At 46.5% G+C, this 144,179-nt stretch overlaps 1 protein-coding gene across 1 annotated transcript; it reads right to left on the bottom strand.

The window, feature by feature from the left end:
* Nucleotides 1–8,359: 8,359 nt before the first annotated feature.
* PTGFRN (prostaglandin F2 receptor inhibitor) lies at nt 8,360–87,226 on the bottom strand. Its single transcript, XM_032881337.1, has 9 exons — nt 86,970–87,226; nt 49,626–49,994; nt 45,526–45,939; nt 40,837–41,217; nt 28,159–28,584; nt 22,919–23,338; nt 14,631–14,738; nt 10,415–10,720; nt 8,360–8,921 (listed from the first exon to the last, which is right to left on the bottom strand). Exons 1-9 carry the CDS (start codon nt 87,016–87,018, stop codon nt 8,755–8,757), a joined length of 2,640 nt encoding a protein of 879 aa, XP_032737228.1. The 5' UTR covers nt 87,019–87,226; the 3' UTR covers nt 8,360–8,754.
* Nucleotides 87,227–144,179: the final 56,953 nt, after the last annotated feature.

Genomic DNA, 144,179 nt, shown 5'->3' on the forward strand with positions numbered 1-144,179 from the left:
AACCATTCTGACAGGTGAAGTGACAGTTTCTTCCCATTGTACCTTCTAGCTTGCCATTCATGATTTCAGAAGGCAGAATGTGTGTGGGATAGAGTGTGACTGGAGGTTGGCAAAGAAAAACCTGGGGTTAGCAGGAAGCTGGGCATGATTCCCCCTGCTTGAGCTCTTCCAATTCAGGGTAAATTGAGAGTCACTCCACATGTGCTGAACTTGCCAAGATACAGGAAGCCCAGCGACTGAGCCCACATTCATGGAACATTAAGCAGTGACCCCACAGGAAGGGATCGCGGTGACCTCAGTCAACGCCCTTGTGGAACAGAGGAAGAAACAGGTCTTCAGCGGGCCCAGCTGTGAGCTGGACCTGGGCTGTGACCTTGCCCCTGAGCTGTGACCTTGCCTCCATAATGGGAGAATGATACCTAGGTCTCTTCCCATTTGCCCTGCTCCACCAAGAGTTAACAACTAGTTAACCTAGACTGAAGAGGTTTTTGAGGTGTGTGGCAACCCCTCCTATCTGTGGGGAAAAAGCCTGAACTGGACTTCTGTGGGCAGAAGCAAAAGCCAGGGTGATGGGTGAGGGTGGGGGTGGAGTTTGGGGGTATAACATGGGGAATAGGGGCACTAGCAGAAGAGAAAGAGCACAGACGGGATTCCTAGACCATTGGCTGTTTCCAGATATTCCCTTGGTAAGGGCTATTCCTTCAATTTCCTACCAGGGATTAAGTGACAGCCAGCCCTGATTTTTGAAAAAGAGAGTGCGGGTGGGGGGCACCTGGTTGACTCAGCTGGTAGAACATGTGACTCTTGATCTCAGGGTTGTGAGCTCCAGCCCCATGCTGGGGGTAGTTTACTTTAGAAAAACACAGAGTGAGGCTCACAATAGGTCCCAAAGAGAGGAGAAAGGGAGAGGAGACAGGAAGCTGGCTTTGCCTGGGCTCTGGGTCCCTCCTACACCCTCAGATACAGATGCCCATAAAGTAGCTCAGGTGTCTCCTACCCTACTCAATAGCCACATTTTCTCCCTAGCTTCATACTACGTCTTTCCCCTCCTCTTCAAACTTCTAATGGTTTCCCAGTGTCCTGTTTTCTGTTTGATTTCCTAACTCACCGCCACCTCGGCCCACTGCAATCCTGGGTGGTTCACACAAACATCCACGGTCACAATGGTGGACACGGCTCGGTTCTGCCCTATGCTCCGTCTTTGGGGGCACCAGGTATGCGCCCCCACCGGCAAACCTGCTTGCAATTCTTTCCATCCTCCTCTGATGGCACTCTCTCCAGGATCCTTCCTCAGCCCCACTGGGCCCCTTCTCACTGGATCCTCCTCCCAGCTCACTCCAACACTGTGGTCTTCTCCTGGGCTCTCAGCAGCCCTTTGCTCCGCACGCTGCTCTCATCCCCCATCTGTCTGCTGACAACCACAGATACACGTCCAACCCTGTCTTCTCCCTTCAGTGCCAGACCAGCCACCTAGCTGGTGTGGAACATCTCCATTCGAAGGTCCCCCAGGAAACTCAAACTGGAGTCTGACCCTGAAAGCCTTGTCTTCTCTCATTGGTGGTGTCCATCGTGGTTGGATGAACCAATATCCTCCCAGATCCACGCTTGGCCTCCACACTCCACATCTACTTCTTCCTCAAATCTTTTGTGAACTCATCCTACCTGTTGCTGTCACAACCAAGGGTCTCAATTTTTCTGCTGGATGAACACAGTTCAACTCATCTTCTGGCCTTGCTTGCACACCCTAGTCCCTACTACCAGAACAATCAAACATGTCAACATTGCCACGCAGTCTCCTGATTAAGGTGTTCCAGTGGCTCCCCAGATATTTCTAGAAGATTGAGTCCAAACTCCTTGACTTGACCTTTACAAGTTGGCCCTTACAAACTCTCCCACCACCTTGCCCTTCAGACACAGAACCACTTGTACTCCACTTGTACTCCTCCCAACCTGTGCTATCCCCACTGCTTCGAACCTTGCCCCCTTCTTACCTGGGAAATGCCTGTTCATTCAAGAAACTTAAAAATCTAGGTTTGTAGATTGTATAATTGTTATATGATAATAACATAATTATTTCGTGCCTCCTTCTCCTACAAGACCATCAATTTCATAATGACAGGGTCCAGTGCTTACTCATCTTTCTATCTGTTCAACAAATACTTGCTGAGAGCTTAAAATACTCGGGCACTGCCGCTGGTGTACTGATTTAGAATACGTACAGTCATTCCCCCCTGCCTTGTCCACAGCTTCACTTCGTGCAGTCAACTGCAGCCTTCTGGAAGCAGATGATCCTCCTCCTGTCATGTCATCAAGAGGTCAGGAACAGCCTAACGCTACGCCCCAGTGTTTACATCATTCACCTCATCACACAGGCCTGGTACCATCTCACATCATCACAAGAAAGGTGAGTACAGGACAGTAAGATACTGTGAGAGACAGAAAAACCACGTTTGCTAGTTCTATTATTGTATATTGTTGTAATTGTTCTATTTTATTAGTAGTTATTACTGTTAACTTCTTACCCTAATTATAAGTTAAACTGTATCTAGGTACTTATAGGAGAAAAACATCGTAAATAGTAAATACAGGGTTTGGTCCTATCTGGGATTTTGGGCATCCACTGGGGGTCCTGGAATGTGTCCTCTGCAAGTAAGGGGGGGGCACTAGCGTGCAGACTTTGGAGTCAGAAAGGTCTGCGTTCAAATCTTACTTCATTTGAGCAAATTAATGTCTGTCTTAATCTCCTTATCTCTGAGAATGGGAACTGTAACAGTAGGAACTCCATTATCTGAGGTAATTAGAGCTGTTAATCGATGAACAGAATAGGTCAGGTGAAGCTGAGAACTGTAGGAGGATTCCTGTGTATCTGACACAGGTATTCTCACCTCAACCAACACACTCATTCACCAATCTCTGGACATAGGCCTAGGTCTTTCCTTTGGGTAGGGGTCTGCTGTCCCGAGGCTCCTGTCCCATCCCTGTGTAAATCAAACCTATCATGTCTTGTCATGTTCAGCTTTGGGCACCTGGGTGGCTCGGTCTTTAAGTGTCTGCCTTCGGCTCAGGTCATGGTCCCAAGGCCCTGGGATGGAGTCCCTCACCAGGCTCCCTACTCAGCGGGCAGCCTGCTTCTCCCTCTCCCCCTCGGCTACCCCCCAACTTGTGCTGTCAAATAAATAAAAGCTTAAAAAAAAAAAGGCAATTTGCCTCTGTTGAGTCTTTCCAGAGAATTCTTCTCACATTTACCAACACCAGGTTAGGAAGTGGAGCTGGTGTGCTGAATCAAGAATACGTAGGGTATGACCTGCTGCAGGAGGGGGCACAAGCCACGCACACGGGGTCAGCAGGGAGCTTCCTCAGCACCCATGCTCCCCAGGGCCGTTCTGATGGAAGGGGTAGTTTCAGTGCGCTCAGACGGAGGAAGTCAAGTCACAGGATTTGTTGCTTACACATCCCAGCAATAGGGCCAGGGGCAACAAGCTGGGGTGAGGGTAGCCCCCCATGCCAGGTCATGAGGGAGCAGGAGACAGAGAGCAGGGTGGCAAGCACCTATTATTAAGGAGCGTGGGGGAGAGGTCACTAACTTCTCGTGGGCCTGAACCTAAGTGGTTATTTTATTTTTATTTATTTATTTTTAAAGATTTTATTTATTTATTTGAGAGAGAGAATGAGCATGAGAATTGGGAGGGTCAGAGGGAGAAGCAGATTCCCTGCCCAGCAGAGAGCCCAGTATGGGACTCGATCCCGAGACTCCAGGATCATGACCTGAGCCAAAGGCAGTCGCTTAACCAACTGAGCCATCCAGGCGTCCCTAAGTGGTTATTTTAAAAGGTACCCGGGGAAAAGCAAAGCAGGAACTCATAGCAGGATCCCTAAACAACAGTCCTTAGCTAAGTGTCCAGATTCTGGGCGTGGGTGGTGGTGTCCCTCGTAAAATGCCCAGGCATCTCCTCACAACACCTGTTTGGCACTCACATCTCACTGGAGCACGTGCTATGGAGTGGGTCTGTGTAAATGAGTCAGCAGGACCGCTGGTGACTCCAAAGAACGGAGAGGACTCAGGCGAACACCAGCTCCGCGGGTGGAGCTCAGGTGTGCCCGAGCAGCAGAGAAGCCTCGGGGTAGTGAGCGCATCAATCATGTCATTCTGTACTGTTTTTTGAGGCTTTGATATCTAGGGCCTCATTGATCCCGGGGACTGCCTGTCCCGGAGCTCGCCAGTTCCTAGAGAGAGGAACGGACGCACCGTGAGCACGCCTTTCACGCCACGGATCCGGAGCCCACAGTTCTGCTACCTTCTCCATTGGGGCTTCCACTCAGGACCACTGTCCCCCGCCCTGCTCATCTCAGGACCAGGTACCAGAAAACTAAGGACAACCCCTGCACCCCAGAACCCACTGAAATGATCCAGACGAATCATCCCTAAGCCTGAGGGCCCTGACTCACCTGTCCTTCCCGTGAAAACCACAAAAAAGGCTGCTGCCCATCCTTTACCCTCCCTCTGCCTCCTGATGGCCGCTGGCCTTTCCTGTGTGGCCTCCCGGACTGTGGCACGGTGTGCTCCCTCCTCTTGGAATCTATGAGGAGAACACTATCTTTGTTCTGCTATCCCTGAGTTACCCGATAACAACAAAACCTGTATTTTAAAAAACAGGGTGCCACACGCCCTGGGCTGTGGTCCAAGGAACGGAGCAGCTTCTCTCTGAAGATCTAGCTGCATGAAGAGCAGTGCATGGATAGGCCGTGTGGACCTTCTACGTGTCCGGAACTGCCAATCTCTCAGCCAGGTTAGAAACTAGGACACTGCCCCAGCCCCTGCAGACCTCACCATGAGAGATGCTCCCTGCCCAGGACACATACGGGGCCCACAGTGAAGGGGGGCGGCCAGCAGGGAATCGGGGTTCTCAGTGTTCTCTCCTGTCCGGGCTCTGGAAGCTGGTGGCCCGGGAAGGAACACTGTCCTTACTTCACAGGGGATGGCACCTCCTGGACCAGTTTGGCTCCAGACTGGGTCATGAGTCAGAAGAGCCATTGTGCTCCTGTCATGATACGGTCACAGAACCCTGGGTGTCTGTTTCCTCAGCCACAGAGAGGAACAACATCTAACTTCCCGCTTTCATGATCAAAGACCCGTAAGGTCATGAGAATTCACCAAAGAGCCAGGGAACTGTGCTAGGTAACAGGACCCGGGCCCACAGCTTTCTGCTCGGCAGGGATCCAGTGCGGCTCCTGTTAAATCCACTCAGGGAGAACCTCCAGCGTGATGCCAGCATTCAGAGAGCCTGGAAGGTGCTGGAGATGTCCCCTGGAATTCAGCCATGGTCCCTCACGCAGAGGAGAAGACAGGGCAAGGAGACCAAGATCAAGTTCCTCACACAACTTCAATTAAATTAAACTTCCTTTAATGAAATAAAAAACAGATGGTGCATTGCATAATATTTGTGGTCACAGTATAAAACAATACAATTAGTTCATATAACATCGGATATGGACAAAAATACACAAGACCCTTTCTTTGTTTACACGAAATCGGCAGATCCTTATGTGCCACGCTAAGAAAGACAGAAAGTCACCCTTTTTTTTTTTTTAATCTTAGTGATCTGCACACAATATTTATCACTGAGAATTTGCTCCAACAGCAGAGGAGAACTTACCCAAATTCTAGTTCCCTTCTTCCTCTGTTGTCCTCGGTGAAGCTAAAAAAAGAAAAAGTTTTCTGAAAGTAGCAAGTTGTGTAGTATTGCTTATTATTCCTGCCAAAAAGGCTCAGTCTTTGGCTCACAGATGTCAGTGACAAAATCATGGCTGCAGACAGTCTGCAAAGCAAGAAGCAAGAGCCACGGGGGAAAACAGACAAGGGTCTGAGTGGCAGGGGCATCATTTGCCAGGATCTTAGGGGAAAAGCCACATGGGTGGGGAGGGGAAAAAAATACACAAATAAGTAAATTTCTAAATTAAGATTTAAATCCAGTTGGTGAATCAGAGTTCCACCGTCCCATGAAAAAAATCTGAAAAGTTGTTAAAAAGTCAGAGTTTGCTTTTTTTGCTTTTCTTTTTTTAAAGCGAAAAGTGTATGTAAACATTACAAAGTAAACAATTTAAAGTAATTTCAAGGCTTCTATCTGAACATAGCTTAGGCTCTTTCTGGGGGTATTTTTGTGATTAGGGAAAAAAAAAAACTTTTTAAAAAGTTTCTTTTTGTTAAGAAGTGCAATCTCATCCATGTGAATTGTGGCTAGGTTCTTCTTCCATTCCTATAAGTGCTTCTGGCAGGAACAACTTCCAGAAGAGCACTTTGTGGGGAGCCCTATTTGGTACAGTGACAGAGTGTATCTAAGACTTTTAAAAGGACACACATTCCAAGCCCTGGGATCTCTTCCTCCTCTGGACCAGCCCCTCCAGGCGACTTGCTGTTGGGCCCGATGATCAGAGGACGGGGTTGGGGGCCGTGCCTGAACAACCCCAGCCTTGAGCTACAAGGTCAGTTTGAAAGGAGAAGGTAGAGTGCATGAGCACAGGTTACTTCTCCTCCTGCCAAGTGTCTGCTGTGACTCATCGATGGTCTCACATCCACCTGGGGCCACCTGGTCACATGCACGGCTAGGTACCCTTTCCTCTACCAACGAGGGCTTGCACTACAATAATCCTGAATCTTCTTATAGGACTGATAAGTGTGTGGGCTCAAAGGGCACTGGTGTCACTAACATAGCACCTGTGAATAAATGTACTCTCTTTAATTCCCGTATATACAGTCACCTGTGACCCACCTCCTCTGACATCGCATAGGCAAGAAATGACAGGTGGAAAAGACCCGAACCTAGCGCCTCAAGGCCTTGCCCTCTTTCTCTGGTCGTCTGTGCTCTGGTGGGGCGGATGCTGGGCCTGGATGCATCTGCGCCATTACTCTTAGCACAGTGTCCACCACGAGGGGTCCCCTAGGTGGGCAGAACCAAAAGGGGGAAGCTGGGTGGTGATCTGCACCTCCCCCCTTCCCGGGGTGGGGGGAGGGGAGACTTGGTGACAAGGGCAGAATGGATTTCGGGCAGCACAGTGAGGGAAGTGGAGGGGACGATGGTGAGCTGGGGGGGGTGGGGGAGTGTGGCTCGTCCGGCCCATTGTGACAAAGAGCCACACATGAATGGCCATCATTTTGTATGACTTTATTGCTCAAAACAAACGAATCTTTTTTTCCCTTGGGAAGACAGAGCAGTGTTAGACCCGTCAGAGCTGGGATAAAAGCAGAGAGGATTGCAATGTGGGCCATGAGTCACCAGTGGGCCTCAGAAAACCCCACTGGGATGCTTCTGAGAGGCCAGTGCTGTGCAGGGGCAGATGCCTTGGGGAGCGGAGGATCTCTTTTGGTCTGTGTCCTACTCCTGGTACAAGCAATCGGGCAAAACAGATTGCTCTCAGATCTACTTTGTAGGCTGTTCACGCTGCAGTAAATTGCTGGTTTCCTCCGTGCTCCTAACAGGAAAGCAAACCTATCACAAAGCATACCCTTCCTCGCTAACCCCCTGCAGGGGATCTTACAAAGACTTGAAGGACTGAAAAGGTCATGGAAAATGCATGGTTTTCTTCCAGGTAATTTCTGATTCTGTGAAGGCAGACAGTCTTGCAAACAGCAACACACCTTCACGTGAAGGAGCCCAAGCAGCCCGTGAAGGACATGGGGCATCCATGGGGGCCACAGGCGGTCCCTGGGTGGCCAAAGCCTCTGCCGCCCACAAAGGGCAGGAAGGGGGGACGGGGACAGCTCCCCCTCTCCAGACACAGCCCTGGCACCACCACCCCACCCGGCACGAGCTGCGGACATCCAACTCCCAGGACCCTCTTCCCCTCTCCCCGGGGCCCCCTGAGGCACAGTAGCCTCGGAAGCACTGCAGTGAGTACCTCCTTCTCTCGTTCCCCAACCTCCCCCTCCTTGAGGACCTCCTTACTGCCCTGGACAGAGGTGGCTGTGTACTTTTCTTCATATTCATACTCATTCTTAAGGCTAAGGTGGCAAGATAAGGTGCTTGGTGGAGAGCCAAATTCTAGATTCCAGGGCCATGTCAGGGCCATGTCAGCACACTCGCATAAAAGCAAATACCAAAGAAATGGAAAGGGGGCAGAGAAGCATTAAAAATTTTAAAAAATTTAAAAAGAAAGAAAAAAAAGAAAGCATTTGGGCTCAGTAAGAAGTTACATACTGCAAGTTTAGATTTCAAATGTCCTCTAAGCCCCTGAAAATCCGGGGTGGGTAGGGTGGTAAAAGCCACCAGTTAGCCTTCAGCACAGGCCTGTGTGGGGCAGAGGGCGGCGCTGGCAGCGCTCCTAACACAGGCCCCCTATGTGGAAGCTGGCTCCGGCGGGCAACTCCGTCCTCCCCCAGCCCCAAGATCAAGAACTCTGAGAGCCATCATCCTTCCTCCCCGCAACCCCTTGAAACCAAACAGACGAACACACACAGGTCAGAGATCTATAAACCGGCAGGAGAAAAAAATTAGACGAAAGGGGTAACCATTAAAAAGCCGCAGCTGGGAAAACACACACGCGATTGTTCTACCAGAAAGTGCCGTGGGGAGAAGAGCCGTGTGCTGGTAAACGTGTCCGCGCTCAGGACTGGACATGCAGAGAAGAGAGCGCGCCAGGTCCCACCTGAGATTAGAGAGGACTGGGTTTGAGTATCACACACTGCACGTGAAAAGCTTGCTGTCCTCTTCCGGCCCCGAGGGCTCCGATGCCGGCCGGTGGCCGCTCCCTGGCCGGGCCCTAGTCCATCTCCATGGACATGAGCCGGCGCCGCTCACGCCTCGTCTCCTGGACCTCCTTCTTGCAGCACCAGTGCGAGCTGCAGTACCCGATGAGGCAGGACAGGAGCCCGATGATGGTGGACAGGCCCACGCCGATCAGCAGCGGGTACTTGAAGGCATTCAGCACTGGGAGGGACGGAGCAAGGGGATTCGAGGTCAGTGGTGCTGGAGGCAGACACCAGAAGCCCACTGCCTGCAACCCTCCCTCCCCACAGGACAGATAACCACCCCCCAAATACCCACCCCCCAGGGGACTGGAGCTCTATCCAGCACCTAGCACAGTGCTCTTAGAGACAGGAGCCCCCTTATCTATGCACAAAGTGAACAGATCACACCCCACCCAGCTCTGTGGGGGAGAAACAAAAAACCAGGAAAAAGAATTCATTTGATGTCTTTGAATGTCAACTTGCTTTTTAGGGTTTTGGCAGGAGATGGATTTTTAAAAGTCAGGATAAGGGCATCGCGCATACAGCAGCAGATGAAGCCTTAAAAAAACGTTCATAAATCAATTCTCTGCATCAAATAACTGAAGTGTGCTCGGGGAGCTATTTTAAGTAACACTATAGTAAATTATCTAGCAAAGTGAATAATCGCTCCCTTGTTTGGGAATCTGGGTTTTCGTATGGAGCTACCCCATGCGAGGAATTTCTAAGATGCAAACAGGGTCTAAGTGAAGAAGTTTCAGGAAGGCACAAACACCGTACAGATCGCATGCATTCAAATCCCAAGTCTCTTCTCCCAGACGCACCAGCCCTCCTTGGGCGGATGCCGGCACGCCAACGGCTGCCTGACATTTCACGTGGCTCACCTTCCGGAACAGCCCGACACAAGATGGTTACCCCATTGTACGAAAGAGGAAACAAAGGACCACGAAAGTGAAGTCATCTGTGGACAAGCTGGGGTTTCGATTTCAGTCTCCCCCAAACTGACAGCCCATCAGAGAAACACACTCCAAGGCCCCTCCCAACCCTCGAAGGTGCTGGGGCTTTAATGCTCTCCATGGAATTTCCCTATTAACATGGACTCTGAAGCTTTTCACAGAGAAGACCGGTGTCTCACTAGCCAAGGAACAACTGGCCCCACTCTGGGATGTTTGGGGAACAGAGGGGTGGGAAGGGCGCCCTCTGACAACCGAGTTAGAATGAGTCTGGCGGCAAAGCCCCCTTCCCATCTCAGGGGCCTGGAGAAAACCCCGTCTATGCTAATGACAACAGGCAGAGCCTCCCGTGTCCAAGAAGCAAAACCAGGAGGAAGACAGGAGGGGCAGGAAGCCACTCACTGCCTCTGCTAGGGACCTGAACCCACTCTCTCGATGACATTCTCTGCCTCTGCCTGGCATAATCCAGGCCAACCCTTTGACAAGGAAAGTGGGTTTGCACAGAAGTTAGAGAAAGCATCAGAAATCTCTCTGGGAAGTCTCAAAATCACTTCCCAGGGGTGCCTCCTGTGGGCGATACCACAGCTGGGGAAACAGCACGGCCTGTGTGTGCTCCCTTGGGGTCCAGGTCCGGGCCAGGTCTGGAGCAAGCAGGACGTGTGGTGGCACGGTCTCAGACGGTGGCCACCTGATCCCATCAGGTGCGGCCCAGCCCAGAGACTTCGCTGCATATCATTCTTACCATCCATCTTCACAGTTACAAAGATGGGCTTGGAGTAGATCTCAGCCTCCTTCTGCCAGGAACCCGTCGGGGACTTGACCCACGGAGTCACAGAGCAGTAGTAGTTGCCAAAGTCCTGGTCCTCAGAGCCGTGAACTTGCAGCAAGAATTCCAGCACGCTCACACGCTCCAGGCTGAGCTCGCTCTTCCCGTCTCTCTCTGCCGTGGCCACGATCCCCTTCCGATCGAGAGAAGACAGGAGGACAGGAGCCTTGTCCAGACCGAAGGAGTGCACCGCAAACCAGGACACATCAAAGGCCATGTCGTCTGTGGATGACAGACCAAGCCGGAACCCTGAGTCCGTGCAACCAGCAGAAATCGCACGTGTGGCTAACACACGCGTCACATCACCGGGGGCCAGCATGGCTCACCACGCCTTAGGCCAGGCCAGCCCCACGATGAAGGCACTGTCACACTCCCCACCACGGTGGGCCCAACACCTCGTTCCAGGTCACAGAGCCAGGAGCAGCACAACACGCAGCTTCGCCCAGGGACTGAAGCTCCAGAGTCCTCCCTCTTAACCATGCCGCCACCACCACCTAACCTAAGACACACCCAAAACCATCTCCCGCAGGGATCATAGGATATAAAGGGGCTAGGCGGTGACAACCTCAAAGCAGGGTCCTCTGACATGTCAGGCAGAAGAGCCCAAGACTGGAGGACACTAATGAAGTTAAGAATGAAAGGTACATAAAGTGAACCAGACAAAATTTAGAGTCATCGCAGGTTAGGGGTTTCTTATTTGTTTTGCGGTCTTGGGGTTTTTGGGTTTTTTTTTAGATTTTATTTATTTACTTATCGGAGAGAGAGAGACAGAGAATGAGGGAGAAGCAGGCTTCCCGCTGAGCGGGGAGCCCAATACGGGGCTACATCCCAGGACCCTAGGATCACGACCTGAGCCAAAGGCAGATGCTTAACTGACTGAGCCACCCAGGCACCCCAACAGTTTGGGTTTTATTGTTCATTGTGTTTTTTCCCCTGCAGATGTGCTTAAGTTCAAAACAAGAGGAAAACACGTCCAGCTGAGAAAGTGGAACACGTTAACAGTCCCAGAAAGGAGGCTGCTGCATCTCAAAGGACTCTGCGAAGTTAAGGTTCTAACAGCTTCAAACAAATGAACATGGGCACAGGAGAAGGAAGACTCTGGCATGTGAAGACGGAGGACACAGCGTAAGCCCCTGACCTCTTCTCTTAGCCATTCCCTAATGTCACCTGCCATGTTGGGCCTGGGGCGCATTCAGCAGGCAAGGAAGGACGGCAAGGCCACACACACTTTCTATCTTAAATTCACCTGATAAGGCTTTTTATATAAATGTTAAATGATACCATTTTTGTTACACAAAAAGTAATATTTATTCATTTTGTGAAAATACACTAACAACCTCAAAATCACTATACACCCTCACACCCTCAGGGTGTGCTGCCTTCACGGGCAGGGGCTGCGTGGACCCGGAAGGCAAGAAGTGACAACTGTGTCGCCGATACTCAGGCGCAGAGTCTAGCCCCAGTCCCGCCAGGTGTCATGCAGCTGTGGTCAGCCTGCAGGGCCAGGCTAGTGCGCCAGACTCCTGGCACCAGCCCCTGCTGGCCATGTGGCCTGGACGAGGGACTTAATGCTCTGTGACGTAGTTTCCTCAGCTGGAAAAGGAATACTAACACCTTCGCCCATGGTGAAGTGAGTCATCTCTGCCAAATGCTTAGAACCACATGTGCCTGGCACACAGCACTCACTGCCTGCCCACCACAAGCATCCTTATCTCCACACTACAAGATACCCAGTCCACAACGCTGCTCACAGGGAGGGCCTTCCCGCCAGGAGCAGAGGCTCTTGGTGCCTTGAACATTCTCACACCCCTACCCTCTTCCAGAGGACTGGCTTCCACGGATGGGAGCCACTTCCCGGAGATTAAGAAACACCCCTGCTCCCCAACCATCTGGACTGTGTGCAACGACTGGGGAATGGTGGGGATCTAAAAGCCCAGTGCCTTACCTCACGGAGGCTGTCCTCTGTGGTACCACCGACGCTCCAGAGCTCCCCGGGGGAGTCAGACTTGCTCTGCATTCACATCTTTGCCTGGCTTCTTTCCCTGCTCTGTCTCGACTCCCTCGCTCCCTGGGAGCACATCGTCAATTAACCACCTGCACGCTTGTTTCAGGCTTTGTTTCTGGAGAACCTGACCCAAGACACGGCCTCTAAAGGGCAGTGATCTGCCTTGTCCCTCCCCTCTCAGCACAGGAGTGCCCTGGCACTCGGCCCACTTGCACGGTATGCCCTTTCCAAAAGAGAATTCCTTCACAACCCAGCAGGTGCGTGAGGAAAAACTAAATTACAGCGTGTGCTTCATTATTCAGAATCTTCTACCCACATAGTCCAAGAGGGCAAAGTTCTGGAAAACTGTGATCTGCATGATAACAGCCACCTATAGCTTCTGTAATCACCCCGGAGGAAGACTTTTATATTAAAGCCAAAACCGGTAACCCATTAATTTACCAAGAAAGAACATTTAAATGATTTATTTTTGTTTATATCATCCATGAGCTTCGAGGGTAAACATGGTTCCAATTTCTGAACACGATCCCCTCCCCCATTTTCTGGCAGCCTCTTCTACTCTCACTTTCATTTTCTCTTCCTAATCCACTCTGTGTCCCCAATCCTCCACACCCCAGTGACCTCAAGACCTGAGCTACCCACCCTTTGCCCTTGAGAACACAGCTCACCCATGGGTGGCTTGGATGGACGGATTCCTTCTTTTCTTCTACCTTCTTTTCCCTACCTCTGCAGCTCAGCCATGTTTGGGTTCCCTGAGAGAGCCAGTTTGGGACCCATCAGTTTGTGCAGGTGTCAGCAGCCTACAGCCAGCAGGCCGAATCCAGCCCACCAGCTGTGTGTGTCAATAAAGCTTCATGGGAACACGGTCAAGCCCATTTGCTTACATCCCGTCTATGGCTGCTTTCACACCAACAGCCACAAAGCCGAGTAGCTGCTGCGGAGACCATCTGGTCCAGGAGGCCAAGACTTCCTACTGGAGTAACTGCCGACCCGGAACTAGTTACCACCTGCACCTCTGACCCAAGGTCCCGAAGAAGCTGGATCTCGGCTGGTGGCCACTGGGCCTTTGTTCCTCGACGCCAGCTCTGCCCAGTCCCCTACTCATGCTGTCCACTCTGGTTTCACTGCAGGCCGTCCTCACTTTGCTTACAACCTGCCCTTGCTACAAAATGAATACCCTCTTCCGCTTTCCACCCCAGGGCCACAGGCCCAGTGGTCTCTGCACAGAACGCCAAGAGCCTCATACACTTTGGCCTTTGAAAGGTGCCAATCGGTGAGAGGCCCGGGCTCTGCCTGTGCTGGGGTGGGCGGTACAAAGACACCCAAGGACAAAGCGTATGGGAGAGAGTGCAGGTCCCACGCAGCGGATCAGGTTCTCCACGGTCTCATTAGGAGAAGGCAGCAGTGGGTACCGTCCTGTTCGGCAACAGACACCTTATGTGCCTTTAATGTCCCAAGGGTCTACAAGCAAGGTGGGGACACCAACTGGTCACTGAAGAAAAGGTGTAAGATTGACAGGCCAGAGCTCTTAGGCATCCCATGGACAATGCTAACATTTTTTGCAAAGAGAAGGTCTACAACGATTTCCCAAGAATTTAAACTACCAAAGTACCATCTGGTCACTTGCTGCTCGTTTACTCTGTTCCATCCTCCACCGAGAGTTAACACCATCTGATAGTATATTATATGAGGATTGCTTTCTTGTTTATCTCCTTAACCAGGCTGCAAGCTCCAAGATACGGGGCGTCTGGCCCCTCCTCTAGAACAGTGCCTGTTACTAGCAGCAGCTCAATAAATATCTGAATGAATCAAGGCTTAAAAGACAAACTAACGGAGCTGGACCCTGCTGATAGGTTTCAAACCAGCCTGAACTTGAATCAGCCCTGGAAGGGGCCTTGGACAACTCCGATTCCAACATCTGGTGGGTTTCCAAATCATCTAACAGACAGAGGCATTCATCAGCAAGGATTTACTCAACACCTACTGAGTACCAGGTACAGAGTGGGGCAGTTCAGGGATTCGCACAGTCTAATCCATGACCTCGGCGTCCGGGTCACACAGTGGGGATGACACGAGAGGCATTTACAGAAAGCGACATGGGCAAGGGGAGAAGACAGACAGAAATACCTGGATCCAGGGCCGCTCCTTCAACAGTGATGATACAAAACAATTTGATCAGGTCTCCCCGGATGACTGACGGTGTGTCTGAGTGCACGGAGGCATTAAATACAGGCCCTGGAAGAGAGTGAGAGCCCCTCATTATTTCCGCTCACGCTTCTGTTTCAATTCCACTCCTGGTGCTCTCATGAGCATCTGTGGGCAGCCCCCCTTCCTTGGACCTGGGCGAGATGGTGTTCTCAGGCTGCTTCTCTTCTCTTCAGAGAGACAAGTGTGTCAGGCACAGCCAAATGAGCAATCGCCTGAATTACACCCACAACAGAACTCTTTGTTTCTGGCTTTTCCTTTATCCCTTCTCTGATGACAACCACGGACCCCCTGGAAGGCCACCCCTACCTGCTGCCTGGGTGTTGCTTCTGGTTCTGTGTGGTTCACTTCCAGACCGAGGTGGCAGGAGAGCAAAAGGCACGGGACTGAACCAGTGACACTTCTGGCCCCGACGGAGTGAGAGGCCTCACTGTGCTGGGGACAGGGGCTCTGCCATTGGGAGGCTGAAATGCAGTCAGGAGACAGAGATGCCAACCATGGCAACATTCTGTAGGGGACAGTGGGAGCACCAGAGGCCCGGCTCCAATCTGTCAGGGGACATCGAGGAAGCACGGGTTTTGCTTCAAAATACTACCCAGACTCACACACCTGCACAAGAACATCCCCTTGATATTCAGTTCGTTTTAAAAAAGACTCTTTCAGGGCACCTGGGTGGCTCAGTGGGTTAAAGCCTCTGCCTTCGTCTCAGGTCATGATCTCAGGATCCTGGGATCGAGCCCCACATCGGGCTCTGTTCAGCGGGGAGCCTGCTTCCCCCACCCCTCTGCCTGCCTCTGCCTACTTGTGATCTCTGTCTGTCAAATAAATAAATAAATAAAATCTTTAAAAAAAATAAAAATAAAAAATAAAAAAGGCTCTTTCCTTCTTCCAGAGACCAAAAGATGTGTCTACCCAAACTAAGCTAACTGTGCAAGGCAGAGATGCTCCCACTATTTTGAGTTGTGAGCACAAAAATGAGCAACAAAATAGGAAGTATAAAGATTGAACACATAGAATTTAGTGCCAGAATTTAATAATATTTACCATAGAGTCTGCTGGATGCATCTGACTGTGGGTACAATTATTGTTATGCTATTTGATGACGAGGCATAAATAAGTGATTTTATTAAATTTAAAAAAAAGTATGCCTTGGATGGAAGGAATCTAGCTCCTATCCCCTTCTTAGAGAGAGGGGCTATGTACTACCTTCCTTTTTTTTTTCTTAAAAAACCTTTCATTCCTCAGTTTCAGGTGACAGCATCGCATAGCTTTAAGTCAACCCGATCCTAAGAGCCCAAAATTTACCTTATCCTAACAAGAACAGGCAAACCTGTAGAAGGTTCCAGAATACCAATGCCATGGGATGCTCCTTGGGTTCCCCGGGAAGCAAAAAGAGATGGCCCTGGACACTGATTCTGAAAATCATTAGATGCTAACAACACAAGTATTACTACCTTTCAAATCACATCACCAAAAAGGAAAAATAAGTGGACTTTAACATACACAAAAATGACTGAGAAAGTGTGTAAGAGGTCATGCAAACCAATGAGGCAAAGAGCTAGAAAGGCTGTGTTTTTACTTCACTGTGAGCGGTAAGATGAATTCATCGGACTCTTTCCTCAAACCAAGAGTAGGAGCAGTTGGTGTTCTGCTGGGAGAAAGGCGAAGGGTGAATGGAGGAGATGGGAGAACCTAGGGAGGTGGGGCAGCCCTGAGCAGGTTGCGGTGAGAGCTCAGACTAACCAGAGAGCGGCAGAAGGGCATCAACTCCGGGCGCAGGGGAGAACGGAACGGGACGGTGGTCATGGAGCAAGGGGAAAGGAAGGAAAACAGAGGAGACAAGGAAATCTGACCTAGTTGTGGGTAGCCTGCCCTTCAGTCAACCCCTCTCCCAGCCACAGTTCCCACAGGTCCTGACCACCGTGGATTTGCTCTGCTTATTGGAGTGAGGTGGGACAGGATTAAGCCAGTGGCTCTGACTCGGCCCAGTATTCATGACTGCGGAGCACCTCATACCACATATGGCCACCTGGCAGCACAGGCCGTGTTTTTTTTCTCTGACTAGAAATTTTGCAGTCAAAAACAGAGCTATACCAATGGGTTTCTTCCAAGTGTTCGAGGCCCCTTCTAAGACCCCACAAAATGGTAAAACAGAAGGACCCTTATAATGGATTTAGGTTCCTAAATTTGAAACAGCACACAAAGACTTACCAATTTGGACACATTTCACTTTCTTTTCTTTATATTTCCAAAGAAAACCCCACATGCCTTCTAGGTCACAAGTTATGGTTCTCATTTCCCCTAGTAGCTGTGGCTATAGGAACAAGAGAGCATCTATGCTATGGCTTGCCATGTGGACACAGGTCTGGGAAAAGGCCTTCATTGTAAAATATTCACAGCAGTGGATTTCCTTCTAATGAAATCAGCAACTCACTGTTTATGTGGGTCATTATCCCAGGCTTGGATATATTTTTAATATGGTCAATTTCTGTGGTAATGCTGTTTTTGCGAGGGAATTTGTCTGGTTAACTTCACAGATAACAGACTACGGCACAGAGAATTTAAGTGAACCAGAGTCACTAGATGTCCCCCAATTCCTAGCCTCCGGAGAGTAGGTGGACCACACTCAGCTTTCTAAATACAAACGTTGACAGAACATGTTCTAACTCCAGCCCCTAAAAAGGGCTGTAAATAGCAGTCCTCTTGTGAGAGCCAAAATTGCAGACCATCTGCATGACCATCAATAGGGTTAAATGACTGACTAAATTCTAGGAGGTGTAGTCATTAAAATTATTTACCTAGAATTTGTTTTAACACAAAAGCTACTGATCTTAGAAGATTAAAGGGGGGAAAGCAGGTCACAAAACTGTACAGACAGCCTGATCTCACAGCCATGAAGAAAACATGCAAGGGAAGATTTCTAGGAACATAAACAACACAAATGAACAGTGTCCGGTAGGCTATGGCTAATTCTTTTCCTTCTTTCTACTCTACCATATTTTCAAGCTTTTTTCTATTAAGGAGAAAAACTTTGTTCTTATTCTTCTTTAAAGGCCAACGCCCTGAACACCGTAACATTTTTTTTTTTTTTTTTTTTTTAGATTTGTTTATTTATTTATTTGACAGAGAGAGATCACAACTAGACAGAGAGGCAGGCAGAGAGAGAGAGAGGGAAGCAGGCTCCCTGCTGAGCAGAGAGCCCGATGCGGGACTCGATCCCAGGAACCTGAGATCATGACCCGAGCTGAAGGCAGTGGCTTAACCCACTGAGCCACCCAGGCGCCCCGAACACCGTAACATTTTATTTGTATTTTCCCCCTGACACTTTGGGTCAGTGAAATTCGTGACTCAGCTGCGCCCCTTTGGAAACATGGTCTGCATACCAAGAGGCCAGCACCCCAATACCGGGGGAAAGAGAGGCAGACACCAGGAAGGACCTCTCTGTTATGGGTATCTTATGGTGTTGTTGCTGATTTTTAGGAAGTGAAGACTTTTCAGTATCAAGTCAGTATTTGCTGGGAGCCATTCAGGGCGAGGGTGCGGTGCTGGGTGGATTGGATGGCCACTTCTCCTAATGAAACTGTGAACTGGCCATGACAACTCTGTGGACTAAAGAAAATAAAAAAAACTCAGCCAGTCTGTTCAACCTGGAAGCTCCAGTCATTTTATCTGTTATACAGAGATGTAAAGAATTGAGAAATAGACTCAATGCCCATTCCTCACCCAGAAATACAAAAGATTTTATGTCTCCCCTGTTTCCCATAACAGTTCTAGCGAAACATCAAATAACAAATGTAAAACAAGATGGAATAAACTCCTACAGAGAATAAAACAGCGACACAAATAAAAGACAAAAACCCCATAATCATCTGACTCTCAAAAGACACAGAGAAAGCATTTAACAACATCCAACATCTCCTCATAGTGAAAACACTCAACAAACCAGTAAGGAAGGGAAACTTCCCCAGCTCAATAAAGGGCATCTATGGAAAACAAACAAACAAACAAAAAAAAAAACAACAACAGTTTCAATGACTTTTAATGGGAAAAGGTGGAAAACCTTCCCCGTAAGATCAGGAACAAGACAAGGATGTCCACTTATGCCACCACTATTCTACATTCTACTAGAGGCGCCAGCCAGGGCAATTAAGCAAGAAAAAGAATTAGAAGGTATTCACTCTAGAAAGGAAAAAGTAAAATTGTCTTTATTCACGGATGCCATTTTATTATATTTAAAACACCCAAAGAAATCAACCAAAAAACAATTAAAACTAATAGTAAGTCCAGCAAGGTTGCGGAATCCAACATCAATATATAAAAATCAGCTGTGCTTCTATGTATTTGCAAAGAACAAATGGAACAGGAGATTGAGAACAATTCCATTTACAACAGCAACAAAAAATAAAATACTTAGGAGAAATTTAATGAAAGAAGTTCAAGATTTGTGCACGGACAACTACCAAACACCACTCACAGAAATTAAAGAAGACCCAACTAAACAGAAAGATGTTCCATGTTGACACATTAGAAGGCAATACTGTGAAACGGCAATACTCTCTGAACTGATTTACAGATTCAACACAATTCCTAGCAAAGCTCCAGCAGTCATCTTTGCAGAAATTAATGGGTGATCCTAAAATTCGTACAGAAATGCAAGGGACCCAGCATAGCCAAGACAATCTCGAAAAAGAACAAAGTTGGAACACTCATACTTGCTGATTTCAAAATTTACTACAAAGCTACAGTAATCAATCAAATGTGGTCCTGGTATAGGAAAAGACATACAGAGCAATGTAACAGAACTGTGAGTCTATAAAAATCCTTACATTCATGGTTAAAGGATTTGTGACAAGTGTGCCAAGACAAGTCAAGGGGGAAGGAAGAGGCTGGTCCACAAATGGTTGACTAGAAGAACCAATGGGTGTTCACGTGCAAAAGAACAAAGCTGAATTCCCATCTTCTGCTACACACAAAAATCAGGGCACCTGGGTTGCTCAGTGGGTTAAGCGTCTGCCTTCAGCTCAGGTCATGATCCCAGGGTCCTGGGATAGAGCCTCATGTCAGGCTCCCTGCTCAGCAGGGAGATCTCCCTCGGCCCTTACCCACCCTCTCCCCACATTCACGCACTCTTCTCTGTCTCAAATAAATAAAATCTTAAAAAAAAAAAAAAATTAACTAGAATGGGTCATAGCACTAAAAGTAAGAGCTGAAAACTGTAAAGTTCCTTAGAAGAAAACAGAGGCATAAATCTTCACAACCTGTGATCAGGCAATGGTTTCTTAGCTAAGACAGCAAAAACACAAGCAACAAAAAGAAAAATAAACTGGACTTCATCAAAATTACAAGCTTGAGTGCTTCATGGGATACCATGAGCAAAGTGAAAAAACTACCCACAGAGTGGGAGAAGATATTTTTAAACCATGTGTCTGTTAATGGGCTTGTATCCAGACTCTCTGAAAAACTTGACTACTCAACAATGAAAAAGATGAATAACACAATTTAAAAATGGGCCAAGAATCTGTATAGACATTTCTCCACAGAAGATACACATATGACCAACAGCTACCATGAAAAGATGCTCAACACCAATAGTCATTAGGAAAATGCATACTAAAACCATAACAAAATACAGCTTCACATCCACCGGGTCGCCTACGATAAAAAAGATGGAGCATACAGGGTTAGTGAGGATGTGGCACACTTAGAAGCCTCACACATGGCTAGTGGGAATATAAAAGGGGGTAGCTGCTTTCGAACACAGTTTGGCAGTTCCTCAGAGTTCAACAGAGCTCATATGACCCAGCGTCACTCCTGGGTGAGAAATGAACTCTGATGTCCACCCCCAAGACTTGTACACTAATGTTTACATCAGCATTATTGACCGTAGCCACGAGGGTGGAAACAACCTCATGCCCGTCAGCAGATGAATGGATAAACAAAATGTGGTCCATCCACACAACAGATACTGCTCAGCCATAAAAAAGAACAGAGTACTGACGCGTGCCATCACGTGGATGGACGTAGAAAATGGTACATCAGATAGAAGAAGCCAGTCAGAAAGTCCACATATATGGTTCAATTTATGTGAAACATCCAGAAGAGACAAATCTCCAGTGACAGAAAGATTAGTGGTTGCCAGGGGCTGCGGATGGGAAGGCAGTACTAATGCGTACAGAGTTTCTTTCTGGAGTGGTTAAAAACTCTGGGATAAAATCGTGGCAATGGCTGCACAACTCTGTGAATATACTAAAAACTACTCAATTGTACACTTGACATGGGTGAATTTTATATGTTAACTATAATTCAATGAAGCCGTTATTAAAAAACAATAAGTGGATACACAATAAAAGAAACCTGTGCTTTCTCTGCTCTTTCCAAATCTAAGGGTTTAAATCAGTATTTTCTCCTTATTAAGCTAAATGTTAACAGACTTAGAGCATGCTAGAAGATATTGAAGTTTATATTAATACAAAATAATACTAATAAAAACTTTAATGGAAAAATACACTTTAAGGTCTAGCTTACCTATACTCTAAAAAGTAACCATGTAATTCAACAAATATCTTGTATTCATTATGCTGATTTAATTAATACCTGAATTTTTACAGGTGAGTATAAATTTACACAGTCAGAAACTTCTAATTGGAATCCATGGCAAATTTAGTGAAAACATTCAATATTAAACTCATAAATGATGATCCTTCACCTTGATATCCTAAATAAAATTGGGGGATCAAAAACTTTTAACTATCTACCTGCTGAAACACACACACACAGAGATTATTTCAGAGGAGTTTAATGAATTACACGGACAAATAAGAAATATTTCTATTTAAGAATATGTATCCATACCATTAAAAAAAGTTGACCTTTCTGTCTTACGGCATAAAAATGTTTTACTTAGCCAAAAACAAAATCAATTAAGAATAGACATAAAAATGCCGGTTTTTTTTTTTTTTAAGATTTTATTTATTTATTTGACAGACAGAGATCACAAGTAGGCAGAGAGGCAGGCAGAGAGAGAGGAGGAAGCAGGCTCCCCGCCGAGCAGAGAGCCCGATGCGGGGCTCGATCCCAGGACCCTGAGACCATGACCTGAGCTGAAGGCAGAGGCTTCAACCCACTGAGCCACCCAGGTGCCCCAAAAATGCCCGTTTTAATTAACCTTGCCATACATGACCACCGCCAGGAACTAGTCTTAACAAGCTGGTTGACAGATATATTCTACCATACCAGCACAGCTCTGGCAACTCGACTAATTGACGGGAAATCTTTTTCCAGTCCTAAAGCAAGATGAGGCACAGGGGTGGGATACTCATCCCCTGTGTGGAAATACCGCTCTGTAAGTCAGGCCAAAAGTAGTGCCCATCACCTTCAGTCCTAGAGACCCCTGATGAACTTGGCTCTGAACCTTGCACATGCAGCAAGTCACGTAACCCCTGTGGAGGTGCAGTGCCCTTTTCTCTTTATTTATACTCCATAGTGTTCTCTAAAGAAGCTAAAATTGCTGAGTTTTGGTTCATCTATTAAAAAAAGGTAAAGAGGGTAGTATGTGCATACAAAAATTTGTACAGAAGAGCTCCTAATGGTCCAAGAAGTGGAAACACCCAAATGGCCATTGTTTATCCAAACAAAATGTAGTGTCCCCACACTGTGGAATACTATTTGGTCATAGAAAGGAATGAAGTACTGATACATGCTATAACACAGACGATCCTCGAAAACACTGTACAACAATTAAGAATAAAGACCAAGAAAGAAAGCAAGAAAGCAAGAAAGCAAGAAAGAAAGAAAGAAAGAAAGAAAGAAAAGAAAGAAAGAAAATGCTATGTTACAGTGGTAGAAGATAGATGTGAGGACCACATATTACATTCCATGAATGCAATGTAAAATGTCCAGCACAGGTACGCTGACAGAGACAGAGAGTAGATGAGTAGTTGCTGGAGGGCTGGGAATTGAAGGGTGTCAGCTAAAGGAGACAGGATTTCTTTGGGGGATAACGAAAATGTTCTACAAATCAAATGTGGTGATGGTTGCACAACTCTATGAATATACCGGAAGCCATTGAATGATACCCTTGTAATGAGTAAACTCTATGGCTTGTGAATTACATCTCACAAAGAAAGCTGTTTAAGAGAAACAAAGCCACTGGCTCAAAATCCTAGGGTCACGTTCTAGTTCAGTCTGTGTTCAACAGGGTCCCCGCTCACCTGCAGTTTGGAAGTCAATCTCAATAGGATTGGAGAGACTGGTGGCTGCTTCTCGCCACAGGCTGCCCCGGACAGGAGACCAGGCTGTCACCATGCAGCGGTACAGCCCCGCATCGGAGACCTGAGTCTGGTACATTCGGTATCGAAATTCATCTTCCTGTACTTTCTCTAACACAACACCATCCACCCGTGACGCATCTGTCCAATTCTCCAGCTTCACCACAGAATCCTGGTCCAGGGAGATGATGTACTTGGTTTCGTTGGGACTGGAGAGGTCCCCCACAGGCTTCTCCGCGGTGATGAGAACAGAGTAGCGTGGTGATTTAATATTCTTGGAAGACACTTTGCAAGTCATCTCAAATGTATTTCCTGCGGCAAAGAAAGGCTTCGGCTGCCTTGCCTTCACCACGAGCACAGAATCTGGAAGGAAGTACCAGAAAGAGGTGATTCCCAACAGGACTAGTGAAAATGGATATGCATCTGAAAGCACAATGACACGGAAATTGGAATTTATTTGCAAATTGCCGCACAATAGCATTTAAGAAAATCTGGAGACTCAGAAAGAAAATCACGTGTATCTATAAGCAGGCTACAAACCACCCTGCTGGATGAAGCAGAACAGTCTGAAATGATTTAATGGGTGTTAGAGAATCCGGCAGACTGCTGGGATCCTTAAGGATGTGAGGCAGGGCTCACGGTTCATGAACAGGAGGAGATGTGCCGGAACCTAACTCCCAAGTCCGGCTCTAGACCATGCCAAGACCTCTCCCTGAGGTTCTGCTGGGGAAAGCGCAGGGAAAGTCTGCTTGGAAGATCAGAGCAAGGGAGATATGAGTTCTTTCTGTTAAATCTATATGACGGTCACAATACAGAACAGATTGTGGGTCAGGGGCATGGAACACACACCTGTCCGTCAAGTGATTTCCACAGAGAGGACATTTTAACATTTTGAGCAAGTGTCCATGGCTACGTTAACTTTAGGTTTAAGTATGTTACCCCCTGCTTCTCTGTGAAAAAAGAAATCCCTAATCATATACACATTAGAAGCCATCTATATTCTAATGGCTCACTGTCAGGCACTTGGAAGGTACTTAAATATTTGTTGAATGGATGAATAAATGAATTAAACACAGGCTTTTTATCCTTTAATAAGATTATTAATTCTATAATCTGTCTCATTATAAAACAAAACTTTTACATTAGGTTTGGTAGGAATAGCTATTCTGCCAAACCTATTAAGCAGAACATGTATGTCGGAGTCTCTCTCCACGCTCACGGATGCCTGAGGTTCCAATGAGCCCCCTACATTTTTCCTGATTCTCCTGTGAGTTTGGTAATCCAACCATTCATTGAACAAGTACTTAGTGAGAGCCTCCCGTATTCCAGGCACTGGGAATGCCACAGTAAACAAAGCATACAGAAGTCCTTCCCTTTATATGCTAGTGAAGGAAGATGAACACAATAAGGAACACAAATGGCATGGTTAGATGGTGATATGCTTGAGAGAATAAAGCAGGGAAAGAGGAGAAAAAGAATGTGTGTGTGTGTGTGTGTGTGTGTGTGTGGGCAGGGAGAGACATCATAATTTTACACAGAGTGTCCAGGGATGGCATCCCTCGTGAGGCATCAAGGAGCTGCGGAGGTGAGGGAACGAGCCCTGTACCCATGTGGGGAACAACAACCTAGGCAGAGGGAAGAACGGGCAGAAAGCCGAAAGGCAGAGGTATGCCCAGGGTGCTGGAGGCACCATGGGAAAGGCGGAGGGGCTGAAGAGGAGCGAGCATGGGGGAGAGTTATACGTGAGGTCAGAAGATAAGGGGAGCTAGATGCCATAGGGCATGCAAGGCTACCAAGAGGACCCTGGGTTTTGCTTTGAGTCAGATGCGAAGTCTTTGAAGGTTAGGGCAGAGGAGTTTCATCATCTGACATTTTAAGAGGCTGCCCCAGCTGCCATGTGCATGGGCAGGAGCAAGGAGAACAGTCAGGAGGGCAGTGATGTAATCCAGGCAGGAGGTGGTGGTGTCTGGCTAACAGGGAAGCGTGGCAGGGGCAAGACTCTGAGTCCCCGGGAAGGATGAGGAATTGAGGATGAAGGTTTTGGACTGAACAAGTACAATGAAGGTGCCAGAGAAGGCCAAAAGAAGACCAGAAGCACCATCCTGAATGGGAGTTGGAGATGCCCGTTAGATAAGCGGAGGTGCCAACGAGGCAACAGAGTGTTGAATCTGGCATTCTGGGAAGGAGTCTGGGTTAGAAATATACATTTGGGAGTTCCTGGTGTGTAAGCAGTGTTTCAGTTCACGAGGTTAGAAGACATCACCAAGAGAGGGAAATCAACTAGAGAAGAAGTCCGACAACTATGTCTTGAGGCAGTCTCATGTCTCAGGCTCAGGAAATGAAAGATGCAGCAAAGAACGTGGAGAAGGAGTTGCTGTGAGGTGGGAGGAAAGCTCGGGGAAGGGGCGCCCCACAGCCAAGGTATTTCTGGGAGGAGGGAACGACCACCTGCATTAAATCCCACTAAGTGAGATAGTGAACAACGGGATTTTGCAGGATGTCAGTCACTACTGATCTTAACACGGGGACCAGGGGCAGAAGTTTGATCAGAAGCAGGCACCAGAAAGAAAAGGAAGAGAGAAAGTGGAGACGCTAAGTATAGACAAATCAAACGCTTTGGCTGTAAAAGGAAAGAAAGAGCAATGGCTGGGGGCAAAGGGCTTTGGGGAAGGGGAAGACAGAGGGAGAAGTAAGGTGAAAATCACTTTACAAAATACAAAAGCAGGAACAGGTGTTTAGAGGCCAACAGGAAAGGTCCAGAGAAGACAGGAATATTGATGACATAAAGAGAGACAGGCCTCGTGCTCGACCAGTGAGAGGGCCTGGCCTTTGCTAGGACACAGGCTGCGGGCAACCCTGTAGAAATTCTCTTCAGGGAGAGAGAACCCAGGACCAACAGCTGAGGGTGAGGCAGGGAGAGAAGGTTTTCAGTCAGGGTAGGTGGTATGCAATAATCATTTTGGAGAGCAGGGAAGTAAACAGATTATGGAAATGCAGAATGATTGCCAGGCAGCTACGAGAACCAATTGACAGAAACAATCACAGACTTAAAGTGAAGCCAGTCAACACGTTTAAATGTTTTTATCCAACTACAAATTTGTAGGTAGGGAGGTAACAGAAGGTTGGCTTTGGACTGCCTTGTGGTCTGGCCAGAGAATAATGCAAAATTAAGTGGGGCAAGGGAGACTGGGGTGCAGGGGGTTGTTATGGCCAGGAATCTAAGTGGCATGACTGCCTGTCTAGTCCTCTCTTCCACCCCTGGACATAATCTAAGAACGGAAGAGGGTGCTAGAAATGATATGGGGAACGGCGCCTGGGTGGCTCAGTCATTAACTGTCTGCGTTCGGCTGAGGTCATGATCCCAGGGTCCTCAGAATGAGCCCTGCATCAGGATCCCCGCTTGGTGGGAAGCCTGCTTCTCCCTCTCCCACTCCCCCTTCTTGTGTTCCCTCTCACTGTGTCTCCCTCTGTCAAATAAATAAATAAAATAAATCTTTAAGAAAGAAAAGAAATGACACGGGGCAGCAGGCGCAGAATGGACTGCCCTGGACAGCTGGTCCAGCTACATGAGAGAGAAATGGAGGCCAACACAAGGTGGTAGGGTTCATGGTGGGCTGCAGGGGTGACGCTGGAGGCGTACAGGGAGTGATCGAGAAAAACAGACGGTATGTTTAGAGAAGAGGATGCATGGAATTGAGACCATGGAGGGCTTTCAGCTGTCACAACTGAAATGGTCTACTGCAGGGTGTGAGACCGGAGAAAATGACCAAACCAGAGGGAAGACAAGATGACTCAAGCGGAGGATGGGGGACCGAGAAGGAGACATTGATCTTCACCAGGGTTCCCAGCCCTGACTGCTAAGGAGAACTGGCTTAAAAATTCCAAAGCCCAGGGGCGTCTGGATGGCTTGGTCAGGTAAGCATCCAACTTTTAGTTTCTGCTCAGGTCACGATCTCAGGATCGTGGGATAGAGCTTCGCACAGAGATCCGCACTTAGCTGGAGTCTGCTGGAGATTCTCCCGACCGTCCCTCTCCCCATCTGAGCACACCTGCTCACGCACTCACAGACATACACACATACATGCATATACCCATAAAATGTTAAAAAGAAAAAATCCCAACGCCCAAGGTTGTATAATCCTCAGACCAACTAAGATAGGTCCTCTGGTGGGACTCAAGCTTCAGTGTTTTTTTTAAAGCTCCTCAGATAATCATGAGGTGCGCGGTCTGAATGTGGGCCAGCGTTGTGTGTGGAGAGAAGCTACGAGTCAGTGAGAGCACCAGAGAACACGGCTGTGACACAGAAGTTAACCACTTCCCCGAGGGAATGAGGAGAACCCAGGAGTCCAGTGAGTGGAGAGGGGCACGAGCTGATGAACAGGTCCTGCTGTATGAGGAGAGTGAGAAGGAAACCCCTCTGCTCAGGAGACCCCAGGGCCAACAGTGGCCTCAGTGGGAGGGCGAGGTTGGTCATGTTTACTGTGGGAAAGAGCAAGGAAGGTTCCAAGCTGAGTGTCAGGCAACAAGAGATTCTGCTGAGTCGCAGAGAGCCCTGTTTGGGGTTGGGGACAAGGAGAGGGTGGCAATCAGTCAACGGAGCCATGTCAAGGGGCATGTGGTCCTTCACATCCAGGGGCACAAGGGGGACTAGGAGGCCTGGGCTTCCTGTCGTGCTGGACTTAACAAGTCTGATGTCCCAACACAGTGCTCCGAGGATCAAGAGGAGATATAGCAAAGAAACCGTCTCCCTTGAGTTCTTATCACCCCTCCCCGGAAACAATTTTTCTGACGGAGTGACCGGCACCTCAGGGGTATGTGCAATAGTCTGGGCCCCCCAACTTTACCCTCTAACCCCCCGTTTGTGGCACTGCTCCCAGTAGGAACTCCCAGACATGAACACACCCCAAGGCCCAAGAGCACCCGGCAGAGCAACAGTGACAAGGGCTGTGGGCACCGCGAGACGATCGTCAACAGCCACCAAGCACCAGCTCTCTCCCTAGGACTGAGCCTTCACTGGCGTCAGCATCTCAAAGGGGTTCATGCTGTTTTTAGAGCAGTAGTCACCTGAGCTCACATTTTCTTGGATTCCTAGCAGGGAGACCCAGCATATAAAACCACGCAGTGGGACGACATGGGCCACAGCAAAAACCCCAAACCTGAGCGAACAAGAATAAAGCGCCCACCTTCGGATGCCCAAAATATGGTGACGGGTTTGGAGAAGACATCCTTGCTCTTCACCCAGCTGTCGTTACGCTGTCTGGTCCACGCAGACACAACACAGTAATAATTGCCTCTGTCTTCCTCTGTAGTCCTTTGGATTCGGAAACTGAATGTGTCTGTGTGCTCCTTAGAAAAAATGAAGTCTCCGTCCTGGGCGCGCTGCTTGCTCCGGTCCCCATACTTGAGTGTCCAGTCCCCATTCATGACCGCCAGGAGCTCGCTGGCCACCACGTCGTCGCTGCGCCGGTTCACCCGGTAGTACCAGGACACGGTGAAGCGGACGCTGGCCTCCAAGCTCTTCACGTCCACTATCCGGCACTCCAGCTCCGTGAGGTCGTCTGAAAACTCAGGGACTTTCGAAGCATTCAGGTACACTTGGTAGTCTGGTTCTGAATGAGAGAGGTGCCAGGATAAAAACAAAACAAAAAAAAACAAAAAATCAGACAGCAGCACACTAAGAATGAGCAGAAGGAACAAGGCAAGCGCTACTCTTGTCCAGATAATCAAATGCCTGTCCTACTAACTACAGCGATGGAAACGGAAGTCTTCGCCCTGGATAGGAAGGATCCAGGAAGAGTCTGTTTCGGAAAAACTCGTACAACACCGCACCACCGTGGTCCCCAGGACACCTTCCTAGGCCAAAGCCAAGTATCTGCAATCCGAGTCTGGTCCTTTGCATAGGGCTGGGAGCTGCCGTCAGTGACCCTGGGGGTGAGTCCTCCGAGATGGATCTAAGATGCTCAGGGCTCACACTCCACCAAGGTTTTGCGTAGAATGCCAAGCAGAGCCCACAGACCTTCCAAGCCGCCTGCTGGGGCAGCACAGAAAAACCCCATCCCAGAGTACATACCAGCACTTGAGGCCAGTCCCCACCCAGGCCTGAGCTCCCACCATCCCTGGCCAGGCTCCAAAGGCAAGGCCCTCGGGGCATCATTCCCCCTGACTCTCATTCTCACCTTCCTGGTCCTCTGACTTTTTCGGCTCAGTCTGTGCTCAGTGGTCAATAAACAGCCATCCTCGCACTCCTGAGATGACATCTCCTCGCGGCCATATGTAACCCTCTCACACAATTCTCCAACCCTGAAGCTGGCTCCCGTGGATGCCGGCTCCCGTGGATGCCGGCTCCAGTAAAGCCCGCTCCCTTAGGACCACCCCACTCCCCTGCCCAGGACAAATTCTGACAGGGGTGCAAGGAAAGCCAGCCCTCTCCTGGCGTGCCCTGCCGCCGTCGCAGCCCACTTCTCTTCACTTGTGTGGAAACGCCTTCTTCCTCTGACATTCCCTGCACCCGTTTCATCCGTTTTGGGGACTCTACATTTCTGTCTTCGCAGACCCCTAGGCCTTCCTCCACACTTGCCAAGAACTGGTGTTGGAACCTCTCTGTCGCCTTCCTCCCTCTGTCCCCACCCCCTCCCCAGGTCATTCCCAATGACCTGAGGAACTCCAGCCCCCATACCGTGTCACACCACTGTGGTCACCTACCAGCAGTGGCCTTCTCCTCTTGACCACCCTGCAAACTTCCACTCATTCTTCAATGTAACCTCCCCTGGGGTCCCCTCCTAGGTCCCCAAAGCATGGCCCCCTTTCTCCATGCTCCCACAAGCCGTGGAGGGACACTTGGTCAACAGCAGCCCCTCCCTGTTATTACAGGTTGGGTCCCCAAGCTCCAAATACACAGCCTTGTATGCAGTAGGCACTCGGTCAGTGGTGTGCTGCCTGGCTTTTAGGGAAAGCTACATTTTTCTCTTGCGGCACATGGCCTACTAGAACATGATTTCTCCCTGAACAGAACTTTTCATCTGCCACCACTATCTTTATTTCCAACACCTCAATCAAACAGTTTATTTAACATTGCTTTTATTTATGACTCATTTGGATTATAAACTGCTGAGGTCAAGGAATAGTTCTTTTGTGATTTACGCTTCTAATAAAATGTGTAACATCATGACTTCTCTAAGAATGATTCACTGGCCAGGAAATGGAGAGAACTCAAAATCCCAACTCCTTCAAATATCATCCTCACGAGCATTTAGTGCCCCGAGGGTGGTCCCCATGGCATATATAATAGTTAAACCAGCGGGCCCCAGCTGCCACCAGGAGCCCGCAGCGTCATGAGGTGGACACTGTGCAGGGACACCACACACTGCTAGAATGTCACCCTGCCTTCTCCCCCAGCAGGCGAGCGTGCCAAGGTTGTACAGCTCGGGGGTGTCCTGCCTCCTGGCCAGAGGGCTAGCACCCCACACTGCTTCTGAGGTGACACCGTCTATGGGATAAATACCACCGAAATGCCTTGACGCCCTCACGTGCAGAAGACAAGGTGCTCCCTGTGACCCTGCATCTCAGGCTTTAGACCCTTCTCTCCCGGAGAGCAACCCAAGGGCAGGCAGGACACCCAGGTTCCTCCCACATGGCAGGGACAGCCCCGCGGGCTGGCTGTGCATGGGGCACAATGGCACCCCTCCATCAGGGCTGGCCGGGGACGCCACACCATCACAGGTGCTCAGGACACAGCAGTGGCTGCCGCTGCCACTCATGGAGCCCGCCTCCCATGCGGAGCATCATACAGAGCCCCTTCCCGTGCTCCCGTTACCTTGAAAGACAACCCGAGGCCGTGAAGAGCAATAGTGAAGAGCCAGGGACCTGGAGCCAGACTGTTGGGATCCGGCTCAGCCAACCACTTGCTGTGTACTCAGGCACATTCCCTCACCTCTCTGGTGCGTCACTTGTGAAAACAGAGGGAGTAACAGTAACCAGCTCACAATGCGGCTGTGAGGATTAGGAGTCAAAACATATAGGGGAGGGGCGCCTGGGTGGCTCAGTGGGTTAAAGCCTCTGCCTTCGGCTCAGGTCATGATCCCAGGGTCCTGGGATCTAGCCCCGCATCAGGCTCTCTGCTCAGCGGGGAACCTGCTTTCCTCTCTCTCTCTGCCTGCCTCCCTGCCTACTTGTGATCTCTCTCTCTGACAAGTAACAGCAAAAACAAAAACAAAAAACAAAAAACATACAGGGGTGCCCAGCCGACTCAGTCAGGAGACTATGTGCCTCTTAATCTCGGGGTTTGAAGTTTGAGCCCCATGCTGGGTGTAGAGATCACTCAAATAGAAAGTACTTACACATGAAAGTGCTTAAACTAGCGCCTGGTACGTGTCCGTATGTATATATTCACACACGTATATACACACATACGTACGTATCTGTGAACTGCTGTTCACCATCTCAAAGCTTCAGAGAGTCAGTCACATGCCCATACAGCTCAGAAGTGGCAAATCTGAACCCGGGGCCATGTGCCTCTTATCACCTTTCAAGCATAGCTGCACCTCACAGATGGGCCAAGCTCCCTGTCTTCTGAATTCCTTATTTTCTCCCCACCATTGACTGGCTCATAACCTGGAGCAACACAGAATGCCATGACTGGCAATGAGAGGGCTGTGGTCTGCCACCAGGGATTGGACCCAGGAAGACCGCGCCCCAGAGGCCATCCTCTCAGCCTGGATGACCTGCACCATCCAAATGGCCAGGAGGCAACCTATGAGATTTCCCTTCTGTCTCATCGGTCTCCAGCTCTTAGGAAGAAACCCCTCGGTCCTTCAGGGTTTACTTCCTCCCCCTGAGCATAATCCTCCACAGTGGCACTTTGAAAATTAAGGCTGTCCAAGTTAGCACAAAAGATGGTAGAAAAGCGGTGACCTCAGTGGTCAGACCATGGGACACACGGAGGAGGCAGGCGAACTAGCTCCCGTACCATCCACCTGAGCAGCCCTCTCACTCTCCTCCTATACCCTGGCCTGGAAACACCCAGGGTGCACTCCCTGGACCAGAACCCAGATGCTCCTCTGGGTTCTTCCTTAGGCTCAGACCCTAACACAGGCACAGAGTGGGCTACTAGGCATCTCGGTTTCATGCTTCCTTGGCATCACCAGCACAACTGTACCCTAATCCCCTCGCTCCCCACCTGCCTCTGCCAATGCACATATGCATGCACACACATGTGTGCAAGTATACAAATATGTGTGCGCATTCACACATGTGTGCGCACACATGTGCAGGTATACACACATTCACACATTTACACTCGTACATGCATGCACACGTGTGCAATTCACTCATACATGCATGCACACACATGTTTAAGTATGCACATGAGCACATTCACTCATGCATGCATGCACACATATACATGCATGAGCACACATTCACACTCATACATGCATGCATGCACACACAAGCACATATTCCTACACAGGCACACTGGTTCATACACGCACACACATAAGCACACATCCATACACACGCACACAGCTGACTTCCACTCCAAACAGACACGGCCAACTCCTCCTCCTAACTCCTCAACCACTGTTCCTACTGCCACACCTAGCACTCACTCTGGTGGTCACTTCTGCTAGAAATGTGTGCCATCCCCAACTCTCCACTCTGAGGGTCCCTAGCTCTCACATGGCTCCCATTCCGGGACTTGTGCACAGGAGATGATTTATAAATAATCAGTGAACAGAAGTGGGAACTTCATGAACACCATCCTCATCTGGGCTCTCTTTGCCTCCAGCCAAGACGATGATAACCGCCCAACACAAATCTAGGCAGACATAGGTATCAGGTCACCTGCACAATAAACCTCCCGTGGCTTTTCTTCCCACCTCCTGAGTAAGAACACACTCCCCAGTCTGGCCCACAAAGTGCTCATCAGTGTGAGTCTAACTCATCTGCCCAGCCTCACCGCCTCCTGCCTTCTGATACATACTCTACGCCCCACTGAGACCACAGCTCTCACCATTCCCTAACCACCCCTATGGTTCCTGGTTTTCTGCCTCCCTTCCCACCGTTCCCTCTGCCTCAGCACCTGGGACACCTGCCCAGTTTGTTGCTGAACATAAGACTGAACAGACTCTCCCATTCTACTCCAGCCTCTCCTCCTCCAAGTGAGTCCGTTTAAACCCTATGGTTCCAAATACAGAGAAAGGTGAGCACAGCGGGGTCATGATGTATGTGCATCTAGTGATAGGAACCACAGGTTGGCAGGCGAGGAGAAGCCCTTCGCTGACTGATGGTCTTATTTTCTGTTCAGTCAGTATAGACTGAATCCCACGCCCCCCAAAGGGAGGACCTTAATGCAAAGGCAAACAAAAATCAGTGGGTTCTTGGCTTGGGAACTCATAACGCACAGGTTCCAGGGATTTAAAGGATGTTTGAAGGTCATCCAGACCACCCACCAGCCTTCCAGGTCGACTTTGGACTTGTACTCCTGGAGAAGCTGTGGCTCCACTATGTCCCAATGGCAGGAGTACAGGGGGGGGTTCTTCTTTGGTTTTTGTTTTACTGCACGTGTAGACATTGTCCCTTATTGTTGTTTTACAATTTTAAACATTCTGTGTGGAAACTGTGCCTGTTCCTTGAAATCCATCAAGCACAGACGTCTCTATACGATATAGTGTTTCCTACTTAACAGAGAATGCCTGCTTCGAATTTACCTGTCGTACCTCTACTGTGTGCTCAACAAATCTTCACCCTACCACCCACCAGGCTTCCTGCTCTCTAAGGATTTTATCTGAATGCTGCCTTGAACTTTGATGATTATTGTATATATGTCTTATGGACCTTCTATAGGACTCTTCCTGGGGTCAGGGACCCCCTACTTAAGTCATCTGTATGTGCTATGCCTGCAATGCCTTGTACATAAAAGACATTAACACGCTTGCTGAATTGGAGTAAATTTAATATTTTGCATAAAAATGCTCATTTTTGGCATAAGCATTTCATCACTACTGATTACCGCTATATCCTGCTTGATCTCATCAAGAAATCAGCTAAGAATGCAATGGTGGTTAGATTCAAAAAATGCTTATCAGTTAAGGATGCATACTAAAGTACTTAATGTCAAAATGACATGTGTCTGGGATATGCTTCAAATTCTTCCAGAAGAAGAAAAAAGAAAATGTGGGGGGTGTGTGTGTGTGTGTGTGTGGGCGCGCGCGCATGCACGCGCATGTTTGTGTGTGTCTGCAGGAGGGAGGAGAGATGAAGTAAGATTCACAGAACATTGGTAATGATTGAAGCTGGTGCTTCTTTCTAAACTGTGTTAGTTTTTTTTTTTTAATTTATATTCCAAAAAGTAAAAAACAAAACAAAAACCAAAACACAAACAATCCACCCACATTGCAAGCCCTTTCACAGAATACTGAGACCAGTCTAACCATGACATCATCATTTCTACTCTTAGAAATAAGGATCTACTCCCTCATCTGGCTCCAGGATGCTGTCTGCTCATATATATGCCACCTTCTGAAGCTATAGCCTCCAACACTACAGCCCTCTCCCCACACCCTGCCCAAAGAAAGACTTGGTTTTTCTAATACGGGTCATTAAATTCCCTTGTTACAACTTTCAAAAACAGTGAAAAGCTGTCAGAATCCTTGGCTAATTTAGTAAAGCAGATACTTTGTGCCTACTGTGTGCAGGGACCAGCACTAGAGATTTTCACATAGAATGCCTCCTTTTTCTCTCACAATAATTCCTCAAGGATGGTATTAGCATCATCCCTGTTTGACAATGACAATCACAGCAGCTGGCATTGACTTGGGGCTTCCTACATGCCAGGGGCCGTGCTGTACACTTTCCTTGCTACTCGCTTAACCACCATTTGACAGAGGCACCTGGGTGGCTCAGTCAGTTAAGCGTCTGGATTTGGCTCAGGTCACGATCCCAGTGTCCTGGGATCGAGTCCCGCATCGGGCTCCTTGTTCAGTAGGCAGCCTGCTTCTCCCTCTGCCTGCTGCTCCCCCTGCTTGTGCTCATTCTCTCTCTGACAAATAAATAAAATCTTAAAAACAAACAAAACAACAACAAAAAAACCAACCTTATGACACAGGTACGATTTTCATGTACGTTTCTTAAATGGGGGAAAAAACAAAAAGCAAAACAAAACCCAAAACCCATAGGTGTCAGGTCAGAAGCCTAGCATCTTGCACAGCGCATGTGAGCAGAATGATGGCCTGGGTCCCACCAGCACCAAACCACACAACCCCCTTACACACCCAGTTATTAACGCTTTCTCGAAGCCGACTCCATCCCAGACGGCGAGAGTGGTAATCATAACCGAGGCACTAATCCTGAACTGTGTACAACGGGGCCCTGTTCTAACACCCGCTTTGAAGCTTCGTTAACTTGGGAGAGCTCATCAGAGGAGCAGGCTGCGTGCCCAACTTAGAGGAAACCAGGAGAGGGCAGGCCCTTGTCTCTGCTGATCCTGGTTCTATCCTCTTGAACCGGGCAGGTACGCTCCACAGCCGAGCAAGTGGACTCGCTGTCGGAGTTGCTACTCTCGTCATTTGTAGAACAATTAAGTGTTCTCTCCAGCTTAAGCAGACAAGGCTATAAAAGCCTGTTGTTTGGGGGAGACCCTTGTCCCCACCTGAGTTGAGCCCTTCTTATGAGGTTGTTTTTGGCATTCACCATTTCGGAGGAAACAGCAGTATCATTTGAACAACCCTAGTGCAGTTCTTCTCTCTTCATCCTCACTCAGTGCTCCCAGAGGAGGAGGAGTGAATTCCCAGGTCTGGGAGCAAGGGCAGGAACGGGGCTGGGAGTGGTCAGCCCCGCCCCTTCTCCTTGGGAGCAGCTGCTTCCAGAACACACACCCCTAGTCCCTCCGTTCCTTGAGACAGACTTGCATGTCTTAGTTAGGTAAGAACCTGGTGCAGAAGGATACGCTACCTACTGACCCTGCCTTCCCCTCAAACGCCAATGTCATTATCACCACCCTGCAAAAGTACAGAGACCTCGGGTGCCAGACACTGCGCTAAGCACTTCACGTGCATTCTCCCATGGAACCAAGGAAACCAAAGCAACACACCCAAGCTAACACACGCCCAGAAAGCAGGAGGCCAGGACCCCAGGACTTGCCCACTGCTACTCTGCCTTCCGAGATAACTGCGGACAGAGTTGATAGGAGCTACCTGTAAGGTTCTGCAGATCTGAACCTTATCTCCTACGGAGGGCACCGGACTCTGAAGTCTCTACCAAGTACTGAGCGGATTAGCAGTTCCTTTTAAAGAAAAATAATTACCTTCCTCACTGGCACACTGCTGGAAGAGGGGACAGTCCTCTAGTGGGGAAGAAGGCAAATCAGGTTCTTAAGACTAAAAAGCCCAACTCAGCTCTGCCTCCTCCTGCTCCTGTAGCTGAAAGCCTGGAACGCCCTCCAATTAACACCACAGAAGCCTGGTACTTTGGGCAGAGAGCTCAACCATAAACTGATTAGTATCCAACTCGTGCCAAAGACTCATTTGAGACATCTGATTGCAGAGAGAGATGGCCTACTATGCAGATTAGGTAGCCCTGCCGCCTTACATTCTCTAGTTTTAGCCATAGACTAAATTGGATCGACACAATGCAACGTTTGTCCTCCATGGTAACTCAGCTTCTTACAGAAACTCCTTCACACACTCAAGATTTACACCCTCAGCTTTTATAGAGAGTGGATATGAGAAACATCCATTTACACAATCACTCAGAGCCTTTCATAAAAGAACAGTTGAAAGCACTGTCCATTATGTTACCCAATGCCCTTACATAAAAAAAGTGCATGATAAATTCGGTGCCAACACAAAGTTTGGCTCTCCCGGATTTCTTCATCAGAGGTGAACCGTGCAACCACGTTTCTCTTTGCCCCGACTCTTCAGAACTTCAGAGGCAAATTCAGTGCTCCAGTGTGGCTAACTAAATGCACCCCAACCACCTTGCGATATCTCCTCTTTGATTTGGTTTTACCCCCTTTGATCTTGATTTTATTTTTATGTCTCTTACTTTAAATCGGGCTTCATTTTGCAAGCCAACTGAATTTTTTTTTCCCTCCTGCAAAAGTAGGACATAAATCCTAGTAAAAGAAGCTTTTTCTTACCCTCTACAAAACCGACACCGTCATCCCAGCTGCTGCAAGTGCTCTTGGACTCACTGGACCTGTGCGTATCGCTGCCCTGATCTCTGTCTGGTTAACACAATGGAACGTATGAGAAGACCCCAATTAGCTTCGGCTCCTTCATCTGTTCTCTGCACCAACTCCAAGCAAATAAGGACAAGAAAGCCCCTTCTGGGGCTTTGAGGACTCTATGCTCTAGCGTTTCAGGAATAAAGTTGACTCCCAAAGCCAAAATGTTTCCACACAAGAGGACAACGCTTGGGACAGACTTGACTGTGGGGCATCATTTTCTAAGTCACTGTAAACATTTCTTATGAAATAAAAGAAACAAGCATTCACCATTTGGTATATTCTATTTTCCAAAGACATCTGCAGTTCTGTTTCCAATCCCTCATGCCCTTTTGCTGTGTGACCTTGCCACTCTCTCATTAAGAGATGGGATGGGGTCTCCCTCTGTGTCCCTGAACTTGGGCAAACACCGGGATGGCTCTGACCTGTAGAAAACAGCCAAAGTAACACTGTGCCAGACCCCGGGACAGCTTTCAGCTGGCTGGGCACTTCTACTTCCTGCCTCTTGGAAACCAGTCACCACCTAAGAAGTGTGACTGTTCCGAGCACAGCATGCTGGGAGAATCCCAAACCATGTGGAAAGGGCCCGAATGACATGCCACGTGGAGAGGGGGAGAGGGCGGGGGACATGGCATCATGCACATGAAAAAGCCATCCAGAAGAGGATCCCCAGCCGTCCCTGTGTGCCTGAGAGAGGAACCCTGTTGAGTCCTTCCCTAAATCCTGACTGTCAAAATCATAAGCAAAACAAAAATCAGTGGTTTTCAGATGGGAATAGGGGCAGTACCTCACTCATAAGGTTATTGTGGGGATCAGATATTTAACGCATGTGCAGCCCTTAGTCCAGGGCCCAGTGTACAACAAGTATTTGATAAGCAGTAATTATGATTTTTAATCTATCAAGCAGCAAAACTGAAAGTTCTGGATAACACCTGCACAGGAAACCAACTTTCTCCAGAACTCTTTTGTGCCAACATCCCATAATCACATCAGGTAAGATGACCAAATAAGCAGAGTCCTTGGTCGGTCACCTGTCTTCCTGTCTCTTTCGGAAACTTCTCAGTCACCTCTAACAGGCCCCAAGACGCAGGCGGTAAAGTACCCACATACATGTGTATCTGGAGACAATCATGCGGCATCAGGCCAGGCCCACCCATCTTGGCACAGAATTCAGACCGGAGGTCCTGGAGAAAGGTCAGCTGCTGGACTCATGCCCGACTCACCTCCTGAACAAGTGTCCGAGCAGCTGTAACAGTGTGAGGTGCAGGGAAGGAGGAGGAGATTTAAGAGGAAGAAAGAAGAACAAGGGCGGTTTCTCTACCGCTTCCATGCCCAGGAGGCTCACCCAGGTGCAAACATCTCTGCACAGTCTGTAAGTTGAATGTGATTGCTTTCTTTGCAGTTCTCATCTTCCTATGTGCACACTTGCACACTATCCAGGTTTATCTACCCACTCAGCCAACGTTTACCAAGGGCTCATCACGTGCAAAACAGCCGTGCAAGGTGCGGGTTCTGTGCCCCTTCCAGTGGTCAAGGTAAAGCCCGCTGCGGACTTTCGCAATAGGGGTGATGGCACTCTGCAGGAAAACGAGCAACTGGGTCCTCAGGATCATAATGGAGCCTTTCCCCACAATTTAGTCCCTTTATGTCTTCTCACTCTCTGAAGAACAGAGCCACCAACAAATTCTTTCCGGTGAAAAGGGCCCCATTCCCTCCCGGAGCAACCCTCCCGCTTTCTGACAGTCCCCGCGTCTCCCCCAGGCGACGCCAGGATCAGTGCACCAGCACTTCAAAGAGGCCCTCACCCTGGAGTGCAGGCAGCACTTTCTAAAAAAAAAAAAATTAAAAAAAAATTCCACGGGCGCTGTGATTCTACGTTGGGAGCTGGGGGGCAGGGAGGGGGTACCGGGAGTCGGCGCTGGGATTTGACAGCACCACACAATGCACCGAGCATCAGAGCCGAGAGACAAATTCAGCTCCAGAGATGAAAAATCTTCTTTCGGGGCTGACAACATCTGTTTTATTCTGAAGGTTGCTAAGGGGAGTTCTAGCTGGGCCAGCATTGTTCCAGTTCAGTACTCCATAGCGAGACTCTCGCACAGGGTTCGGACGGCGGGAATAAAAGCTCGCCAGATAAATCCTGCTCCCTTTACTGTGCAGATAGCAAACAATCACTTCGCTACCAGGGATGATTAACACCCTGCCTGGGCTCACTCAGAATTGGCCATACCTTCTGCTCACTCTCTTATTCCTCCTCTTCTCCCTGCCCCCTCTGTCCCCACACTTGCCAACTCCCCCTCTCTGCCAAATAAAGGCCCATTAGGAAGAAACAGACAGCGAAAGGGCCAGAGCTTGTGATGCAGGGATGAGGAAGAGTGACCTGGGAGATTGGGGGGGGTGGTCATGGTGGGAGGATGGTGGGAGGACACTCAGCACCCGATGATGGAGGAAATTGATTTCCTGGCCTTTAAAGGTCTGGGTTACCTACTAACGTCAGAGCATTGCCAAATACCCACATCGGGGCTCAGAACAGTCACGGGACAGCCCAGAGATCAAGCTCAAAACAGAGGAGTCTCCACCTTTGTAATGGCAGATGTGGGAGGTGAAGCACCCTATCCTCCACTCACCCCTATCCTGCTTAAGCTTACCAGCAAGTCATTATAAGACAGTAACAGAAATTATGGGTGCCTGGGTGGCTCAGTGGGTTAAGCCTCTGCCTTCGGCTCAGGTCATGATCTCAGGGTCCTGGGATCGAGTCCCGCAGTGGGCTCTCTGCTCAGCAGGAAGCCTGCTTCCTCCTCTCTCTCTCTCTCTGCCTACCTGTGATCTCTCTCTGTCAAATAAATAAATAAAATCTTTAAAAAAAAAAAAAAAAAGACAGTAACAGAAATTAGAAAGTCGGGCCTGAAGGGCAAACACTTAGGAAAATAAGGGCCAGGGAAGATGAGAATGAAAGAAAGGCTTGATAGTTTCACATATAGGCCAAGTTGTTCTAAAGTGAGGGCCACAGTAGCCAACAGCTGAGAGCCACTCTGCTCCCCCACTGGGGACTCGCAGATGACTGAAGGAGCCCACCAGGACAGCCTGGGGCGGCAGGAAGGCCCTTCCATTTAACTGGTATCTGCAAATAAAATCATTTTGGGATTCCAGGGACCTCAGGAAAAAAAAAGAAAAAAAACAACAACAAACCACCAAAAACACCACATTCCGTTAACTGAAGGAATTCTCTTTTCTGTTTCGGGCTTTAGGAAAGCACCAGCTCCTGCCAGAGAGCACCTCAGAGTCTAAGAAAAGGAAAGAAAGAATGGAAGTGTTCTCACTCCAACAAAGATCCATTTCAAAGAACCATTCAGCAGGGCCGACCCTGCAAATCTTGACAACAAAAGGAAACTATATCCTCTCAAATGAGGGCATTGAGACAACTGAGTCCACATTATCTAAACATTTCCCTTGCCTGCCAGATTCTATTTCAGCCTGCTTTGCTTTCTCCCCCCAACTCCAGCCCCCCAAGCTTGGGATCTCTCCAGGCTAAAGCATGCTTGTCCTGATATAAAGAAGGCCAAGATGATGCAAAAAGGCACAGTGCCCAGAGGAGGGAGGAAAGCCCCAGAGGCTAAGGGCCATCTTCCCAGCCACTCACCTAGCCAGGTCACATCCACACTGGCCGGCGAAGACCTGGCCTCTGCCACCTTGTGCCAGCTCCTGTTGTGTCCGGGTGCCCAGAGCGCCACGTGGCAGAAATAGTAGCCAGAGTTTTCTTTGCTAACATCTCGGACCAGTAAATGGTAGGAGCGTGCATCCGCATGGCTCAAAGCAATGTGGGGAGAGCTGTGCACCAGGGAATCCCGGTCCAGCCGCGCCAACACGGGCGAGCCAGGCAAGATGCTGTCGGGGGACCTGCTGAAGTACCACGTGACCTCGGGTCGGACATCATCTGCTCGGTCCGTTGTGATGTTGCAGGTCAGATCCAGCTCCTTTCCCTCAGCCACAGACACACTCTTGGCCACGGCCGCTCGTAGAACTTGAAGAAAAAAAAAATACATCTAGAGCATCTGGGTTACGTTTGCCCCTCCCCTCCTTTAGATCATCTCCTTCTATGTTCTTATTTATGGCACTAGAGTTAGAAGGCTTTGTGCAATTCTAAGTGCTTGAGAAATATTTTACTGAATAAATTAAGGAAATTATAACACATTTCTTTTTATTCCACGGAAATACTAACAGCAAATGCTTACATACACTTACTAAATGCCAGGCACTGCTCTAGAGTGCCTTGGAAATGTTAACCTTCAAAACAACCCTAGGAGTTAAGTAGGATTATTCTCTTCATGTTACTGATAAGGAAACTAAGGCACAGAGAAGTTATGTAACTTGCCCAAGGTCACACAGGTAATACATGGCAGAGCAGGGATTCAAACATAGGCTCTCTGCCTCCAGGGACTCAGCTCAGAACTGTTAACATTTGTTTGAGAAAAAGTCAGAACATCACAAATTAGCATTATATTTTCTCCATGTGTACGGTTACGACTTGGGTGATTTTACCGAGAAAGGACAGCCCAGTGCTGACTGGCATGTAATATTGGCTGGGGACCAGGGGCTGGGGGTTGGAGGCTGAACTACAGGAGGTGAGAGTGAAACCATCTTCTGGGTAAAGAGGAGAAAATCCTAAACAGAAGGACCACGAGGATGAAACCAGACAATATGCTTTATGAGTCAAGCCTTCAAAATGCAATGTAATGGAATAAATGCGAAGCATCATTTATTCCATTAGACATACCCACCTTAAAGCCAAACATCAAGCAGATATTCTAAAACCAAACCACAATGACTTTCGGGTTATCCACGCCCCTGCCTTCTTGCAAGAGTGTGGATAATTAAAAGTAGACTATATTTAGAGGAAGCACTGAAGTATTTGGTGTTACAGTCTCAAGGCAGATCTGGTTTCAGCATTCCCCTGTCAAAGCTTTTTACATGGAAACATTTTACTTTATTCGAGTGTTTGTTTGTTTTTTTTTAAAAGAAGTTGAACATCTGTAATCAGAGTAGAAAAACATTCAATTCGTGGTAATGTTCTGGGAACATTAGATGAGGAATAGCTAACACCTCCCAGGGGATTCGAGTGGAAGCACAGCCCTGGTCTTCCAAGACTGGCTCAGCAACAAAGGCTGGTGCCTGCCTCAGAAAAGGCCCAACCCCAAAGCCCATGCCCTTTGGAGAAGATTGCTTTCATAGAGTTATTTCCAAAGCCCAACAACATCTCCAACAAGCATTTCAGGCCAAGGTCAAGACCCACCTTGACGAAGACAGAAAATGAGATGGGTACAGTATTATAAAAGATCATTTAAAAGTCTGATTTCTCACCTATACCCACCCTCCAAATTCTTCCTCCGCCTCCACCCCTTAAAAGGGCCCAAAAGGAACTTGAGGGTCTCTTGCGAGAGTAGTCAGTATGGAAACTGCTGCTCTGAGCCTGCCCTGGGGTTCAAACCGCCCCACAAGCATAGCTTATGGTCAGAGACTCTGGAACCCTGCTGGAGTCCCTCTGTGCCGGCTAGAGGTAAAAGAAGGCTCAGGAGGGAAGCAGGTTGAGTGAAAAAGGGGTAAAGACACAGCTGTGGACCGCACGTATGGACAAAATGGATTCTTAGCTTGAGGAGTATCGGCAGAAATGTCTCTTCAACTGAACAGTTCACTCTGTAATCATCTCTCTGCAAGTTGCTAAAAAGCTTGCCATGGTACTAACCATTGCTCCCATATGTTCTGGATTGGGGGGCAATTCACAGCTGGGAGAGGACAGAGCAGATGGAAGGGGGAAAAAAAGTATAATTTCTAAGGACTCATAATACAAGAGGAGACCCTGGACAAAGCCTGTGGTGGGGAAGCTTTCTCTGGATGGGTCGAACTGAAACCATAAATTAGACACCAAGATCTGCATGAAGCAGACCACTCCTAACGTGAGGGGAGAGGATTACTGCTACATCCACCACACAGCCAAGTTTAAGTAGCTCTGGGCTGTTCATCATAACAAGACAGTAAGAAGCTAGCTACGGATAGTGCAGGTGTTGACAAAAAGAGAGACAAGCCAGCAATCCAGGGTGGTGGTCCTTAACCTGGGGTCCAAGAAGATAATTTAGGAAGTCTGTGACTTGGGTGAGAAAAAAAAAAAAATCGAATCTTTGTTTTTACTAATCCCTACCTGAAACACAGCATCTCCTCTCATGATGAAACTAAGCAACAAATCACTATAGTATTATCTGTCCCTGGGACGTTGGCCCCATAGAAGTCAGGGATATTTTCAAATCTCATTGCAAGTAATTGCAGTTATCTTCAAATATCATGTGCACTCATTGCTGCTTGGAAATTACAGTGGTTTGTTAATAAGCCTGCCAGTCTATATTATTTAATGCATTAATAAAGCATAATATTACTATGTAACAAATTTGTCTTAAAATACTTCAGTAACTATTTCAATAGAATCATTTTCCTTTGTCATCTTATGTACATTTTTAACGAATTAAAACACGTTAATTCCGAGAAGGGTTCTGCGGGCTTCAAGGCTGTCAGAGGTCCATGGCAACAAGATGGTTATGAAGCCCAGGCTCAGGAGAGAGCGAGATGTTATTACATGCCTAAGAGGTTCAGTTTCCGACTCTTACACTCGATATTATGGGTTTTGTGGCTCATCTGAAATAAAAATACCTTTACAATTAAAATTCCGCAGAAAAAGATAACTTGTTGCAAATTTGAACCTCTTAATCGTGCTGTCCCCAGGGAACAGTTGTGTGAAGCAAACTGAATACCCCCGTTTCTTAGGACAGACTGCAGGCAGATCACATCCTTAAAGGAAGGTGACCTGAGTCCACTTAGAAAGTGAGCACCTGGTGGCTCATTGGGTTAAGCCTCTGCCTTGGGCTCAGGTCATGATCTCAGGGCCCTGGGATCGAGCCCCACTTCGGCTCTCTGCTTAGCGGGGAGCCTGCTTCCCCACCCCCGCCCCTGCCTGCCTCTCTGCCTGCTTGTGATCTCTGTCAAGTAAATAAAATCTTAAAAAAAAAAAAAAAAAAGAGAAAAGAAAAGAAAGAAAGTGATTTCTGCAGCCACTGCAAGACTGACCAAGATGGATAGCTCCTTTCATCGGCAAGAGCACCTCCCACCTCACCGATGGCCACAGTCGCTCAGGAACCTTAGTCCTGCTTTTTACCAAACCCAACTCCTGTGCAGTGACATAAATGCAGAGTAATGTGCTCGGGACCATGCAGCCTACAGGGGAAAAATACTCCCTGTGAGGACTGTCTCCTGCTTTCCGTCCCATCCAAGCAGCAGAGCGGCCACACATTCACATTTACACTCAGGAAATGAGTCTGCCCGAGGTCCTCCCAGTTTACAAAGCAGGAGGCGGCAGCAACAGATCTGAAGATGTTAGCCTCCCAGAAAACCCAGGACAGCCATCCATCTACAGCAATGACCTCATCCTGAGATAGTCTCTTTATACTGTTTCTGCCAAAGCCCAAGGCTCAATGGGGCCCGGGAACGTTCTTCAAGCCCCTCTGACCCCAGCGCCCGGACAGAGCTGATTATCCAGTAGATTCTTTACCAATGGACACTGAATCAGTAATAGCTTACTTTTGATGGGCTTTTTAAAATGTAACTTGTATTTTCTTACTTTCTAGGAGGAGTAGGAAAGTACGTTATGTGTTTTTTTTCAAAAACAAAGGCTGGTTCCAGGTGAGAGGACAGAGAACTTCTCGCAGGAAGACCCCAGGGCTGGAGGCACACTCCTGGGGAATGTGTCATACACAGCACGAGAAGAGGCCCAGGCCTATAGAAGTCTCACCTAGCTGGGACCGCACAGCTAGAGGATCTACAGTACACCAGACGGCGGGTGGTGAGCCAGATGCATTCCAACAGTTGTGCAAAACAGCCAAGCCAGAAACTCGGGAAACACCCAAATAAGATAAAACCAAAACAAAATAAAGGGAGCAGAGTGGGGGCAGCTTGGCCCCAAAGTCCCCCAAACACCAGGTCAGACCTCAGTCTGGCACTTGAAGAGACTTAATCTTGCCGTTAACAACTGTCTTAGTATTTTACGCAACCTGCAGCGTCCCAGGAGTACCAATCCAAAGGAGAAGCCGCTGTAAAGCAAAGCCGTAGGCACCCGGCACGAAACGCACACACCTTCCTCAAACTCACCACCACCCCACTCCCCCAGGCCCTCGACGGGAGGCCTCACGCGGCCAGCTCCAACAACCCTGGCAGCAGAGGACCGGGCTCCCGCCTGGTTCTTGATCCCGTCCCGGCCAGAGTGTAAGCCAGACACGTTCCAGAAGCTCACCTGTGGGCTGGATTAGCACGGTGGCCACTTCCACGGCTTTCTCTTGAATCTCTTGCCAGCTGCCCTGCTCTCCGATCCACTCGCTGACCACGCACCGGTAGGAGCCCTGGTCCGAGGCCAGGGCGCGGGCCACCGACAAGCGGTAGCCGTCGCCGCCCACGGTGTCCAGGCGCACGTCGCCGGCGCGGTAGCGCTGCTCGTAGCCGGGCCCCGGGCGGAAGCGGCCCTCGTGGGTCAGGGCCAGCACGCTCCGCCGGGCCGCGCCGCGCTGCAGCTCCCACAGCAGCGCCAGGTGCGTGTGCAGCGGCGACGCCGTGGAGGCCGCGCAGCGCAGCTCGAACGGCTCACCCAGGCGCAGGCTCAGGCCCGAGGCGGGTGACGGGGCGGCGGCCACGTGCAGGGCATCGGCCAGCACTGCGGGAAGAAGCACAGCCGTCAGCGTGCCGCGCCATGCCCCTCCCCCGCCGCCCCCCCCTTCTGGGGGTGTTCTCCGCAGGGGGTTGTGTGGCGTGGTGCCCTTGCCCTGTTCTAATGCCCACGCGGGAACGCTCTCCCATTTTAATTCGTGTGTGATCCCAACTGACTTTCTGACCCAGAAAAGAAAAAAGAAAAGGGAAAAAGGAAAGGGGTTAGGGGGGAGAAACAAGAAAAAGAAAAAAAAGAAAAAAGAAGAGGCTCTAAAGACCACCCTCCCTCCCCCACCCCCACCCCCCAGTCTAGAACTGAGTGGAGAACACTCCCTAACTCTCTCTGGGGAGCTGTGCCTTGGGGATGGGTTTCTGCCACCCCTGAGCAAGTTACTTCACTCCTCTGAGCCTCAGTTTCCTCATCTCTAAAAAGGGATGACAACCGGACCCATCTCAGGGAGGCGACAGAGTTGAAGGAATGATAAGCCAAGGTGAATGGTGCTCAACAATAGGGGTAAAATTCCTGTTAGGGTACCGGGCTCCAGAATCTAATACCAGTTAAAGCAGCATGATCCAAGGAGGGCAGAAGCTGGCATGAGCTGCCTGTGCCCCGAGGCCTGGGAAATGCTTACAAACAACGAGGGAGAGTAGAATGTACAGGCAGAAAAAAAAACTGGTCAAGGAAAACTGAACCCTCAACTATGTACCCTATTAGGGCCATTTGGGAAAAGGTGGGCTCTTTACAAAGTCTAGAATGAGGGGGCCAGAAAGCCAGAAAGTATTGGTGAGTGCTAATTAGGAAGAGAAGCGATAATCAAAATAATCAGAGAAAAGGCCTCTACGAAGGGGCGTGGACAATCTCTGAGGCTTGTCTACAAAGCTGGATAAAAGAACCCTCCAACGCTACTATTCACGACGTCTTTCGTTTTTCTCGAAATTCCACACTTGGAAACTAATTCAGTGTCCTTGAGGAAAAAAAACTGCTCAGTCCTCAGAAAGACCTATCCCAAAGACCCATCTCTACAGCAAAATGAATATAATGACCTTGTAGTATATCCATCAGTCTGGGAGTCCAGTTAACAGGACTCGGTTCTCGTGGCCAGATATCTGTCAGCACATGGCTAACAGCTTCAAGACCCACAAAGCTGAAGGCCAGAAAGACCCCGGACCCCACCAGAGGCCCCACCTGGGCAGCCAGCCAGTCTCATTCATGGCCATCTATCTGCTTTCCTCACCCAAGAAAAGCCTCTCCTTGCTCCTTCCTTCCAAAGACTGGAGAAGAAACAGGAAGACACTGGGGGACACGGTCGCGGGAATTCTCCAGCTGCCCCCTAGTCCTCGAGATGAGAATTACAGGGGAGGTAAGTGTGCCCCTAACCTAACGAAGGTACAGCATGGGTGTGATAACTAAAAGCAACACATTATTTAACTTCAGTGCAAGAATGGCTTGCGGGACTTTTTTCTAAAAGACATCTTTAGGAGGCGCCTGGGTGGCTCAGTGGTTAAGTGTCTGCCTTCAGCTCAGGTCATGGTCCCAGAATCCTGGGATGGAGCCCAGCAGCAGGCTCCCTGCTCAGTGGGAAGGCTGCCTTTCCCTCTCCCACTCCCCCTGCTTGTGTTTCCTCTCTCACTGTGTCTCTCACTGTCGAATAAATATATAAAATCTTAAAAAAAAAAAAAAAAGACATCTTTAGGATTTCCTACAAAGAAGAGGTAGATTTGATGTTTTGAGACCTACATAATGGATATGGCTGTTTTATTCCCTCCTGAGTTGAATGGAGGGAACAGCCCCTAAAACATGCCGGGGTTCTGTACATCATTACAGAGGGGGATAAACACCAGGATCATCCCCTTCTTTTTATTTTTTTTTTCTTAATATATAATGTGTTCTTTGTTTCAGGGGTACAGGTCTGTGAATCATCAGTCTTACAAAATTCACAGTGTTCACCATAGCACATACCTCCCCAGTGTCCACCACCCAGCCACCTTATCCTCCCCACCCCCTCCACTCCAGCAACCTCAGTTTGTTTCTCCTGAGATTAAGAGTCTCTTATGGTTTGTCTCCCTCTCTGGTTTCATCTTGTTTCATTTTTCGCTCCCTTCCCCTATAATCCTCTGTCTTATTTCTAAAATTCTTCCTGTCGGAGATCATATGATAATTGTCTTTCTCTGATTCTCTTAGTTGGCTTACCATAAAACCATCTAGTTCTAGTTACATGGTTGAAAAAAGCAAGATTTCATTGTTTGATGGCTGCATAGTATTCCATTGTATATCTATACCACCTCTTCTTTACCCATTCATCTGTTGATGGATATCTGGGCTCTTCCCATAGTTTGGCTATTGTGGACATTGCTGCTATAAACATCCAGGTGCACACGCCCCTTCGGATCACTACATTTGCATCTTTGGGTAAATATCCAACAGTGTGATCGCTGAGTCATAGGGTAGCTCTATTTTCAAATTTTTGAGTAGCTTCCCTACTGTTTTCCAGAGTGGCTGCACCAACCTTGCATTCCCACCAACAGTGTAGGAGGGTTCCTTACCAACATCTGTCGTTTCCTGACTTGTTAATTTTAGCCATTCTGACCGGTGTGAGGTGGTATCTCACTGAGGTTTTGATTTGTAGTTCCCTGATGCTGAGTGATGTTGAGCACTTCTTCATGTGTCTGGTGATCATCCCCTTCTTTTTAGATCATCACGTGTATCCTCTACTGTCCTGATCTTTACCTACACTCCCTATTCTGATATAAATGCTTTTTGGAATAAGGCAAGATACAAAGAAATGCATCATTAAGTAATAATAACAACAATCAGGCTTCTATTTTATTGACCCAAAATTACTTTGTTCTTGCTCATTTACCAATTAGCTATATGATTTTTGGCCAAGTAATTAACCTATGCTCTTTCATTTTCTCATTTGTAAATCAGGGAAATAGTCTGCCTGATCTTCTTCACTGGGTTAGAGAACTGAATGTGGGAATAAATCTAATAGGACTTAGAAAATGGAAAAAAAAAAAAAACAAAAACCAAAAACCCCACAAAACCCCAAACCTTCCATATATATAAGGCGAGATTCTCTGCAGAATCAGGCCAATAGACTCGTAGGGTTCCATCATAAGCTAGCAGTGACGACGTCGTTCTTTCTCTACATATAACCCCCCACAAATTCCAGAACAAACTGCCCTTTGTGAAGTGCACAAAGACAGACATGAGCTTCAAAGCATCTGATATCTCCATGAAAGTAAACATCGTCATGACCATCACCTTCTGAGTGCAAACCTTACGAATGCTGACTATGGAACTGCTCTGGGGCCTGACACACGCTAACTCACCTTGTCCTCATAACCTTTAAGGGAAGCCCTGTTTCACAGAGGAGGAAGCTGAGGCACGTAACATGCCCACGGCCAGTTGCTGACAAGCAGTAGAGCCAGCAATCAGACTGAGTGCAGGCAACCTGGCTCAGAGCTGGGCTCTGCCACCACGCCAGCCATGGTTGGTTCAGAATCACAGGGAAGAGAAAGGGCCCTCAGAGGGGACCTGGCCTATCCTCTCCTTTCAATCAAGTAAGACACTTCTGTTCACTGGACAGAGGAGGGGGGCAGAGACCCAGAGGATTAGTAAGTTTCTTGACAAAGCAGAGTGGCCAAGAAAAGTCTGGCCCCTGATGTGATGACCCCTCCATGAGGATGTACCTTTGACCTGCACTGTATCCTCATAGTTGCCCTGCACGGTGGCGTCTGTGCTGGGGGTAGAACATTTGTAGTGGCCCTCGTCTGAGGTCTGGACGTTCTTGATATGGAGCTCCACAGCATCGTTGGCAGTCCTCCTCAAGACGATGTCGCCCCGCTGCAGGCGTTCACGGTACAGCTGGGCTGCAAAGCCTGCCTCCCAGGTGCTGGCAAGCTCCACGAAGCTGCTCCCCGAAGACGAGAAGCTCCAGTCAAAGTTCTGCTCGCTGGGGCCGTCATAGTCACTGACGTTGCAGGGGATGACCAGCTCAGTGCCCACCACCCGCACCAGGCTCCCTGTGGGGACCCTCACCACGCGTCCTCGGCAAAGAGCTGCAATGACAAGAGATAAGAGGTGGGACCTGAGTCATGGAAGGTCATCCTGCTACCAATGTGTCAAACCCGCGGGTGTTCCTGCTCACAGGCTCGTGGCAAAAAAAAAAAAAAAAAAAAAAGGGACATCTGGCCAGCTGGGGAAAAAAGGGTGTGCTGTCTAGGGCTCAGCAGACAGAGGGTAAGCCCCTCCCTAGAACCATGAGCCAGGAATACGACCCTGAAATGAGTGCCTCTAGCACAACAGTTTCCTAGGATTGACAGGGAAGAAGACAGGTATTAAAAGTAGGCTAACCATGAACCTGAATAGCTTCTTCCCTCCCGTTACTATTTAACATACCATTGTCACTCAGTGTGATGTAGAAGTATTTGAGGGTTGGTGTGAAAGAACAGGACACAGCTAATCAAGTATTTACATTTCTGCCCACCCTAGATCAACCCTCATCCCTAGAGACCATTCCCCAGGGCTCCTGAGACCTGATTTACAATGACGGATGCCAATTTTTAAACCCTAGAGCAGCCCGCTGATAAAAAGATTTAACTCTGGTTATCTGACATCGCCTATAAATTAATATTAAAATATGACGACTCCACCAAGTATTAATTTTCTATTTTCTGGCTCATTTCCTTCTCTCTACTCTTCACCCTGATCTAAATTCAGAATGAGGATCCGGAAGCACAAAGGGAGACAGCGCCTTGTCTGGCTGGTTGCTGGGCATTGTTAGGAATGCGGCAGTGTGCGGGGATGATGAGTTCAGGGGACAAAGCCAGGAGTTTACTGGCACTTCCTGCCCCAAGAGCGCATACCTCCCAGGCCTCTGATAGGGCCCTAGGGACCCTCACCTGTGCATCCTTTAAGGGGTCATCTTTGCCATGAACTTCAGTGAGATTTTGTAGTACATTTATTACCTGTGCATAGCATTTCAATTTGGACCAAATGAGCTTGTCTGGCTCCTTTGTGATGGTCTATGAAGAGGCACAGCACGAAGGCAAACAAGGGAAAAGCATGGGTTCTGAAATCCAGGAGACTCAACTTGGTTTTACTTTCTTAAGTCAAAAATTTCTTTTATTTTGTATTTGAGTAACATAACACAAAAGAGAATACCCACATTCCACACATATTCCTTGTACTGGGATAAGGGTACATTCACTACGTTTCTCAATTAATGTCTTCAATATTAACATCAGGCATAAGCTATGTCAAAAGAAGTATCACTCAGGGAGCCTGGGGGGCTCAGTCAGTTGAGCATCCGACTCTGGAGTTCAGCTCAGATTATGGTCTCAGGGTTGTGAGATCCAGCTGACATCAGGCTCTGTACTCAGCATGGAGTCAGCTTGAGTTTTCTCTCTTCCTCTTCCCATGCCCCTCTCCTGCGCCTGTGTGCTCTCTCTCCCTCTCTCTCAAGATAAATAAATTTAAAAAAAATTTTTTTAAAGATAATGTAAAAAATTTATCTGAAAGATGGGGCGCCTGGGTGGCTCAGTGGGTTAAAGCCTCTGCCTTCGGCTCAGGTCATGATCCCGGGGTCCTGGGATCGAGCCCTGCATCGGGCTCTCTGCTCAGAGGGGAGCCTGCTTCCCCCTCTCTCTCTGCCTGCCTCTCTGCCTACTTGTGATCTCTCTCTCTCTCTCTGTCAAATAAATAAATATAATCTTTAAAAAAATTTTTTTTTTATCTGAAAGAGACAGAGAGGGAGCACAAGCAGGAGGGAGGGGCAGAGGGAGAAGCAGACTCCACACTGACCAGGAAGCCCAACATGGGGCTCAATCCCAGGACTCTGGGATCGTTACTTGAGCTGAAGGCAGATGTTTAACCGACTGAGCCACCCAGGCACCCCTAAAAATAAATAAATAAATCTTAAAAAAAATTCTCAAGGGGCATCTGGGTGGCTCAGTTGGCTGAGCATCTGACTCTTGTTCTAGCTCAGGTCACGATCTCAGAGTCCTAACATGGAGCCCTGCCTTGACTCTGTACACAGTACAGAGTCTGCTTGAGATTCTCTGTCTGCCTCTCCCCTTGCCCAAGAACACCCAAGCTCTCTCTCTCGGTCTTGAATAAAATCTTTAAAAAAAAAAAAATCACTCAAAAATTATAGGAATTTTGAAAAATACTCACTGTTTACAAAAACTGAACAAAATCAACACTATGCTAACAATTATAACGTAAGGAAAAGAAAGCATGAAGTCGTTAGAACGACCGGGAAGCGCTCATTCCTGATATGAAGAGGTTATATATTTATAAGGGAATCAGTTATGTTTTATACAGAAATCATACACAAAATCGAGGCATTTGCCCAAAAAGTTTAGTTGCAAGAGCAAGTACCATGTCAGATTTACCCTCAAGGATACCCTCTAAAGGAGACCAAAGTTTAAATCTGGGAGACAGACCTCTCTCAGCTTTGGCTTCCTCAACTATCCTATGGGGCAAGGAAGATTTACTGAGTTCACAGAATAAAATGCCTGGCTGAGAGTCTGCCATGTCGTAAGAGCTCAGTAAGTTGGGAACTTCTATTATGACTTTTCAATTTTGTATTTTTATCATTTGCTATGGGTTGAGTTCTGCTCCCCCCGCCCTAAAACAAAACTCATATGGAGAAGTCCTAGCCCCTAGTACCTAAACATGTGACCTGACTGGGGAACGGGGTCCCTGCAGATGTTATCAGTGGTTATTAGACACCATTGGGTCAGGTTATACGAGAAGAGGGTGGGACCCTAATCCAATGACTGGTATCCTTAAAAGGGGGGAAGCCTGCACACAGACAAGCGTGCGGGGAGAACACCATGTGAAGATGAAGGCAGGAATGGGGGTGAAGAGTCTCTACAAGATAAGGAACATCAAAGACAGCTCACAAAGGACCAGGAGCTGGCAGGGAGGCCTGCAGCGGACTCCCCCTCCCCCTCCGAAGGAAGCCACCCCACCGACAAGTGGACTGCTCGTCCTTGGAGCTCTGAGAGGGCACATTTCTGCTGCTGAGGACACCCAGTCAGTGGGTCTTTGTTACAGCAGCCCAAGCAAACGAATATACCATTGTTGCTTGTTTTTCAATGATTTAATTCATTTCTTTTTCAAAGTCTGAGCTGCCATTTAGTGGTTGTGAAATGAATTTAGAGCCGCTGTGACCAGCATGTGTGTGTGTGTTAATACAAAGAAACAGAAGAGGAAATATTAGAGCCCACAGCATTTAGTAAGGAGTAAATACTCTTGCGTTAAATCTTAAGGACACAAACGTGTGTGTGTACCAGAATATGATGAAAACATTTATCGTAATTTGGGTTGGCGTAGAAAAGAAAAAGGAAGGTGAACACTCTTTAAAAGCCATCTCTTGTTTCCTCCACCCATTATCACTTCCCTTGAAAAGGGAAAGCATCCACAGGAGAGAAAGTGTAGTAAGGCCAGCATGTGCTCTGAGCATAGGGCTATGGGCCAGCCTGGCCAAGAGCAATTCGAAGAAAAGATGCTGCACCTGGGGTGCCTGGATGGCTCAGTGGGTTAAGCCTCTGCCTTCAGCGCAGGTCATGAACTCAGTGTCGTGGGATCGAGCCCCACCTCTGTCTCTCTGCTCAGCGGGGAGCCTGCTTCCCCCTTTCTCTCTCTGCCTGCCTCTCTGCCTACTTATGATCTCTGTCTGTCAAATAAGTAAATAAAAAATCTTTGAAACAAAACAAAAGATGTTGCACCTGAAAGCACTCTCCTTAAAAACAGAGCGACAACTCAGGCCTGGAGTCACATCTCTTCCTGCAGACAACAGAACCAACCCCAAATATTCTTGTGGAATAGGGCTGAAACATGCTGCTTCTTTCTTCCTAAGGCAGCTCGGTGCCAACGGGAAAATACCCATGACCTCACACCTACTACTTCTGACAAACATGCGGCATATGCGTTCCTCAACCACTCCTCAGCTGGGGCTGACCCTGAATGCCCCAGCCCCAGGGATGGACATGGCTAAAACCAGGTCCCTCGGCGTCCTCTGGGCTCATTTTTGCTGAAGCTACTGAGAAATTTTCAATTCCTCCCAAATCAGGGTACTATAAAGATGATTTGCAAAAAAAAAAAAAAAAGAGTCCAAGATGGCTGTGTAGGAAAGTACTGAACTCCCCTCCTGCCGAGGACACATGAAATCAACAGCTACATACGGATCATCTCCCTCTGGAAAAAAGATTTGAAAACTAGATGAACTGCTCCCCACAACAAAAGATAAAAAGGACTGCACTGAGATGGATGGGAGAGGCAGGGACAAGGTCCTGCCAACCCCCCCACCCCCAACTGCAGTGACCCACCAGAGGGAAGGATCTCACTGGACAGACACTTCTCCTGGAGGAGTGAAGGGTCACAGTGCCCCATATCAGGCCCTCCAGCCCTTGGGATCTGCATCAGAGAGACGAGCTCCCAAAAACATCTGGCTTAGAAACCCAACAGAGTTGACATCCAAGGAACCCAAGTGCCATAGGAAACTGAGATCCTCCTTTTAAAGGGATCACCTGCAGTCTCACTTTCTGCAGAACCTAGCAAAAAAGTGCCAATTTCAAAAGCACCTGGACTGTACGTAAAGGAGATTCATCTGCTGGTCTGGGGGCATTTGCTGGAGGAGCAGGGGACAGTCTGTGCTCTCTCCAGAGCTGGAGGCGCTGGGGGACACCATCTGTAGCTCTCCACCTACACTGCTAGTGCAGACTAGGTGCTTGGGCACAAGCACCCTCCCACTGCCTCACCAGGTCCGGCAGGGGTGAACGGTTATGGAACCATCTTGCCGCCCTGCTGAGGCTGTATATCTTGGGAGGCTGCAGCAATTCCTGGCTTCCTGGCAGGAGCAAGCGAGCATGGACAATCACAGCATTCTCTCCCTAGCCTTGCTACTCCAGTCCGCGAGTGTAGGTGGCAGTTATGACACCCCCTCACCCCCTGGCTGGGGCTGATGAGCACTCATGGTCATGGCATTCCCCCATCCCCAACTTGGGCCAAAGCAGGCATGCAGACAGGGCCCCTTCCTGCTGCACTGCTAAACCCCATAGGCATGCATGGTGAGGGCATTTTCCCACTGCCTTTCTGGGGTTAGTGAGTGCGCCCCGCCCCTACAAGTCCAGTTACCCTGCTAAAGTCAGCAGACACGCAGAAACCACACAGCCCCTGGCCCTGGTGGCCAAGGGGGCTGGCGTTCCTGAGCTCCAAGGGACTGTAAGAATCAGAAAAACAGTTCTTAGCAGGCCAACACCTGCCTACAAGAGACCCACAGACAGCAGACTGAAACACACGTACCATCTTCCGATGAAAAAGGCCTATTTACTTATCCAGAAGCTTCAGCCTGAGGGACAACCCTCTGGTTTCCAACACATCTAGAGGCGATGAAGGTACTCCCTGGGAATTACCTGTGTATCTCCCAAAGAGATACCATCCCCATGTACCCCACTGGCCTCACTACAGCCTGATGAGATTATATGCTCATTTAGAGTCCCAATTTTTGCAACTGTTGCCCAGAGAACACCCGCAAATCTCCCGGTCTGGAGGCCAGCAGGGTCTACAACTGCAGTCCCACACGGCGCTATATATTTGCTTACTTTAAAAACTGCTGCCTAAGGGTCTGGCTTCTAATCAACCTAAAACTAGGTGATAAATGAGATTCGTCCCCTTGGAACACTGACAGGTCTTGGCACACCCTCAACAACAGGGACATACCAAGAATAAATCAGGCTACTTAGACAATCACAAAGGTTCCAGAGACAACCAAGAGCTGGGGCAAGGTTGAACAAGAAGGATCATTATCTACAAAGCCACTCCTTCAAGACTGAGAGAGGTAGCCATTTCACCTAATGCACAGAAACAAACAGAAAGTCAAGCAAAATAAAGAAACAGAGAAATATGTTCCAAACACACACACACACAAAACCTTGGAAAGAGACCTTAATGATATGGAGATAGTCATCTACCTGATAAAGTATTCAAAGTAATGGTCATAAAGCTGCTTGCCAAACTTGGGAGAAGAATGTATGAACCCAGTGAGAAGTTCAACAAAGATAAGAGTTAAGAAAGTACCAAGAAAGGTGCCTGGGTAAGTTGGTTAAGTATGGAACTCTTGATCTCAGGGTCATGAGTTCAAGCCCAATGTTGGCTCAATGTGGAACCTACTTTAAAAATAAGAAAAAAGAAAAGAAAAGAAAAGAAACCAAGCAAAAGTCACAGAGCTGAAGAATACATTAACTGAACTGAAATATACACTATACGGGCTTAGGAGCAGACTAGATGATGCAGAAGAATGAATCAATGAACTGGAAGACAAAGCACTGGAAATCACCCAGACAGAGTGGCAAAAAGAAAAAAATAAAACTAAAAAAATTTTTTAAATGAAGACAAGAGATCTATAGGACACTATCAAGTGGAATAACATTCACATCTTAGGGGTTCCAGAAGGAGGAGAGGCAGAAAAAGGGGCAAAAAACTTACTTCAAGAAATAATGGCTGAAAACTTCCCTAACCTGGAGACAGAAACAGACATTCAGGTCCAGAAAGTCCAGAAAATTTCAAATAAAATAAACCCAAAGAGAGCCACACCAAGACATATTATAATTAAGATGTCAGAAGTGAAAGAGAGAACCTTAAAAGCAGTAAGAGAAAAGCAACTTATCACATAAAAGGGAAACCTCATAAAGCTATCAGAAGATTTTTCAGCAGAAATTTTGCAGGCCAGAAGAGAGTGGAGGAACATATTCAAAATGCTGAAAAAACTTCCGACCAAGAATATTCTCCCTGGCATGGTTATTGTTCAGAACCGAAGGAGAAGTAGAGTTTCCCAGATAAGCAAAAGCTAAAGGAGTTTATCACATAAACGAGCTTCACATGAAATGTTAAAGGGACTTCTTTAAACTGAAAAGATATGTCACTAATTAACAACAAGAAAACATACAAAAGTAAAAAATCTCACTAGAAAAGGTAAATGTATAATAAAAGTAGTGGATTAACCACTTATAAAGCTACCACAAAAGTTGAAAGACAGAAGTAGTAAAATTAAAATTATGATAATTAGTTAATAAATGCATAAAATAAAAAGAGGTAAAACATGACATCAAAACCAAAATGTGGGCCCTGGGGGTAGTAAAAGTGTAGAGTTTTGGAATGTGTTCATATTTAAGTTGCTATCAATCCAAATAGACTGTTATATACACAGCACAGGAAATATGCACCTCACAGTAACTACAAAGCAGAAATTTACAGTAAATACACAAAAGAAAATGAGAAAGGAATGTAACACTAAATAAAGAAATCAAACTATGAGGGAAGAGAAAAACAGAAGAGAGGAACTACAAAAACAGCCAGAAAACAATGAACGAAATGGGAAGAAGTACATGCCTCTCTACAAATGTAAATGTAAATGGACTAAATTCTCCAATAAAAACACACAGAGTGGTTGAGTGAATTTTAAAAAACAAGTCTCATCTATACAATGCCTACAAGAGACCCACTTTAGGGCATGCACAGACTAAAGGTAAAGGGATGGGAAAAGATATTCTATGCAAATGGAAATGAAAAGAAAGCTGGTATAGCTATACTCACATCACACAAAATAAACTTTAAAACAATGACTGTAATAAACAAAAAGGGCCACCACATAATGATAAACGGTTCAAGCAAACAAGAAGATGTAACATTTATATATTTTTATGCAATCAACATAGGAGCACCAAAATATTTAAAGCAAATATTAACAGATGTAAAGAGGAAAACTGACAGCAATACAATCAGAGGAGAGGACTCTAACACCCCACTTACATCAGTAGATAGATTACCTAGACTGATATCAGTAAGGAACATCAGCTTTAAACAACACATTACTGGGCCAGTTGGACTTTACAGATATGCAGAACATTCCACCCAAAAGCAGTAAAATACACATTCTTCTCTTGTGCAAATGGAATATTCTCCAGGACAGCTCACGTGTTAGGCCATGCAGCAAGTATCAATAAATTCAGAAAGACTGAAATAAATCATATCGAGCATCTTTCCCAATCACAATGCTATGAAACTAGAAATTAATTACAAAAAGAAAACTAAAAAAAAAAACCCACAAATACATGGAGATTAAACAACATGCTACTGAACATCACTGGGTCAACAAAGATATCAAAAGAGAAAAAAAAATACCTAGAGAAAAACAAACAGAAATGGTATACCAAAATCAACAGGATACAACAAAGTGGTTCTAAGAGGTAAATTCATAGCAATGCAGGCCTACCTCAAGAAATAGGAGAAAAATCAAATAAGCAATCTAACTTTATGCCTAAAGCAATTAGAAAAAGGAGAACAAAAGAAGCCCAAAGTTAGTAGATGGAAGGAAATAATAAAGATCTTAAATGGAAATAAATGGAATAAAGACTAAAAAGAGAAAAAAATCAATGAAGCTAAGAACTTTGGGAAGATAAACAAAATTCTTTAATAAACAAAGCTGACAAGTCTTCAGCTGGACTCACCAAGAAAAAAAGAGGAATCAAATAAATAGAAATGAAAGAGAAGTTACAACTGATACCATAGAACAAAGGATAATGAGGCTATTGTGAGCAAATATATGCCAATGAATTGGATAACCTAGAAGAAATGGATCAAGTCCTAGAAATATTTAATCTTCTAAGATTGAATTGGGAGGAAATAGAAAATCTGAAAGGACTTATTACTAGTAAGGAGATTAAATCAGTAATCAAAAACTTCCTAACAAATTAAAGTCCATGACCAGATGGCTTCTCTGGTCAAAGAGCTTTAATACCTATCCTTCACAAACTCTTCCAAAAAACTGAAGAGGAGGGAATCCTTTTAAATTCATTTTATGAGGCCAACATTCCCCCGATACCAAAACCAGACACCACTGCAATAAAAAAACAATGAAAACTACAGGCAAATATCCTGATGAACACAGATGCTAAAATCCTCAATAAAACATTAGCCAACTGAATTCAACAATATATTAAATGGATCGCACAGCATTCACACACACACACCATTATATACTACCAACAATACATTAAATGGATCCCCACCGTCAAGTGGAATTTATTCCAGGGAGCAAGGCTAGTTCAACACCCACAAATCAATCAATATGATACACTGTATTAATAAAATGAAACATAAAAATCATATGATCATCCCAATATATGCAGATAAAGCATTTGACAAAATTCAATATCCATTTATGTAAGCATTAAACCACCAAGCTCCTGGAAGAAAACATAGATGGTAAGCTTCTTGACATTGGTCTTAGTGATGTTTTTTGCAGGATCTGACTTCAAAGGCATGGGCAACAGAAGCAAAAATACACAAATAGGACTACATCAAAATAAAATTCTCCTGCATAACAAAGATAACCACTAAAATATGGAAAGGCAACATAGTGAACAGAAGATACTTGCAAATCATATATCCAATAAGGAGTTAATATCCAAAACATATAAAAGACTCATACAATAACAAAAAAAGCCCAAACAATCTGATTTAAAAAGGGGTACAAAATCTGCATAGACATTTTTCTAAAGAAAATCATATAGATAGATGGTCAAGATTCCTGATGATCAGGGAAATGCAAATCAAAACCACAATCAGATATCACCTTAAATATGTCAGAATGGGTGTTATCAAAAAGAGAAGAAATAAGTGTTGGCAAGGATGTGCAGAAAAGGACCCTTCGTGCACTGTTGGTGGGAATGTAAATTGCTACAGCCACTGTGGGAAACAGTACTGAGGTCCCTCAAAAAAATTAAACAGAGAACTACCATATGATCCAGCAGTTTCACTTCTGGGTACCTACCTGACCTTGAGGGATAGTATCCTGCTAAATGAAAGAAATCAGACAGAAAAAGACAAATACCATATGATTTCACTTATACGTGGAATCTAAAAAAACAAAGCAATCAAACAAAAGCCAGACTCCAAGACACAGAGAACAGACTGGTGGTTGCCCAGAGGGGAGTTGGGGGAGGTGAAATGGCTGAAGGGGATCAAGAAGCACAAACTTCCAGTTATAAAATAAAAATGTCATGGGGATCTACATGTGGGGAATACAGTCAATAGTATTACATTAACTCTGTGTGGTAACAAATGGTAACTAGACTTACTGAGGTGATCATCTTACAATATACACAAAGGTTCAATCACCACACCGTACACACCCGAAACAAATCTGACACTTTCTGTCAATTACACTCCAATTTAAAAAGAGAGCGATGATTTGCTCTGAAGCTGCACTTGGGCAGCCCTCCTGACTAGGTGAGGATGCCATCTAGAACGAGGAGAGCCAGGCCAGCACCTGGACCAGAGAGGTGGAATGAACATGACCTAGTGACCCAACAGCGTCCACTGGATCCAGCCACACCATTTTATCATTCCACTCACACACACACAGGGGCACACATTTCAGTTTCTTGCAATTTCTCTCCTGCCCACTTACATTCCTTTGGTGAATTTCTGTCACTGGCAACCCAGTGCCTGAAATAACACAGCTATCTGGCCCTGAAGCCAACCTCACCAGAGTTCACAAAGGAAATACGCAATCTCTTTTTTCCGTTTAATTTTAGCCATGAGCAGACAATTCTGCATCTCCCTGAGAGACCTTTCAGAAGGAACTGTCATGGGGGGAGACCCTTCAGAGACAGTGTGGCCTGCTGCTTAACCTCCTTGGGGCCCATGTTCCTCATCTGTGAAGCGGAGACAGCAGTAACCCCCACCCCCAGACTGTGCACCCTCACCACAGAACTCTGCACAGGAACGAGCTGTAGCTAGCTATCTGCTTTGCAGACTGTACCAGAATAACCTGATCACAAGCCCTGCACTCTGCTTTCTTGGCAAGGTTGACAAAGGAATTCCCTAATGTGTCAATCTTGTCGATTCCTGTCCCCTTGTCAGGAAGTGGACCAGGGTTAACAAGCTGCTCACAGTGCCCTGAGGCGGAAGCCTGGAGCCTATGGCCTTTATAAGGTCTCTCTCTCTCTCTCTCTTCTTAGTGATCCGAGCTTTGGAACCTGACCCAGCCCCGAGTCTCAGCCCTGTAATCCTTTCTCCAAATGGCTGCCAAAATCATTTGTTTAACACACAAATCATATGTCAGTTCCCTGGTCAAGGTCTGTAATGGCTCCTCATCACCTCCAGGATACAATCAATCTTCCCAGCAGCCCCCAGCGATCACCCCAGTTCAAGCCAACATCCCTCTCACCTGAATGATTACAGCCTCCCAACCGGCATCTGGCTCCCGCTCGCGCCCTCCACTCCCAAAATGGCAGCCAGCGCGCTATTTTAAACACTTAAGCTCCATTATGTCATCACCCTGCTGCACACTCGCCAACAACTGCCCACCTCAGGAAAAATCCCAAGCCCACAGAGGCCTCACAGGACCCGGCCCTCACCTAGCCAGCCATGCTTTCCCCCTATTTCTGGAACAAACCAGATCCACTCCCCTCTCGGGGCCCTTACACATTCCCTGAGTTGGAGCACGCTCCCCCTGCAGGCTCCCTCCCCATCTTTATTCCTGGGTCAGCCTCCTACACGCATGCGTGTGCGCGTGCACGCGCGTTCTTGCGCGCCAGATTTTCTTATCCCGTATCACTAATACACTTAATGGGTGTTTGTTTATTTTTACTATTATTGTCTGTCTCTGTGCTCGCTTCGGCAGCACATATACTAAAATATTGTCCATCTCTCCTTACTAGAATGTGAGTTCTACAAGAGCAGTGCTTTTGATTTGCTTTGTTCACGGCTGAATGCCAGTGCCTAGAACGGGGCCTGGTGCATAGCATTTGTTCGGTAAATATTTGCTTAATGATGGAATAAAAGACCTACAAGATCATCCGCAGTCTGGCCCATAGCGACACCCTCACCTTCTCCCATTCTCCCACCCTCTAAAGTTTACCCTCCAACAAAACAAATGGCCCTTCACATTCTGGAAATGCCCTGCTTTCTTTCCCACGGCCCCTGCTTCTGTGTCTCCTTCACCTGAGATGCCCCTCATGCCCCCACAAGGAACTGCTCCAGCACCACCTCCTCTGTGAAGCCTTCCACATCTCTCCTGGGATCGTCTGAGCGTTCCTGACTCCATGTTCCAACTCAACCTGCAAAAATCCCTCCAAAACTGACTATGTTATCGTGCCACTGGGAAAAGTAAAGCAGGTAGGAACAGATGCTTGAAAGATCAAATTCTAATCTAAAAAGATATAAACCCAAGCAGTGTCTTGCATGCAGAACAGAGATGTCTCCTTATCCGTACAAATCAAGATTTAAAATTTTGGTGACAGAATTTCAACTTGCCATGAGCAGTCTGGTATTCAGCACAGATTTCCCTTAATATTGTTAAATAACAGCTAATAATATTTTTAAGTAAACAGAACTTGCAAAATATTAAAGCATATGGCTCTTTTCAAATCAAAAAGAGTATCTGCAAAGCCACCCATTGCCAATTTTTGTCAAAACTTCTTGTAACAGTTGATAACTGAGGGGAACAAGAACGAAATTTTCCTCTGGTTTTCCAAATCATACCAGTATTTCAAATTAGGAGCCCCAGACCCTTAAAGGTAACCGAACTGTATTAATTTAGCTCTCCATAAATATGTCTTTTCTAAGTAACAATTTTAAATTGTGGTTTCATTTGTTTTTAGGGGTCAATATAAGAAACATTCGTATGGAAAGCATTTTTTTTTAAAGATTTCATTTATTTATTTGACAGAGAGAGCCACAGCGAGAGAGGCAACACAAGCAGGGGGAGTGGGAGAGGGAGAAGGCGGCTTCCTACTGAGCAGGGAGCCTGATGCGGGGCTTGATCCCAGGACCTGGGATTATGACCTGAGCTGAAGGCAGACACTTAACAACTGAGCCTCCCGGGCGCTCCATGAAAAGCATTTCTTTATCAGCCTTAAAAGTACTATTGGGGACACAAGAATCCATATGATAAAATGCCCTCAAAATTTTAGTACCAGAAAAAAAAAATACCTATTGAAGGACCACTGTACATCCTTTCCCCAGAAAACAAGAAGTACGTGGTATCTCCTACATTCATGCCAGTTAGCATAGCCCCAAAGTACCTCTGAAACTCAAGACAAAATAAGGACACTCTAATATCACATCTGTGCAGTGGTATGAAGGCTTCTAGGCCAAATGCATTAGCACTCCCAATTCCTAAGTGGCCCAGCACCATATCCCAATGCCCTGATTAGACCCTAAAAGATAAGTCTCAGCATCTTCTACAGTCGCCAACTCCTGTTTGGTTTTTTTTTAATATTTTATTTATTTATTTGACAGACAGAGATCAGAAGTAGGCAGAGAGGCAGGCAGAGAGAGAGAGAGAGGAGGAAGCAGGCTCCCCGCAAAGCAGAGAGCCCGATGCGGGGCTCGATCCCAGGACTCCGGGATCATGACCTGAGCCGAAGGCAGAGGCTTTAACCCACTGAACCACCCAGGCGCCCCTCCAACTCCTGTTTTTTTTTTTTTTTTAAAATTTCCCTAAGCCTACCAACAAAACCCCAAAACAAAACAAAACTAAATAAACAAACAAACAAAAAACCTATGTAATCATTACTGCTAACTTTACCTCCTTTTTCTATCCCAACTTCCAAGTCCTGTTCCCCAACTTAATAAAATTCATGAGTCATTTGTATCTTAGCTTTAAGACTAGTACTAAAGATGATGGTCAACTATGGAAACCATACATAGTCTAAATTTCTAATAATTTCCTTTCTCTATTTCTATATTATACCTTCCTCTGTCTTCCCTGCTACCCTTGCTTTTTTTACTTTTTTTTTTTTTACCATTATTTTAAGGTTTTTCTTGCACGTGTATGTGTATTTCATTGCAAATTGCCTCAGATATTTTTTTGGAAGGAGGAGAGGTAAGTAGGTATAAATTTCAAGAGATCACTAAGTCAGCTTTCCTCTTCCAGGAGACTTTTGCCCTTCTGCTATGATGGAGTGGCTTGCATCAGATCAACTTCAGCCCTGAAAACAACTACAAAAGATGGACAAAATACAAGAAACAGCTAATTGAATGCACTGTGAGTAATTAAGGTATGCAGGCTCAAGGTGCCAAGATCACAGAAAAACACCAAGGTGCGCCCCACTGCTTTTTCTCTTGAAACATTTGCCAATTTTTAAGTGATGGAGGCCAGAGAAGTTAGCGTAGCTCCAGAGACTTCCAACACCTCATGGGGTCCAGAAGACAAGTAAAGTTAAGGACCCTTTAGAAAGTCATAGTTTGAGAAGCCAGGACTCCAGAGCAAAAGGCAACAGCAGAGAAGCAAGCCTGACATTCTGCACTGCTTTCTCCTGAAGGCAAACTGATAATATGAAAGTTACACTGGGAGGGAACGGACTGGGATTGGGTAAGTGGTCGAGAAGCTAAGAAGAAAGTAAATAGTAAAAGGTTAAAAGGTTAAGCAAAGTTTCAAACCATCTCCCAGTACTGGGGAGACAAAAATTGGAATTCTGACATTACAAAGGAAGGTAGATGATAGTAAACACCCCAGGCTTTTGGTTACAACCCTGGTAGAGCCATGCCCTTGGAATGAGAGCAAAGCTGAAAACACTAGCTCTCATCAACACTGAAGTCCAGGCTCAAAACATCTTAATTCCTCATTGGATCATGATGAGCATCTCTTATTCTATTGGACCATCAAAAAACAAGCAAATCTTTTTAGGAAAAAGAGGACATCATGCAGAGTCTCCACAGTTTTTCAGTATCCAACCAAAACTTACCAACATTGCAGGTGACAGGACCAAATGGCTGAATACAAAAGAGGAAAAAAAAAAAAACCAGACAATGAATGTTGGTGTTATCGGCATGGACTTTAACATAACTATGATTAATTTACGAAAGAAACAGATAACAGGATTTCACGCCTTCATTAAAATCTCTTGAAATAATCAAACTGAAACATACATATATTGAGTCTCTGAAATTAAGAGCTCAAATTGGTTTGAGAGCAGATTAGATGTAGTAGAAAAAAAGTCAATACAAGTTACTCAAACTGAAGTTCAGGGTGCAAAAAAGAAAGGACGAAAAGTACAGAAAATAGCATACAAGACACATAGAAACAGTAAAAAGGTTAAATATACGTGTGAGAGAATCCTCCAGGAGAAAGAAAGAATGTGGTAGGATTAGGCAAAATTCACTTTTGAAGAAATAATGACCAAGATATTAAACTGACTAAAGATATCATGCCACAGATCCCAGAAGTCCTACGTACCCTACACAGGGTACATACAGGTACATACAGAGAAAACCACACCTAGGAACATCATGGAACTCTAAAAGGACAGAGAAGGGAGAAACAACACAATTGACAACTGATTTTTTTAAAAGAATCTGCTCGTAAGACAATGGAATGACATCTTTAAAGTAATGAAAGAACAGAACTGCCAACCTACAACTCTACACAGAAAAAAAAATTCCTTAAAAGGCAAGCAAAATAAATATGCGTTCAACCAACTCTGAACAAGGGAAAGAGAATTAATTTAAAAAGTACTAAAGAAATACCAAAAAGGAATATTAAAGGGAGCTATTCAAATGGAAGGAAAATGATCCCAGATGGAATCATGGAAATGTAAGGAAGCATAAAGAGCAAGAGAAAGGATAATGGTGGGGGGGGGTGGTAAAGGATAACTCTGTGGTAAATCTAATGGATACTGACTGCATAGTTCAATATTATTAATGCCTTCTGGAACTTAAAATAGAGGCATAATTAAAATATATGACATCAACAGCACAAAAAAGTGAGAGGAGGAGTGGAATAAATGGAGTTTCAATGTTCTAAGTTCTTGCAAGATCCTGGAAGTGATAAAAGGACCACCAGTAGACACACTACTAAGTCAACAATGTATACTCGAATCTCTAAAATAACCACAAAAATGAAAGAATGTGTAACAAACTAACGGAGGGAGGGGAATAATACAAAATACCTAATTAATCAAAGAATCCATAACGGCAGCTAAAATCATGTAAGCATTTCTCATTTATGTTGTGACCTGTTCACTTTGATTCATCAGCAACGATCTCTCAACAATAACACTGGGACAGAGTATAAGCAGGAATAATATACCGTGTGTCTCTTATACCATGCACTGAGCTAGGTGCTGTTCGTAACTCACTTCAGAGCAGAACCCTAAGGTGGATACTACCTCCCCTATCATAGACCTGACGAGACTAGGAACTGAAACAGAAAACTGAGATTCAGAGAAGTTACAAGAGCGAGCAAATGAGGGACCAGACCCCAGATGCCTCTGGTCTGTATGTTGCCATTTCAAGGCAAAGGTGGGCTGGGCTGGTCTGCTTTCAATTGCACTGTTGATATTACCACCTTCTATTGGTTTTGCCCTTGCTCTTAGTAGGAAGAAGAAACAGCTTCAAATTCCCTAACTAGAGGGTATAGATGCTATGTGAAATAAGTCAATCAGAGAAAGACAATCATCATATGATCTCACTGATAGGAGGAATTTGAGAAACAAGACAAAGGATCATAGGGGAAAGGAAGGGAAAATGAAACCAGATGAAACCAAAGAGGGAGACAAACCATTAGAGACTCTTAATCTCAGGAAACAAACTGAGGGCTGCTGGAGGGGAGGGGGGGGGGGCGGTGGCTGGGTGATGGACATTAGGGAGGGTATGTGCTATGGTGAGTGCTGTGAATTGTGTAAGACTGATGAGTCACAGACCTGTACCCCTGAAACAAATAACACATTATATGTCAATGAAAAATTAAATAAGTAAATAACAAAAAAAATTTTTTTCTAATTCTCCAAGGGCAACGTGAACCAGACAGGCAGCAAAGTAAAAACAATGAGAGCCTAACAGAGGAAATATATACATCCTCAGTATGAAGCGGAGAGACAAGAGAAACAGAATTGTTAAAGATAATTTCCAATTTCTTCAAAACCTTTTCTGACCTGTGGCCTTTACTATTTTAAGTGAGACCAATTCTAACATCTCACACATTCATATTCAAAAAAGGTGAAAGGAACTTTATCCCAAAATCCAAAAAGGAAGTGCTTTTGGAATCCTACTGCTGTGACTTTTCAGCAGCAGGAGTAACTATGAGAAAGCAAGAGGTAATCGTTTCCAGATTCCCATTTCCCTCCCTTTGAAGTACTCAAAAAAATAAGTGAATGCCTTCAACTTTCTTCTATCACATAGAGTGGATGCGGATAGGAAAGAAAGGCAGGCAAGTTTTTCAAGGTAAGCTATTCCTGCAAAGCTTATTTCAATAAGTGCTTACTGGCAACCATGAGGAATCATTAAGAGAGACAAGCTAATGAAGACTAAACTGTATTTATCTACCCTCTTCCACCCCTTCATGATATCCATGGGAAATATGTAGATTTTATTTCTTGGGTTATCATCAACATTATTCTAAATCAAGACCCGCAGAGTACAGCCTATCTGAGAAGGATTTCTCGCAACTGTTTCTATTATGGCTCAAATTTTATCATCTCGCTGAGCTGCCTAGAAGCAAACAATCCGACTCTCCAACCTGAGCCATTTGTAAGATAAATATTGGCAGTTCCTGAATCCACTGGTACAGGTAGAAATACTGCAACAGAGAGCTTATGGTATTTCAGCTTGCCTTGTCAAAGGACACCAAAACCCTCTTTGTGAGTCCTTGCGAGGCCATTAAAAGAGACTGGGGGGGGGGGGGCTGTGGATTTCCACATGCGGTCCCTGTCCACAGGCAAGCTAGAGATGAGCGCACGGAAGGTCAAACTTGTAAGCTCTCACAGAGCCTTAACTGGAGTATTGGACATAACAAATGAAAAACCTTGTCTCTTCACGTCTGCCATTGAGAGGTCTGGCAGGAAGAGATCGTGCCAGCTTTCCCTAAGTGAGAAAAATGCAGCAATGTACACATTAAACAAGTCCCAGCCAGCAGAGAATGTGTAATGAAGTCACATATGGCCGTGCTTCAAAATCCCATCTGAACGCAAATAAGGTTCTACTAGAGCAAGCCGTATAATCATTACAAAGAAAAAAAGAAGGTTCAGCTAAGACCTCACAGAGGTACACTGGACGAATATAAGATGGTATTACTCATTCAACAAAGAGCTATGGAGCAGGAAGCCCATGCACTGGAGGATGGGGGAGAGAAAGGTTAATCAGCCTCCGGATCTTCTTTTACGAGATTTAGAGTACATTAAGGGCCACGTGGGCCACGTGAGAACGGCAATAAAAGGAAGCACAGAAGAAACCATAGAGAGGTACCACAAGTTCCATGGGGTTCAAGAGTGATGTCGTGTCCGTCCAAAGGGATCGGTGGAATACTTCAAGCAGCGCCAACATTTGAATGAGGCCTTTGAGAAATGGCTGAGGGGGAGCACTGGACAGGGGACACTGAGGAAAAAGGTAACCAGAGCTGAAGGGAGGAGCACGAGCAAAGACCTGGAGTCTGGGGGGAGGGGGGCCTGTGGGGAGCACGGGGGGGTGAGGGCAGTGTACCAAAGGCAGACTGGAACAGACACCTGGGAGGCCCATTGGGAGCCCTCTACGAGAGGACAGGGGACACGAAGTAAGAACCCAAACTGGGGCAACGTGGGAATGGAAAGACAGCAGCTCTGAGGGCCATGCTAGATGCAGCCCCAGTTGACAAGACTCAAGGCATGAGAGAGACAGCGAGGGGAAGCTAACAGCTGGGGGGAAAAGAGCCAATGACATTTAGGCAAGTTGAAAGGTCCACCAGGCCATGGGGATGGATACCCCCAAAAGGTATCTGATCCCAAAGTGAATGTGGAGTCACACGCATGGAGGGAGGTGGGTAAAGAGGAGATCTGCCTAAAGGCAAAGATGTGGGAGCATGGTGGTCACTGAGAGACAGGGTGCAGAGAAGAGCTGGAGGGACAAGCCATCGTGAGCTCCTGTATTTAAGACACAAGCAGAAGGAAAAGACTTAGCAAAGAAAAAAAAAAATCTCAGGCAGCTAGGAAGAAAACCAGAAAAGGTTTATATCCTAGAAGCCATGGGATGCAAGGATCTCAAAAAGGAAGGGCTGAGAATACATCTGCCATTAGCTCCTGGACATACCCACTTACTTGCTCCCAGGAGCCAGCAAGCTCATCAGGCAAGACCCGCTTCCTACCCCCATGGCATCTAGAGCGGACTCCTGCGTTCAGGTTGGAGGAAGGAAGGAAGGGAGGGAGAGAGGGAGGAGGGAAGGAAGGAAGGAAGAAAAACGAACAGCAATGTCAAACCTGCAGAAAAGTCAAGGGAGAGAACTGCTGAGAAAAGACGACGGAATTGATGACCACTGATGATCGGTAACCACAGCGGGAGTGCATTTGGAGTGACGAGGCCGTGTGGGATTTCCAGAGAAAGAGCCAGGGGAAAGGCACCAATCAAGGAGACAATGAAGACAGGGCACAAGCATGAAAAAGATCCAAAGCAGGCAAGAGGAGATGAAGGGCACAAGTGGGAAGTTTATTCTGTAAAGTCAGCCCATCGGTTCCCTAAGCACATTCTAGGCCCTGCAGACATGCAGCTCAGGGTCCCTGCTGATCAGAAGCTGGGGTTCTCAGAAGGAGGAAGCAAGGAATGGACCCAGAGGACTGATAAACACTATCAAGATAAATAACCTGATGTGATAGTGACTGGGGGGGAGGGGGAGTAGGCTGCTTTAGCCAGCATGGTCTGCAAAGGGGACAGTCTCACGAGGTCACCTTGAATTTGAGTTCATTCCAGAATGGGGGGTGGGTGGGCAGGATCTCTGGGGCAAGAGTGCTCCAGGCACAGAGAACAGCTAATATAAAGGCACAAAGATGGTGCAAGCTTGGTGTGTTCATGCAATAGGAAAAAAAGATCAGCATGACGGGATTATAATGAATGAGGGGGAGAGGCCTTGGACTCTGGCTGAAATGGGAAGCCTATGAGCTAGGGAATAACAGACACTGCTTTTTTGCAGAAAGTTCGCCCCAGCTGCTGTGTGAAAGATGAATTATGGTGGGGCCAATTTGGAAGCAAGGACATCGGTATGGAGGAAGTACCGTAGACCAAGTACGAGACGCCTGGCCTCAGGTTGTAGTGGTGGTGATTGTCAGGAGGGGCTGGAGTCAGGATACAGCTTGTACGGTGGATCCTTAAACTACACGGGGATTAGGGGCACTGACCCCACACACACAGCCAAAAATGCACATATAATTTTTGACCCTCCAAAAACTTAGCTACTAATTAGCCCTCTCTTGACTGAAAACCTTACTAATAACATAAAGTTGATTAACACATATTTTGTGTGTTTTATGGATGATATATTCTTATAATAAGGTAAGCTAGAGGAAAGGAAATATAAAGGAAATCTTAAGAAAGAGAAAATATGTTTATAGTACTGTAAAAAAAATCCCCATGTGAGAGAATCCGCATATATAGTTCAAACCCATGTTGTTCAAGGTCAACTGTGTGTGTCTGGAGCTGGGGGGATGCCCAAGCAGAGACCTTCATTAAAGAGTCATCAATACATAGACAGTGTTTAAAGCTACGGGTCACATGGGTTCACACAGGGAGAGAGTATGTACATAAAGAGGAAAAAGGAGCCAAAAATAGGCCCTTACTTTTGTTAGAATTTAGGATAAAAGGATGGATAAAATTATAGAAAAGTTTTGAGGCAAAAGCTTGAGGCACATTAGGTTTGTCTCCAATGTCTCAGTAAAGTAGCAGAGATGGGTCGTGACCCTTATCACAGAAAAGGTTCAGAACAAGCATCAGAAGGAAGGTAATCGGAAGCCATCACAGAACGAACACGAGGGAGGGCTGACATGCGGCAAACACACCCTGACTTTTGGGCAACTCATGTGGGCAGGGTTTGAGACTTTCCCCAGCAAGACCATACAGCTCAGGCTCAGAGACAATGGTCGTGGGGATCACTCAACCACAGTGTGACCACAGTGTGAGGACTGGCAAAGGAGCACGGGAGAGGGTCCTGGGATGCTACAAGCCCCCTGCTGAAATGCACACTGAGAGTAGAGCCCTGGACCATGAGAGTAGCCTGGTGAGCAGGACAAAGGAACATTCAAGATCAAGGGATCCTAGGGCGGATGCAGAGTAGGTTTCACAAACATGGGGGAATTTGAAAGGAGTAAAGGGAAAAGACTGTGGTCACAGAGGAAAATATCAGAGATGACAAAAAGGTGAAGGATTTCTGAGTGACAAGGTCCAGGTATGGCCATTAAATCTCACAAATCATATTCTTTTCCCAGGGGCTAAGATTACCATAGTAGGCACTCACTGGGTCCTTGCTGGCCCAGGCTGGCTGCAGAAGCACAAGGGAGGGCTGGTGTGCCTAAGAGACCATGGTGTGGAGAAGGGTGGTCCAAAGATCGAACCCCGGTTCTCACCTAACCTCTACATGACAGCTTCTGCTCTAGTCTGCAGCCATTCATACCTGGAAACCGTGGGGCCTTCCTACAGGGTGAGGAGCAGTGAGCATCTGTATTTCCTGGGTCAAACAAGAACTCCGTAATAGAAAGGAGAGTGATTCCACCAGAAGAGACAGGCTCTCCAGGACCTAGCCACCTTTACCTAGCTTTTGGTGCCAAGATAACCGTCGCCTCTGGCACCATAGACAGGATGGCAAGAAGACAGGAGAGGTGCAGAGCCACCAGCAACTGAGCAACACAACTGAAAGTCACCTCTGAAAAGACTGGATCATTAACTGACCTTCTCACTGGTAAAATGCTGCGTCATACAACCATGACATCGCGTCCAGTTCTGTGGGCTCTGAGAGATCCTGGGAGGCTGGAATCTTTAATTCTCTATTATGAAATTGTGAGGCTGGGTACCCATGTCAGCTTGGCCAAATTGGAACTACATTTCCCAGAATCCTCCTCCCTGTGCAGTTCCAGGTTAAGAGTCAGACGAAATAGAAGTGCACTTGAGATTTGGGAAGTGGAAGCAAGGAAGCCTGCAGCCATTGTGCTCTGCTGGTTGCCACAGTCAACGGTGGTGAGAGGCGGAGGCACAGGTGCTGGTGGGCACTAGTTTGTCCTCATTCTTCTTTCTGCTCCATGTTTCTTCCCAAGTACTATCCTTACTGGCCAAGGATAGTGACCCCAAGACCACCAGATGCTTGGCTGGAGAGTTGGGTGGTAGCTCTAAAGAGCTCTGAAGAGATGGTAGCTTTCCATGGACTCCTGTGCCATCCCCTTTTCCCTGCCCCACTCTGCATGGCTCCCAGCTCCTCTGCAAGCCCTAGCCAGTCCACCAGTGCTTCCGGAGGGCTAACTAGTGGTTTTCCTTGGATCCTCCAGCTCGCCTTCCCAAGCAATCACTTCCCCAACTCCTCCCATAATTGTGTAAAAATTAATTCCTCTAACACATGCTTTATTCCATATTTATGGCAGCTCTGCTTCCCTGATGGAACCCTAACCGATACAGTAAGCCAAGTACTGAGCAGACGGCTTTGCCCTCAAGGACCCAGTAATTGACAGAAACCACCTTACATTTATAGCACTGCTTTACAGTTTGAAAATCCTGTTCACATGATTGAATACTCAACCTGGAGAGGATTAAATAAGGAAACTGAGGTTCAGAGAAGTCAGGTGACCAAAGGACAAATGTGAAAACCACTTGGCGGTAATCTGTGCTGATCGGTCACCAAAATAACTCAAAAGGCATGAAATGACTTAAACAATTCTCTGTACGAGGACCAGAGACCGAAAAGGCTGAGGCAAGATCTACCCACAAGGATTACTCGAGAGCGTTCTATGAAATTAACAGCTGCTAACGGACCAACCACTGCCCACCATCCCTCACTACTCAGCCACTTTTAATTCTCCCCATGTTCAAACTAGCCTACGTAGTCTGCCAAGTTCTGTGTGAACACCTGGTCCTCCTTTCAGCCTCTAGTTTGGAGAGAATGGGGGATTCATGCTGGGTTTAAACTTGCATGTGGGCCTGAAAGGCACCTGAGATAGTAGCTGAAATTATTCTCCCCACTCCCTACCATGGACAGCTTTGTCCTGTCTCTCTATTTTACTATTTCCTGTACCTTTTCCTGTTCTTCCCTTGCCTTGTCCACCCTTCCTCCCTAACAAGGCCTTAAGTCCACCCTCCACATCTCCAGGCACATTGCCAGATGCCACGGGTGGTGTGGAGGTCTCTGTCCAGCTTCCCCACTAAGGCCCAGTGAGGAATAGTGTGGTAATCTGGCTTGAACAGATGACTCTGGGTTTACATGCCCTTCAGAGAGAAGACTTTGGTTTCATCAACCTGATATTTCATTCCTCCATTCAGCACTCCTTTACTGCATACCTAGCGTGTGCTGAACCACATCACCAGGTGAGCTCCTGAGCATACGCCCAGCCCAGTGTCAGAGCTGAGGAGGGAACAGTGTGGCAGCTATGCAGAAAGGCCAGGAGGAGATGAGTTCTCCAACAATGGGAAATCTTAAAATATAACTAAATCAAGGACATGAGAGCTTAGGGCCATTCTAGGGAAGACAGACCCAGAAAAACAAAACAAAACAAATTCACCTATGACATCAGGTTTCAAACCCTCCAGGTGATATTCAAAGAGCTTCCCAATCTCACGACTTTCTCTCCAGCCCCAACTCTTTTCCTCTGAAGAACCTGCAACACAACGCTCCACTCCAACCACAAAAAGTTTTCCTCATGCAAGACCAGCATGCTCTTATAAATAGGTCTATTTTTTTACCCATATTCTTCCTTCTGTCTGAAACAAATAACCCTACCCCTTCTCTGGCAGACAAAACCCCAGTGATCGATAAGACTTAGGGAGCTCACGTGAGTCCACAGGAAGTCTTTCCAGTTCTTCCCCTCCCTCCGTCCCCAGCCGGAGCTCTGAATGTGTCTGCTGGGGATCTACTTGGCTCCGCCACTGCCAACTGCCTGAGCTCACTTGCTTACTTGCCTCCCTCACGGGACTGTGAGCCCTTGGAAGGGGCAGATCATTCCTTGCTCATCATCACATTCCCAGCTCCGCAACATGCCTGGTGATAGAATGATGTGATCACTGCAACCTCAAGGAGCTTCTGCAAACTGGAATTTTAAAACCAAAACTGACCTTCGGATCATTGTCTAGGTAGGTTAACAGGCATGACTTCATCTCATCTATATGAGAAAGGACCCCCAATCAACCATTTTCAAAAAAGCTCTTTGCTAATAAGGTCATCACAGAAAGAGAAGCACCCACAGCTAGAGCCACCATGAACACATAGCATCAGCCATGAGACCCCAGGGTAGGGGACCTCAGCACCTTGGGATAGGACACAATCACAATATTCCAAATCCCAAAGTCTGACGCATTGGTTTTATTATCACTCTTCATTGAGGCTAGAGAAGCCAACATATCTGGGTGCTCTGGAAACTTCTAGAAGGGACTCATTCCAGACATGGCACCAAAGACTAAAAAAATGTATAGACAGGTACAGAGGAGACATGGGTAGTAATACAAACAAGTAGAGAGGGTTATGTCAGTCATCTTACTTCTTCTGCAAGAGCACCTCTGTCTAAACTAGTCCCTAATACTCTCCCTTTTCTCCAAATTTTCGACATTGTTCTGTCTCGAACTATCCTGGGCACTTCTTCAATGCCACCTCTCCTCCTGTGCATGTGTCCTGCCTCCACCAAGAGACTGGCAGCTAGAGGAGTCGAGGGACTGTGTCTCGGTCCCTATGTGCCCAGAGCTCTAGAACAATGTTTGGCATAACTCTCATTATCCAATGAGAAGTTGAGAAATCGGCAAATGGAGAGACGAGGCTTATGCTCCCTGCAGCACCATGGCTGTCCCTTCACTCAGACGTGGCCAGAACTGGCTGCTGGCCAGCCGGAGCAGGAATGACTAGCAGACAGTCTGCGGTCAGGGCTAACACAGACTCAAGGCGTTTCCAGCCTGTCCTGCAAGGAAGGATGGCTTCTCCACACCAGGAATGACCAAGACAAAGCTGCAGAAGCAAGGAGGATGCTGTTTTGGGATGGGAGAGGTTGTTTCAACCCCACCAAGGGAGGAAAGGGTGGAGGGAGCACGGGGACAATAACGAGGACCTGTGAGTCGTGTGTCTCCCATACCAGCAGCCACGGAAGTAACTGGGGAAACTCTCATGAGGGGGACTGGATACTTTCCCATCCTTTCGTTTCCGTGTGTGGACTCCCCTGCTCCACAAACCTCTGTCCTAGAAATGGAGTCACAAGCCATTCTCTCAGAAATCGTGTGGGAGTAACAAAAGAAAAAAAAGCGAGCAAGGACACATGGATAACCTCTGCCTCCTTTACAACTTACGGCCCCACAACATAGACTTGGGTGCATTTCATGTGCATTTCACGTGGGTGTCGTGGGTCACAGACCGCACAGATGCTGTATGTACCTGTATAGAGATCTACAGATGTTCTCTACGCACAAAAATGAACCTAATTATTCACAGACTCAAATTCCTAGGTACTAGGATAAACAAAAACGGACACTGTCGCATTTTCATGGCGCTGACAGGTGGGATGAGACAAACAGCCCTCCTAATAAGCAGATCACTATCAATGGAAGGGCTGTGCTCTCAAGGGATGCGGCTCCATGAGAGCCCACGACAAAGGAATGGGCCATGGGCGCCCTTGCTCCAGATCAGAAAGTGCTGTCCTCTTGTCCTCTCAGGGCAGCGAGACTCCACCCAGCCTCCAGAGACTCAAACAAATGGAAATAATTGACAGATAAAAAAAAGAGGGGCACTGCATACGGAGATTGGATAGTCGTCTCTAAGGGCAAGGAGAGAGGGTTACTTGGGAAAACTTCAGGAGGCGTCCTCGCAGCTCGATCATGCATCCCGTTTTCACTTCTCTGTTTGGAGGGCCAGAAGCCTCAACAAACACGCTGGGTGGAACAAAGAGCTTGCCTTAGCACTGCCTTTTTTTTAGGACCAAATTCACAGCCGGCTTCATGGAATTCCCATTAGGCCCATGGCTCCCCAGGCTACAAATGGGCAGCTCGCGAAGCCTCGCTACCTCTGTGAGAGTCCAGAGATGGGCCAGTTACTTACACGCCAGGTACGACGCTAAGCTTTCTGGAAACTTGTGCTGCTGCTCTGAGCGCAGCTTATTTGTGGGATAAATTGTTATTAAAGTGGGACTCTGATGAACAGGCCACATGATTGCATAGATCTTGTTTCCCCCAGAAAAGCATCTACAATTTCCCATCTTTCCTCTAAAACTTATCTGTGTCTCTTATCAAGTGTTAATCCTTCGAAGAAATGCTCTGATCAGCTACCTGAGGGGAGTATCGGTAATTGTTTTGTGAGCCATTTTCCGTGTAAGAAACCACCCAAAATAGGATTATGGCCTGACTTATCACCTTAATTTAGCCCACTAGCTTCTTGTAAGCCCCAGCAGACCTCACCAGCCTTACGCAGGTGGGCTCTTAGCTGCTCTGTGGGCGCTGACAATGCTGCCAACACCTTTCAGGGTGACTTTGCTAACATTCTGCCTCTCCGCCAACCTCCCCTCCTCAGAGTTTAATATCCACATTCGCTGAGGTCTCCCTTACGGTTCCGGTTTAAGTCAGCTAATTCCCAAATGGAATGCCAACCTGCACACACTGATTGACTCCTACCTCCGAGAAACCGCGCTAGTCATTTCCTCCCCGACGTGGTCTGCCTGCTCCAGCCTCAAACCGCTTTCTAGCCCTACCTGCTCCATGGGGCCCTTCCCCATTAACAGCTCCTGGCCTCCCTAGGACTCTGACAGCCCCATATGCACAGCTATCTAATGATTCAGCCACTTGAACGTTTAAAAAGCACCAATGATCCATTCTGTTATAACTGGTTCATCTCCTAATTCCTTTGTGATCTCCCAGTGGTAGAAACATGGTAAACAGTCCCTAAATGCTGCCGAAGTTCTAAAAATTAAGATCATGAGAAAGAGCAAAAATGTCATAGATTGGAAAGTACGGTCGTAGTTGGGCACGAATTATTTATTCACAACCGTGTTCACTTTGCCCAACGGAAGCACCCACTGTGTGCCAGGCTCCAGGCAAGACGCTATGGCCTGAACTTGAAACTTACTGGATAGATTTCTCAATCAAAGATGATGGACTATATATAATGTCTTCTAATAAATAAGAAAACATTTGGACATGCCAGCCTTCAGAAAATGGAAAAATGAATAGCTGTGCCAAAAGTGGTTTGGTTTTATTTGTTTTTTGTTTTAAAGTCCTCACTGCAACCTAAGCAAAGCAGTGGCACACTGGACAGACACCAAATCGGCTACTATTCCGCTCTCAGGACATCCTAGGGGACAGTGCACTTATAAAAGGCTCTCCACCCCTTCACCTCTAGAACAATGCAAGCCAGCAAGGCACTTGCACATTTGCAAGAACTCACTCCTACAAGGCTTTTTCAGGCATCCAAGATGAGTGAGAGAGAACATGTGGGGTCAGCACTAAGGGTTACATCCCAAAGTAGCCAGGCCACAGTGAAGACCAAGGCCGTAACACACACACACACGCCCTAGCAACAACATGGAGGTTCTCCAGGCTATACCGTTTTCTCTGGTGTTGCATCCCACATCCTTCTTACCTCCCCTCTTCAGAAGAAGAGAATGAAAAGGAAGAAAGTCCCCAAGCCCTGAAAACACATTTCTTAGCCAATTAAGGCTATTGATTAGAAATGTCTGAGTTTCGACTCTCCTATCCTTTAGGAAAGTGGAAAATCCAAACTCGTGTCAAGATTTGGACACTTTTAAAGATGTCTTTGTCTCTTTTCATGGTAGATGGAGAGTATTTGGGAAAGGAGAGCCTGTGCAGCATAATCACCTGCCAGGCAAAATGGGGAAGAACACACAAGTCAGATTTCTGGGGGCTAAGACTCAATTATCTCAACCCCAACCTACTTATGGCTGATTTCCTCAAACATAAGTTTAAAAAAAAAAATAGTAATAAGAAAAACTCTGCCATCTAGAAACGCCTATTGGTTTTACTGTTTCTGCAACTTCCCCCACAAGTCGGTCGGAAGGTGTAGTTAGCCTGGCTGGTGGGGGCGGGGGGCGGTGGCGGACACACCTCCATAACCTGAGGAACCACAGGGAAAATGCCCTGTTTCCCAGCAGGGGGAGCAGTCTGGAAGGAGGAAGTAATTGCCGATATGGAGACAAAACAACGAACTATTCCCAGAGCCCTCTGAGGCACCAACCAACCCTCTGTGGAGGGGTGTCAGGCAGGTGAGACGTGAGAGGGGCAGGCTGCGGACGATGGGCCAGCAGCCAGGGACTCCAGGGCTGGACCAAGCAGCCCATATGGCCACCAGCAGAGGTCAGCGTGGACTTAGGGAGTTCTGAAGATGGAAGGGAGCCTTCAGGAAACAACTAGCCCAGACCCCACTTGACTGAAGCTAAGAGCTAGTCAGCAACTTGTCCAAGGTCACAAAGCTAGTGAGTGGAAGGTCAAGGGCCAGAATCCAAGCCTCCTGTTTTAAAAGACAAGGAAACAAATGTTACCACATTTTGACTAATTGTATCAATTCCTCTCCTAGGTATTCAGACACATGTTTGCCTCTCAGTGTCTATACTGACACAGAGATGAAAAATAGCCTACTGTGGTAATGAGCCCAGACTCTGGAGCCAGGCCCTGTGGGTTTGAATGCTGGCAGCTCTGTCAGTTACTGTAACCTTAAGCAAGTCACTTCATGTCTCTGCAACTCAAGTGTTCTCATCTGTCAAATGGGAGTAACCACCACCCACCTCATGGGTTATGAGTTCTTATGTGCTAAATGCAGTGTCCAGCACAAAATAAGTGGTATGTAAAAGGCAGGAAGGAATTTCTTAGGGAGGAAATAATCCCCATACTGGTTTCTCCCCAGCCCCTAGTTCATCTTAGTCACAGGTTACTGCCTTTTCCCTCCAACACCTGGACATAATGCATCTAAAATCTCACACCGCTGTCTCTTCCCCCTTTCAGGCCAAACCCAGTCAGTTATTAGAAGTAAACTGGCCAAAATGCCCCGAGAGGTACGAACTCTAGCTAAGGGTCTACTTTGGCTACTGCCTGCCCAGCCTACTGCACCTTCAGATTTCCACTTTCAAGATCATGGACTCAAAAGTTACCTCTTCAGATCCTCGCCTCCTACCTTCTGAACCCACCCACTCCTGTGAGTCTTGGGGTCTGCTTTGTGACCCTCATGATATGCTCTAGTCCCTCAAACCTGCTGTAATCACAAGCCTTCCAACCTCACTTACTTGCCTGTCCTACCTTGGACTCCCTGCCCATCTTTCTCTGTGATGCTGTCACCGACTCCCTATAGATTCCTGCATCCCTCATCCCATGGTGAGATCACACCACACCCCTCCCAGGCTGCCAAACTGGGTGGAACAGTCCAGAAACCAGGCCAACTGCCTCCAGGACAGACTATGCTAACCTCACCCTTCATGGCTAACTGGAGGCCTGCCACATTTCCATGGAGCCCACGCTGGCCCACTCTCCTGTGACTCTGACCATGGCCTCCGCCTCAGAGTTCACCAAGGAAGCCAAGGCCACCAGAGAACTGAGATGACAGGCTCTCTTTCAGACTAGAGCTTCTCAGACATTACCAGGCATTCAAATCCCTTGGGGATCTGGTTAAAATGCAGACTCTGATTCAGTGGACTGGACTGGGCCCTTAGCTTCTCCCTAGTGCTGCCAATCCTGCGGGTTCCCAGATCCCACTTTGAGTGGCGAAGTTCAAGGGATCACATAAAATTCAGTGGTTACGCTGTTGCAGATCTATTCTTTTTCATCTTCATGACAAACCTGCAAGAGAGACAGTCATCCCAGTTTACGGATGCAGAAAACTGAGGTTCAGAGAGATTAAGAAACCTGTCCAAGGCCGGGGGGCTGCTGGAGGGAAGATTCCAAAACCTGACACCTACTTTTGCTCTGCATAAGGGATTTCCACGAGCAGAAATCATTAAGAAAAGCACATGGAATGGTTTATTCGTAATACGAAATCTTCTTAGCTGATGAGGATGAGATAAAGATGGGTTATAAAACGGCCACAGCGTCCCCATGCTGGAGAGTCCACCTAACAGCTGAAGGCCTAAAAGCAGCTCTCAGAAAGTAGGTTAATTCCACCAGTCAACATGGAAGAAGACATCCAGGGGAACAGAAGGAAAACTTTCCATTTGTGCAGGGAATGTAAGGGAACGCACAGATAACCTCTAACTGGCATGTTGGGGGCTTTGTGGCCACTCTTTAGGCTAAAAAGGTTGAGAGCATGGTGGGGACCATGTTTCCCACACCACAGTGCTCCCTGCACATTTGACCTCCACCTCGCCCTTCCCTCCTCTCTGGGAGACCGCCTAGCACTCTGACTTCCAAGGCCAGGGGTGCCCTGGGAGCCCCCCACCCCACACTGCTCCACCTTCCCCAGAAGGCAGACCCAGCAGTCATCCTCCCTGTGGGCACGCTGGAGGCCCTGGGTACTGCCAGGTCCCTGACCCTGCCATGCTCTAAGCTACTCCCCTCAAGGTCGTCTCCCATGTGGGACCACCTGAAAAGGTGGGCTGAGGTGTCTGATGGCGACCCCACTCAGCTCACTCCTCATCTCCACGTCAGTGATCCTCAGCCTCCTCCTTCTGACTGTTGAGTCCAACTCAGTCTCCCAGTCTGGGGCTTCTCATCATCTTGATCTTCCTTCATTTCAGCAGCATCTGCCCAATCCCTTTAACGGGTGTCCTCGAACCCCCTCTGTCTGCTTCTGATAGAGTGCTCTCCTGGGTCTTCCTCCGTCCCTGACTAACCTTCTAGAACTCTCCTTTCCCGGCCCAGCCTCCTCACTGCCCTCATTCCTGAGAACGTGCCCTTGACCCTCACCTCGATCATCCAGGTGGTGCCACACTTTCTGCTGACACCACCCGCCACATGTCCACCTGCTACACATCCATGACACACCCTGTCCCACCCGGCATGGGAGCCCCAAGTCAGCTTGGGTCGCCAAGGAATCAGCACTCAGAACAATGCCAGGGCTGGAATGGTGTGCACTCTCTCGGGGCTACTGGCTAAATAAATGACATCCTTGCCAGATCACTGGACTGCTCAACTTCCATCTTCCAACAGCTCATCCCAAGGCCAGGCCAGGGCCCATCCAGAGCAGGCTGTGGCTCACCGCGTAAAAGAAAAAACCAGCAATCTCCATCAAATCAGAGGATACAGGGGAAGTGATAATAACAGTACAACTGTCTTCAGTAAACAGAGTTTCTGGCTTTAGGGGCAGCTCTGACCTATGGGCTCCGGGGGCTGAAGGTCTCAACGTCCTAACACACCTCCCATCCACTTGGGTCCCCTTACTGCGGTCCACAAGCTGTGAAGTTCCAGCCCTGTCCAGGTTGAAGTAAGGATAAAGAGGAGCCATTGTCAGGATGCTCTTGGCCTCACATCCCTTTTGAGGTCTGAGGAGTAACCCAACTGTCTGCACACCACTTGTAGTTCATTAGGATTCAAAGGTAGCACCCATTCTAAATTGTGCCCTGAACCTTAATCATAATTCTGTTCTTTGCGGTGCTAAGTGAAACTCCTCCCAGACACAGCAACACTGGCCAGTGTTTCTCAATTCCCCTGAAATCTCCTTCGTGATGTAAATGCTCAAGTCCCAGCTGCTTATAAAGGTGGGAAGCAGGATGCAATTAAGGTCCCAGAACATCATACTTAAACTCGAATCATGACGCTTAGTGACTCCATTATCTCACACAAACACTTACAAAGTATTGTAGAGGAATCAGCATTTGAAGAACACAAACGTGGACACAGTGCCATTATCTCTAGCCTCCTGGAAATCACACCGCTGGTCTGCAACAGTGTTAACTACTGGGTCTAATTCTGTTGCTCTCTGAAGACTATCCAGTTGGTGTGGGGGAAAAATAGTCCGAGATCTAGAAACCACTGACGGTGTTAACTGCAGCACTTTGCCTTTCCCAGAAGATAAATTAGGAAGAATTTTTGCCCGTTCAAGTTATTTTTCCCAAAGCCGAGAGTCGAATGGCCTTGGTACCCTGCCTTGAAGACACAGATGCAATTACACCGAATAGCTATGAACTGCCCCGCCAGCTTCCCCACAACTTCATTTGATAAAGTGAGACGCAGACACACACTGACAGACAAGCACACACCTTCTTTAACTGCCAGACGCAGCACCAACAGGAAAATGTACGTCCAATCTACGGGGTGAAAATCAGCCCTGCAGCTCATCACTGAAGCAAAATAGCCATATACACGCCGCCGACCAGCCCGACTGCCTTGTAAGGAACCATCGCTGACAAGTAGGGTTCCTATTCAGCAGGCTAATAATAATTATAGCCAGGGCAGGCATTAATCAGCTTGGCAGATACAGGAATTCTGTTAACAAGGCTAAAATGAGTGCCAAGCAATCTCTGAAGGCCACAGCACTTCAAAGACTGTTAAGCTGGGGGGATTCACTAAGGTTCCTCCTGCCAGCCTTCCCCCGCCTTCTGCCTTTGGGTCCCACCCCTCAGAGCAGGCGCAGGCGTGGAGACCTGCTAGGAGTCAGGGGTCACCACATGTGGGAATAGGAGCCCTTGGTCCGGCCCCTCCAGGAATTGTGCCTGGACTGCGCTCACCCCAGACTCTCTCATTTGCAACTGCACTCTGGCTGTCAAATCACGGCCGTCCTTTTTTCTGCCAAAACTAGTCTCAGGCAACACACAGCGTGAGGTTACGGAGAGCATCAGTCAACTCCTTCCTGAGCACAGGCACGGTGGAGCCCCGTGATCACATTCTGGCTCAGCCTCGGAACAGCTGTAGGACTCCGGACACGTGATGTAACTTTTCTGGGCGTCGCTTTCCTCGTGTGCAATGGGCAGGAAAGAACAGCACCTTTCTCAAAGGGTTGTGAGGATTAAATAAGAGAAGGCACATAAAACCTGGTGCTTGATATGTACTCTCTAAACAGCAGCTATCATTTCCGTCCCATACAGAGCCCTCTATAGAAACTGAGAGAAAAGAAGAAACAAAACATTTGGTATCACGGACACGCGCATGTGATAGGAGCGGCTTCGCCTGGGCTAAGCTTTTTACCTGACCTCCTTCAGAGCTGACAAAGAGACTGCTTAGCTCGCCCCGCAAGTCCACTGTTCTCGCCCACGGATGTTGGTGCTCGGTAGCCGCTAGGCTACCTGGCATTCCTCGACTTCCCTTGCAGCTAGTGTGACGAGGCTAAGTTCTCTTGAATGGAATGTGTGCAGAAATGATGCATGCCCCTTCCAATCCTGGTCCATGAAACCTCCATGTGTTCTCCTCCAGGCTCTTTCCCCCTTTATGGGGCAGGAGAGGGGATGAGGACAACCAAAGTGATCTTAGATGGGCTGAAGACAGGGGAGCTGCTATCAGCCTGGGCACCAGGATGGCTGCAAGGACCAGGCATACCACGCACCCTAGTCATGTGAAGCCCCCGCCTGGCACTGTTGTGAGAGACCTTTCTATTGTTTGAACCCTGATGCTTCTGAACTGTGAAGCTTCGAGTCTCTGCCTTTGTTACAGCAGTTTGGCCTACCTAATTAATGTAAGTCTTCTGTCTAATTTGAATTTGAAAATACAGATATAATGCTTCTGTCACTTAAAAACCATTTCAATGGATTTGAAAGTTGTGTTTTTTTTTTTTAAAGACACAAATGAAGAAAAATTCCTCGCCCCTTCCTACCTTTCACTCTGTAATTCATGCTGCACAATAGTGAGAACTGACCTCCTCCCGCACATTGCTGTGTTGGGTTAATTTCACCCTGAGAGCTTTTAAGGGCTACCCAATACCCACAGAGACAGGGATATATGCATGTATCTACTCAGTTGGCCAACATTTACCAAATACCTACTACGCACGGCCCACCAGGAACCCTATTAGTAACAGGACTACAGTGAACAAGATGAACGTGATCCCTGCCCCTGGGGATATAATCAGTGTGGGGATTCAGACCAGAAACAAGTATTATATACAGTGAGATAAGCGACATGACAGGAAAAGTACGGGCCGCCTGGCAGCACCCCCAAAACCAATACCCCCCCCCTCACAGCCCAGACTGCTCAGCCCAGCACGAAAAGCCTTTAGGAGCTACCCCAAACCCACCCTTCCAGCTTGCTCTCCCATTAGAACCTCCCCGGCCCACCTCCAGCTCCATGGATCTCACATGCCCTTCCTGAAAGAGCCTAGCACTTTCACATGGCCCCACTCGATGCCCTTCCACAAACGTGCTTTTCCTGGAACGCTCTTCCACTCCTTTCAATATTCTAATCATCCTCAAGGCTCAGCTCAAATGTCACCTCTTCAGCAAAATCAACCCCAACCCCAAGTCAAAATTAATCATTCTCTTCCCTGCTTCCTACCAGCACTTGGGTGTCTCTGTCAGGTATCTCATTTGGTCTTGTAGTTAACTGTTTTATTTATTATCTGTCCATCTACCTGCACTGACCACTCAGGGAGGTATTTGTCTGCGATGTTCTGTGGACTCTGATGGATATTCAAGAAATGCCGTAGTGAATGGGTGGACAAGACAGGTCAGACACAGGGACCTGCTCCATGAAGCTGAGTGGGTTCTGATGGGATTGTGACCTTTGAGAGGGAGACTTAGGAAAATGTTTGGAAGAAGCAAGTTTTGGGGGAAACGGGAATACGTAGGTGAGAAAAGAGAAGCAGGAGGCACATTCCCAGGCCATGGAAAAGGGAAAGGCCAGAAGGTTCACACAATTCTCTGTAAAGGACAGCAAACAGATTCCTTAGAATGAAGTATTTGATTCAAAGGGAAGCGAACACAAGGGGCAGAATATCCTTGGAAGAAAAACCAAAAGGACCAATGAGCAAAGGTGAGACACTCCCCAAAACTGATCCTTCTGGAAAATGATGAACTAAGGAGGATGGAGGAAAAGATCAGCCAGGAAGATGTCCAAAGTTAATCCGTGCAGGGAATTATCAGAACCTGGGCTAGGATAGTAGCTGTAGAAACAGGAAGAATGGGAAGAAGCCGGAGTCTGTGCTAGGAGAAAAGCCACAGAACTGAGGGACTGTGTGAACGTGGAGGTCACAGAGGTCAGTGATGGCAAAATTATGCCCAGGATGCAATACGAGAGGAAAGATGAGCTTGTTTATTGACATATTAGGTTTCAGGAGCCAGTAGAACATGGAGGGCTTCCCAGAGGTCACAAAGAAGCCACACTGGGTGAGTGCTGGAGGGCAGAACTGTCATCTGGAACACCAAGTTCAGAAGCTGTTAGGTGGAAAGGCACTGGCTGGTGACTCCTCAGATACTTATGTGTAGTTAACATGAAATGCCCTGCCAACATACAACCAAGGCTTCTCCAAGCTGTGCTTTTCCCACTTCAGTTTTTTTCCTTTTGTCCATCTCTTTGCCCCCGATCCCTTTTTCTCCATCATAATTACTCAAGGGCATTCTTTTCAGACTTCATGAGCCCACCATCTGAGCTGGTACAAGGGTTGTCAAGAGCACAACTCTAGGGGGTCATTCATCTTGGCTCCAAAGTGAAGAGCAGCTCCTAGAGTAGTGCAGTGCACAATCTGTGTGACTATAGGGCATGGCCTGGTGTGACCCAGACACATTAGCCAATTAATGTGTATAGACTATCACAACAAACGGAGAACTTCAAGGGTCCTGGTATGAAAGGGAAAGCTCTGGGACCTAAGACCATACAAAATATGCTACAAAACCAAGTGAAAGATCTGGAAGCTTTCTGCACATAAGTTGCAGCTAAAGCAGCATGGCTGGATGAGCTCTCTTGGGGAGTGAATTCCAGAAAACCCTTCAAAGAAAGAAAACACAAGTATCAGCTAGAAAGGGCAGCGGCAGTCATGGGGGTGGGGACAATGTGGGCCCTGGTGTGGGCAGGATGGCAATGGCTGTGGAAGGCTTCCACTGGGACCCTCTGACTGTAAGTGCAGAGTAGCCATTTGCCCTGTGTGCAGCTGGGTCCTGGCTGGGACAATCGCCACACACCATGCATTCTGCAAAAGATTCAGATCTGACTTCTCTAGGGGCTTGGAAGAGAACCCTGGGTCAGGTCACAGGACTCCTGTTCTGGCTGACACAGACCAAAGGGATCCAAGAATATGAAATAATATCAAGCACCGGGGTCAGTCCTCCAGCACCTCAGAGGGCACTTAACAAACATACATATTTCTATGGCTGATAACTGCATAGTTATGTTAAATAACCATATTACCATAATCATGTGTATCTACAGGAAAATGGTGTCTGTGTGTATGGGGTAAAAGGAAAATGGAGAGGAGGGGGAAAAAAAAAAAAAACCCACCAAAGATTCCTTGGGTAGGGGGGGGGGACACCGCTGGGTGAAATGATCAAGAGGCACCCGGGTTTGGGGAGAGTGGAAGACGGGGGCCGTAAAGGGAAGAAAAGTAACAGGTAGGAAAAGTTGGAGAAGCCAAGGCGCCCGGGTCTTTGTGTGCAAATGTGCAGCTAGGCAGCTTCAAGAAGAGCTCAAGGAAAAGACTGAGGCAGAATATCGAGCCACCGCCAACATGACGAAGGACGAGCACACCGATTTTTCCTTTAGCGCTCTGGGCCACCCCGTGACCTTCGTAGAAGGAAGTTGGCGGATTGTCTCCCTTCCCTGGAAAGGCAGCTCGGCGTGGGCTGGCATGTGCCAGGGACGATTCGGCCGATCTCTGCTACGGCGGGCCACATCAAAGGCGCATATTTCCGCCCCCCTGCTGGGGACGTGGCCGGGTACCGCCGGCACCTTCCGGGCCCGGAGTTCAAGGTGAGCCGGGCTCCTGGAGGCCAACAGGTAGGGAGGGCTGGGGGAAGCCGGCCACCGGCCACTCCCCCCCGCACAGGTGGGGCGAGGCGCGGCCTGGCGAGGCGGCCCGGCCAGATTCGCGCCCGGCTCCCCGATCCCGCGCCGTTCCCCGCCGGCCCGCGCCGCCCGCGGACCCCGCCGCCTCTCCCGGGAGCCGCCCGGCACCTCGGCGCCCCAGGCCGCGCGCCGCAGCTGCGCCCCGCCGAGCCTCCCACGGCCCCCGCGCCCGGCCGAGCCCGGCGCGCACTCACCCAGCCCCAGGAGCGCCAGCAGCAGCGGCCTCGGCGCCAAGCGCCCCATGCTCGCCGGGCGGGAGCGACTCTCCCCCGCCTCCTGCGTCCCCGCCGCCTCTCCTCCTCCTCCTCCTCCAGCTCCGGCTGCTCCAGAGTCCGCGCTCCCCCGCCTGGGCCGCGCGCCTGCTCCGCTCTCCTCGCGAGCCGAGAAATCCCAGCGCTGGGCCGTACGTGCGCCCCTCGCTCGCGCGCCGCCCGCCCGCCTGCCCCCGCCCGCCGCCCGCCTCCCGCCTCCCGCCGGCCGGGCACCGGGAGCCGGGCGCCGGAGCCGCCCCGCCGAGCCGAGCGCGCAGTCCCGACCGCTTCCCGAAAGCAAAAGGGAAGAGCCGCAGCGCCCGCCCGCCCGCGCCTCCCATCCGGCGCTCTGCCAGCTACAAACACAAACTTTCCCAAGCCCCTCCCCGCTCCAGGTAACGGCGGCAGCGCCCGGCCCCCCGCTTAAAGGGGAGGAGGCGTCGGAGCCCACCCCGCTCTCCCCTCGGGCCCCCGCCCCACGACAAACTTTCCTCCGACCTTTAAAAGTTGGCCTGGGAAGGACTCGTCTGGAAACCTCATCGCTTGTGCTCCCGTCCCTCTGGAGTCACCCACGCGTGTCTGCTCTTCCCTCGGCTACCTCCCCGCCGTTCACCCCACTCGTTTCAGGCTCCGCACCCCACCCACCAGCCGCTGGGCTCTTGCTAAAAATTGCTCAGGTAGGACTTTCCCCGGAGGTGAAAGGACTTTAAATAGGTCACGAGTTCCAGCCTCTTCGTGGTGCAAGGCCAGAAGTGACCTATCCAAGGGCTCACGGCGAAGTGGCAAGAGCAGAACCTCGATCTCACAGGCTCTGCTCCCTGCCCTGCGGCCGGTGGGCCTCCCTTCCCAATCTCCAGGGTGCCTATGGCATTGATTAGAACGCGTCCCACAAGTACACCCACGGAGAAACAAACAAAGTGTATTAATAGCTACAGTTCTTCATATGGAATGTACTCTGAAGTCTAAATACGTGTTGCTTTGAGTGGACACAACTAGTTGCCAATAAAGACCCCTTTTTTTCCCCCACAATAGGGTTTTGTGCTTCTGATTTGAATACAAAAGGCCCAGTTTTGAAAAAAAATTAGTGTCCATTGTTTAAAACTTCACAAGGGTGCTTCACAAGGTGCTCCCATAGGGAGCGATCCTGATGCCCAGTGCCTGCCCACCCACACCCCCTGGGACCACAGCCTTTCATTAATACATGCAAAACACATTGCGGATGTGAATGGCCAAACCGCCCAGACTGGGGAGAGGAGCACTGCTTGAACTCTGATGCATCATTGCTTCCACTAACAAGCATTGCTTATTTCTGCTAAAAAACGTGTGATTAGGGGCACCTGGGTGGCTCAGATGGTTGGGCATCTGCCTTCAGCTCGGGTCGTGGTCCCCAGGGTCCTGGGTTCCGGCCCCGAATCCAGCTCCCTGCTCAATGGGAAGCCTGCTTCTCCCTCTCCCACTGCCACTGCTTGTGTTCCCTCTCTTGGTGCATCTCTCTCTGTCATATAAATAAAATCTTTAAAAACAAACAAACAAACAAACAGGGGCGCCTGGGTGGCTCAGTGGGTTAAGCCTCTGCCTTCCGCTCAGGTCATGATCTCAGGGTCCTGGGATCGAGTCCCACGTCGGGCTCTCTGCTCAGCAGGGAGCCTGCCTCCTCTTCCTCTCTCTCTCTGCCTGCCTCTCTGCCTACTTGTGATCTGTCTGTCAAATAAATTAAAAAAAAAAAAAATCTTAAAAAAAAAAAAAAACCCTAATCCCTAATGGCACTTGGAGGTGGGGCCTTTGGGGGGGGGGGGGGGGGGTGGAAATTAGGTCCTGAGGATGAGATGGAACCCTCATGAATGGGATCAGTGCCTTTATAAGGAGAGGTACCAAATAGATGATCTCTCTACCGTGTAAGGAGACAGCTAGACAGTATCTGTCTGCAAACCAGGAGGAAGGCCCTCACCAGGAGCTAAATCTTGAGCTTTGCCTAAAGAACTATGATAGTTTTTTGTTTTGTTTTGTTTTGTTTTTGCTCCAGAACTATGATAAATAAATGTCTCTTGTTTAAGCTACCTAGTCTATGACATTCGCCATGGCTACTTGAGCCGAAACAGCACAACATACATACCACTCCCATTTTTGTCTAATATAGAAATGAGTCAATGCTAAAAGCTCTTTTATTTAACAGACAAGTACAAGTCTGGAGGTGTGCCTGGCACATGATAGGTCTTCAATAAATATTTATAGGCTGAATGAATGCCAGGTCCTGGGCTAGATCCTGGGAATACAGAGATTGGTAAAACAGTTCCTGCCCTTAAGGCACTCACAATCTGTGCTTCATGACTTGGTAGGTGTGACAGCATATGCAAGGTCCAGGTGTGACACAGGGAGTGGTCAGTCCTGGGAAGGCTGCCCAGAAAAGCTGCTCAGAGAGGATGTCCATGAAATGAGTTTGGAATGAGTGGGAGGTCTTTAGCTGTGAGGTGGAGGGATGTGCTTACTGTCGATGTTGTATATTTAATATGATAGGGATTCTTCTCTCCTCCCCTCCCCAGCCCCAGGTGTTATTAAATTAATGGTGCATTTTCAATCATGGAAGTAACAGTGGATAGTAGTTGAAATGGAAATAATAAATAAGACTGTCCAGGCAGGGCAAGCAGAATGAGGACTAAAGTGGATAGCCTATTGGCGGTAGGCAGTCAGCTGTGTCATGAGAGTCAGCCCAAGACAGCCGTTTTGTAGCAGAAAATGAGTGTAAATTAATAACTCAACTCCAGACAGTTGCTCATAACCACCACCTTTTGCATAGCCCTGACTACCAAAGGATAAAATCCTAAAGAAACATAATCCCCGCAGCAGACCAGCACACTTTGTTAATTCACGACTCTGGAATCTGATGATGCTTTTATTGTGAAAGATACTTAGTCAGAGTGAGTAACCTCCTACACAGGTAAGGCTTTTGCCCCAACCAATTGTTCTCAGTTTGGTTAGTCTTCGGGCTTGCCTGGGGCAGAAGGGCTCATTTCTCTAGGAACTCTGACCCACGCCCATTCCTAGGGAGGTGAGCCCTACCCTGGGTTTCCTTGGCCAGATCACAGGGACCCTGGGAGGCTCTGGTCACAACAGCCAAGCCTTGTCTCTTGATGACACATAACTGCCTACACACACTGCTCCTGAAAACCCCAGGAAGGTCCTCACACTCTCACTCCTGACAGATATTCCTGCTGAGATCAGGAAAGTCACCTATTATTTAAAGTCGAGAATGGAAATATTAGAAGATCCCAATGAATGAATTTGCTGATTGGTCTGAGATTCACCAGGGCCTGGTGTGTTAGTTCTCCCATCCCACCAACCATGCACACACATACACACACACATACATACGGTCTTCAGATGACCCTGACCCTATTTCAGCAGAGTGGGGAAGCGTGTATCCAACCTTTCATTCCATTAATCATTTTCATTAAAATAAGTCCTTGGTTTTTTTTCCAGGTGTCTTTCCCCTACGGATATTAAGGGGATTCCTAATTAAAAAGAAATGTAAGATTTAATCATAGAATTAGAAGTTGGAATTAAAGGGCGCCTGGGTGGCTCAGTGGGTTAAGCCGCTGCCTTCGGCTCGGGTCATGATCTCAGGGTCCTGGGATCGAGTCCCGCATCGGGCTCTCTGCTCAGCAGGGAGCCTGCTTCTCTCTCTCTCTCTCTCTCTCTCTCTCTCTCTGCCTGCCTCTCCATCTACTTGTGATCTCTGTCAAATAAATAAATAAAAAATCTTTAAAAAAAAAAAAAAAAAAAGAAGTTGGAATTAAGAGTTAAAAGTGGGGGAGGGGGGCCACCTGGGTGGCTCAGTGACCCTGAGCAACCGACTCTTGATTTCAGCTCAGGTCATGGTCTCAGGAGATGGAGCCCTAGGTCCTCCGGCTCTGTGCTCAGAGTTTTGTCTGCTAGAGAGTCTCTCCCTCTTCCTCTGTTCCTTCCCTGCTCTCTCACTCTCTCTCTCTCTTGCTCTCTCTCAAATAAATAAATACAATCTTTTTGTAAGAGTTACAAGGGAAGAGTGAGGAGAGGAGGCTTTCATTTTCTGATGAGTGACAGTCACTCACCGTTGCCGGGGAGCCCACCGGGAAAATTATGAAATGCCCAACGGACCAGCTTGGAAGACAGTAAGGCCCTTATCTATTTGCACTGTGTCAAACAGGGTCCTGCGGAGGGCTGTGCTCTGTGACCTCCGGCCTCAGGCTGGCACAGAAGCGAGAGGTGGCCTGTCCTGGGAGAGGCAGCAGGGTCCGAGGGTGGTGCGGGGTCTCTGGGAGCTGGGCTTCAGGATGTCAGCGGAGATTCTTTACCCAAGGCCAAATGTGCCCCACCAGGCCTAACCTTGTGCCTGGCAGCCGGAGTGACGGCCAGTGGGTGTGGAGAGGACTTCATGCCCTCCTGGGAAGGCACCACACCGTAACATTCACGCATGCACTTGGAGGGGCAGGAGGAGAAGGGGGGATGTCCTCCTTTCTCTTACGGGTTCCCCCCACGAGCCTTTCTCATCCCACTTGAGCTCTGCTTCGGGGTTCAACTGGAACATGAACACCACACATTTAAAATATTTGCAACCTAAAACACATTCGGGATAGGGCTGCTAGCTAAAATACAGGAGGGCCCGTTAAATCAAATTTCGGATAAACAAGGAATACTTTTCAGGATAAGTATGTCCCAAGAGTGCACAGAGCACCCTCCTACTTAAAAGTATTCCTCATTTATCCGAATCCAAGTCAACCAGGCATCCTGCATTTTTATTTGCTGAATCTGGCAACCCTTGACCAGAGAGGAGTTCCCATATATGGAAATAGGTTCTTTCTAGATGACGACGGGGAGCTCTAAGTAGTTATCTTCCAATTATTTTGGAGTTTTGCATTTCAAAGGAGGAGTAGACTTGCTTGGGGTGTTATGTTGAGTCACTGGGTAAAAATTGCCAAGAGACAGAATTGGCCTCATTTGTCATAACCAGAGTGAGCTCAATGATGAGGGGAGCTACAGGATTTGTTAGAATCTTCTCCTCTCTAAAAATTATTCGGCGAGACACTAAATGCCTACCTGTAAGCGCAGCCTCGGGAGAATTACTGCATTGGGTAGGGGGTTACAGAGAAGCTGATCTCAGAGGCAATGCTTTCCAACCTCAAGATCCTGTGAATTATCCAAGGCCAGCCAACTCTTTCCTAGTCCCTCTTCCAAAGCCAAATCTTTGTCCATGCCGCTTCTCCCTTTTCTGGAACGTCTACCCCTTGGGGCTAGGCTGGCTGTCTGTCCTGCAGCTTAGAGCACATTGCAAATTCATGCAGATGCCACACCTACCTCCTCTCTACTGGAGAGTACTCAGGTGAGTTCTTCTAAAACCCAGCCCCCATTTTTGGGAGACATCTCGCATTTTTATCCACTCCGTAGCCCATAATCCCCCTCGGCAAGTCACTTAGCAGTGGGGTCCATCTGGCAATTTTGTCTATCTTGGAAGGTGCGTGGGGAATGGCATTTTGCCAGCCAGCGACTTCATGGAACTTTACCGTATGACTTTTGTCCCCTATAGCCGAGCAGCTTTGTAGCATCTGCTTCAGTATTTTATTCTGGCCTGAAACTGTATCCACGCTTTGGGGCATAAAGCTTGTGGGGGTCTTAATCAACAGTTTGCCTCCAAGGTAGGTAGAAGGCAAAGTTACTTTCTGAGGAGACCCTTGGGCCCCTTGCCCATGAAAACACTGGAGGGTCACTTCTGAACCACGGCGGCTGTCCTGGCGTGGCCCCAGCATCTTCAGGAGGTGATGTCAGACCTGCCCCGAGAGGGCTGATGGATGTGGAGGGTAAGTGTGTCTGGACTTAACCAGCCACCCAGAACAGCCACCATCCAGGTCATGATTGCAAACGTACTGCTCCTCGATATTTTTTAAAAGCCCAACTGAGAGCAACAAAATTTATGGAAGATTACCTGAAGTAAATGCAGCCTGTACATTCTTCTAGATACCCTAAGATCCCCCTGAATTATGAATTAAGGAGCCCATCAGTAAGCTTGATACCTAGCTATATCATACTGGCACCCGCATAAAGTTGCTTTTACTGAATTCCATTTTGTCATGATGCCATCAGTTTCTATTGAGGGATGACCTAACAAACAGTCCTGTGCACTTTGTCACTGTCTTCCCTGGAAGGACAGGTTTACCGATGCTCTTCTTGACATCAGGCAGCAGCCTCTCTACTTAGGATCCATGGAACGTTTTTACTCCATTCTCAGTACTACAAATGACTGCACTTTTCCTTAGCAACTGGTTTCTTTTTACCATATGGACTCTGTAAATGTTATAAGTGGTGGTGTATTCTTTTCATGTCAGTGATTAGAAAGCTTCTGGTCGGGGCACCTGGGTGGCTCAGTGGGTTAAAGCCTCCACCTTTGGCTTGGGTCATGATCCCAGAGTTCTGGGATCGAGCCCCACATAGGGCTTTCTGCTCAGTGGGGAGCCTGCTTCCTCCTCTCTCTCTGCCTACTTATGATATCTCTCTGTCAAATAAATAAATAAAATCTTAAAAAAAAAAAAAAAGAAAAAAGAAAGCTTCTTGTCTCCGTCCCTCCCTACCTCCCTACCTCCAGGAAATGAATAGGTCAAAAAGCCCAAATTTTAAATAACCTTACTTGCCGCTGTTATTTTCCCTTTCCCTCATTTGACTCTTGTCATTTTCCTTTCTTTTAGGTTCATATGTATGCACAATATGGGAACCCGTTTCCCATATTCCTACTACTGTCATATTCTATTCCACACCTCCTGCCCTGCAAGGGACATTTGCAGATTAAATGCAATAAGGTAATAATTACAATGAATTCTGCTTCCAGGGAAAGGCTGGAATGGGATGAGGCTGAGCCTGGGGCTGCCCTGGAACTTGAGGAGACACGGGGTGTCCCATCAGGTGTTCCTGAGAAAGGACATCGTTTCTGAGAGTAGCAGACAGCTGCCTCTCTTCCCCTCACCCTAGCACGGGGGCACTGGGTCTCTGTCCACACTGGCTGGCAAATACTAGAATTCACTTGCTTTCTCTAAGCACACGATGGGTGCAGGTTTGAGGGGGTCCGAGCAAGTCCTGAGCGGATGGATGGTAACTCACCACGAGTTCTACATAGTCAAAGGCTCAACCGTGAAGGTCCAGCCAGCCCTGAACTCTCGGGGTTCCCCACACTCTGCGGCTTCTCACTTCCTTTTGCTGCCACCTGGCCCAACCTCTGAAACACTCTTCCTACTCCTCCGTTCCTCTGGTCTGCACCTGTCCTCACCTAGAGCCTTTATGCAGGCAGGTTGAAGGACACGGGTGTGCATGAGGTGGGTCACTGATGGCATGGGCTGGACAGTCCCCCACAGCTTGTGGAAACCCCAGGAGAGGCCAAGGGATGTGACTCAGGGCGTCACTCCTCTCTCTAGTCTTGTGTCCCCCTTCCCGAGATGCCCTGCGGGTAGCTCCTGCTCTTCATTGAATATGTGTCTTAGGGTTATACAACAGTTCTGCACGTGTCTGTCTCCCCACTAATGAGAGCAGAGGCTGCATTCTACTCAGCTTTGGACCCCAGCGCCCAGCACAGCGCCTGACACAGAGTAGGTTGACTCCATAAATGTATAATTTCTGACTAGTGTGGTTTGTGTCTCTTTCAAATGTTGGAGTGTCAGTAACAGTTTATTTGGGAAAAAATAATCCAAAACCACTTATTTAGTCCAACCCCCTTGTTTTACAGATGAGACAGCGGAAGCCCAGAGAGCCTGAGTAACTTGTCTGAGATTACACAGTATATTAAAGTGATTATAGAATATTAAAATGATTCCACAAAGTATGCCAAATGCAGACAAGGGAGACGGCGGGAGTTACAATGTAAATTATTAGCACTTCAAATGGAGGGTATGACCACTCTGTGCTGGATTTCTAACAGGAAATTGCTTAAAATAAATTAACTTGGAAAGTTCCTGAGCTCTGATTAAAGAGGTGAATGGCTTGAATGGGGCTCTCTCTTGGAGAAGAAATTCACCCTCTGTAAACACATTTTCAAGTACTGTACCCAGGACTTTGAATCAGAATGAATTTACTTAGCATTCTCTTCCTCCAACCCATTTATCTGACAGTGGCAGCTATAGTGAGAGGCGTTTTCGTTTTTAATAAAAAAATGGGATGTGGATAGTGTTACTTAATAAATGAAAAACCCTCTGAAGGCCCCCTCTTCGCCTGTGCTCCCTCCTGCCCCTAGAAAACCTTCTCCTGCAGTCTTCAGCACATGTGTGAGGTACAGAATGCCAAGAATGGTCAAAGATTATGATGAAAACCAAGAAAAATAACAGTTTACCACTCCTCATTGCATGCTAAAAAACAAAAAAACAAAAACAAAAACCCAACAAAACAGTGAAAAACTTTAACTTGAGCGGGCAGCGGGGAGATTGTGAGTCATGGGAACTAGTCGTCCTGCCAAATGAGAGAGCGAGGACTCATTTGAACAGACATACTTGTACTAAACTTCTCATTTGCCCGGACATTGGCCAACATTAGTCTAGAAAAGAGGGGCTCATTTAGTGTTTTCAGAGTCCATAATACCGGGACAAACCCCTCCCCGCAAAAAAACAAAATAACTCAATTTGATGAGTGTAAAGCAGATTCCTGCTTCTTAATCTGCATGGCCCATTTCTAAAGTCTTCCTTCTGACACTCACCTGGCTCAGAAGCTCCAAAAGTCAAGTGATAAAGGAGTAGTGACACTTTCCTTCAGGCAGTGTAGAAATAAAGGTTAACAGGACTGAAGTCACACAGTGTAGGTGAACATTCAGCCTCTGCCACTTATAAAAGCCCTCTGACCTGGCACCAGTTATCTAACCTCTCTGGCCCTCAGTCTCCTGATCCGTAAAATGGGGACAATAATAATAATATTTATGGCAAAGTGTTATTTTGGGAACTGAGAAAGGGTTCATTACATATTCATAAGGTAGAAGCTGTAGGTTTGTCACTCAACAGTGAGTGTCCCCGCCTCCACCATGACTGCCTACCAAAATGTGTGCCCCATTCTCCATTGTGGAACCATCACCGGAAATTCATCCTCCTGTGGAGGACTGCATTTCCAGCTTCCTTTCCGCCTAGATGGCATGACAGAAATGACACATTTAACTGGAGGGGAGCAGGTTAAAAAGTAGTTATGTGGCTTTTCCATACTCTCTTCCCATCTGCTAGTTGGAAGCAGAGGCTTAAGATGGTAGAGGTTCAAGATGGGAAAGAAACAAGAGACCCCAAACGGCGACGTGGAGGAAAGCTGCCCCCAGCCAGGAGCACCGCATTGTCCTGTTAGGCAGGGGAGAAAGAAGCTTCGATGGTGTTAAGTCACTGGAACGTGGGGCATACCTGTTCCAGCTGTTACAGTTACCCCAAGTAGTACATCTCCCTTCTTTTTTTCCAAGAAACTTTGCTGTTGCTGAGTCTGGCCACCTCTGTTGAACCATATGCACCAAGGGAGGCTGGCTCCTTCCCCAGGGGAATTCTTGATTACTCTACAACTCCAGGTCTCTAAAGCTCTACGCTCCAAGATTTCTGAGTTTAATTCACTGGTCAGTGATTGATTTAAGCATGACCAGGTGAGAAAACTCTGGCCATCGAGACGTAAGGTAAGGTCTTCTGGAGGAGTCTTGGAAGATCTCTTCCTTACATCAGTGTTACTCCAGCTTTTTTATGATTACCACTTTTTCTTGTTTCTGTTTTCCTCTTATCATTTTTAATCTTTATTGAGATATAATAACATTCACCAGTTTGAGGAGTTTTTACAAAGTCATGCAACCACCACCACAATCATGATAAAGAGTATTTCCAGAGCACCTGTCTAGCTCATTGGAAATAGCATGTGACTCTTGATCTCAGGATTGTGAGTTCAAGCCCCATGTTGGGTGTAGAGTTTACTTAAAGAAATAAATTCTTGAAAAGGTGGCGGGGGGAGAACATTTCCATCTCCCACTAAAGATTCCTATGCCCCTTTTAGTCAATCCCCTCCCTTCACAAACCCAGGCCCTGGCAGCCACTGATCAATTGTCTACCACTATAGTTTTACCCTTCTAAAATTTTCTATAAGTCAAATCATATAGGTATAGTCTTATATGTCTGGCTTCTTTCACATCACATAATGCTTTTAAGATTCATCCATGTTGTTGTACAGATCACAGTTGTATGGATAAGTTCACTTACTACTATTTATTGCTGAGGAGTATACCATTATGCAGATATAACCCAATTTGCTTATCCATTTACCAGTTGATGTGCACTTGGGTTCTTTCCAGTTTTTGTTTATTATGAATAAAGGTACTATAAACGCTTGCAGGAAAGTGTATGGATGTTCATTCCTTTTTGTTTCTCTTGAGAAAATACCTGGAAATGGTATTATTGGATCCTATGATAAGTTTTATGTTTAAATTTATAAGACACTGCCCAACTGTTTCCAGAGTAGCATTTTGGAATATATTCCAAATTTGGGCATTTCTATCCAAAACATATGAGAGTTTCAGTTTCTCTGTGCCCTCGTCAACACTTGATATTGTCAGACACGTTTAACTTAAGCTATCCCAGTGGGTCTGTAGTGGAATCTCATTGTGGTTTTTTTTTTTTTTTTAAGATTTTAAAAATTTATTTATTTGAGAGAGAGAACATGAGAGCTGAGAAGGTCAGAGGGAGAAGCAGACTCCCCATGGAGCTGGGAGCCTGCGGGACTTGATCCCGAGACTCCAAGATCATGACCTCAGCCAAAAGCAGTCACCCAACCAACTGAGCCATCCAGGTGCCCCTCATTGTGGTTTTAATTTGCATTTCCTTAGTGACTAACAATGTGGAGTATCTTTCCATGCGCTTATCTTCCAACTGTATGTCTTCTTTGGTAGAATACCTATTGAAATACTTCACCCATTTTTAATTGGGATGTTTGTCTTCTTATTCATGAGTTATAAGAGTTCATTATATATTTTGAATATAAGTTCTTCATCCAATATATGTTACACAGATTTATTTTCCAGAGTCATGTTTTCATGGTTTATCTTTTTTCATCCTTTTACCTTTACCTGTTAGTGACTTTATATTTACAGTACAATTTTATTAGATAGCATATTAGTTGGGTTTTCCTTTCTTATCCATTCTGACAATTCCTGCCTTATAATCAGGATATCTGAAACATTTACATTTAATGCAGTTTCAATGTAATTGAGGTTAAGCTGTAATCTTTTTTTTTTTTTTTTAACATTTAATTTATTTTTTTGAGAGAAATCTAGAGACAGAGGGCCTGATCAGGGGGCGGGAAGAGGGAGAGGGAGAAGAAGACCCCTGCTGAGCAGGGAGCCCAGTGTGACACTTGATCCCAGGACCCCGGGCTCATGTTCTGAGCCAAAGGCAGATACTTAATTGAGTGACCCAGGAACCCTGCTATTTGTTTTCTATTTGTCTCATCCACTCTGTTCTGTTCTTTTTCTGCCTTTATTTGGTCTGAGTTTCATTTTGTTTTTTAGTATTCTTTTTTATGCCTTCTTTTGGCTTTTAGCTATACCTTTTTGCTACTCTTTTTTAAAGTAGTTTCTGAGTTTCCAATATGGGTCTCCAACTTGTCATGATCTACCTCATGTAAATATGAAAGTCTTACAACACTGCACTTCCATTTCCTTTTCTCCTCCTTTGTATTATTTTTCCCCATTAATTTTGTGTGTTATATTTTATAAATCTCAGACTACCTCACTGTTATTTTTGCTTCAGACAATTACTTTTAAAAATTTTTTAAATATGAAAAATATCTCATATTTGTTCACATCCTTACATTTCCAGAGCTCTTCATTTCTTTGTGTGGTTCCCAGTTTCCATCTGGTATTGTTTTCATTCCACTTCAAAAACTTTCTTAACATTTCTTGTAGTGTAAGTCTTCTGGTGATAAATCCTCTCAGCTTTTGTTTACCTAAAAATGTTGTCTTCATTTTTGAAGGATATTATTTCTCTTGAATAAAGAATTCTAGGTTGTAAGCTTTCTTTTTCTCTAAGAACTTGAGAGATGTTATTTCGTTGTCTCTGGCTTACAGGATTTTTGACAAGAAGTCAGCCGTTACTCTTATCTTTGTTTGCTTATTTACAACGTATCTCTCTTTAGGTTTTCCTCTTTAGCACTGATTTTCATCAATTTTATTATGATGTGTTCTGCTGTGATTTTCCTTGTGTTTGTCCTCTCAGGAGTTTATAAAAATTTTAAAATCTGTGATTTTATAGTTTTTAGTAAATTTTGAAAAATTTTGGCTATTTCTTCAAATACATTTTTGGCCCTCATTGTCCTTTTTTTTCTCTTTCTGAACTCCATTTATGTGTATGTTAGTCACCTGGTATTATTCCATGGGTCACTGTGGCTCTGCCCATTGTTTGAAGAGATTTTCCTGCCTGTGCTTCAGTTTTGATAGCTTTTATTGCTATGTCTTCAAGTTCATTCATCTTTTCTTCTGCAATGTTGATTATTCTGGTAAGCCCATCCAGTGAAATTTTTATTTCAGATATTGTATTTTCAGTTCCAAAAGTTCTATTTCATTATTTTTATAGTAGTTTCCATTTCCATCTTTATTATTTTCATGTTTTGATCTTGAATTCTTGGACATGTTTATAATAGCCATTTAAATTCTTTTTTTGAAAATTCCACCATGACTATCACCTTTAAGTCTGATTTTTCTTCTGGTTAAGAGTCACATTTCTTGGGTACCTGGGTGGCTCAGAGGGTTAAACCTCTGCCTTCAGCTCAGGTCATGGTCTCAGGGTCCTGGGATCGAGACCCACACTGGGCTCTCTGCTCAGCAGGGAGCCTGCTTTGCCCCCCTACCCTCCTGCCTCTCTTCCCACTTGTGATTTCTCTCTCTCTGTGTCAAATAAATAAATAAAATCTTAAAAAAAAAAAAGTCACAATTCTTGGGGGTGCCTGAGTGGCTCAATCAGTTAAGCATCTAACTTCAGCTCAGGTCATGATCCCAGTGTCATGGGATCGAGTCCCCCATCGGGCTCCCTGCTTAGTGAGAAGTCTGCTTCTCCCTCTCCCTCGGCCTGCTGCTTTGCCTGCTTGTGCTCTTTCTCTCTCTCTCTCTGTCAAATAAATAAATAAAATCTTAAAAAGAAAATAGAGTCACTTTTCTTTGCATCTTTGCATGTTTAGTAACTATTGGATGCTAGGTATTGTGAGTGTTATGTTAAGTATCTGGATTTTGCTGTCTTCCTTGAAAGAGTGATAGGCTTTCATGAGGAAGTAATTAGGTTACCTGAAGATCAGCTCAGTTCTTTTTAACTACTTTAAATGTTTTTATTATTAGAAGTAATGTTTCCTTTTTACACAAGAGTTGGAAATCTGGAAAGTATAAAAAAATCAAATAAAGCAGTCCAGAATATAATTATCCAGCAATAACCACTGTTAATATTTATATATTTCTTTTCAATATTTTCCTCCTAAGGATATATTTTATTTTAAAAAATACATAGATATTATCACAATGAATATACAGCTCTGTTTCTTGCTCCTTTCCATGTAAGAACATTTCCTCATATCATTAAAAATCTTTTATGAACTTGGGGTTCCTGGGTGGCTCAGTCAGTTATGCATCTGACTTTGGCTCAGGTCATGATATCAGGGTCCTGGGATCAAGGCCCAAGTAGTGCTCCCCACATGGCATAGGGTCTGCTTCTCTCCCTCTCCCTCTGTCTCTCCCCTGGCTCATGCTCTCTCTAATAAACAAATACAATCTTCAAAAAAATCTTTTATAAACTTAATTGTTTAGCCTTTATTTTGAGATAATGTTAGTTTTACAGAAGAATTATGAAGGTAGCACAGAGTTCCTGTGTTTCTTTCCTGCAGCTTCCCTGGATGTTAACATCTCTATAACTATAATACACTCATCCAGTGTTGCCAGATTTAGCAACTAAAAACACAGAATGCCCAGTTAATCTTGAATTTCAATGAGCAATTTTTTAGTACACGTATATCCTGAGTATTGCATGAGACAAAACGAAAACAAAAACAATCCCCCAAAACAAAAAAAATTTGATTCTTTTGAGCATTTAAAAACTATTATTAAGCAAGTTGCTTTTAATCTGGAGTTAGTTTGCCTTACTATTAAGGCATGACCCTTCCAGAGTCCTTAGCCAATGCCCAGGTAGCCAGAGAAGATTCCACTCCAGCCGGCTAGGATACAAACACCTGTCATTCCTGTGTGAACACAGAATTAGGAAGCTTCAAGAGTTGTTTTATTGCCCAGCCCCTGCAGTTTTACTCTGAATTTATGCAACTTAGTTTCAACCAAAGACTCAAAGTTTCCCCTCAAGCAGATTGCTGTGCGTTCTTTCTGTGTGGCTTTCATCTCTCCAGGGCTCTGATTTCCCCATCCTAAACTCCATGGCCCCAAACTCTGATCTCTGTCTCCCACACTTGGAGAGGTTGTCATGTTCCATGTATGTCCCCCTCCTGCTCTAGGATCCAGAAATGTCTGCAGGAAGAAAACCAGGGCGATTGTAGTGCTCATCTAATTTTTCCACTTCTCTTGAGAATCATCCTGGACTGCCTGTGTATAATGATGGAAAACAGTTTTTTTATATATTTTGTCCAGTTTTGTAATTCTTTATGGCAAAAGGTAATTCCATTATGGCCAGAAATGGAAAAGTCTCTTTTTTAACAAAACAGCATTGTGTAAGACTGATGAATCACAGACCTGTACCCCTGAAACAAATAATACACTTTTGTTAATAAAAAAGAAATAAAATAAAATAAATTTGGGAAACATTAAAAAAAAAAAACCTCACATACACATATGATCTTCTCTTGAGTGGATGCTGCTGTGCCCAACTGTGAGGTTGGCTACGTGTAAGCCGATTTAGAGACATGATGAGAGCTGGCCTACACACAAAACCAACACGATAAGAATGGCAGGACAGAAGTAGAAATTACCTGGGTCCTTGGTGACATTGTTGATCAGCTGATCCAATTAACCCCGGAGCCCCCCCCCACCCCTACTTTGGAGACTTACCCCTATGTGAACAAATTTGTTTTTCTTAAATTTTAAGCCAGTTGGGTTGGGATTTTTGTGACTTGACATTAAAAGTACCCTCATTAATACAAGTTAGTGTACTAATAAAATCGTGATTGCTTAGTAATTGCCAGGAGGTGATTTTTTAAAATAGGATTGTCTAGCACTGTGTGCCAACTCGGTGGCGTGCTAAGAGTCTCGTACATGTTATTTCACCTACTATCATACCAAACCTAGGAGGTAGTTAGGGGTAACCCCATTTTACACATGCAGAATCTGAGGCTAAGAGAGCAGTACATTTTTCAAGCTTACAATGTTTAGTCTACGGCATGGCCAGGATCCAATCACGGCCTCTCTGCTTTCAAAGTTACATTATTTAGTCTTCCAACATTGGTTTTTGGGTCCTTGAACTTAATCTAGACCACAGTTCTTTTCACTAAAAAGGAGAAAGCTGATGAATGGAAAAAAAAAAAAAAAAAAAAAAAAAAAAAAACCCTTTGAGACAGGGATCCAGGACAATGAGTGTTAGTCCAGACTCAGTGGATGGAAAGTTCCAGACTGAGTCCTGTGTCCTAACTTCCCCTGCCTGCCGGTTTGCACATCTTCTGCTAAGCCATGACAGGTAGGGGAATCATAATACAAAATACCCCAAGAGAAACCCTAAACAAGCCAACACCCAGGAAATAGCTAGGCTCCCTGAAACAAGAGGCCCGGATGTGCGGCGAGATTGGAAGGTTGGAAGGAGCAGCAGGGGAGCATCATTGGGGGTCTCAGAACTGAAGGAAGAACTGGGAGTGAGCGACAAAGGAAGTGGGAGACAGAAGTTGTGGGGGTAGGGAGGGGCAGGAAGCCCCCAAGGCCTGAGTCAAGGTCCTGTTATGGCCAGGAACCTGAATGGTGTTAGTTTAGAGGTACTGCAAAGAGCCACAATCCTTAATCATACCCAGTGCCTGCTAGGAATACCAAAGTCATAGTTTTAAGACTTTGAGAAATGTAAAAGATGGGCTGCATTATGATGGTGTACAAACACTATAAATCCTTTCCAAAACCCTTCCCATAGTCACTTAATGTAAGCACAGGCTCTGAGAGCTGTTATCACTGGAGAGAGAGAGAACTCTGGAGCAGGAGCCTGAACGGGAGCTGGAAGTGGGGAGGGGCAATCTTGGCCCAGGGCCACATACCCATGCTGGGCTCCAGGAGGTCACCCGTACTGACACATCCTTCTGCAATGACACGCTTTGGGCACGCTCACAAACAGACGGGGCAGGAGGCTGAAAAAGCTCATTTCTGTTCCTAACAAGTGCCTTTCCCAGAGAAGGTGGGCAAAGTCCTGGAGTCAGCTAGTCTTTGGAGACACATCCCCAACAGAAAGGAGGCACCTGGAGGGAAGAAGGGAAGGAGGGAAGGAGTGTATGTGTGTGTGTGTGTGTGTGTGTGTGTGTGTTGGGGGGAGTAAGCCAAGAGACACAGAGAATGAAGGAGAGCCATTGCTCTTTCCCCCTCTGATCCCAGAAACGTGCAAATGACAACATTTTGGGTAGAACTGCCTTCAGAGGTGGGGAGGAGACAAGAGAAATCCAGGCATGACTGCTGGAGTAAAAAGAGCAATAAAAATTGCATTAGCTGAGGAGGAGAATATGGAAAAATGAAAACAGTGAATTTGCTGGGGGGTGCACGATTTTCTTTTTAAGTCTGTTATTTCAAAAAAAGAGCTTTTTAAAAACAATATCCTGTGTTTGAGTCAGGATTCTGTCTGGAGAGCCCTGAGTCCCTGTTCCTGGAATTGAAGTCCCTGCCCGAGAGGCTGGTAGCACTTTAAATCGATCCTGAGAACAAAGAGGAGAGCCTTTGCCACATTTTAATGGCCACCAGCTGTTGGACCAGCCCTTCCCTGGGGCCTTAGCCACACCCTCAGTGCGCTCTCTCTTTGGGCCGGCAGTGCTTTCCGAGGTTCGGCTGTCTCTGAGTTAGACTGGCTCCCTGGAAAATGTTACTGCTAGAGTCACCAGTTGCAGAAACCATCCTGCCTTTGGCATAAGGAAGCTTGCTGGCTTTGCCTTCCTTAGGCTCTCCCGTGGGAGGAAAGCCACGCAGCACTGACACGGGGCCATCTCTCTTCTCTGCACTGGTGGGTGGGTAGAGAGACTTCCCGAAAGGCATGGGCTGGTCAGTCAAGAAATGCAAAGACCTGACAGTCCCCTTGCTAAATGGTCCAGGCAGGGTGAGCTGATGTGACCTACAGCCCTCCTTCCAGCTTTACCTTCAGGGAATCTTATAGGGGAGGTGAAGCAAAGCTAAGCCATTTTATAAATCACCAGATTTGAAGGTCATTCCTCCTTTCTCCCAACCAGGAGAACCTAGATGTTTAAATTGCTTATCTCCTGTACTACTTAATTAAGGTTTTAAAATTTAAAATGAAATGGGATGGAGCCTTCTCAAAAAAGTTAACCAGAGAAATACCATATGACCCAGGAATTCCACTTCTGAATCTATATTTACCCTGAGGAATTGAAAGCAGGGGCTCATACAGATATCTGCACACCCACGCTCAGAGCAGCACCATTCACTTAGCCAAAAAGGTGGCAACAACCCAAATGTCCATCAACAGGTGGGCGGATAAGCAAAATGTAATATAAATACACAGTAGAATATTATTCAGCCTTCAAAAGGAAGGAAATTTGGTACTGTAAGGACCTATTTAGCAAGAGGCTTTCATTAAAGTTAAACTGTCCCTGCTCCCCTTCCCCCAGGGGATTCACTTAAAAACAAGTTCCAGAAACCAGCTCTGGGTAACAAAGCCCAGATACAAGGGTGGGTCAGGTCAGGTGGAGACCTCGATCGGTGGGGGGTTGCATACTGTCTCCCTGGTTACCAAGGAGTATGGGCCCCGCCCTTTGGGAGCCTTTTTGGCGCCAATCCCAATCAAGGTGTAATAGGCTGGTTCAAATGTCTACTAGGGTAAGTTGTAACTCAATTGGTCACCTAGCATCACTGCGGAGTTTCCTGTGTGTGTTACAATCTCATTGGTCACCTGTGCGTGGCCAGGCCCGACCGCATGGCCTTTGCCCTTAAAAGCTAGTCTGTGAAACAGGGAAGGGTCGCCCTCTTTTGCAAGAGGCGCGTCCCCGAACGTTCGGTTAGATTCTTGATGCTTGGCGCGAAATAAAGCTTTGCTTGACCTTTGCTTTATATCAGTCTTACTCCTTTAATCACGGACGCATTATTGGGGCATAACAGTATGACACACTACGACACGGATGGACCCTGAAGATACTATGCTCAGGAAATAAGCCAAACACAAAATTCACAAATGTCTTATGACTTCACTTTCCTGGGGTACCTAGAGTAGTCAAACTGAGAGGGACAGACAATAGAGTGGTGGTTGCAGGAGAGACGGGGAGAATGAAGAGTTATCGGTAATGAGTATGGTGTGTCATCTTGGGACGAGGAGAAGCTTCCAGAGATGGATACTGGTGTTGGTTGCACAACAGAGGTGAGTATACTTAATGCCACTGGAATTGTTCACCTAAATATGGTTAAAATGGCACATTGATGTTTTGTATATTTGACCCAATTAAAAGAAATGAAGTGGAATGAGTAACTGAGTCATTCATTCATTCAGTCAGCATTTATGAAGACCTCGAACACCAGTGCTGTACTAAATGGAATATGAAAGTGAGTACAAAATTCTACCGTCCCTTTCCAAGGTGCCAAATACAGCCATGCCCAAGTGGCCTGCTCTCCTTCCTCGACCCAGACCGGAGAATCCGTGGATAGAAAACCATCTAATTCTGCCTGACCTTTTCTTTTCTTGTTGTTTCCAAGTCTTTGTGCCCTTCTACTCTGTTCCTTTCTCCCCTCTACTTGCATGCACTTACATGACCCTTTGTTAACACTCATTACATTATAAAGTAAACCATGGCTTGTGTATTTACCGCCTGCTCTAGGCTCTCATTTCCCTGACTTGCCCCTGTCCCTAGATCCTCCTGCCACGAATGCTGTGTTCCTGTATCAGAGGAGAACCTCCCTCCTCGAAGTGTGGTCTGAAGACCAGCAGCCCCAGCATCCGTAGGCAATTTATTGACAATGCAGACTCTCACACCCGCCCCTCCCAGACTGATTTAATCGGAATCTGCCTTTTCTAGACTCCCCAGGTGATCTGAATGCATATTCCAGTTTGAAAAGCCCTGGTTTGGAGGCGGATGGAGGTGAATGGTGAGCCCGTGTTTATGAATTCACAGGCACCTTTTACGGGTCTGACTACCCCCAAAGGAGGCTTTGATTGGCAGCCTCTAGAAGCATCTCCTCTGATCACTCAAGCTGGCTCTTGCCCACAACTTTCCTTGTATAAGAAGTAGCGAAAAATGAGCTGCCATGGAGAGGAATCCAGCCAGCCTGGGTGGGGCTCCGTTTGCCACTATGAACGTCACTCCTTCCTCAGACCAAATCTTACTACCGCAGCAAAACCGGCGTGGCAGAATCCGTAGGACGGGCATGGTTTCTCCATTCCAGCTGACTGTCAACTTCTCCCAAGGAAGAACTTCAAAGATCCATGTGTTTTTTGTTTTATGTTTAAAAATAGTTTATTTATTTGAGAGAGAGAGAGAGAGAGCGCGCACAAGCAGGTGGGCAGGGGCAGAGGAAGAGAGAAGCACACTCCCTGTCAAGGAGGGAGCCCATTTCGGGGCTCGATCCCAGGACCGCAAGATCATGACCCCGGCTGAAGGCAGCCGCTTAACCGAGTGAGCCAGCCAGTCACCCGATTCCTATGATTTTTAAAGGTACTCAATTAACCAACATTCGTTAGGCTTCGACTTTAATTCCTTCCTTTCACAGGACAGCAAACCAGAGGCCAACCAAGGCTGGAGAGGCCTGAGCTGATTCGCCCCGCAGGATCAGTGCGCGACCAAAATTGTCAGCACCTGGCAGGCTAATGAGCTGTTTTGAAGTATTTGTTCAACATTTATTTAGTGACTCGAGGAATAAACTGATCCTTCTATTAATAAAAATTGCATCTAGAAACAGATTCTCTTGTTCATTTACACCCAGTGGCCAAAACAGACTTGATGTTTTTGCAAAAAAAAATGAAAAAAAAAAAGAACTTGGCAAAATATTTTCCTCTCTTCTGATGTTCTTGTTCTCGATTCAGTTTTCTTTCACAATTTTCTAAACAAGGCAGCTTCATGATAGGAATATGAAAGGGTTTAAAATTGAAACAAAAAAGAATTCAATCCTTCAGTCTCAGTAAGTAGCGCTATGTTGCCCCATTCCAGTTCAGAATTCGTTTAGTGGTGACTTTTGGCTTCAGGTTTGGTTGCATCAAGCACGTGGAGGTGGCTTATCTGAGTGTAGTCCACAGAGGCAGGTCAACCTGGCAGGGTTTTTAAATTCAGCACTCAAGCATGCTGTGTGTTTTCAGCAAAGAGACCAATGTTCGCATGACTTCGGTGGGGGGGGGGGATATCTGAATTAAGTGGCAATCATTCCCATTTATAACAGTGGTGTTCTGCTACCCTGGGTAGTTGCTTGGCTGGATCATCTTAATCTATCTCAGATTGAAATTCAGATGTGTCTGGGCATATCTGGAGGATTAAAAGCACAAGCTGTCAGCAGACAATTTGCATGAAGGGGCTGGGAGTGTTTAGACTATTAGAAAAAAGAGTTATCCCAAAGAGCGAGATCTACAATCTTGTGTCAAGACCTCCCATTCTCTAGTGGTGCCCCTCTGCCCCAGGAGAAGACTAGGGGCTGTTGGGTTGTTCCCTGGCTTCCTCCCCTTCCTCTTTCCACTCCAGAATGGTAGACTTGACCCAGAATGGCAGCTCTGGCTCTGGCATTGAGGACTAGCTCCATGGCTCCTCACCGCCCGCACCAGCAGCAGAGCACCACCACCAGACTGATGGAAGAGCAGAAAGAGGAGAATGGAGGGTGTCACGTGACAGCTGAAAGGGCTTGTGCAGGAGCACACACAAGTCTTCCAGGGGCTCCCAAAAATAAGGATGAGACTTCAAGTTTGACTAGACAGCCAGCTAGCACTTATGAGGGCAATTCTGTTGCATCCTAAAGCTCCTTTGTCTGATGGGGTAAACAATAAACAAGGAGTCAAGAACTCGCTTTTCCTGGGTTGGGTGACCTTTAGCGAGTCAATGACCTCTGAGACTGTCCTCAGTAACTGCCTGACCCCTTCAAAAGAGTATTGAGTTTCTAGTGATACAAAGTACTTGAAAGTGTTTTCTTAACTATAAGTGAAAGTAAGCAAGCTATATGTCTAAGCAGAAGAAATGTCAACACCCAAGGTCACAGCCTAGGGGAAGGGACTGTAAGACGAGAGAGACGCCTAGGAATCCAATGTTAGAGGTATTGTATTTGTACCAAGAGAACTAAGAAATGACATAGGAGAGCCAGCTCCAGGTTGTTGGCAGAATAATGTGCGAACAGCGCCCCCTGGAGTTGTGCAGCCCAGCCGCTCGGGTTCTTTGGATCCCCACATTTTTTCGTATTTTACTAAAATTGATGTGTGTTTGAATCACCTATCCTAGACTTCATGGGGCAGGACTGTCAGGATGGTACCTTTGGATGGGGGAGTGGGGGTGGGGACATCCTGAGGAAGGTTTAGAAATGATGGACCCAGTGTGAGTGGACATACCGACCTCCATATTTCCCCCGGATGGTGGCAGAAAAATTTAACCCGAGATCTCCCAGACCAATATGTCCTATGCTGTCTGGAAGAGGGCTTTCCCAGGCAGGGAGGAGACTCATTCAGCGTTCTGTGGAGTACTGCCATTATGTCATAGTCCTGGGCTTTCTGATAAGAGGCAACAGACTGATGAGCACAGGTCAGGGCATGGAGTGCTCCAACAGGTTCTGGCCCCGCAAACCAAGGTGGAGCCTTAGGTGGATAGTAGAAACCTTTCCGTGGGAGATTTCAATGGCCTGAGTTATGTCCATAATTGAAGTTAACCTCACCCTGGTGGATCCCATCACAATGGAAATTTGGGGTGTTTTCCCAGCCTAAGCAGGGTATGCTTTTCTTGGGAAGGAACATTGCAGAATGCTGTGTTAATCACATTTGGACAAAAAGTATTGCAGAGATTTCCTCATTCCATATAGAAAGCTGTAGCAGTTCAACCAGAAAATGCAGTCTTGGCAGGGACCGCTGGGGTTCCTGGAAAGCTCCCCAGTGCAGAGACACCTGAGGCCAGATCTCGGAGCAACAGAGGTGTTCCCTTCTTCTCCTGGGCAGTGACAGCTGCTCTGTGGTCCACTCCCAGGCTTCTAATCGGTTCAATTTCCAAACAATCTTCCATCAGCTATCAAGGTCCCTTTCAGCTTTAAATGTCTACAAGTCCGTCATCAAATATTGATTGTGCAACTAAGTGTTCAGTGCTCCATCCCTGGCACTGTGGAAATTATGTGCTTTTTTTTCTTCCCAAACCACCCCCCGCCCCGCCACCCTCCCAAGAGCTTTGCTATCTGAGAAGCCAATGAAAAAACTAGAGAACACTTGCGTTTACTTAACATCTTCCGTTAAAACATTGTGAGCAAATTATTTTTCCAGATAACTGAAGCTTACTCCATTAAGTGCCAAGATCTGATCTGAATCTGTTTTGATGGAAATCATTTGAAAATGTCTTACAAAGGCCTCTGTTTTCTTTTTTTTTTTTTTTAATATTTTATTTATTTATTTGACAGACAGAGATCACAAGTAGGCAGAGAGGCAGGCAGAGAGAGAGGAAGGGAAGCAGGCTCCCCGCTGAGCAGAGAGCCCGATGCGGGACTCGATCCCAGGACCCCGAGATCATGACCCGAGCCGAAGGCAGCGGCCCAACCCACTGAGCCACCCAGGCGCCCAGGCCTCTGTTTTCTTAAAGTGATGGTGCTGAATATTATGTAGCTATTTGGGGTTTTATATTTTCGGGTTCCTATTCGTTTGCAATCATTTGTTCAACAAATGTTTATTAAGTAACTATTACTCTGTGGAGAATGACCTGGTGAACAGGACCCAAATCCTGCCCTCCCAGAGCTGTCAGGTGTTTGAGACAGAGAAATCAGCAAGCAATTGCCATATGGTGAGCTCCTGTCACAACAGGGGAAGCAGAGTGAGGACTTTATCTAATCTTGAGGTCAGCAAAGGCTTCTGAAGAGGTGCCCTCAAGGCTGAGAACGGAAGTCCCGGTAATAATTAGTTGAAAGGGGAATGAGGAGCTGAAGGGAAAAGGGAACTGTGAAAGCCAATGCCAAGAGCCAACAAGGAGTTTGAGGGAAGACACCGAGAACTGTGGGGGAGGGGCGCAGCAGTGGAATGCTGCGTAGGTGGGGTGCTCAGCCAGAAGCTTGAGCCTGGAGGCATTACCAGAGCTAGGACGCAAAGAGCCTTCCAGTGCCTTTGGATACAAATTGGATCTTTATCTTCTTTTCAGTCAGTGGATAGCACAATTTGATTAATTAGTGCACAAATGTTAGTTGGCCACTTACCAAATGGCAGGTGGTGATCGTAAGGATTGCTAACCATGAACGCTTACTATATGCCAGACGTTACACTAAGCAGTCGCGTGGATTGCCGTATCTCATCCTCATGGAGCAGGCATTAGTATCATCCCCATTCTATGGATGGGGAAATGAAGGTTCCCAGAATTTAGGCAGCTTGCCCACAGTCACACAGCTTGACCAGCGCATACCATGGGAGGTGCCACCGACAATGAAATGTCTGGGGAGATCTTCGTAGAAGTGCATGGCATGTTTATGACCTAGCTTCAGAGGTCACATGTCCTTTCCGCCATCCTCTGTTGAACGAAGCAATCACAAAGATCTACCCATGTTTTTTTGTTTTGTTTTTAAGATTTTGTTTTATTTATTTGACAGACAGAGATCACAAGTAGGCAGAGAGGCAAGCAGAGAGAGAGGAAGGGAAGCAGCCTCCCTCCCGAGCAGAGAGAGAGCCCAATTCGGGGCTTGATCCCAGGACCCCGGGACCATGACCTTAGCGGAAGGCAGAGGCTTTAACCCACTGAGCCACCCAGGAGCCCCAGATCTACCCATGTTTAAAAGGAGTGGATTTCAGCCTCACCACTAGATGGAAGGAGTGTCCAGACCACGTTGTCAGAAGAACAAGACAGATAGGAGATACTGAGGCTGCCATTTGGAAAATGCAGTCTGCCAGTGTGGACCTTGGGAAAAGGTAGCAGATTGAAGGCTGATCTACCACCCCACTGAGCACTGTTGTGCCATGTACCTGTTGTAGCAACATACATGACACCCTTGGCCTCAGGGAAGACCCCTGACTGCGTGAATTGAAGGAGATGAAAAGTTTTCCGGATCCCCATACTGTACTCCTGGAATTATTTTTACTTCATGATGCCAAGATCTCATCATCAAGGCTGGTGTGGCTAGGTACACGGCTGGTAATCGTTCTCGTGATGCTGATGCTGGGCAGTCTACCAAGCACGGGGGGCAGCTGTGAGTGGGGGAGGCAGTAACTGTAGCATTTATCCACGAGAGTTGATTATAGCTGAGTCACTACCTTCCTGAATGAGGTGGGCTCTGTTTTGTTCATCTCTGAGCATCTTAGCTACCCTTGGGGAGCTTATTTAGGATGGGCTGTCCTAGAAAGGACTGGAGTCTCTGCTGGTAAAGCGGTCAGAGGGACATTGGATCCAAGTGAACACAATCTCATTTGAGAGTGTTTGAGCAGCCAAGACACAAGAGCAAGAAAGTGTTAAAAGTGAATGCAGACAAAAAACTCGGGAATCTCTGGTTGATCAGATCCACTTTCCTGTAGTGGGTGTGCTGAGAAGTGAAATAGTGGAACAGGAGGTAGAACAAAACATTGCAGGGGACCGTGAACGGCAGACTGGGGTGGTTCATCTTGCTTAGACCAGTCCCTTCCAAACCTTTTTGCTTATGCAACCTGTTAATATGACACCTTTTGCACAGCCCTTGTTGAAATGAAGAGTCATCACAGCTGTACTAATATACAACCTATTTAAGACTAGACATCGAGGCAGAGGCCCAATAATTATTAAAGACAATCTTTTTTTTTTTTTAAGATTTTATTCATTTATTTGACAGACAGAGATCACAAATAGGCAGAGCAGCAGGCAGAGAGAGAGGAGGAAGCAGGCTCCCCGATGAGCAGAGAGCCCGATGCAGGGCTTGATCCCAGGACCCCGAGATCATGACCCAAGCGGAAGGCAGAGGCCCAACCCACTGAGCCACCCAGGCACCCCTAATTGGTCAGTACACGTACATGCCACTTTGGAGATTCAGACACCGGGAAAACTTTGAAGGTTCTTGCTCCAGGGATAGGCACGGTCAAGGTGGCGTGTAAGGAAATCTAAGCTAGTTGAGACTCAAGAAGAGGGGCTTGTTATCTCTGAACCTGGGCTGGCCCCAGCCTTCTCTGCGATTTGGTTACCGAGAGAACCTCTTACTCAAGCATGAACTCACCTGGCTTCCTCCATGCCCTTCACATCACATCTCTCCTTTCTCAGCTGTTCAGGTGGGAGGACTCATCACATTGTTCCATACACGGAACAAATTGCACCGAGTTCTCTAGACCCGCAACATTTCAAATAAAGGCAAATCATATCTCATCCTGTCAAAGCTTTTTCTTGATCCGTCCTGAAAAGCTATCTGGTCTACCTTCCTCTGTTACCACGTGCTCCAATTTCTCTCATCACCACAATCTTGATAGGTCTCTTTCCCTGGCGGCTGGTGTTGGAACCTCGTGAATCACCCAGTGGGCCAATAATGCTGCTCTGCGTAGGAGAATGTCTGATAATATTGTGTAATACGCAGTTAGCAGTGTGAATATGCACAGCTGTTGAATGTTAATTCTCTCGGCAGGCCTAAAACCATGAGTACCAGTCCGCCAGAAGTCATGCTTTGGGTTGCCTGTACCTCTTGTTTGTCTAAAAATCCTGGCCGGCAGTTGCTTGCAGAACACAGGCTTATACTTGCAAACAGGGCATGGAAAGACTGTCAGCCTATCCCCTTCCATTATTGTTACCTTTTAGCGGAAGTGAACTTTTTTTTTTAAAAAACATGTCATGTTTAATTAGAGTCTAATGGGGAGGCAGGCTTCCGGAGGGTGGCAATGATCAAGTCAGAGCCTTGCTGTGATTTTAGAGCAGGGCCAGGACTAGGGTGAGGCCAGTGAGGTGCCTTTTAAGAAATGGGGAGATGGGGGGGCACCTGAGTCGTTCAGTCGGCTGGGTGTCTGACTCTTGATTTCGGCTCAGGTCATGATCTCAGGGTCAAGAGATCGAACCCCACATTGGGCTCTGTGCTCAGCGGGCAGTCTGCTTGTGATTCTCTCCCTCTCCTTCTGTCCCTCCCTGCCCACCCCGTTCACATACACGCGCACATGCACTCTCGCTCTCAAATAAATAAATCTTAAAAAAAAAAAAAAAGATATGGGAAAATGGATCATTTTTTACCAGGGTTTAAGCTGAATTCCATCTGGTCTAAACATACACTAGATCCTGAGAGATTTTCCCATCAGTCCAGAGGAGTTGAGCCCAGATGGAGTTGGGAATGCAGTTGGTGGTGATTCATAATTTTAAAAGCCTCTACCTGAGGCTAGGAAAATGAAATAGCAGAGATCAGGGAGGTTAGAGGAGCAGAAATAATTCACATCTCCTGCATATTCACACACGGCATTGTGGCCCTTGGCAAGTGGACCGTGGCAGCTCCTTGGCTTGCGAAGGGCGTTTGAATCATATGTCTGCGTCCCGTTGGTTTAAGGAGCCCCGACCTTTTGAGCTCTGGCCAGTGCACCATCTGTTACCAAGTTAAAAATGTCACTTCTGTGAGGCTGCAACTCAGCCTCCTCTGCTGGTCTCTGCTATCCACAGCCGCTTCTGACACCTCGGTGGCAACATTCCATTCCAGAATGAACGGCATTCCGGCCACTCTTCCGCATCTTCCGAATCCTCCGTAAAGAAGAGCACCTGTGAAATCCTTCCAGCTCATACACCTCTAACCTTCAAGTAAGCCTTGGGTGCAGACCAGAGGTTATCAGAATGGCTCCAACTGCACGGATTCCTCGGCTCTCCTCAGTCTCAACACAGCTGATGCAGTCAATAAAAGGGAAAAATGGGAGCCAAGATGGTTTTGTTTTGTCTTTTCCTTTTGAAATGGTGACATCCTGGAAACAATCTAAATGTCCAAACGAAGGGACTGGCTAAGTAAATTATGGTACATCATCCCGAAGGAATGCTGTGCAGCATTTAAAATCAGTAAGAAAATAACCTTATGAAAATATCCTTATAATGTCACCCGAAAAAGCCCACAGAATACAGAATTAGATGTTCACTCTGTGAAACCTGTGAGTTCTTGGACTATGGAAACAAGCATGTGTGGAATCAAAGGGGTAATTTTAGTAGCCACTGCTTTCCCCCCCGCCATTCAAGCATGTTCTTAATGATGTTATTTCTATAAAGGTATTGGGGCTGAAAAAATTCCTAAGCACTCTGAAATAAAATGAAGATAGTCTGATGAAGACTGGTGGTTTGCGTCTCTCAATGAAGGCTCAAGTCTCACTCCGAGAGGCTGGAGCGTGGCCTCCGGCTGGAGACACATGGCCACTCTCTAGCTCTGCGACCTTGAGCATATTCTTATCTCACCTGTCAGACAGAGATAAGAATGATGTCTATTTCAGAGGCAAACGTAAGCCTAAGTTAGTATATGTATAGTGCTTGGAAAAATTCTGGGCCCAGAGTGCGCACTCAGTCAATATTAGTTCTCTTGATTATATTGTGGATAAGCCATAAGCCTGAAGTCACATCAGCCTGGGTGAAAAACTAAAAGCACAATTTAAAAAAAAATTATACACACACACACACACACACACACACACACACACACATATATATATATATAACACACACAACCTAAAAGCACAGAAGTTTCTTCTCTGGCTTGACCACAACCTGGTCTTGCAGATCTTTCCTGATTTTCTCCAGGAGGCTTCGGGGTGGTGGTGGGGGTTTACTGGCCATTCGGGGGGTCCTGGCTGCCTTAGTGAGCCTGCAAGAGGGAAGCCTTCCTGTGCTTGCTGCAGGCTGGCAGGGAGAGGCTGGTTATCTCCTCCAAGGACAGGGAGGTGCCTGCTGCTGATGCCGAGGGGCGGACAGATAAGGCAGAGGCCACTGTGGATGCCGCAGCTGGTGCTGTGTCCTGCGAATGGCCAGTCTCCCGCCAGCTGCCTCACACCCATCTACCCTGGGTCCTGCCACCCTGTCCTTGTGAAAACATGGCTTTCGCTCTCCCCATGCACACAGCCCCACACACTCAGCCCATCAGGATGGAGACAAGTCTGGGTGACAAATCCTTTATTTCTCTTCACGTTGCCCCTCCTCTGTGCCCTTGAGTAGTGCAGGGGTGGAAGTGTGTGTGTGACTGACTCTCTCCCTGGAGGCCCCACAGGCGGTCCTGCCTCCCAGCGAGACAAGCCCTGACTTGACCATATCCTCCCAGGAGGACAATTCTGCTCCTGCTAGGACCCCATGCGGCTCAACGCCGATCTGACATCCAACCCGGAGAAAACACTGGGAAGCAGAAAGGAGGCGCGGATGCCTAGACAGCAAGGTCAGCGATGGCCAGAGTGGAGGGAGAGGGGCGCCTGAGGCTGCTGACTGGACACTAAAGATGTGGGGCGGAGGGAGGGAGGGAGGGAGGCAGCTGCTGGAAAGGAAGAAGGAAGGTCCCCAGCAGATGCTAAAAACCCAAACCAAACCAAAACCAAAACAAAAACAAAAAAAACCCTGAGGCTGGTTTGCACAAATCTGCTTCAACCTCCCCAGTGTCAGGAAGACCCCAAACCACTCCACTCCCCCATTCTTTTCTGACTTCTAATCTATACAAAAAAGGGGGGGGTTATTCATAAATGTGATGGTCTCACACACCTCATTCTAGAGACAGACCTCTTCTCTCCAGTGATGCTTTCTTTCCCCCTCGTGTGAATGGGACTGGAAATGGGGACAGTGTTCCTTAATAAAGGGGGAGGGGGTGTCTGAGGAAAATTGGATGTTGCGTAAAGGGAAGAAGATACACGTAAAAAAGCCCTGGTGGAAATAAAGTGTTCAACCAGTCCTGTATCCATTAAAGTAATAACATCGTAGCCTGGCAGGTTTATCACTCCCTTGCAGCCCCTCGGCTTGGGAGCTGTGGCTCTTTTTAAACATGAGAACAGAGTTGTGTGTTGCTGCTCCGATGTGGAAGGGCAGGTCTCCCTGTCCCTCTCCCCAGCCATCTTCCTCTAACCGCCCCCCACCCCACCAACCTTGGACTTCTCCCAGTCTCCAGAACCATCACTAAAATTCATTTCACTCTTTAATTAGATTTCATGGAGTAAGGGATTGGGAGGGGTTTTGGAAAAGGCGTTCATATGACCTCTTTCTGTAGAAAGGGGTAATGCTGTTGATAGGGGAGGTGGGACAATGGTTGCTATGGAAACATATTCCCAGACATACAGACACACACTCATTTTAATGCCTTTTTTTTTTTTTTTTCCAGCAGGGGAAGGATCCGGTGCCCTATTTTTAGTGTCAGATTTCAGCAAAACAATTCACTTTCATTTCATCACACACACACTGCTGGGTTTTAAAGTAGGTCACATTTTCTCACCATATCAGGAGCTCAGATCTGTCTTGCTTGAGTAGTGCAAGGTTCCACGGAAGATTTTACTGATTGAGACGAAGATCTCAGACTTGCCTTGGTACAGCTTTCTTTCATCTCTGTTTGACAGGCTTTAGAATAGGCAGAATGAATAGCTGCAGGTAAATTTACATTTTAAAGACGAATGCAAAATGTCTAGGCAGTAATAATAGTAAGGGGAGGTATAGAAATTAAAAATGACAAACTGATCTGTTATTCTATTATCAGATTCTCACTGATTATTATAAAAATAGTCCTTGGGTGCCAATTTCTACACAGTCCATTGGGGAAGAAATAAGTCCTGACTGGTAGCTGTCCAGTTCAAATTTTTGATCTTTGTTTCAGTTCGCCTGGGTATGTCAGAATATGTAAATCCAGAGTTAGGGGTTTTCTTTCTGCCCTGTGCCAAGTTGCAATTTTTAAGTGTTTCTGTCTGCATTTCTTGCTTTGTGCTCTCTGCCAGATCTCACAACCCCTCTGAGACTAGAATACCCTATTGACTGGTACTAGACGTTCCTCAGCAGAACTAGCCTGAGGCACTCACCCACGCCCCCTGGATCATCCCAGAGCCTCCTAATTTAGGAAAGGCTACTCTTGCAACACGGTAGATATTAACAAAGCCTTTTTGTTTCTAATGGGGGAGTTACTTTCACACTGATAGACTTCTGGCTTCCTTCCGTAACACAGAGTGGGGAACTGCCTGGTAATAGAATCAAAGGGGACGGCATGGTCCACAGTCTTAAAAATAATAGCCTGATAGAAAGAGGAAGACTATAATGAAGTCATCGAGATATAATACTGACAGTGTCATCCCCGGCAGTAGGAGTTCAGCTGAGTTTTATTCTCTCCTTCCTAACTATGTCTTTTCCAAACTTGGTTGAGCACCCATTGTTTTCTTAATAAAAAATAAAAACAAAAGTGATAACCTCATCTGGACTGTTACGTGCTAATTGCTGTGCTGTATGCTCCTTGTTCTTTTGCGTATAATCCTCCTGACCACGCTCTGAGCTGGGCATTATGATCCCCATTTAATGGAAGAGGAAACTGACAAGGAAAGTGTTGGCCCCCGGTGACACCAATTGCAAGGGTCAGTATGAGGATCCAAACACGAATTGTCCAAATTAAGACCCAAGTTCTAACATTGTAATCACATGCTTCTAAATAAGTGTAGCTACCATTTATAGACACTTACTAAATCCCAAACACCATTTCATGTATATGTAAAAGTGTATATACGCACACACACATACATACATAAGTATACACATATACACATATAAAATTCTCTTCAATTCTATGTCTAAATCTCTGCAAACAGGTAGTTTTGCTTTTTCATCTCTATTCCACAGTTAAGAAAACTGAGATTCAGAAAGGTTAAGTAATTTGTCCAAGTCACAGAGGTAGTAAATAATGAAAGTAGGGACTATTTGAACCCAGGTTTGTGTAAAGCTCATAGGAATTCCCCGGGGCTGTGGATTCAGATTGGGGAATCAGGGGAAGCCAATCTCTCAATTAGGGAATAAGATATTCTCTTATATGGATGCTCTATTGTCACACACATGAAACTCTATCAGTTGAAAACTTTTGAGTTTTGCCTACAGAGCAGTCTAGGTTCCCTCAAGACCTTTCTAGGGCCAGCGTCTAGGATAAGAGGCTCTTACTTATCCTATTCACTAATACTAGTATAGCTGCTTTGTTTATGAAGATGGTCTCCGTGATCTGGGACCCTAAATCCCTGGAACACCTATCCCCTACAGATATGTCAAAGGGAAATTCATTTCTCTTGTCTTAGAGAGATTAAATTATTAGGTCTACTTTCGGTAGTCATTTTGCCTATCTTAGCTAAAACATGAGTTGGTATCGGGATTTGGGGTTTGTGGAGTATTGTCATTACACAGTCTTAAAATCTTTGAACAGCAGGAAGAGTAGAAAACTAAAGCTAAATCTATCCAATTTGTAAGATGTTAGGAAAGTGACAAGAGATATGCTTCCTGCCTTTGACCTACCATCGAAATTGACTAGCAGTCCAGGCATTTGGGAACTTAAAAGTGAAAAAGATAGGGACGCCTGGGTGGCTCAGTTGGTTAAGCGGCTGCCTTTGGCTCAGGACATAATCCCAGCGTCCTGGAATGGAGTCCCACATCGGGCTCCCTGCTTGGCGGGGAGCCTGCTTCTCCCTCTGCCTGCCACTCTGTCTGCCTGTGTTCACTCTGACAAATAAATAAATAAAATCTAAAAAAAAAAAGAAAAAAAGTGAAAAAGATAGATGTTCTGAATGCCACCCCCCCCCCCCCCAAAAAAAAAAAAAAACACAAAACATATGTTCACAAGCAGTGGCTCTAAATTTGTGTTAAGTTCCATTCTGGTAAGTACCATTAAAAACTCTGTGCTAGACAATGGGTGACAGCTTAGCGGTTAATATCTAATTAAAGGTGTTGCTATCCTTCCCAAATTTATGGTTTCAGGTAGCTTCAACAAACTGCCCTTAAACTGGGGGGAGGGAGGGACAGAGGACAAACGTCTGTAAGTAAAAACCTGAGTCTTCACATTCAAACAGCATTTTTAGACAAGATCTTTGGCTGTTGCTCCTTGTGCACGGAACCGATGGAAGGCAAAGGGAAGAGATGCTTACTGAGTTTTTGAAAGAACTGCATTCCCAAAGAAACCACAGACCTAACCCACAAAAGCCTATGACTATTCAGTGCCAAAATAACCCTCGTGCCTCCACATCGGCATCTGCAGGAAACAGTTGCGAAAGCTGTGCGGAGGGCACAGTCACTGCTCCATGCCTCAGCTAGTGCCGTGGAGGGTAATGGACACAGGGGAACCTCCCAGAGAATGGCTGGCGACCTCTTCTGTTTAAGAAGTTGGCCTCCTCGGGGCACCTGGGTGGCTCAGTGGGTTAAAGCCTCTGCCTTCGGCTCAGGTCATGGTCTCAGGGTCCTGGGATCGAGCCCCGCATCGGGTTCTCTCTGCTCAGCAGGGAGCCTGCTTCCCCCTCTCTCTCTGCCTGCCTCTCTACTTGTGATCTCTCACTGTCAAATAAATAAATAAAATCTTTAAAAGAAAAAAAAAAAAGAAGTTGGCCTCCTCTATTCTTGCTTGGCATGATTTGGTAATTGCTATGGACGGTGACTTCTTGCGCTTTCCCATTTTCTGAATGGTAGTTTTAATTGTGGCTTTCCTGTTCTTACTCTGTCACTGTGGACAGAGTGTGGTAGGGGGCAGATAGCTAGTTTTTCATTGGTGGGTTGCAAGATCATGGAAGATCACCTCTGGACTCATGCAAGGAGACTACATACCATCCACTGTTCTCGATTTTGAGCTGGAGGCAGTCCCTTCACAAAATTTTGGTGGTTCTCCTTTTTGGGGTGGTAATATGTCTTGCACATATATTTTGGGAACATCAAAGGGGTAGACTATGTCAGAGACTGCTTAATTGTCTGAAAACATTTGTTTTCCTTGATTCTATAGTATTGAACACTTCATATTTAGGCGGGCATATGCTGCTGTAAAGACTCCACTTCCCAGTTTTCCTGACGGCCTTCAAGTTAGGTAAGTCCATGTGGTTAAGCTTTCGTCAACTGGGTATAAATAGTAGTAGTGTGAACAATTTCTAGCCAGTGTTTTTTTTTTTTTTTAAAGATTTTATTTATATATTTGACAGAGTGAGCACAAGTAGGGAGAGCAGCAGGCAGACGGAGAGGGAGAAGCAGGCCTCCTGCTGAGTGGGGAACTGGATATTGGGCTTGATCCCAGGACCCTGGGATCATGACCTGAGCCAAAGGCAGTCGCTCAACAATTGAGCCACCCAGGCTCTTCTCTAGCAAGTGTTCTTAAAGGAAGGGAGAGTTTCCTTCTCTTTATTTTTTCTTCTGTCTCCTGGCTGGAATGAGATGTAAGGGCTGGAGCTAAAGCAGCTGTTTTAGACCATGCAGTGATTTGGGAACTCAAGGTCATGCAAAATTAAGAAAAAGGAATCTGAATCCCTGCTACTATGAAACACTTTGCAATCTGTGATCTACTTACCTGGGTTCTTTGAAAGAGAAATAAACTTTAATGTTCCTTAAGTCACTGTGTTGTTTTTGCTTTTGTATTGTAGGGGAGAAGGGTAAGAAGAGTTCAAATTCCTGCAGCCAAACCTAATCCTAACTAATACATGTGAAATTACTTCTTTGAGTTATCCCAACTTCCCTAAAATGAACATATTTTGGAGGCTAAAGACCAAAAAATGGCTTAGAGAGGCCACAGATTGAGGTAAACAAGATGTCACCTTGTCCTATGACATAAGTTCAAGGAGAATCCCACACTCAGGGAATTCACATTCTGATATACCATAATTTACATTATTGTCAATCTCTCTGGGAAACACAAATACCTATCCCTCTGTATTGAGTAACTGGGGCTTCAGAAACCCAAATTCATTTACTTCTCTGGGTTTTAGCCAGGAAGCTTGTCTGCAAATCTCCCTTATTAGACAATTGTCTGCCAGGTTGGTTTAGGAAAAATTTCCCAACTGGCACAGAATATCTGTGGCTCTGGAAAATGACTAAACTATTCCAAACTGTTTTAAAAGCAAATCCATTCTTAATATCCCAACAACTGCTTAAATTTTGTTCTATCTAGTTTGGTATAAATCTATTTTTATTCCTTAATTCCTTAGATCTCAATTGGCTTCAGGTTTTACATGGAAATTTTCATATTCCATTTCTTCCAAATTCTATTTTATTAATTTGATGCAGTTGAAGCCTGCCTCTGATTCTACATCATTATTTAATCACCTCAGTATAACACTGATTCCATGATTTTGCTATTGGTTACCTCAATGTTACTAGCTCCCTTCCGTTTCCTCTCTCGTACAATGATAGTGCTTGTTTTTAAAACTGCTTTGAAATTACCAAGGGGAAAAGCTACATCAAGATGAAGTGCTGTGTTGTTCTTCCCTTGGAAATATGCCTTGGCTCAAATTGGAACATGGGGTATAAATCGTTAAAGATTCTGCCAAGAGCACTCCAGTTCTGATACGCAGTGTTGGATGAATTTCTGCTTCCAAGCCAGGTCATTGTGCAACTTGAGGGAGATGGGAAAGGAGAGGCAGGCAGGAGAAGGGTTTCGTTCCACGGCTATCACGTACAACCATCACACTCAGAAATGGGAGTAGAGCTCCGTTTCACCCCCTGCTCCCTTTATGCCTCCCTCCCTCCCTCCCTCCCTCCCTCATTTCTTCCTTTCTAAAGTTTCCATTCCCTTCCTCCTACCACCTCCCCTCCCTTCTTCCCTTTCTTCCCCGCACAGATACTTCTTGAATGCTGTGGTAGATGTCACTCCCAATGTACTGGGAGAGGTCATGTCATGTGTAGGCACTCGAGACCACAGTCCCAGCTGAACTCTTAGCTGGCAGCGAGCACCGGGTGTCAGACGTATCTTTCAGGTGACTCAAGCTAAGATACTGTCGACCCCAACCACGCAAAAGATTCCCAGTGAAGAACCACCCAGCCAAGCCCAGTCAACCCACAGGATTGTGAGATTAGAATGAACTGTTGTTTTCAGTCACTATATTTTAGGTTGTTTATGATGTAGCAATAATTGGAATGAGCCAGGCACCATTCTAGAACTTGGAGGGTGAACAAAATAAATGAAAATCTCTTCTCTCATGAACCCACAGGATAGCAGGAAAGAGAGTCAATAAAATAAAAGAAAAAAAATCACAAGTAGTAATAAAAGCCATGGGGGGGAAAATAAAGTAGAAAGGGGAGTCCAAAGCGTGGAGGAGTGGCGGGTGGGGTTAGGCTTGGTGAAGGTAGCTGGGGAGGGATCACTGAGGAGATGACTTTTGAGTCAGAAACTCAGAGCAGTGGGAGGTAGCCATGCAGCTGTCTGGAGCGTGTCCTGGGGAGCCAACAGTTACTGCCAAGGCCCTGAAGTGGGAGCATATCTGGGAGAATTAAGAACAGCAGAAGCAGTTACAGCTGGGACAGAGAGAAGGAGGGCGAAGTAGCTGGTATTAGAGGTTGAAGAGGGTTGGGAGGGGGGAACTGCTGCAGAGCAGCAGGGCCTTGTGGGTCTGAAGGATGTTGGCCCTCATTCTGGATGAGATGGGAACCACTGGGAGACTTCAAGCTGGTGGGTGATATCATTGAACCCATGACTGAATGAGATCACTCCGGTTGCTGTGTTGAAAACAGAGAAGGTAAAATGCAGAAACACAGTCCCCTTAGGAGATTTTACGACCATGCAATAGAAACATGATGATGGCTTGCATGGGCGGTGGCAGTGGTAAACGGTGTGAGGAGAGGCTGAATTCCAGGTGTATTTTGAAAGCGTGGGGGATGATGGTTTGAACTTGGGTTGGGGGAGAAGAGAGGCATTAAGGATGATACCAAGATCTGACCCATCAGAAAATGAAAATAACATTAATTGAGATAGAGGATTCTGTGGAAGAAGTAGTCTGAGGAAGAGTATCTGGTGCTCTTCCCTAATTTCCTAATTTCTGTCCTTTGTTCCATCCTGTTGAAGTGGGCTGTCTCTCTACCCATTTGGAGATGCAAATAATATGTCCAACGGGTTCCCAGAACATGTCATTCAGGACCCCATAAGCTGGTAACATACAGGAAGTCCAAAGGGAGAAGCCAAACTTTCTTCCTCCGTATCTGTAACCACCATACTATGTCCAGGGATCCCAGAAGGCACAAGAGCAGAAATTTGGGCTGGGGAGCCATGTGGCCACAAAGGTGACTGAGAAACTCAGGAGAAGAAAAGTTGGATCAGAAACATCATAGTGGTCGAGTCTTCCTGGTAGAAGGTAACAATTTCAGGAAGCTGAAGCAATTCCAGAATCTTTCAAGCCTGGAGAATAGAGGTAGGACCTGAGCCCACTGTTCCACATCCTTCAAGGTCCTTCAGTTAGTGTGCTGGGTCAGGAGGACCCGTAGCCTAGCTGGTCTCATCCCGTAAAGGCTGAGAGAATGAGTAAGTCTCAAGGGTTAGTCAGGGGTGTGTTGCTAAATGTTTGACAACTGGCTAGGGGGAAAGGAGGGAGTGCTAATTAACAGTCTGCCAATTCCCATGGTGTAAGTACCCCCCCACCATGGCTGCTTTCAAGCTACCAGCACTAAAGGAGAGTTGGGGGTGCATAGTAACCCACATTAGGTGTAAAATTTCCATCCACCATGCAGCAGCTATGATCAATATATATTATCTCAAGAGTGTAAGTAATAGTAACATGTGGTCAAATAATTAGTAGGTGATGACATTTGAGTATTTATTACCCTTGTTTTTAATATAATGATTTAGTTGAAAGTTTACATCATTTAATATTGAATAATGGCTATATTGAACAAGTGGCTGGCAAAACTCCTGACAAGTTAACAACGAGTTCTTGCAAGCCGGTTTCCAGAACACCATTGGTTTACATCTCTTATTAGTCAACTGTTTTGTCTGCGCACACACACAGTCACCTCCCTCATATCACGCTGGCTGAAAGTAGTGAGTTCAGGACTGGTGCTGATGGAGGAAGGACGTTAGGGTTCGAAGCCGATGGCCAAGAAAGAATTCTTGAGACATCTTTGGTGCAAAAAGATGATTTTATGGAAGCCTGGGGGACAGTACCTATGGGCAGAAAGAGCCGCACCAGGGTCAGGAGGAGGGGCCCATTATACACTTTCAAGTTGGGAAGTGGTTAAGGATAGTTTAAATCTCTAAGGAATTTTGGAAGCAAGGTTTCAAGGATCTTGAGGGGGCCTAGCTATTGTTGGGAAAAGGTCATTCATTACCGTCTAATAAAACTTTAGTCATGAGACCCTTTAGTTGTATATCAGTGGGCCATGTCCTTGGGGGATGGTTGCCAGCACATAGCTTGGGGGGTTTAGAGATAAAGGAAGTTTCCAACCATTTTTTTATTTGTTAAAGTAGATACTTGGGGAGGGGGAGGGAGTCATGCTAGGATTGCCTTTTGCCTTTAGCAAAGTGTTAACATGGAGGCAGTGGAGCCCCTAGAGGAATGTCACTCTGCCAGTTTCAAGGACTTGTCAATGGGCTGTAGGCAGTAAGGAAATTTAGTAATTTTCTTCTGCCTTTGTTTCCCACATCAGTGCCAGCCTTTGCCCCTGATGGACTCATATGACTGGTGAGTCCCACTCTCTGCTGAGGCTTGCTACCAAGGGCTAGTTACCGATGCCAGGTGCACTGTAGCCTCATGGGAGCTCTACTGCCTCGCCCCTGAGTCTCCATGCTAGAGACTCTTGACTTTGAATCTCGGGGAGCAGGGTCTTGAATTTTAATCCTTTCCCTCCCAGGAGGCATTGGGCTCTCAGGAAAACAGGTCCTCCAGTTCCAGAATATCTCCATCTACAGATAAAAGACTGGAGACTGGTTTCAGAGGCGGGGAGAGGGGAGGGAGGAAAAAAAGTCCTATTACAAATTCTCAGGACAAAGGGCCTACTTGTCCGACATTTCTAGAACTAAAAGAAATTGTGGTGACTTTCACTGAGCCAGGGATATCTGCCTTAGGATAATTTAGCCTTCTACAGGACAACGGTCCAAGCCTTCCACATTTGTATAAACAACAGCAGGAAACCACTTAAGAGTTTCACAGAACAAGGAAGATACACTTGAATGTGATTTTCGATCCTTGACTATAGAAGGAGGCAACTTCTACCACAGACAGAAAAGAAAACCACAAGTTTCTCTGTGGTGTATCCCTCTGGGGAAACCTCTGGCCCCCCTCTCATCTTCTTTTTGTCTTCTCTCCCACCCTTCCTTCCTTCTCCAAACATTTATATTGTGCCTCTCTGAAAGCATGCTACCGAGTGCTAGGAATGCCAAGATCAGTCAGCGGTGAATCTATTCTTGTTTACTTTCAAGTCTTTCTCCACAAATCTTCCAAAGTGCTTTTTCAAAAATGCAAATTGAAAGATGACCCACCTCTCCTCTTTTCCGTTCCCGTCCCTTCTTTTCCTTTTTCTTCCTGTCTTGGAAAAAATATTTATTGGCTTCTTCACTTTCTTTTTTTTTTTTTTTTTTTTTTAAAGATTTTTATTTATTTATTTGAGAGAGAGACAGTGAGAGAGAGCATGAGTGAGGAGAAGGTCAGAGAGAGAAACAGACTCCCCGCGGAGCCGGGAGCCCGATGCGAGACTCGATCCCGGAACTCCAGGATCATGACCTGAGCCGAAGGCAGTCGTCCAACCAACTGAGCCACCCAGGCGTCCCTTCACTTTCTTTTTTAATCCAAAAGCATGAACAAGGGAGCTGCAAGCTCAAGGAGGGATGGCAGGGGGAGGCATAAGACAATAGTGTTGGGACACAGGCCATGGAGAGGTAGGTTGAGCTAACACAGATATGTGTTTTCTAGCTCTGTCCAGTGAAAGAACCTAGAAGGATTGACATCCCAAGCAACAATAAGAAATCTTCGTGCTCAGATGTTGGTTTCCAGCACTACTCTCCACCATAAGGGACATTGGCTTCCTTGAACAAATGGATGATTCCAGGGGTGAGGCAGGGAAAGAACAAGATGGTATAAGGATGACGTTTGTTGCACCAGAATGTAAGGAATTTCTCCAAGAATGATGAGGATGTGTCAAAAGGACACAGAAACTGTCTCGAGGGGGCTTTTGTTGACCAAATCTGGGACAATTGGATGATCAAAATAATGATAACCCATTAAACAAAATGGAAGCCTTTAAGTCCATGCAGAGAGAGTTATATAAAAAAAAGTGAAGAAAATTATTTCTTATAGTAGAAAGCCACTAATAAATGCAGAAGAAATAATGGTATAAGGAAGTCACCGTTCGACAATCATCAGCGTAATAATTTCGGCAGGAAATATCAATGGACGGTGGTGAATATGGGTAACAGGGGTGTGAGGAAAGAGCCCAGCCTCTCCACCCCCTATATCTTGGCCATTCCTGGATCAGAGTGGGTGACAGTGCTCAGGCAAGGGTCGCTCCAACTTACACCTGCAGGGGCACCTGGGTGGCTCAGTCACTAAGTGCCCAACTCTTGGTTTCAACCCAGGCTGTGACCTCAGGGTCATAAGAGCAAGCCTCCCATCGGATTCTCTCTCTCTTCCTCTGCCCCTCCCACAGGCACTCACACTCTCTTACTCACACTCTCTCTTTAAATAAATAAATAAATAAATAAAATTATACCTGCAATACTGACCAGGATGCATACCTCTGTCTGTCTGCTGGGTTCCTTCTCTTTCTTTATTGCCCGCAATCTAATTCACAAGCTTGAATTTTATGAAAGATTTTAAAAAATTGTTCCTTGGAATTAAACACTATATATCTCATATCTTCTAGTAGAATAATGACAAAGGGACAAAGGGGGAAGAGCAAAATAGGGGAAGGGGAGTGGGAGACCCAGGCTTCCAGCCATGGAGTGAATAAGTCACGGGAATAAAAGGCACAGCATAGGGAATATAGTCAAAGATAACAGTAATAGCATTGTATGGTGACAAATGGTAGCTACATTTGTAGTGAGCACAGCGTAATGTATAGACTATGTTGGACACCTGAAACAAATGTATCGTTATGTGTCTACTATACTTAAGTTCAAAGAACTCACACTGGGGCACCTGGGTGGCTCAGTGGGTTAAGCCTCTGCCTTTGGCTCAGGTCCTGATCTCAGGGTCCTGGGATCAAGCCCACATCGCATCTGCTCAGCAGGGAGCCTGCTTCCCCCTCTCTCTCTGCCTGCCTCTTTGCCGGCTTGTGATCTCTGTCTGTCAAATAAATAAATAAAATCTTGAAAAAAATAAAAAAATAAAAGAACTCACACTGATTTAAAAAAATAATAGCAACAAAGAGCCGACAATTTAACCATACAGTATGCTTCCCATTTAATTACTGTTGTTTACAAATATAAAGTGAAATCTGTGCTTTTCAAAAAAAAAGGAATTAATAATAATAATAGCAGGTAACATTTTTTGAGCGCTTACATATATTCTCCTGTTTTAGCTTTACAATCCTTCCAGGAAGGACCGTTCTTTCGTTCGTTCTTTTTTTTTTTTTTTTTTTAATTTAAGAAGGATGGTTCTTAGCCACACTCTACACGTGAAAATACTTGAGCCCAAAGACATGGAATAATAACTTAACAAGAAAAGAAGCTGGCTCATACGTGCTCTGGGAGTGAGGGTGAGGGAGTGCTTCAGGCCCCACAAAGATCAAGTCCCATGCGCTAACACTGGCATTAACCCACCAGAGGAGCTCATGCCCAGTCAGCTAGGGGTCCCTGTCTTCCGGTAACACTTATGTCTTCAGATGCAATTTTTTTCCCCCTCCAGCACCTTCTCAGAGTACTTGCGGTTGCAAGCACACGGCTATGGCGAAGGAGCCGGTGGGAGAAGTCAGCCCAGGTGCAGGCAATAAGGGGTGTATTAGTCTGTAGAGAGCTTAAAAATAATAAAACCGACTAAAAGCCATCTGGTTTGTATTATCACCATGTACCAAGGCAATTCTAAACAATGTCAGTGACATAACGCTCCTCCCAGCCCAAGGCTGACTCCACCACCCTCCACCACCCTGGAATGCCACTAGTGGGATGAGATCCATCTTCCTAGATCGCAAGCTTTATCTCGTTTTGAATTCCCGGAACTTGCAGAGCCCCAGTGTAATAGATGCTCAATAAACATGAAACTGACTGACCGTAAACTTCAACTCAGATAGGCCGGTGGCCCTTTAAAACGGGCCGGCCATCCCCTAAAGACACTGCCTCGGGTGTCACCTATCACAAAGGAAACTTGCAGCAAAACAGGCCCACTCTGTTAAAGCACAGAGGAAAATGGAGGCAAGCACCCAAGATATGTAGGCGAGGTTGGGGCTTTGCCGGGAAGATATAAGCAGCTGCCTTCATTTCTCGCTCTGTGTTGGCAGTGGTTATCAGGCACGCCAGCAGGTGGTTTTATTTATATATTTTATTTCCTTTTTTTGAAAACCTGGTGAAAATCACCTCATAATTCAGAATATTAAAGGATCCATTAGTTCTAGCTGGGCTTGGGATCCTAGTGCTTAAGAGAACCCTCCTCCTACTGCACAGACACCCTCCACACTCTTAAATTACCCCAACCAGCTCCTAATTGGGACCAGCTGGCAGGAGGAGAAAAGAGGCCCCTGCACGGAGCCAGGAATCATGTTACAAATTTCATCCCTAGAAAGAAACTTGACTTGCTCCTTTAAGGGTTAAGATGTGGGGAGGTCAAAGGCACAGCGCTGAGTGGCTGAAATTTAAATGGGCTACAGCAAGAACCTGCAAACAAAGGGTGTTGGCATTAGGAAGCATGGCTCCTTGCTTTGTTTAGGAAACAGTACGTATGAAATAAGGCGATGATGGTGTCAGGCTGCGGCATCAGCCGAAGTTCAGCTCACCCACCGTCTGTCTTTCTAGAACGGGCATGACTGATTTGCGTACTGCCCCAGAGCTTTTCTTTTCCCAAAGTCCTCCCCACAAAGCAGAAGTGCAGACCTCCAGTCTGGGCACCAGAACGAGGGTGGGTTGGAAGCAAGTTGTGTCTGTGACACTGGGAGTTTCCGACCCGCTAGTGTTTCTGGAGATCTGCTTCCCCCAGCTTTCTCGTTCGAATTCTCAGCCCCCATTTCGTGTTGAGCCAGAACTACAGCTCTGCTTTTGGAGAGCAACACAAGAGGCCTGGCTTTCTTCCCTGCCTTGGCATCGGGCTCTCTGGCCTGGACAGGGAGTCTGGAGGGTTTGGAGTGAGTGCACACTCATTCCTTACAGTCAAGTGGCAGTGGTGGCGGTGGCTGTTAGTGTCCAGGGGCTGTGGCTCCGGTGGCACTGTCCCAACTGAGTGGTTTTCAGTGGTGTGACCTTGGCTATCTTCTCTAGTGCCAGTCTCCTTTGGTTCTTGCCTCTTGGCCAAGCCAGATTCTGTGGGCTTCCTGTTGATTCTGTGAACTACTTGATCACTCTCCAAATTTTTTTTTTTTTTCTGCTTAACAGAGTCAATTTCGAGTGTCAGAAACCAAGACCCCTGACTGGTACAGCATCTGTCCCTGCAAGACTTAGGAAACCAACTCTGGTGCTTAAGAGGGGGAAGGAGAGATGAAAGATGGGAGAAGCAGAATAAAGAAGAGGAATTAGCAGAACAGGGGGAGGATTTGGAATCCAGGGATTGGCAGGTGAAGCAGAACAGCCTAGAGGGGGTTGCCCACCTTGTTAATGCTTGTAATAGGAGCCCTGAAGGAAATTGCCAAAGTGGCCTCCCTGAGGTATTTCTACATTTCTATTTTTGGCAGACAATGTGGTTTAAATGGTTTTATATGACTGTTTCAGGAACAACAGCTCCTTGATTTGGATTTGCTTCTGGAGAGAAATGAAGGTGTGAGCTTTTAGCTCATACATTTATCAAATGTGCTGCATGCTTGGAAGCACACAGATATATGGGTATGCATATGCTTACTGTGATATGATAAATATATACATGAGGAACACGGGTCTTGGGCTAGTTATATAGGTGGGGAAATTTTATGTAACAAGACTATTTAATATCTCAAAGGAAAAACATTACTTACTATGCCATATTAGCATATCGTTCATCTTACCAGGAAGACAGAATGAAGAATATTTAACAATTAATAGAAATCATAGGAAGAATTATGATTAAGTGCCATCTGCTGGCTTCTGTGGGTTTTATTTTTATGCAGCTTCAAGCGTGTCCTCATAATTATTGAATGTTTCTCCTGTGCTGAGGGTGAACTTGGTCGGCCCATATTTGGCTTATTAATGGATGCCTCATTTTGTGGCATCATGTTTACGTGTGTGTGTGCGTGTGCACACGCACACACGGGTATGGATGTGTGTGTGTGAGAATGAAATTAATTTGGGAAAACAAATTCACCTTACAAAAATCCATCTTCCTCTAAATTCTGATTTGAGAGAACAGACTTGGGTTTATTTTAAAATTCTGTTTTCGTAGCAGATTGCAAAAGCTCTGTGTGCTTAGCATGTGTATAGAGGGGAAAGGCAGGGGGATGGTTCTTTGAAAGTGACTTCTCTCTTCCTCTCCTCTGAGAACGTATGTAGTTTGCATCTCAAAAGCTCTGTCTAGCTCATGGCAGGTGAAGCATTTCCATGTCTCATTTTGATGACATTGCAACAAGCAGGCTCTAATCGCTTAGAAGTTAGTGGAAAGGGAAACAGGTTCCGTGTGAGCATATCTGACCTCTTCCCCTGTGAGTAGTTCTGGAGCTGGGGCTGGGAAGTGCTCAGCAGGAAATAGTTCTTGCTGTTAGTAAATTACTCTGGCTTGTGTTTACATGGTGAGTCAACAGGCATAGGTCAGCTCTCTTCTCCAACGAGGCCCTTGAGCTGATTGTGTATCTGGGTAACTCACATTCCAGATCCATTGTTTGCCTGGGATTAATAAGACTGATGGTCACTAGTTCCCGAGTAATAGTAGCAGCCATTTAATGAGTGCTCACTGTGTACTCCAAAATTGTGATGCACTATTTTGAAATAAATATGAATACTTACATTCAAATACTTATATATTTGAAATTAGTCTTAGAATTTCAACAATACATAATGTCAAGTGAGTGTCTTTCTTATGTTCGCCTTATAGTGACACATAAAACATGGCTGCTGGGGGGAGGGGGTTGGGGGGGTTGGGGTTATTATGGACATTGGGGAGGGTATGTGCTATGGTGAGTGCTGTGAAGTGTGTAAACCTGGCGATTCACAGACCTGTACCCCTGGGGGGAAAAATATGTTTATAAAAAAATAAAATTTTAAAAAATTAAGGAACCAAAAAAAAAAAAACATGGGTGTATTGGAAAAGACAATAATAAAACAACGTGAACCTATCATGTGACCCCAGATTAGAACCAGAAAGTCACCAGTACTGTTACAGTGTGGCAGATTCTTCATGTGCCTTAGTTCTGTTTTTCACACTCAGATGACATAGGCCTTACTCTCCCCACTTTACGAATCAGTAAACTGAGGCTCAGAAAGATAAAGGGACTTCTCAATCCCTCCCAGCTGGTAGAGGGAAGGGTGGTATGGTAGATGATATTAAAGCATAGCAATGTCCGCTTCTCCTTCCCTCCCTGAGGTCAAGGCCAACTCCTCCCAGCCCCACACAAGTGGCCCAGGTGACTAGTTCTCTCATTTCCGGGCTGAGGCCGACTGTCCACCTCCCTGGTGTGGCCGACCCTGTGAGTGCTCATGGTTACTGTTCCCACCAAAGGCTTCTTTCCACAATCACCTGAGCCTCTGCTCTGGTGGGCCATGGAGTTTGGAACGGCCATGGAAGGGTGACCTCTGGGAGTGGCCAGGAGTCAGGATGCCAAGGATTTGGTGATTAAATACAGTCCCTCCTTCAGCCCCGGAGTGGGACAACTGCAGGCCTGTTTTATTTGGTCTCATAGACTCGCCAGCAGTGCCCTGATCGTGAAAGCACTCCATATTGATTTCTTTTCCTTCCCCAGCTCACTCCCATGTTCCTAAGTAAGCTACACACACTCCCATCCCAGGCTGGGGCGTGGCGGAGTGGGAGAGGCCTCCAGGAGAAAACCCAAGCCCAGATGGCCTGGTATGGGTTCCAGAGGTGCACCAGATACTAGATGACATGGACCGTCTGTGGGCTCAGTCCTGCCTGGTTCGCAGCCCCTTCCGTGGAAGACATGTGGCCCCCTCGGGGCTGAGAGTGCTGTCCATCCCTGCGGGGATCACCTCAGCTGCCCAGAGCCACCTTGCCCGTGGTCCACCCCTGCCTGACATGGAAGAAACCAGCTCTCTACTTTTTTGTGTCTCCAGCTCCGGACAGCTCTGGGGGTGCTATTCAAGCTGCAGACATCCCCGGGGGTTAGGCTAAGATTGCTGCTGGCCTGCACTGCCACTCATCTCCCCTGGCACAATCCACGCTCCCTCTGCTCTTTTTCACAGGTGTTGATCCCAAGGGTACTTCCCAACACCCTGCCCCCCATGTTCATTTCCTTTCAGTGTCCACTTCGCCCTGGGACTGCCCCACTCCGTCAGCCAGCGTGGGTCCCCTTCATGGATGCCTACTAGGAGTGAAACTAGCCTGTGCTGTGCTAAGTCGGCGATATTTGGAATTAATTTGTTGGTACAGGATAACACTGTGATTTTGCCTTTTCGGACTCCCAACACCTGGGTTCTGTCCAGGCAACCTTTTGCCTCCTAAAAATGATCATTCTTTTCCTGACTTTGGCTAGCAAATCTAACATCTACTTACATCTGGGCTGTATTTCAGCTTCTTACACATTATTCCTTTGACCTCAGTAGTCTGGGAGACTGCTGAGGCCAACATCCGGGTCTAAATGCAAGGTTTCCAAGGCTTGGGGTGAATCAGTTAGCGTCATGCCTTGGGGCAGGGACCTGGAATCTGGACCTGGGCCTCTAGCTTGCAATGAGTTTTCATGACACTTCTTGACCTTTATTGGATTTCTCTCAGAGCTCTAGAAGAAGGCGGGGAGGGGGTCAGTGCTTCTTTACACACAGAACATGTTCACTCCATACACATTTTTAAAGGAACTCCTGTGTACCACATGCTGAGAATATAACGACAGGTAAGAAACAGCTCTTATTCTCAGCCTTGTCCCAGAGATGGGCAGGTAGTCAAATCATTGCAATGCAGGGTTGTAAGTAAATAAAAGGTACAGAGGGGTGCCTGGGTGGCTCAGTGGGTTGAGCCCCTGCCTTTGGCTCAGGTCATGGTCTTGGAGTCCTGGGATCAAGCCCTGCATTGGGCTCTCTGCTCGGCGGGTAGCCTGCTCCCCACCCCCCCCCACCCTCTGCCTGCCTCTCTGATTACTTGTGATCTCTCTCTCTGTGTCAAATAAATAAATAAAATCTTAAAAAAATAAATAAATAAAGGATGCAGAGAAGGGGCCCAGGAACCTGGCTGGAGAACTTCAGAGCTGGCATCATGGGGAAGGTGCTGTTTGAGCTAGATCTTACAGATGCATGTGTGCTTACTAGCAGTGTGAGTGGGGGGAAGGGAGTTTCAAGCAGAGGGAATAGTCTATGCAAAGGCACAGAGACAGGACAAGTGAGGAATTTAACTGAGTAGGCAGAAGCGGGGGTCAGTAGGTCAGGTCCTTATTTGGTCTTTAGACTTGATTATGCAGCCAGAAGAAGGATTTATATGACCAGATTTGCCTTTTAGGAGGGAGGTAGGAGTTCTAATATGTATTGAGGAATTAGCATGAGCTATATATTTTACATAGATTATTTTACTTATTCCTTGTAAGAGCCTTATAAGATAAAGAGCATTATCACCATTTATGGATTATTATGCTTACTAGAGAAGCTACTTCTGGCAGGAGACTGGGGGATAAGCTAGAATGCGCAGTTCCTGATGGCAGAGAGAATAGGAAGTGTGCGACATTCTGGTCAAGAAATGACAAGGCCCTGAGCCAAGGGGCAGCAGAGGGAAGGAGAGAGAAGTTTAGAAGTCTGTGCTGTTTCTCCGCAATCTGCTGACAGACTGGCTGAGGCTGGGAGGCCAGAAGACCCCCCCAAGAACCATGGAAGGGATCACTGGAAGGGCAGCTTCATAGGGAAGTCTCTTGCCTTTGACGTCCAGGTAGGGATTTCTACAGAGGAATGGGGTGTATGGGTTTGGAGACCATGGAAGAGGCCTGGAGTGGTAATCAGATTTGGGATTCTCTCTCCGTAGATGGTGCATGAGGACAGAGCAGGTGAGTGACAGAGAGGAATAGCTCTGACATCAAATCCCTCTCCGTCATTTACTGACGGTCTGACCTCAAGCAAGTGAATCTGTGACTTCAGTTTCCTCATTTGGAAATTGGGGTTGATAATGCTAACCTCAGAGTGCTATAATAAGCATTGCAAATCCAACATAATAAGTGGAGGAGATGAAATCACAGGGGGCTAGTGTGTACAGTGGAAAGCAAGCAAGGTGAGGCTGGCATCATGGAGAATGGCAATACTCCAGAGGTAAGAAAAAGAAGCCAGCAGAAGACAAGAAACAGGTACCGAAGACTCAAAAGATGGCAGTGTCCCGGAGGCAAAGGGAAAAGATCTTTTCTAGTAGAGGTTTTTTGCTGGTATCAGTACTGAGATGAAGTTTGTAGGGGGAAAAAAAAATCAATGGCAAATAAATGCATGAAAAGATGCTTAATCATACTCCTCACTATAGAAGCGCAGATTAAAATAATAATGAGTTACCGCTTCTCATTGTGAGATTGGTAAAGATGACAATGGTTAGTAACACTTGGTCTTGGCCACGGTGTGGGAAACAGATGGTCCCAAACACTACAGGAGCGTACATTCATGGACAGTCACGTCATTTTTTAAACAGCAGTTTGTCAAAATATACCCAAATTGTGAACACAGATGTCCTTGACTCAGACACTGCACTTCTAAGAGTTTACAACAAACTCACAAGTTTACAAGGCATGTCTTCAGTGGTATTAATGATGACATTGTATAATGGGGCAAGAGAAAACTGCAACCACTTACAAGTCCATCACAAAGGGACTGGTTAAATAAAATATGTTGCAACCTTATATTTTAATTGGGGTGGGTTGGGAGAAGGTATGGGGTTGGGGTTGGGGTGCAGAGGCCTTGCGATAGGTATGGCAGAATTGCTGAGATTGTGTACCCGTGTACGTGCGCGTGCATATGTGTCTGCGTGTATGTGTGTTGGCAGGTTGCAGTGAACACGGGCTAAGAGGAGTATGCCCAGTAGGGGCTGGCCACACTGTGGAGGACATGCATATTGAACACAGTTATGTTTTATTGGAGTGAGAGATGCAGATGCCAGACAACGAGACCCTTCTTCCCAGCCCCATCGATCTTTAATACTACTTTAAACGTCAGAATATATTTGGTATAATTCGGTATGATTGAATTTCTTGTAAATACTGGTCAAGGGGCTGAGTTCTGCGTCAAGCATGGCATGGGACCAAAAGAGACTCAGTCATGCCGATGAGGTAGCTGGCCAACATCTGGGCCACACATGTGCTATGCACATGTGAAATATTCTAGAAACATTTGCCAAAATGTTATCAGGGTGACCTATGAGACAGGAACCTGGGGATGTTGTGTGGATAAGGACTTACTTTTCAGTTGTTATTCTTTCAAACCCCTGGCATTGTTACTTTAAAAATTATTTTATAGGGACGCCTAGGTGGCTCAGTCAGTGAAGCGTCTGCTCAGGTCATGATCACGGAGTTCTGGGATCAAGTCCCACATCGGGCTCCCTGCTCGGCAGGGAGCCTGCTTCTCCCTCTACCTGTGCCTGGCACTGCCCCTGCTTGTGTGTGTGTGCTCTCTCTCTCTGTCCAATAAATAAATAAAATCTTTTAAAAAATAATTTTACAAATGGTATCGCTCAGACAATGCACGAATGGAGCATAATGACAACTCCTCACCAGCTGAGCTTAGATTCTCAGCTTTGCTTCTAACTTAATTCTTGGATGGCTGTAAAGAGAACAGTGATTTTCTTTCCCTTTTTTTTTTTTTAAAGATTTTATTTATTTATTTGACAGAGAGAGTTCACAAGTAGATGGAGAGGCAGGCAGAGGGGGTGGGGAAGGAGACTCCCCACTGAGCAGAGAGCCCGGTGCGGGGCTTGATCCCAGGACCCTGGGATCATGACCCAAGCCGAAGGCAGAGGCCTTAATCCACTGAGCCACGCAGGCGCCCCAAGAACAGTGATTTTCACAGGGAGGTGGAGGTGGAAAGATTATGCTTGCAAAGGTTGGAATGAAACATGTTCCTGGAATTACATAATCACACCTTATAGAGAAAGGAGTGTTTGCTCTACTCCCTTATATTGATATGGTATGAGTAGGGGTGCGACAGGTTTTATTGGCTTGAGTAATATTTAAAATATTTAAGTGTTTGTCCAGAGTTAAGATATACACGTATACTCTAATTTCACAAAATGCTAAGGGAACCGTTACTCAGTTCGTTGTGAACCGCGACTATGATAATAAACCCCTGCTCTGGGTTTCCCATAAATATGGCGTCATTCTTCTGACGTACCTGTGCCATCCATCAGACCGAAACATGACATCAGAGTTCCGACGAATCACCTGCACCACCCTTAAAGGTGGTGCCCACACTCTTTTCATTTTCAGGACGTCTGAGGCACCCTTTTATGAGCAGTTCTGAAATTTCACCATTTCATTCTTGAAGAGCGGGGTGCCTCTCACCAGCTCCTGAAGTTTCTGTTGAAATCCCGGGGCTGGAATTTTCCATCTTGAAGCAGAGGAATTGTTTGTAACGCGGCTCCCCCAGGCAGGCTGGAAGCAGAACTGGAAATGATCACGGCTCGGCTGGTGGGAGAAATCCTGCGCAGATGTTCCAAGTGATGCAGACTTTCCTGGCTGCACCAGCAAGACCCTCTGGTTTCAGCCCTGTGTCCACAGGCAGGAAAGAGCTGCTTCCTCCGCCTCCCCAGTACACCCCAACCTTTTTTTTGTTTTTAATATTTTATTGATTTATTTGACAGAGAGAGACATAGAGAGGGCACACTGGGGGAGTAGGAAAAGCAGATTCTCCGCAGAGCAGGGAGCCCAATGCAGGGGTCCATCCCAGGACCCTGGGATCATGACCTGAGCTGAAGGCAGGCGCTTAACGACTGAGTCACCCAGGTGCGCAGTACACCCTGACCTTCAGCTCTCGGTTCCCACTGCCCGTGGGCTGATGGATCTGACAGTTGAGATCCCTGTACCTGGTCAAGGCTACTCATGGCCATGAGAGCTCGGAGGGACCACTTGATAAGATTTTTAACTTTACCTCCTAACATTTTGTGATAATGATTTTCAAACATTCAGAAAAGTTGGGGGGAAAAGTGCAGTGAGCAATCGTATACTGAGCACTGAGATTCTAAAATTGACATCTTACACTGTTTGGTCACCCGTGCAGGCCTCCTGTTTTGAGCACCTCTGGTGTTCAGTCACTATACCAGGTCTCCTTCTCCAAGCTCCTGTGGCAACTGTAGACCTAAATGCATAATTTAATAAGTACTTACATTCAAAGAGGCACTCACATTTAGTACCTGCCTTGTGCCAGGCCCTGAGAAAGGCATAAGGTACTTTTATACATATGATACATATATTTTTAAAGATATTTATTAGAGAGAGGGCACATGCAGGGGGAGCGGACTTTCCAGTGAGCAGAGAGCCTGTCACAGGGTTCGATCCCAGGACCCTGGGATCATGAACTGAGGTGAAGGCAGACACTCAACTGACTGAGCCACCCAGGTGACCCTGCACATATGATCTTATTTAATTTTTAACCCATGAAATAAATATTATCGTTGTTCCTAACTTATGCCCACAAAGATCGAGTCTGGAGACAATGGGACTTCCAGAGTTATTTATGGCAAAAATTATTACCATAAAATAAGAAATAATTATAAGGGAAATAGCTTATTATAGATATTTAAAACAAAATAGTTATACTTAAATACTCTTTTTTAAAAATATTATTTTATTTATTTATTTGACAGAGAGAGCGAGAGAGGAAACCCAAGCACGGGGAGTGGGCAAGGGAGAAGCAGGCTTCCTGCTGAGTAGGGAGCCGGATCCCAGGACACAGAGATCATGACCTGAGTGGAAGGCAGACGCTTAACCACCAAGCCACCCACGCGCCCCTAAGTGCTCTTGTTCGTATATAACTAACACACTGGCAGAATTACATTGCATTCCTGGAAGGTGTGTTTCAGAGCACGACGTCTTAAGGGGTTGTTTGAAGGTATCCAAGCTGACGGCGGTGTCTAGATGTCCACCCCAAGTTCACAGCGAGGTTTCGTTTTTGTTGGCTCCTGCAGATGGTGTGGTTGTTACCATCAGTGGTTGGAACCATACCGCTCCACTCTTCTCCCCCACCTGGAGAATCCAGAGTGTCTCTTGCGTTTCAGGGTTGCTTGATAAAAATTCACGAGTACGGATGACTTAGTGTGGATAATCTCATAGACAATTCTGGACAACAGCAGAAGACACCGCGCCATTTTTACTCATTTTCCTCGCCTAAAAACAAGCCATAAAACTTTCAGTTATAAACATTTCTTGCCGAGCCTCTGCTCCCACAAGCTTCGTAACAACACAGTGCACCAGGGACCATGGCAAGCATTCAAATGCGCCACGAGGAGAACATCTTAGCCATTGCCAGTGAATACTGATGGGAGGGATAGTGTTTCGAATGAGAGGAGGTCTACAGAAAGGGGATGCAGAAGTTGCCAAGGGTAATGCTCAAGACCAGCCTCTGAAGCTCTCCCCTTTCTTCCATCGTTGCAGCGGCCCTGCTTGCTAGAAACCCCATCAGTATGTGACACATTTATAAGGCACCCTACGATTGACAAAACCCTTGTGTAGAACTTACCAGACTCGAACCTCCCAGCAACTAAGAAGGCAGGTTCTAAGTGGTATTGTTCTCATTTTTCTAAGCCTGGGAAGTTAAATGACTTAACCAGGAACATCCAGCCCTTTCCTACCTCACCAGGGAGAGAGCATGGGTGTTAGAGAGGAAAGACTTGAATCTGAATTCCAGCTCTGCCTTCTGCTAGCTCCAGGCCTCTGAGCCGCGGACTTAACTCCTCTGAAATGGTTACCTGTGAAATGGAGATAATAAAACCCATCTCAGAGGCCCAAGGTGAGGATTACAGTAAATTACGTGCAGAAAGTGCTCTGTAAACTGCAATGTACGATATGAATTTGGCGATTCTTAATATGGAGGTAATATGCCACCTGTGGTAGCATGCATTTGATTTCATTAAACTTTTTATGATGACATTTTCAAATACAGACTGCAGTGTGTTTGGATATAATAAATATATTTATAATGAACCTCTATGTACCTATTGCCCAACTTCACTGTTTACCTACATGAGATCATTTGCATTAGATAACCTCTACTATCTCACCCATGACTAGATTATTATTATTTTTTATTAACATATAATATATTATTTGCTTTAGGGGTACAGGTCTGTGAATCATCAGTCTTACACAACTCACAGCACTCACCATAGCACATACCCTCCCCAATGTCCATCAACCAGTCACCCTATCCCTCCCCCACCCTCCAGCAGCCCTCAGTTTGTTACCTGAGATTAAGAGTCTCTTACAGTTTGTCTTCCTCCCTAGTCCCATCTTGTTTTATTTTTTCCCTCCCTACCCCCCATGACCGCCCACCCTGCCTCTCAAATTCCTCGTATCAGAGAGATCATATGACAGTTATCTTTCTTTGATTGACTTATTTCACTTAGCATAATATCCCCTAGTTCCATCCACGGTGTTGCAAATGGCAGGATTTCATTTTTTTAAAACCTCTATTTATTTTTAAAAGATTTTATTTATTTATTTATTTGACAGAGAGAGAGATCACAAGTAGGCAGAGCAGCAGGCAGAGAGAGAGGGGGAAGCAGGCTCCCCACTGAGCAGAGAGCCCAATGCGGGGCTCGATCCCAGGACCCTGAGATCATGACCTGAGCTGAAGGCAGAGGCTTAACCCACTGAGCAACCCAGGTGCCCCAGGATTTCATTTTTGATGGCTGCATAGTATTCCATATATATCTATACCACCTATTCTTTATCCATTCATCTGCTGATGGACATCTAGGTTCTTTCCATAGTTTGGCTCTTGTGGACATTGCTGCTATAAACATTTGGGTGCATGTGCCTCTTTGGATCACTACATTTGCATCCTTAGGGTAAATACCCAGGAGTGTGATTGCTGGGTCATTGGATAGCTCTATTTTCAGCTTTCTGAGGAAACTCCATACTGTTTTCCAGAGTGGCTGCATCAGCTTGCATTCCCACCAATAGTGTAGGATGGTTCCCCTTTCTCTGCAACCTTGCCAGCATCTGTCATTTCCTGACTGGTTAATTTTAGCCATTCTGACTGGTGTGAGGTGGTATCTCAGTGTGGTTTTGATTTGTATTTCCCTAATGCTGAGTGAGGTTGAGTACTTTTTCATGTGTCTGTTGGCCATTTGGATGTCTTCTTTGCAGAAATGTCTTTCATGTCTCCTGCCCATTTCTTGATTGGATTATTTGTTCTTTGGTTGTTGAGTTTGATAAGTTCTTTATAGATTTTGGATACTAGCCCTTTATCTGATATGAGCTTTGCAAATATCTTCTCCAATTCTGTGGGTTGTCTTTTGGATTTGTTGACTGTTTCCTTTGCTCTGCAAAACCTTTGATCCTGATGAAGTCCCAATAGTATATTTTTGCCCTTGCTTCCCTTGCCTTTGGCGACGTTTCTAGGAAGAAGTTGCTGCGGCTGAGGTTGAAGAGCTTGCTGTCTGTGTTCTCTTCAAGGATTTTGATGGGTTCCTATGTCACATTGAGGTCTTTCATCCATTTTGAGTCTATTTTTGTGTGTGGTATAAAGAAGTGGTCCAGTTTCATTCTTCTGCATGTGCCTGTCCAATTTTCCCAACACCATTTGTTGAAGAGACTGTCTTTTCTCCATTGGACATACTTTCCTGCCTTGTCAAAGATTAGTTGACCATAGAGTTGAGGGTCTTTCTGGGCTCTCTATTCTGTTGCATTGATCTATGTGTCTGTTTTTGTGTCAGTACCACACTGTCTTGATGACAGCTTTGTAATAGAGCTTGAAGTCTGGAATTGTGATGCTGCCAACTTTGGTTTTCTTTTTCAACATTCCTCTGGCTATTTGTGGTCTTTTCTGGTTCCATATAAATTTTAGGATTATTTGTTCCATTTCCTTCAGAAAAATTGATGGTATTTTGATAGCGATTACATTAAATGTGTAGTTTGCTTTAGGTAGCATAGACATTTTCACAATATTTGTTTTTCCAGTCCATGAGCATGGAATGCTCTTCCATTTCGTTGTGTCTTCCTCAATTAATTTCATGAGTACTTTATAATTTTCTAAGTACAGATTCTTTGCCTCTTTGGTTAGGTTTATTCCTGGGTATCTTACGGTTTTGGGGGCAGTTGTAAATGTGATCAACTCCTTAATTTCTTCTTCTTCTGTCTTGCTGTTAGTGTATAGAAATGTAACTGATTTCTGTGCATGGATTTTATATCCTGACACTTTACTGAATTCCTGTATGAATTCTAGCAGTTTTGGAGTAGAGTCTTTTAGGTTTTCCACATGAAGTATCATATCATCTGCAAAGAGTGAGAGTTTGACTTTTTCTTTGCCAATTTGGATGCCTTTTATTTCTTTCTGTTGTCTGATTGTGTATTGCTAGGACTTCTAGTACTATGTTGAATAGCTGTGGTGATAGTGGACATCCCTGCCATGTTCCTGACCTTAGCGAAAAAGCTCTCAGTTGTTCTCCATTGAGAATGATATTCATTGTGGGTTTTTCATAGATTAATTAATTTCATAGATTAATTAATAGATTGTATTGAGGTATATACCCTCTATTCCTACACTTTGAAGGGTTTTGATCAAGAAAGGATGCTGTACTTTGTCAAGTGCTTTTTTAGCATCTACTGAGAGTATCCTGTGGTTCTTTTTCTTTCTTTTATTACTGTATTGTATCACATCAATTGATTTGAGGATGTTGAACCAACCTTGCAGCCCAGGAATAAATCCCACTTGGTTGCGGTGAATAATACTTTTAATGTACTTTTGGATCCAATTGGCCAGTATTTTGGTGAGAATTTTTGCATCCGTGTTCATCAGGGATATTGGTCTGTAATTCTCCTTTTTGATGGGGTCTTTGTCTGGTTTTGGGATCAAGGTAATGCTGGCCTCATAAAATTAGTTTGGAAGTTTTCCTTCCATTTCTATTTTTTTGGAACTGTTTCAGGAGAACAGTTTCAGGAGTATTAATTCTTCTTTAAATGTTTGGTAGAGGGGCACCTGGGTGACTCAGTGGGTTGGAGTCCCTGCCTTCGGCTCGTCATGATCTCAGGATCCTGGGATCGAGCCCCGCGTCAGGCTCTCTGCTCGGTGGGGAGCCTGCTTCCTCCTCTCTCTCTGCCTGCCTCTCTGCCTACTTGTGATCTCTCTCTGTCAAATAAATAAATAAAAATCTTTTAAATAAATAAATAAATAATTTGGTAGAATTCCCCTGGGAAGCCGTCTGGCCCTGGGTTCTTGTTTGTTGGGAGATTTTTTTTTTTTTTTTTTTAAAGATTTTATTTATTTATTTGTCAGAGACAGAGGGAGAGAGAGTGAGCGAGCACAGGCAGACAGAGAGGCAGGCAGAGGCAGAGGGAGAAGCAGGCTCCCCGCCGAGCAAGGAGCCCGATGTGGGACTCGATCCCAGGACGCTGGGATCATGACCTGAGCCGAAGGCAGCCGCTTAACCAACTGAGCCACCCAGGCGTCCCTGTTGGGAGATTTTTGATGACTGCTTCAATCTCTTTACTGATTATGGGTCTGTTCAGCTTTCTATTTCTTCCTGGTTCAGTTTTGGTAGTTTATACATTTCTAGGAATGCATCCATTTCTTCCAGATTGTCAAATGTGCTGGCGTGTAGTTGCTCACAATCTGTTCTTATTATTGTTTGTGTTTCTTTGATGTTGGATTGTGATCTCTCTTCTTTCACTTATGATTTTATTAATTTGGGTCCTATCTCTTTTTTTTTTTAAAGATTTTACTTATTTATTTATTTGACAGAGATCACAAGAAGGCAGAGAGGCAGGCAGAGAGAGAGGGAGGGAAGCAGGCTCCCTGCTGAGCAGAGAACCCGATGTGGGGTTCTATCCCAAGACCCTGGGATCATGAACTGCGCCAAAGGCAGAGGCTTTAACCCACTGAGCCACCCAGGCGCCCCTCCTTTCTCTTTTCTTTTTGATAAGTCTGGCCAGGGGTTTATCAATCTTATTAATTCTCTCAAAGAACCAGCTCCTAGTTTCGTTGATTTGTTCTACTGTTCTTTTGGTTTCTATTTCATTGATTTCTGTTCTGATCTTTATTATTTCTCTTCTCCTGCTGGGTTTAGGCTTTCTTTGTTGTTCTTTCTCCAGCTCCTTTAGGTGTAGGGTTAGGTTGTGTACTTGAGAGCTTTCTTGTTTCTTGACAAAGGCTTGTATTGCTATATACTTTCCTCTCAGGACTGCCTTTGCTGTGTCTCAAAGATTTTGAACAGTTGTGTTTTCATTTTAATTTGTTTCCATGAATTTTTTTTAAAGATTTATTTATTTATTTGACAGAGAGAGAAATCACAAGTAGGCAGAAGTAGGCAGAGAGGCAGGCAGAGAGGGAGAAGCAGGCTCCCCGCTGGGCGGAGAGCCCAATGTGGGGCTCGATCCCAGGACCCTGGGATCATGACCTGAGCCACCCAGGTGCCCCTGTTTCCATGAATTTATAAAATTCTTCTTTACTTTCCTGGTTGACCCATTCATTCTTTAGTAGGATGCTCTGTAGCCTCCATGTATTTGAGTTCTTTCCAATTTTCCTCTTATGGTTGAGTTCTAGTTTCAAAGCACTGTGGTCTGAAAACATGCAGGGAACGATCCCAATCTTGTGGTACCAGTTGAGACCTGATTTGTGACCCAGGATGTTATCTATTCTGG

Source organism: Lontra canadensis, unplaced genomic scaffold (assembly GCF_010015895.1).
Source record: "Lontra canadensis isolate GAN:19392208 unplaced genomic scaffold, GSC_riverotter_1.0 scaffold75, whole genome shotgun sequence".
In the NCBI taxonomy this organism is placed as follows: Eukaryota; Metazoa; Chordata; class Mammalia; order Carnivora; family Mustelidae; genus Lontra; species Lontra canadensis.

Coding starts and splice junctions, on each gene's coding strand:
- PTGFRN (XM_032881337.1), bottom strand. CDS start 87,018: ATGGGGCGCTTGGCGCCGAGGCCGCTGCTGCTGGCGCTCCTGGGGCTG. Junction 23,339..28,158: donor CATATTTTGGGCATCCGAAG/GTGGGCGCTTTA, acceptor ACTTCCTTCCAG/ATTCTGTGCTCGTGGTGAAG. Junction 14,739..22,918: donor GATTGACTTCCAAACTGCAG/GTGAGCGGGGAC, acceptor ACTCTCTTCCAG/GGCCTGTATTTAATGCCTCC.